Here is a 103,470-nt window from a genome sequence, read left to right as displayed (position 1 = left end):
CAGGAGGCGTGGCAGGATGCTGAGACGAGCCGTGACGCAATAAACGTTTATTAACACACAAGAGGAAACCAAAACACGAGAAGTAAAACACTGGATTTGGGCAACACAAAACACAGGCTCAATTATTGACTATGGTTAGCTGCAGCGTAGCACAACACACATGGGTCAAACATCGACAAAGACTGTCGGCAACAGAAAACCTTAAATGCATACCGAAATGGAACAATGGAAAACCAGGAACAGGTGTGATGCATGAGAGGGGTGTGGCCATTAACACACACACACACACACACAGGGAGGAATCGAGAAGGAGGGGGCCGTGCTGTGACAGAAGCACATTAAATGAATAATATGTTAATGTGCATCCTCATGATTTGTTTTGAACTCTCATCATAACCCATAACACATGTCCAACAGAGACCGTTAGACATCATATCTCTTGGCATGTATCAGATATTTGTTGCTCGCCTCAGCTTCACTGCAGCTTTATTTTAGATTCACTTTAGTGCACAACTAGGTTACAATATCATAAAAGTTCTCTATGTAATCCCTGCAGGACTTGACGACATGTTGTGCGTTATCGCATCCAGATTTCTCCGTGCGTTGGAAAACGGTGAGGTGAGGAGAAGTGGGTACGCCTGCATCCATCGTGGCCAAGTGGATGAAGTGGTGGGCATGTAGCACTGAGCGAATCCATTCTGACGAAGATAAGTTCGTGAGCAGAGAATAGCAGGGGCTCAGAGAGAGCTGAAGGCAGCCGTGAAGACACACGGGATGGCCTTTCATTACCTGCAGGCAGGGAGCAAAGAATGCGCCTAGATTTGATAGATTCAGAAATGATAGTCACTATTGCTGAGCCGTAATAGAGGGTGGGTTTTATGAATACAGACCAAAAACTATTCATGAATATTTTTAGATTGAAATGTTAAAAATGGCACAGTGCAGGTATATGTATTGCAGTTACTGTGCAGAGAGAGGCAGTTCCTTACTGGACCGCTCAGGCTGTGACCTGGTGGAGCTATAAATTGGGGCCTTTTAGTTGGACCTTGTAAACCTTTTGGCTTCAGAAAAGCCTGCACCCATCAATGTGGAGATGAGTGTACAAGAAAATATCAAAGTTGATTTTGGGTTTAATGGAACTTTTGTGGTTAACGTTTGCGGTGCAAATTGTGGTTATTATAAACATCTTCCTGTGACTTTGACCTTTTTGATTTTAGGACCCCTACTGTCAAAAATACCTTGATTAACACAGGGGACCCAGGACATATAATTATATGAGTGGTGTCTCATCTATTTGTCATCACACACAGTACTAATGTGAGAACAATGTAGGACTGCATCACTAATCACCATGCAGCGGTCATGCCAAAAGCATGGGTTATAAAGAGTAACGTTAGTAAGGGACGATTATCAAATCATGCTCGTCCTGTCAGAACCATCAGACCTCTACAGCTTGTTCAGAATGCAGCAGCATGACTGGTCTTCAATCTTCCGAAGTTCACACACATCACTCCACTGCTGCGCTATCTTCATTGGCTTCCAGTAGCTGCCCACATCAGATTTAAAACCTTGATGCTTGCCTACAAAGCCAAAAATGGACCAGCCCCTCCATACATGATGTCAATGATCAAAGTACCATCTGTACCTCAAGTACATCAAACCTTGCATTCTTCAAACACAGACTGAATACCCATCTATTTGTGGAATATTTAAATGACCACTGACCCTCCTCCTACGTTGACTAACTGAAACTAGTATTTATTGTAGGGTATTGTTCATTGCACCGATGTTGACTTCTCTTTTGTTGACTAACAAACTCTAGCACTTATTGATTATTGCACTTATCATTGGCTGAGATAGAGCTTATGGATTTGGCAATTCTAGGCATCAGCATGGACCATAGTTCGGACTAGTGGTTGCACAGTGGTTAAGGTACTTGACTTGCAACTGAAAGATTGTGGACTCTTCCCTGCCAAATTGCTACTGTTGGCCCCATAAGCAAGGCTCTTAACCCTCTATTGCTCAAGTTGTACTCAGTAAAAATTGTAAGTTGCTTTGGATAAAAGTGTCAGCTAAATGCCATAAACATTGGACTCTAATCTTCTGTACTGGTTAGGATGTATTCTATGAGTAAATGACAAAGCAGTTTTGTAAGTTGCTCTAGATAAGAATGTCTGCTGTAAATGTAAATATGCTATTTATATATATATCTATATATTACCACATACGCTTGCAAACAGTTTACATATGAAATACGTCATGTACTTCAAAACGGCTTAAAGCCAGCACAGACTTTGTCAGGGTTTTCAGGCGACAACACAGCCAGGAGGGAAAGAGCGCAGCTCTTCTCGTGTGGAGGGGGAAGTGTGATTCAAACAAAAGCAATTTGTGTTTTAACAGCGAATCAAAGCTCACAAGACCTTCCTTTGCAAAGCCCATCAGTATTATGCCTTCCCTGGTTCCACAGTAACAATGCAGCTAATCCAGACGCTGCTGCACTACACCCGACTGCTGCGGCCTTTTGTGACTAAGGGAGAGCTAACTGGGGAAACTGGAGATCGTATGAATCTTGGCTCGTCTTCCAGATTTCTGAATCAGAAGTTTAGTCTTTGCTCTGCTATGGTGTCACATCAGGACACCTCTACTGAATAATGCAGGGGGAAAGCAACAGTAACAAGCAAAACAACTTGCTGCTTAGAAACAAAGCTAGGGCCTCCAAAGTTTCAGTTCTGTGCCCATAATCACTTCCAGGGGACCCTGGAAAGTATCTAAATATGACTTAGTAGGACAGTAAAATGTTTCCATGAACCTGTCTGGGACTGTCCAGATCCTGTTTCATCCACAAAGGAAATTTGCCAAAACTGGTCTAGTTTAAGTGAGAGCTTTAACATATCCAAACATAATTCAGACGGAAACATGCTCACTGATCTTCCTGATGAATGCACTTGACTGAAGGGATTGTGAAAGGAGTGACTTGGCCTGTTAGAGCCAGTCAATAAGTCATGATGTCTTATCTTAGGGAGGCAGTACTTGTGTATTTAAAGAGCATGTCTGAGAGAAAGAGAAAAACAGAGAGAGAGAGAGAGAGAGAGACAGAGAGAGAGAGAGAGAGAGACAGACAGAGAGAGAGAGAGAGAGAGAGAGAGACAGAGAGAGCAGACGGTTAGAGTTCCTGTCCATCCTACTTTATTGAACCAAAGACATTTATTTTATGGATCAAGTAGAGAAAAATCATTGCACTCTGATAGTCTACATCACTTCATAGGGGACAGGTTATGTGTCACCTTGTTCTTGTAGTGAAATCTTAATGTGATCGGGACTTTCAAAGGTCTAACCTAGCTGTCGCTTATGTTTTTTTTAAACTCACCTAGCTGTTACTTCTGAAGAAATCTTAGTATTAATTATAAAATGTGTATTTTATCAAATGTACAAAGGCATAGCATTTCTTTTGTAATCATTTCTTGAACGCAGGCATCCACAATATTCCTCATCCTGGACATCCTTGGAAATGACTACAGAAGTGTTTACAAACCCAAATTTTCGATGCTGGGTGGAGCTTCAGATGAGTGTCTTGCTCCTTGACGTTTGTTCCGATGCAATGTGTGTACGAGTTTGATGGATGTGGAACTTTGTTTTTTTTTCCGAGGAGAAAGTGAGCTCGGATTAACCTCAGAAGAATACCCAGCAAAGCCGAAAATTGTTTGTTACAGTCCGAGCGCCTGTGTTTCGCGAACTGTCAGTTCTTTTTAACAGGCAAAGTGAGTAACACCCGCTGAACTGTCGCCGACTTGGCTAGCTAGCTTGCTAACTAGTTAACTTGGGCAATACGATAGTTAAGGTAACTACTTTTAAGGTAGGCTGCACAAGCTCTGCCAAGAGTCATTGTTGTATCAGCATGTACAAGACCGGGTTAGGCAAGTCAAATGGCGTGTCGTCACGGTGCATTGCATTATAGCGCTAGACATTTAGCTAGCTTAGCCTAGCTAGCATACATCGTGTAAGTCCAAGAAAAGTAGCGTTAGCTAGCTACCGCTAGTTACACTAGCTAACAGCGCTTTTACTGTTAGCCAGTAGGCTAGCAAGATAGTCAGCTAATGGAACAGGTTTGCAATTGACTTCGGTGTTAGCCAAATAGCAGTTAGAATACAGATGTTGAGATTGCTGCTGTAGCTAGACAGCTATGATTTTGTCAATCTAATAGTTCCATATAAAGTTAGCTAGCTAAAAGCTATTTTTGACCATTCGTTATTTTCGTGAACGACTGTTAATAGTTTTTACGGTGGTTGTTCGCAAGTTTTAGCCAGCTAGTTGGATAGTTAGCACGACAGTTGGGGTTCGCTAGCTAGCAAGCTACTTAATTCTAGAGTTAGGATGTTATAACTGGCTGACCTCATGAATGAGTTGATATTTTGAGTTTAGTTTGTTTCAGCAGAGCGGGATCCAATAGTTGAATGGGACAACTATTTCGCTCGCTAGTTATGTAGATTGTTAGCAACGATTGTTTAATCTAATTCACCTTGCGTCTATTCAACGGAAAGGCACCTGTCATTGTTTCACCCATAAAAACTCTTGTTTAGCTAATATTGTTAGCTATTCATAGTTATATCGGGCCTCCCTTCCTCTGTCAGTCTATTGGATTTGAACTGATTTTAGTGTTCTAACTAAAGACAACAGACGTCGATTGGAATACATAATTTTTGCTCAGGGCCCCAACAGTGTCAGCTTGGCAGTGGTGGGGCTTGAACCAGCAACCTTCTGAAGTCAAGTACCTTAACCACTGAGCTTTTTCTGTCTACATTTTATTTTATTTTTTTCGTTTTGAAACTCTGGTCTATCTTGCGTCTACCTGTACACAACCCCTATATAATGAGATATAATAACTAAATATCTCGTAATGACATGCCGGCAGTTCCAGAAATGTTGCACCTTTGTAAAGTACAGTTTGCTCCTGTCATGTTCTCCTAAGGGATGTTCTCTATAGTGCAATAGATCTGTGTGGCCCTGATGGTCTCTAGCGAAATTCCACTATGCTCCCATAAAAAGTAATGCTTTCATGCAGGTTTAGCCAAATTACTCAAGTTACACACAGGAAGTCTTGATGCTGACCGGCTTGGGGTAATTGATTGCATCTCAGACAGGATCCGTTACTGGAAGTGCCGTTTTGCAGTCTGAGGAAAAGTATGGGCTCCTGCAGCTTCACAGCCTCATCTGTTTGCCTTAGCTCCATGTAGTGATGATAATATGTAAGGGAGTGGGGTTTCTCTTGCCTTTGTGCATCTTGCTCTTTTTCCTTTGTCCTTACTGCAGGTGCCAAAGGGAGGGAACTGGCTTGGTTATTTTTCTCTTGCTATTTTGGGTAACACTGCTAGCTAAAGAACAGCTACTAGGTTTGTATTCTGCTCAGTATTTTAGATTGAAGACAGTAGACACTAAAGAGCCATTCAACGTTCATCTCAGATGAACATCTCAGTTTCTCAAAACTGTTTATTTTTCTGTTTTTCAGAGTGATATTGTGTAGATTGCTTCAAACGAATGTAAATAGAATGCCTCCAATTATCCCACAGAATGGCAATGGAACTCTGGTCAGCACTGGGTCATTCTAAAATGGGGAACGAAGCTTCTTTTTCAGCCACTTGGATTGTTGATCTGATAAGTCTTGGATTTCTTGTTAGTCTTCTTTTTTACTGTTGCATGTATATACCTTAATTGGATCTCTTTTGGTTTTTTGATTCTGCACATCCAAGAAAATGCATGCACTAGAGCCCTGGTAACAGCTACTTTATCACATAAACATGAAATAGCAGCTTGATAACCCCCTGGGTACTGTCCTTAGAACATGGACTGAGTTAGCTTGATTGGGTTGTTCTAAAATGTGACACAATCCCAGGTTCCTCTGCTCTTTGAAGATCTGATCAGACTTGTTGCCATGATGAGAAGTTCCTCCTCTCAAGCGTGCTTATTCAACGTAACGAAGCGTTTTCTGTAAAGGAAGTCGTGCTCAGCCATTGACACTCAGTTCCTTTGAGGGCAACCAATTAAAAGAGAGACAATAATAATAATTAGAGTTTGCAGTATGTATGTTGCAAAATCAACAAAACATTTTGGCCAATCCCAACAGTTTCCTTATATGAAGGTATCTGTTTAGGCAGGATGGAATTATGTATTGTAAGATTGCAGATACTTGCTATGTTGATTATTCCAGGAACTTTGCGGTAAACACCAGCAACACATACCTATATAAAGAAAAATAGTTTATTTGTGGATATGATTGGCCAACAGAGAGAACATCAGCAGCATATGAGGCCATCATCTTTGATGTTCTGTGTACACTTACTCTTTGTACATTTGTAAGTGGAGGTGTTATGGATACGTGAGAAATGGGGCCCCACATAGTCTAGATAGTCAATGTTGATCCATTAGGAAAAAGGCATTGTTTTTTTTCTGCCAGATGGTAGAATTACAATGAGAACATCCTGCTTGAATGTGAGTACAACAGAGGAATAACCCAGTATTTAACTATGTTGAAAGTTTTTTGAGGCCGTGTGTAATAATACAGTTTGATGCAGTCATGCCTTGACAACAGTGCAGACAAAGCATTTGCAATTCTCTGCAACAGGAATGTCTATGTATACAGTAGGGGATGCAGAAAATTGAATAGCCCCATGAGTGCTGTGTGCTGAGCTTGACGAAAGGTAAACTTCTGAAGAAAGCTTTTACTGCTTTTCATTGTCTTTCTTGGCAATGTTATAGTGCATGGTATTAAAGAAGGCATTGCAGAAAGCATTGATTTAGATGTGACTGTAGTGTTGTTGTAAATTTAAACACATTGAAAAAGCAGTTTACTTTTTGTTCCCTGTTGTAGTAGGAGCAAAGACTATGCAAATAATATTTAAGGTCCTGTCTGCTCCTGAAGTAGGAAGGGCTTACACAGCATAACTATACTTTAAAAAGCAAAATAAAACTCACTTTCTGATCTTATTCAGTTTTCTGTTTTGGTCCTATGTGCTTTCACTGACACTATTATCTGTGACACTGGAAATAAAAAGTAAATCATATAGGAGGTGTAGTCCATCTGCAAATAAAATTCTGCTCTAACAATGAAATCTTCACATCTGATTTATCAGTTCTTTTCTGTCACCCTTCCATTTGCACCACAGTAGCTTCTAGTATATTGTCTTTGGGATTTATCATAACTTTAAATTCTTCATGATCTAACATTAGCTCTTGTGCTGGCAGCAAGAACTGAGCACTTTCACTCACCATAATCCTTAGTCACTTGTTGACTTGCCAATCATGGATTTGAGTCTTGATGTATAGGCTATGGACTTCCCTATAAGTCTGCAGTTTTGTCAAGAAACGTAATCTGGCTATTCTAATCAAGGTGGCACATCCTGGTCGAAGATCTGAATTAACCCGTGTGGTTTGATTACGATTAGCAGCTCTAACATGCGTCCACTTATCTTGTATTCGTTAAGTGGTGAATGAATGCTGGGGCTCTGAATGTCAGACCTGCATATTTTGCATGCTGTGTTTGAACGTTGTGCATTCTGCCATTACTAGTATGAATGCTTGCATCTAGCTGCTTTAGGGGCACCTAGCACAAACCAAACACAGCAAGTTACACTTTTCCATTTTTCATAGTTTATTCCACATGCGCACATCCCCATATATAACCTGCCCATCAAATGAATTTTCAACTTGTTTATTGAACACTTGCAAACGCATGTGAGCACTTTAACTGAGTTATCCACTTTAATGTTTTTATGCTGATCAGAATAGTGTGTTCATGTAGCCTTGTGCATGTAGCATTTACTGTCATGTTGTATTAGCCAGCCTCTTGAGTTTTAGCTCATATGCAGAGACAGAGGGAGGTCTCCCATCACTGTTTATTATAGGCTGCTTGCTCCACCATGCATAAAGGTTTGTAGTTTTGGTTTTATTCGGTCTCTTATTTATTAATGGATTTATATAGGGACAGTAGTTGTTACTGTTGTACTATGGTAGAGCCATGAACACATTATTAATTACCTGAGGTGTCTGCAGGTCTGTGCCATTACCCTACTGTTCTTTGTTAAATGTTTGAGGATTCTGTAGTGTGCCACTGACTCCAAAGGAGGAGCAGCAGTACTGAATGTTTTCGCTGCTCATTCTTTGGCTGACGGTGGTCAGCTCACATATTACAAGCCATTTGTTGCAGAAACTTCAGATAATTCCAAAGCTTTGTCTCATAACTGTACACTACTTTTAGAAAGGTAACTCAGAAGACATAGCATTAATGATTCAATGGATTTCTTTTTGCTTTTACATTTTCAATGCGGTTCTGTTTCCTTGGCTTCTGTAATAATGATGATCTGTGTAAAATTCCTCAGAGGTTAATTACAGTTACTGTAAGCAGTGTGGTTGTTGGGACTGTTATACACTCACAGGCTACTTTATTAGGTACACCTGCCCTAACTGCTCTTTAATGCAAATATATAATCAGCCAATCACATGGCAGCAACTCGATGCATTTAGGCATGTAGACATGGTCAAGACAACCTGCTGAGTTCAAAGTGAGCATCAGAATGGGGAAGGAAGGGGATTTAAGTGAGTTTGACCATGGCCTGGTTGTTGGTGCTAGACAGGCTGGTTTGAGTATTTCGGAAACTTATGTTTTATTGGGATTTTCATGTACAACCAATCTGTGTAATTATGCTACTGTTGAGGTAGTCATTCTGTTAAAATTTTAAATTGAGTTACATTGTTTGAACAACACAGATCTGCATGATGTGCATTGCTGTTATATTTACATGAGTAATTTGGCAGTCTTTATTTTTGCTTCTTTATATCATTGCATCGTTGTGCTATTACTGTATAGAACTGACAAGGAAGAAGTTGTTATTCTGAATGGCCTAACATTGTTTTGTAACTTGGCAAAAAAGTAGTTGTGACTTTCACTGCTGGTCATGAGCTCTGTTGGACTGTATAAAGGAAGCAGCAAAACTATCAGACCATGGACAAATACACCTTTTGTTAAAAGCAACTTATGGTATTAATTGAGTTAATTATTTGGAAAAATAAACAATTATAGGAACTGTTACATGTCAGCCTTGTTTGAGCTGATAAGTCAATTTAACCACTCATTACAACCAAGATATGCAGAAGAGAAACTCTGAATGCATAACATGTAGAACCTTGAAGCAGATAGGCTACAGCAGCAGAAGACCACACTGGGTGCCACTTCTGGCAACTGAGGCTAGTTTGCACAGGCTCACCAAAATAGGACAATAGAAGATTGGAAAAAACGTTGCCTGATCTGATGAGTCTCAATTTCTGCTGCGATGTTCTGATGGTAGGGTCAGAAATTGGCATAAACACATGAAAGCATGGATCCATCCTGCCTCTAGTGGTATCAATAGTTTAGGCTGATTTGGGGGATATTTCCTGAAGGCAAGCGGTTCAACCTGGTGCTTGTAATGTATAAAGTGGCTGGTGAGTGTAGTTGGGTATTATAAACACGAAACAAAAATTAAGGGATTCATTTGATTGGTCATATAGCCAAATCATTCTGGCTGTGTAGAGCTGGAATCCCTAGTAGAACACTAATTGCAGTCTTTTTTTTGTTTAATTGTAGAGGCTGAAATTGTGAGTTTCATTAGGCTAATATGCGTACAATTAACTGCAGGCCTGCTTCAAACTGACAATGTAGCACCATTAGCTAAAATATAGGACTTTCTGTTTGTCAACGGATATGGGAGTTTCAGACTCTTGTACATGTAAACAATGCTGTATAGGAACTCTATTACTCTCAGTTATAAAAAATCTAGTTTTTACTCCACAGTACTGTGGTAACCTTTCATTACTGGTTTGCGCAGCTTAAAAAGATGAATTTCTATTAAGATGACGTTTCCAATTCCAGGTGTGCTCCCGTCACACTGAGCTGAGTTTGTCCATGTAGGGAGATGATAGGTTGAACAATGGGCACATTCCAGTTTTGAGCAAGCAATTCATCCATGTCTTCCAGTTGGCTGGAGCCTTTCTGGAATAACAGCTAGCCAAAAAATCACTTTGTGAAATTAGGTTAATTATTTTTAGCACTGCCATTTTGGAAGCAGGAGATAAGCTGTCAATTAGGCTTCCTTTGTTTTGGATTTTTATGCAATGTGTAGCTTGCCTGACCCATCCTGCTGCATCCCAGAGAAACCAAAGGCAAGTTGAACTGGCAAGTTGAAAAGGCAAGTTTTTATTCACTGTGCTTGGCAAATGACACTTTCAGGACTCCCTTGAGTTTGGTGCATCCCAGAGATGCTAGATAGTCTGCAGGCGGAGAGGATTTAAATAGGCCATGCGGTGTCTTTACACTTGCCCACAAATGACATTAGTCTCTCTGATACAGTGGCCTACTGAAAGGCAGTTTGTGCTGACTCACTGCTGCGCTAAACCGCAAAAATTAATGGTGTTCTTTACAAATGCCGTTTTGATATTTTGTGGAACCTTGCATGTTTAATATGAAGCAATACTGTCTTCACCATAAAGCGCAAGAACACCTGGCAGACCACAGCCCAGCCGCCCCACTTACTGCCTCTCCGGCCCATTCCGCTGCAGAGGGAGGACAACTGCTGTTAAAGGCTCCTCTCCCTCAGAGAATAACTCCATCATCGTCCAAAGTCACGGACCACTGCTCGCTCCAATTCGCCGTGCGTCCTCTCCTTTCTGCTGAATCAGGAGGTTCGGGGGGTGGGGGGTGGTTGGGGGTTGGGTGGTGGTGATTGATAATAGAGTATCGACAGGTGACGGCCCCTTTCTCTCAGCTGACTGAAGGGGAATGCATACACATGCATACACCCACACATACACCCACACACACTGTTAATTACTGTTCCACATCCTATGATGTACTGCTGACTTCAGTGACTCTTCAAATGAAGCTTGGAGATTAACTGCAATGCTCAAATAAGTTGGTGCAATTGTGTTTTCACTAAAGCCTTCAGGTTAGGGTAGTCATGACTCGGTGAGAGCGTTTTTGTTTCTGCCTGACCGTGTGCTGCCGGGGTCTGCGTTTAAACATGCCCATGCCCCTCTTCCAAAGAAGAGACTTTTTTTGGTCTTAGGGAGCTGATTGTTAATTAGTTTTCTGCTGAGCACTGGAGGCAAATCTTGGCCAAGCTCGGAGCTCGGGGAATCGCTGCAGTTGTGGGACGCTCCCGATTAATCCCTGTAACTTTTTGGAGCAGTCCGACTGTTGCCATGCTCCTCCCTTCGTTTCAGCCTGAATCTGACTGTAATTTGTCACCTGAGACCTGTTCCAGGCACCCAGATTACTGTAAGTGTGTGGGGGGAGGGGCTGGGACAGGTGCCATGACAATATATAGTGCAGCTGTTAGAGTTGAGCTGCAGTGCAATCTGATGTTGATTTAAATAATGAGTTTTCATTTCTTACTTACACTGTCAGTGGCAATAAATTATGCTGATATAAAGATATATCTAGATTCCTGTTAAGGTTGGCGAGGAACAGAACTAATAGGGAACAGAACACTCACTCCTTCCTTTTCCCTCACTCGCTCTCTCTCGCTCCCTCTCTCTATCTCTCTCTATCTCTCCCCCTGCGGCAGGATGTACCGTTTGCAGATGTTGGCGGCGGTCACGGTCGGGGTGGCCCAGCATACCCGCCGTTTTCATGGCAGCGTGCGTGCCCCACATCAGCGCCGGCTGCTGCTGGCTGCCATGGCTGGAGTGACGGGTGCTTCTACTGCTACGGCCCTGTTCTGGACCAGGTACTGTGACAGCCCTGCATTCACTTCATGCCCCCCCCCGTCTTTAATGCCAAGCCCTAGATGTAGTAAATAATGCAATTCCCTAAATACACATTGCTTTCCAAGTTAATGTTGCTCTCCGGAGTTCTAGACAGTCACTGTGTCACATGGTCGGCATCAACAGTGTGTTCGAATCTCCACCAAATCTGCACTATTCCTTCACATTTGTGTGACTGGGAAAATGATGAAAGTCTACATATTAATATAGTGTAATCATACATTTTATTTATATATACATGTGTGTATTATGCTGTAATTATCCTCCAGTGTTTTTCACTCTGAGCTCTGGAGGCTTACCGATCACGAAAGAGATATGGGCACACTCGTTTCTGTAGTTCCATTATGATCATTCTGAATTGTCTTCCATGTCTGCGTTATCTCATAAGCACGAGCACTGTCAATTTTCCGTTGCTGACAGATTGCATGTTCCGTGTGTTGTGATTGCTGGTTAATTCACGGAGATTGTAGAGAAGCCAGGAGGGAAGAGGCCTGGTGAGTAGCATCGCTCTCGCACAGCTGGGAGCTAACAGCTGCCCGGGCTGCCAGCCTTCCCTGCTCCTCTGGATTAGCTTTCATATCCTGCAGCATGTCCTTTGTAAAATCTAGTGGAACTGTGCAGCATGCACTCTAAAAGGGTCACGCACAAGAAGTAACTGAGACTGTGTCTGTGTTATGTCTCATCTGGGCTTGTACTGATCACAAGGTGTGCGTTCCTGTAACGAGTTAAAAGTGTGGATGTTATTTAATTTCATGAAGTCTCATTATGAAATGTCCTGCAGAACCCGAACATCCCAGAACATCGCAGAACCCAAAAGTGCATGAATTTTCGTAATTACATTGCTTGTATACAGTGCAGTAGTGTGGTGTCATTTTGTCTGACAATGGGTAAATAAGAGTTTCATTTAGCAAACGGGGCATGCAAAAAGATTTACAATTTGTACAGAACGGGCAATAGGAATGTACTGTAAATTTCTCATAAACAAAAATTGTTTTGAAGTTCAGGGCTCGTGGTGTTTAACAACAATAAACCAATTAGGAACATGAAACTGCTTTATAAATGTGAATAGTAGACTGTACACTGCTTCGTGCAACATGAGTTACTGTTTGGTAGTAAGATTCTCTTGTATACAGAAACAGTATAGATAGCATCTGCAAATTAAGCAGGTTCTCTCCACACAGCAGCAGCCCTGATACGATACGAGACCGCAGCTGCAATGTCAACACGTCATGCCCCACAAGTGCCTGATGAATCTCCGAACTATCAGTTACTGCTGGTTTTTGGTTACTGGGAGTTGCTCTCTCTAACGTGATCAGTAGGCCTGACTGCCGTTATCTTGAGGGTGTCGCCTTTTTCACTATGCTATGTCCGTCCAAATGATTGACAGGGCACACGCAGAGGCAGGCTCTTCCGCGAAGCTGGAAGAGAAGCTGCGGGAGGAGGGATCTCTGCACAGCATGGAGGCGGAGTCCGACAGCACAGTGGAGTCCAGCAGTGGTGGCGAGGAAGAGGAGGAGGAAGCGGGCTCGGAGGGGAAGAAGAAGAAGCAGAGAATCGGCTTCCGTGACCGCAAGGTAATCGATGGGTTGTCACCCAGCATGTCGCTCCCTCACCTGCATCCAATTGAGATGAGTCAGCTCGGGCTTGCTGTCCAATTCAGATGACTCAGCTGGGGCTTGCTGTCCAATAGCATGCTCCCAATGGCACCCCCAAACGGATCATGGTGTAAATCCACAGTCTCAATGCTGTAAACAGAGGGGCTTCTCTGCTGTAACACAACAGCCAAGGCCAACGATTACAGCTTATGGGGTGGTGGAAAATGTGAATCAGTGGACTGAATAATAGTCAAGATCACCCCTTGGTAGCCAGGAAGGACAGCATAGTGTTGTGGGCTGAGGAAGTCTGGCAGGGTATCAAAACAACCACAGCTCAAGATGGCCACTGCCCTGCCAGAGCCTGCTAATCTCAGTGAGGGCGAGAGTTAGTGATGGCCCTGCTGCTAGCTTCTGTTCCTATGTGTTGAATATATGCATTTTTTAAATTTGTATGCATTTGCCAAAATATTTGATTCATCCTGAGTATTAGAAAAATAGAGCCAATTGCATTGTATTATTAGGTTTTTGCCTGTTGGTGGCTCTCTCCTGGGGAATGCCAGTTGAAATTCTTGACAAGACTGCTCCCTGCATACATGTGTGGCTGGTGTGGGTGTGGCCCAAAGGGGGTTTTTTGTGTGTGTGTGTGTGTGTGTGTGTGTGTGTGTGTGTGTGTGTGTGTGTGTGTGTGTGTGTGTGTGTGTGTGTGTGTGTGTGTGTGTGTGTGTGTTCATGTTCTGTGTGGCTGAATATGTTTTTTAGGAGCTCTTGGCCTTGCCTTGGGGACATTAGGGAGAAATGGTAGTACGGAGGTTGAGACAGGGTAATTATTTCTGTGCCGCTTACAACAGAGGCAGCTACCCTTTCATAGTTCATTATAGTGTTTCATTTGCCTTTCAGTGATAAATTCACTTATTCGCTTATTAAGCAGAAATTAGTAAACCACAGCAAATGGGTTATGATATGACCTTACTGTGACATTCAGATTGCACAGATCTGGAATGAGTGATGGCTTTTCATCAGGCAGCAAACAAGTGACTGGTGTATGTGTGCGTGTGCGTGCACACATGTGAGTGCAGTCATGTGTATGTGTTATATAGTGCTCTGTCTGAATGGAGTGAGTACGGCGCTCAATGGAGGCTGGCAGACACCCTCCCCACACCCCGATATACTCATCCTAAGAGGCCCTCTTTCCTCTTTAATTTGTCTCCAGTACTCATCATATTAAGAGATGAAGCAAAGAAAAATGGCCCTGCTATAAAGCCAAAGCCAGCAGTCTGTAAATAAAACACTTGAGCCAGTAGAACTACCAACTTCCTGCTGGGTCTGCATGCAGCACTGTGTGTGTAAATATGTGTGCTTCTATGTGTACTCAAATGTGTGCTGAATTTTTTCTCACTCTCTTTCTTTCTGTGTGTGTGTGTGTGTGTGTGTGTGTGTGTGTGTGTGTGTGTGTGTGTGTGTATTCTTTATGACTTGCCAAGCATATTAGACTAGGATTAAATCTGTGGGCATTACAAACTGGTGGGAGTTATAAAATGATACATGAATAATCTCAAAGCAGTCCAAACCAGAGTCTTGTATTAGGTAGTAAATACATGTATGTATTCTAAATATTCTCAAAGCTAGGTATTCCAATTTTATGGTCTTTTGCACCCGGGGTGTTCAGATGAATGCACCACATGACTGACTATCATGAATTTGTGATGATATAATATTTCAGGCTTGTTGTGTGGGTGAGGAGCCATGAACCCATCACTAGAACTCTTCTAACAGGAGCGCCACGTGGCTGAGGTCCTAGGAAGCTCCCAGAACCGACACACATCTACCTGGTGTGTCAGAGGTGTCACTATACACATGTTCCTGGTCACCTTCACCTTTAGCCAAACAGATGTTCAGAGTCTGTTCTATACCAAAGGGGTCTAGAAGAATTATAATTTGATGGCCAGCAGCTGTAATTGATTAGACAGGTGGTGATGCCTCAAGTATTGTAGTGTAATTAGAAATGGGGGTATTAAATATCATGGTCCATTTGGTTCATTTAAAACATGGAAGCTTTCTGCTGGGTGGGGTGGAGGCCATCGTTTTGGAGTACTGTTTGCAGAGCAATTTTTTGCTACCTATCTTTGGATAGAGCTTTACAAGTACTTTAAGGGCAAAATTAAATGGCCAATGTGGCTCTATGGTTTTATACCAAGATTGAACCAGAGATTGATTTAGTTTTTTGTGTGCCATTGTATCTTTTTTCATTTGGTCCAGTTGGTTTCACATTGCACCGATTCATGCACATCAAATTATTTGCACAAGTGCTCATTTGACTGCATCTTGATTCTCTACTATGTTTAGGTTGTAAGCAAAGGGAAAACCAAGGTATAGAAGGATGAGTTTAGTGAAAAATAACTCGCCACTTTCTTCATGGGTGCTTTCACCTGTGGGTGATTGCACAAGATCATTTATTGCAGACCTGTGAATATGGCTCAGTATTGTTGACTGTGGAGCTTGTCAGTTTTGCTCTGAGTATTTTATTAAGCTCCTTTGAAACTTGTTGCTTTTTTGAACTGAGCTAGTGCTTCTTTCATTGGGCATTGCACACTGCATATAATTTCTCAGTTGGTTGGAATAGTTCATAGCCTTCATTCCCTTAAATTTGTCATGGTAACATGAGGGCTCATGAGGTTCACACCAGTCAAAGTACAACGAACTAAAGTAAAGGTATGATTGGTCTGCAGCGATAAGGTTGGTGTGAAATCAAGCTAAATCTTTAAATTTCTCAGAATGCCGTAGGAATGATGGACATGATGGACCGTTTTGAATATCTTATGTCACCTACACCTGAAAAACTCTAAGATGCCTAAAAAGTGGGGGTGTTTTCATGGAAATAACTATTGATTCATTGATCTCTGTTGGAAGGTTGGATAAATGACTAATATAAAACAGTATAAATGGCCTGCTTTTATGAAACCTTTTGAAGTGGGAACATCAGTTAGGCTACAGAATTATAACAGATTGTAACAGAGCATGTATCTGATCGTCCTTGTACATTATAGTGCTCTATTTTCTCAGTTGTACCAATATTTATTAGTCAAAGTAAATACAGTGGTGCTTGAAAGTTTGTAAACCTTTTAGAAGTTTCTGTATTTCTGTATAGATTTGACCTAAAACTTGATTAGATTGTCACACAAGTCCTAAATAGAGATAAAGAGAATCAAATCAAACATGAGACCAAAATATTAGACTGTCATTTATTTATTGAGGAATAAATAACTTCTAAAGGGTTTACAAACTTTCAAGAACCATTGTGAAAGGTACAGATAATGTTCCTGCAAAAGATGGAGGCCTACCACTGCTTAAACACCAGTAACTTTAAAAAATAAAATAATAAAAAAAGATTTCCGCATTGAAGACACTGGACCCATGTCAGTTCACCTTTTGCCTCAACAGATCTACAGAGGGTGCTATCACTGTGGCTCGTCACTCCACCCTGACCCACTTGGACAGTAGCAGTTCTTATGTTAGGATGCTATTCATTGATTTCAGCAAACTGGGTCAAGCCCAAGCTGATTTCCAGCATCTCTCTCTGTAATTGGACCCTCGACATTCTTACTCACAGACTACAATCTTTCGGGCTTGACAGCCATACATCCTCCACGCTTGTACTAGCTGGGGGATCGAATGGATGTGGGACTGAGCATATTGCAGGCGGCCATGTCAGTCCATGGCCACAGGTCTTCACGCAGTTAGAGTATTAGAATGTGTGTAGTCCTGAATGCCTGTTTGCCATAGGGCTGTGTTTTTAGGCCTCTCCACGACTCTCTGTTCACTCATGACAGCATATGTGTTTGTGGCTCTAATGCCATAATCAAATTTGCAGATGACACCAGGTTGGTAGGCCTCCAGAAAACCACCCAACACTTCACTGCTGCCAAGATACCCTCTATTGAGGCAATTGATCAGAAATGCTACCTATAGAAGGTGAAAAGTATCGTTAAGAACATTTCTCAACCCATCAATATACTATTCACCCTTCTTCCATCTGGGAAATGCTACAGGAGCCAGCAGACTAGCAAACATTGTTCGGTCTTTGGTTTATACTAATCTAAGTATCTGGTCTATGATCTTGTTTTATTTGGGATTATTTTAATCCAGGTCTCTGGTCTTGTTTACCATTTCCATGTCATTACGCTACTGTCAGTCTAGCTCAGTGTCTTTTGCACTACATAATCTGCTTGCTATTTTGCACTTCTGGTTAGATGCTAACTGTATTTTGCTGGGTTTGTACTTGTGTAATACTCAATGACAAAGTTGAATCTAAACCATTTCCTGGAGTCTGCAGGGCGGTTTTGTCTGGTGAACATTGTGGTTTGGCAGCTCAAAAGTTGGGAATTTCATTCTCAATAACTGCTGTAATCAATAACTGCCCCTTGGGCTCGCCTGTCCTTGGGTTCTGAACTACCAAGACACCAAGCTATCTTTCCCTTTGCACCAATACATCTGTGTACATGTTCATGTTAATATAATGCAACTATCATCTAGGTGATTTTATTTACTTATTTTTAAATCATTTTTCATCATAAGTGGCAATCCCATTTGCTCATTTTGTCATCCATTTATTTGAATATTTTGTTTGTTTCTGACTCTATAGATAGAAAATGTTATTGATCCTGAAAGAAACTGCAAAGAAGCAGCATGCATAAACAGTGCTTATTAAATAAATGTAATAGAGTAGCTGATCATCCATGTTAAAACTTTGAACTTTCACAAGGAAATTATACAAGTCAATAGACCACTGGAGCAGCTACAAATGTCCAAGAGAATTTGGTCTCATGTAGTGTTCCTCAGCACAGTAGTTGTATCCCACTCTTACTGAAAGTGCTCTTCTGTTTACCCAGAGAAGCATGCAGACATTGAGAGTTATTGCCCATGACAGTTAGAAGTCTGTGGAGTGTCCTTTGTTACGCCACAGCCTCCTGTTTTTAAGAATCCTGTATGGCTCCTGAGACACAGCCTCCTTAATCAGTTTGTTGAGTTTGTTGGCATCACCACTAATACTGGCATTGCCCCAGTTCGCCATCCCATAGAAGACTGCACAAACAGCAACAGGCTGGTGGAAGCTCTTCAGGAGTGACCTGCTCACGCCAAGGGACCTTGGCTGCCTCAGGAAGTAGAGGTGGCTCTGGCCTTTCTTGCACACGCCGTCCATGTCAATAGTGCACTTAAGCTGCACCCCAAGGTGGTTGTGGGTCTGCACCGCCTCTGCATTTCCTTCTCCATCAGTAGGGAAAGGAGGCAGAGGTGGGATCACTCCTTCAGAAATCCATAAGCGTCATCTTCATCTTCCTTGCTTCAGTGCTCACCCCAACCCACCCCCAACACCACATCATTGACTGTGTAATTCCAACACATAATTTAAAGAAGTTCAGGATTAGATATCCTGCTAAAGATTTAAACCCAAAGCGGTGTGTGTGTGTGTGTGTGTGTGTGTGTGCGTGTGTGTGCGCGTGTGCGTGTGTGTGCGCGTGTGCGTGTGTGTGCGCGTGTGCGTGTGCGTGTGCGTGTGTGTGTGCGCGTGTGTGTGTGCGCGTGTGTGCGTGCGCGTGTGTGCGTGCGCGTGTGCGTGTGCGCGTGCGCGTGTGCGTGTGCGCGTGTGTGTGTGCGCGTGTGTGTGTGCGCGTGTGTGTGTGCGCGTGTGTGTGTGCGCGTGTGTGTGTGCGCGTGTGTGTGTGCGTGTGCGCGTGTGTGCGTGTGTGTGTGTGCGTGTGCGTGCGCGTGTGCGTGTGCACGCCCCTGTGTGTCGCTGTGTATCCATCTGTGAAATTCCTAACGTGTGTTCATTTCAAACTGTGCTTGTCTGTCTTTCAGTAGCAGCTGGCATAGCTGCCAGTCAGATGCCAACCTGTCTGAGCTTCTTACAGCTCATATCAATGACAGTGTCATAACAATGACAGTGGTGTACACACCCACACCTACACACCATGAATTCTGATCAGCATTCTGACTGGTGGCTCTGGCTTCCAGTGGTCTGCTAATAACTGTCCACACAAGTACCCCCCACACGAGTTGACTCAAACATGCACATAAAAACAATAACCTGTGAATGAACACACACACACAGTTTCCACCGCCAGTGCCCTTAAGCAGGTGCCTGTTCATTGTGTTGATCTAAAAGCCCCATTGCCTGTCCCATTTCCCTGCAACACTCAGTGTGACTCTTTAATCCCCAAAAGAAGCGTCACGTTTGTTTATGGTTGCTCCTTGTGGCATCAACATCTGATGTACCTCCTCACGGAATTAAGATCACATTTATCAAATGCCTGTGCATTTGAGGTCCAGTGTTAAAACAAATTGTCATTGTCTTGTCATTTTGCCATTTTTACTTTGTACCTTATGAAATTGCCCCTACTTGAAAGCATTCTTACCCTGAAACACCTGTCTATAGTATGATCTGTAGGCCAGATGTAACATCCTTCCCTGTGGACTGCTAAAAAGGCCCAGCATGCCCCTGACTTTACTGAAGTATTTCTAATGTGTTGAATTTGTTACATTTTTAAGAATGTAAAACATTACATTTGTTAAGAAAGTCTACTCGAATGCCTGGGCCTGTGTGTTTCTGTCCCAGGTGATGGAGTACGAAAACCGCATCCGGGCCTACTCCACCCCAGACAAGATCTTCCGCTACTTTGCTACGCTGAAGATCATCAACGAGCATGGCGAGGCTGAGGTATACATGACGCCGCAGGATTTCATCCGCTCCATCACGCCCAACGAGAAGCAGCCAGAGAGTGAGTGTTCCCTCCCTCCTTCACTGTAGGAATGCCCCATTAAAGTTCCCTCCATACACTGCCCTGTTGCTTTATCTGGGAGTAGTCGTGATCGGCAGAGCGCTCATCAAATCCCCATACCTCTTTCTGTGAGGAGCTTCCTCCCCCCGTCCATGACTGTGCTCCATTGGCTCAGTCGTCCCTCGCCCTTTGGGATATTCGTGGCAAGCCTCGTTCAGGGACTGTTTCACAATTTCCTCTGATATTGCAAGCGGCCTTACCAGCAGTATTTGTGATTTGCAGGAGACCAGTTTCATTACTGGGCCGTTCCCTCCGGGCTTCCAGCACTTTTTTTATTTGTCTTACAGGGGAAGTGAATTGGACCAGGATTTAGGATGCAATCAGGGCGAATACGCTTTATGTCCAATGCAGAGCTTCGTGAAGAGCCTTGCAATCACCCATCGATTAGACCCAAACCAAATAATTGTTTATTTCTAAAAGTCCCCCTTTAAAGACACTGGATTTTTGGGGAGCCATGTTCCCTTCATGGGGGGGGGGTAGGGGAACTTGACCAGCGCGGGCCTCATGTAACCCTTTCCCACCCCTCACGTGGTCATCAGGACAGGTGATGGCTGAGACAGCTGCGCTTCTTTAAATATTGCTGCCTTAGCCAGCAGGGGCCTTTTAACGTGCAGTCATGTCCGGCAATGGTGATTGGCTGAGCAGAGCCACTGGGTGCGGTCTGAGGATTTACTTTGCTGCCAAACGGTTGCTAAATGTATTAGCAGCTCTGAATGAGCAATCTTCACACAGCAAGGCAGCTGATCAGGCGAAATTTGATATCCGGCTCGCAATTACTGGTATGCGACAGAGTTTGAAGGAGAGATTCCGAGAACTTGCAGAGATATTTCAGAACTTCATGGCTCCCAATAAAAACTAGTTAATTTTGTGATTCATGAAGTGCTTGCTGCACACAGAACTGCAGTCATCTTTGACATTCTGCTCAGTGTCCTCTCAACACAGTGACACAGATCTTGTGTCCACATCTCTCTGTAATCACTCTCTGTCTATCAGTCTGTCTTTTCGGCTCTCTTTCTCCTCTCTCTCTCTCTCTCTCTCTGAATGGTAATAAGACTGGGAACAGCAGGGTGTTGAATGGAGTGGGCGTGAGAGAGCGGTTTTAACGGCGCTCCATCGTGGAGGGAAGCGGGGGAGGGGGGTGACAAGATACACGCGGCATCACGCCTTCTGCTTTCCAGCGCCGCACCCCAGCACTCTCAGACCCCAGAGGCCCGCCAAGCCACGCTGCGGGAGCAGGCCGGCTCTCGCTTGCACCGGATACGAGGCTGACCGAATGAGCGATGGAAATGCCCTTTGTTGCCTTTAAAAACTTTTCCTTTGTGAATTTTTAATGATGGCTCACGGGCTGGGCTGGCTCGCGACTACTTAACATGGAGGTCTTCGCCAACAGGTAACAAAGGTTTTCAAATGTTGATCGCCACATGGTGCAAATCTATTTAAATATCGCTGTGCCAATGGTATTCTGCTTGAACTTTCATTTCTGCAATTAAAAGGGAAGCGTCAGGGTGAAAGTCGAATACCGCAGGCAGCGTCGGCGCCGGCACGACCATTATCGGGGTGAGAACAACGGCAGTGCCACCCGTTTCCATTTGCATATTCCGGTCCCACTCAAGACAAACGGACATGGAAGAGAGAGACTGGGGGCAGGAGCCCCCCATACATCCAGCCACGAGAGAACAGTCATCTCCTGCAGGCCCAGAAGATCATGTCCGTTGCGCTCAAGAGGGGACGGGGCATCCGCTGGGGGATCAGAGTGGGGCTTCAGAGCCTGGGGTGGTGGGCGTCTAGGCCGGACTTCTCCTTCCTCATTCATGCCTGTGTAGGCTTGGCCCTCTGGCTTTACTGATGATTAATGAAGGGCTGAATCAGAACATAATGATGCTGGCATTTATTTGAAAACAAGGGAGAGGGGAAATGGGCTGTTAATGGCTAATATTAATCATTGCTACATATCAGTAATTGCCGGAGTTACTGTTGAAGTATTTGTGTAAGTAGGTTTTACTATGGAAATCCATGGTTAAACTGTGTGGGTGGGATAATGGTAGTATGTTTTAATTTTATATTCATTAACATTTTTCATTCTCTCTCTCTCTCTCCCCCTTCTCTCCCTCCCACTCTTTCTCTCAGACTTGGGTTTGGACCAGTTTGTCGTGAAGCGATATGATGGGAAGGTAAGCTGTAGGTTGGACATGTTGTTTTTGTGTGTGTGTGTGTGTGTGTGTGTCCAGCCAACTTGGACGCCAAGCAATTACCTAGTTATCATGTGGCTCAGCAGGGTGAAACCAGATAATGTGGCTGTCAGGAGCCACCCCTCATAACCCCCTCCTCCCCTTCCAGCAGCACACTTGGGCCTTGGATACCCCCAGACACCCTTCTCTCGCTCCCTCCGTCTCTGAATCGGCTCGAGAACCACAGGCTACCTCAGCGGATTACAAATATGTACACATTGGTGTTCTCTCTCTTCTCATGTTCTCTTTCCCTCTTCTGTAACCTCCAAGGCCATTCTGCGGAGTGCTGTGGAGATCCTGCTCAGATGGAAGCGGCGAGGTCCGAGTGTTCGTAGGGCCATTAGTCATAAGCCTGGCGATGTGTGGCTGATGGCACTGCTGCTTTTAGCAAGAAAATTTAAGAACTTTAGAACTGATCCTGCAGTACAACTTTGAGCTCGAATCCAAGAATACCGTTCACAGGGGTATAGCGATGCTGCTTTCACGTACTGATAGAAATGTTTAGTTTCATAGTTTCGCGAGCATCATCGCCATCTATGTCTGTATAAAACCGATACAGGTGAAAATATTGTGACGATAGAGCTTCATCCACGTCTCCCAGGCCTAGCTGTAGGCTTGAGCGTAGGCTGTAGGTGTGAGTCTATGAGCCGGCCCTCTCTCTCTCCCTCCTCCGCTGCAGCCATTAGGGCCATTAGCAGAGCGGTGGCGAGCCGAGATGGAGCACCTCCACATTAAGCGAACCCCGGACGGCCCTCCTGCTCTCGGGCGGGGGCGGGGCGTAGCCCGCTCGAGGAGCTGCGATGAGGGCCATAAATCGCGTCCGCTCTGCCTTCCGCTGGCGCAGCCAACCCTCTGATGCGCTCTCCCTGTGTCTGCCTCTCCTGTGTAACTTTTTAAAAGAGATTATTTTTTTCTGGAGGTATTCTTGGCATTAATATTTGCATTTTTTGTTTGCTCTTTGTGTGCTCCACAGTCCATACACACTCGCCCACACATACGTGGCCGAAGTTGGTACGTTAAAAAGTATATTAAAAAAATTTCATAGGTCTGTTAGTGGTTTTAGTTGCGTCTACAGTATGGACAGTCAGCCAACAGAACAGCTCACTGTTTTCCCATCTGTTCAAACAGTGTTGTACACCCCCCCCCCCCCCAGTTTTCTCAATTGCTCTCTCACTTTCTTGCTTTTCTGTGTTGTTTTTCCCAGGGATTTGAAAACAGAGCTATGTTTTAAAAACAGGGCATAGGGAAGGAGCAGGTCTCTGAGACACTTAAAACCAGGCAGTAGGGAACAAGTGAGTGTCTGGCACAGTAGGTGCTTGCCCTGTAACGTGAGAAATGTAAGTGCATGTTGACAATCGATGTGCGTTGCCTTATTCTCCTCTTTATCAGGTTAAAGGCGAGACAAAGGGCTTCCATTGGAAGTGATGAGGGCTCTCTCTCTCTCTCTCTCTCTTTCTCTCTGTCCAACTCTTATTTTCACTCTTGTCCATTTTTTTCTTCCTTCCTCCGTACTCTCTTCCTTTCATGCTGCGATCCAGCTCGCCAAGTTTTGGAACGGGTCTGAATGCAAAATTGCGTTGCCCTTGCCTTTGCTCTTCATTGACTGATTAGCATAAGTACACATGCGTACAAGCCCACTTGCATTAAGAACCCACAATAAGACAATCCATGCATGGCTTAAACAATCCAGTCTGATGATATCGGATCACCACACACACACACACACACACACGTGTGTGATTCGTGCTCCCTGGGGGCTCACAGATGGCACAGGGGGCCTGAGCTCTCGTCCTCTCCTTCAAGACCACCACTCTATCCTCACTTACACCTCTTTTGCTTCTGGCTCCCTATCTATCCATATCTTTTTTTTTTTCTCTCTCTGTCTCTCTCTCTCTCTCTCTCTCTCTCTCTCTTTCTCACACGTGACTTTCAGTATATCTCTTCTCCTCTCTTTGCCCTCATCCTCATTTTGGTTCTGCACCCATTAATCTCAGTGTGTGTGTGTAATGGTAGGCCGTGAGGACTGAGTGAGCCATGCCCCGGCCTGCAGACATGCAGTGGGCTGCGCTTTGTGGATGCCTTACGGACTCGTCTTAACCTTTCCATTTCTCACGTAACACCACCTTACTGCTTTGCAGGTAAAACGCAAGTCTGGGATTGGCACCAAATTACGGCGTGTGTTTGCATGCATGTCTGTGTCTGCGTGCGTGCGTGCGTGTGTGTGGTGCTCACCTGGTTACTGTGCGTTCAGCCCTGAGATAATCTCTGCAGCTATACGCAAACACAGTGTATGTTTACCACCAGTATGCACTACTTGCACTGACATGTACTTGTATATGCTCTCGCTGTCTTTCTCTGTCTGTCTCTCTCTCTTAAACACCATTGCCTCATGGTTTCTGTAGGTGTTTTGCTATCTTTCTCCTTGAGCATTCTCACAGTTCTGTAATTTACGTGTTGCAACGTTGTGCTGGTGTCATGTTGTACTGGTATTTACTTTGTTTCTCACAATTCTTTCCTTCTTTCCATCCATGTAACCAATAAAACCCTTCATTCTTTCTTCTCTTTATCCTTTCATTCCTCCACTTCACTATCCTCTGTGTTGGCTTCTCCCCTCCCCTATTCTGTCCCTCCTCTTTCTCCACCTATCCTGAATGCCCCTCCCTCTCTCCAGGACTTCTGGCAGGTATGCCGTGTACACTGAGCTGCATGGGTGTGTTAATGGGTTGGGTGTGGGTGTGTCTATCATAAGTTTATATGTGACTCCTCTGCCCTGAAAAAAAACCTCTTCCTTCTGCCTGTCTCTCTTCCTCATGTGCTCTCTCTCTCTCTTTCTCTCTCTCTCTCTCTCTCTCTCTCTCTCTCTCTCTCTTGCTCTCGATCTCACTCTGTCTCTTGGTTGCTTACTGTCTTGCTTTTCGTGCCCCCCCCCCCCATCCCCCCCCCATCTCTCTCTGTCTCACTCTCGAGCTTTCTGTTCAGAGTTGTCAGAGTGAAACTGGTGTCTCTCAGCCTGACTGAGCCCATCACCTGGGCCTCAGCCCCGCCCATACTGGTGTCGCGCAGGTGCCTGGCCAAACGCTGTATTGGAACTCTAGAAATTTAATTCGAAACCATTGGGTCTCAATGACTGCAGAAACAAGGCATGCGTAAGGCAGTTGGTGTCTGCACCTTTCACCTTTCCCCTCATTACCATGTGGAAGAGGAAGACACAGAGACCAGGCGGATCAGTTGTGTGGGGTCTTCCCCGCTGCTCGTCTCTGCTCCTGCCGTACCTGCCTACGCTCCAGTGGCTAAATGTGGTGCGCTTCCACACAGCAGAGCTACCGGCATCCTTTCTCGCTCGGTCAGATCTCCCATGGTCAGGTCTCCAGTGAGACCTCTTGCACTTCACTAATAATAATGTCTCTGGTATTAATAACTGCTTCCAGCACAGGTTGCCAGAGTCTATAGTGCCTTCCTGATAGGGCTGTGCTAGTGCCAGTGTGGGTATAAATGGTTAAGTAGGTCTGATGTGTAGAAGACATAACTGGACACACCTGGACACACATAATCAACACAACACAGCACAGAGAGGCGGCTCCAGAGTGTGTCAGTGTCTTCTCAAGACTGAGCGTGCCACATGTGTGCATCGTCCCTGACTACAGCCCCCAAGCGTGTACACACACACACACACACACACACACACACACAAACATGCACTTGGTCGGGGGGTTAGGGGGGAACGCCTTGGAGACACAAACACACACACTTGCTTTGTTCCTGACTGGGTAGCGATTGAGCTGCCAACAGATCGCTATTGAAATTGACATCACTGATGCCAGGGGGTCATGCACGTTCATTAGATCTCTCTTTTCTTTGTGTGTGCATGCGTGCGTGCAAAGCCCCTACCACCACACACACACACACACACACACACACCGCTGAAGCAGGCCTGGGTGACACAGGTGCAGCTGAGCCGGCCATGGGGAACAATGGCACGGAAGTATGGCAGCCTAATGAATTATTAAACAAACACCCCCCCCCTCCCCTTTTGTACACAGGACTATGGATGCACTAGAGTGTGTCACAGAGTATGCTTACTTGAATAATTCAGTACAGTCAGGGGCTGAGCTTAGCGATTTGTTGGTGGACTTGGATGCAGACAGTGATGCTCAGGTTCACCTACACTAACAGCTCACATCCACAGTAGAATTGAATGTGCTCGAAAATGCTTGTAGCTGACCTCAGACAACTTTGAACTCTCTCTCTCTTTCACAATCATTTTCCATCTCTCCTCTGTCTGTTTCTCTCTTTCCCGCTCAAGCCGAGGTGTCTGCCCATGCTTTAGTTCTGTATAGTATTTCTCGGTTCTCTCTCTCCATCTCTCTGCGTGTGCATGCCCAGCCTAATGCCTGTGACAGACCGACTCTACTAGCTGGGAGCAGGTAGAGCCGCCCGCCGTGTGGCGCCCCCTGCCTGCACTGCCTGGCTCCACAGACGGCCGTGGACCCAGGATGCTGACTTCGTCCTTTCCGATCTCGTAACTGGGCCACTGCGCCAAGCATGGTGTCAAATCGCACCTAGCATGCTTTAGAAGTACACTATACTTCGCATCAGTCCTGTGGTCGTACGGCGCTGTGATGTCACAGCCTCTGCCTAGCGTCAGGTAACCTAGGTAGACTGGCGGGTAGGGGGTGGGGGGGGGGGGTGCAATCATGAGCGCGTGGAATGCTGATAAAACTGCTGCCATGGAAACCGGCCTGATGTCTTGTGGCTGATTTTTGTTTACCTCAGTTTGGACTTTCAGGTTCATCGGGAGTGTTTCAGTGGCTGTATCTCTCTCTCTCTTTCTATCTCACACTCTCACGCGCATGCACACACACACGCACACTCACTCACAATCATAGCATCATCACTAATTCCACTGTAGCAGTTCTCTGTATGTTCATGTTTATTGGAGCATTTGTCAGTGTGTTGAACTAGAAAATCCTAAACACTGTTATCTGATCACTTAAATTGAGTGTGAGTCAAGAACAGCAAAACACGGAAACACAATTTGCTGTAAAAATGTTGCATCTGAAGATATGATCAAGTACTCTCTAAGTTTATGAAGGTGAGTTTTGCTGGTGTTTGCGTTTTTAGTATCAATAACCATAAAAAAGGACAGAGGTGTGTTTGTGTATGAGTCTTGCTATTTTATTCTCTTTCGCTCTGGTGCTCTACTACCTGACAGACACATGTTGGACTGTGCTGAGGGACACCCTCTGAGCACTCACTGCTCATAAAAAGAGAGAGACGCACAAAATCCTACTTCAGTGGTCGAGTAAAGGTCTGCACGTAGCAGCTCTGTTTGCTTGGTTTACCTACACTTCAGACAGAAGTGCTACCTAGTTCTATATGTAAGACGTGCAGAGATGCTGGTGTGTGTGTGTGTGGGGGGGGGGGGGGGGGTGCGTGCATGTCAATGAGGGTGAGAAGGGTACTCCAGTTGGACTTCTCTCTCACAGACACATAGTGACTGTGATGTTGCTAATTGGTAATAAGCCTGCTAAATCATAGCCCTGCAGCACCCTGTTAACTAAGAGTTGGCTCATCATCCTGCCAGTGCGTGCGCACACACACCACACACACACACACACACACACACACACACACACACACACACACACACACTCCAGAGGATCTTGGACGCCTCGTGAGTAAAGGGCCTCTTCCCTAGCTGAGGGTTTCTATTTAAACTGAGCTTGGTGACTGACTTTCCAGGCTCTCTGCAGAGCACACAGCTCTGAAGTGACCCTAGCAGTCAGAGAGTGATGGAAGGGGGAGGGAGAGAGAGAGAGATAGAGATAAAGACCCATGAGTCCCCTTCCATCTGTTACCCAGCCTGCAATGGACTCCACTCTAACACACTGTTGCCTTTAGCACGGCAGATCTCTCTGCACTTGGCAGCATAACCGTGGCAACGGAACCTGTAGTAAGGGCTCCCTTTAAACTCCACTCTACTGGATCACACTATCAGCCCCAGGCAGCGTGGCAGGGTTGGTGATTAAGACCTGGACCCCCAGGGAGCGTGGCAGGGTTGGTGATTAAGACCTGGACCCCCAGGCAGGTGGTAGCTCTGCACCAGCCTCCTCTGGCCACTTCAGTTGTGGCAAGGCACTACATTCCTGGAAGGAGAGGCTAGAGGACCTCTGGGGTTTTTCACGCACACGCACACACAGGCAGTAAGGATTACTCCGGTCATTCTCAGAAAGAATTGTACCCAATAGTGTGAACTCTTACAATGTAGCTCACCTCATGTTAGTGCCCACTTGGCTCGGTGATGTCTCAGCTGGGTCTTGTTGCTCCTCAGAACAATCTTAGCTATGTCCACATTGACTCAACTTGCTTTCAGCTGTGTTCCTGTGTGTGTTTCGGCTGTGTCTCAGTCAGGACTCAGCTGTGCATTAGTGCTATCTCAGTCAGGTCTCAGCTAGTCCTTGGCAGTTCTCAGGAAGGTCTCAGCTGTGGTTCAGTACTGTCTCTACTGTGTTTCAACAGTGACTACAGTCTGACAGTTGGTGTGGGAGGAGGGGAGGTCCACGTCCGCTCACAGACTGCTGTCTGTGGAGCGTGGTATCCATTAAAAGATGATGGTGTCAGCTCACGGGCTGCTCTGTTTGGCTCCTGTGAGCTTCTCCTCTCTCCCTCTTCTCGACAGTGTGACGAGACAGGGAATTGGATCAACTCATGGGGTTCCCTAAGTGTGTGTGTGTGTGTGTGTGTGTGTGTGTGTGTGTGTGTGTGTGTGTGTGTGTTTTCTCCTGGCTATGAGAAGTGCTGTTTGTTCAAAGTGGTCTGAAGGTGACAGTAGGGACACAGCCTGGAGCTCAATGCCCTAAACTCTCCCCCTCTCTCTCTCTCGCTCACCCCCCCCACCACCCCCGTCAGCTACTATTACTGCACCAGCTGACTGTCTTCCCAAAGCCAAAACCTTTTGAGACCCGCAATAAAAATAACCTGTGCTCTCCTTTTCTCTTACATGTGACACATGTATCACTAAACACACACACATGCATGCAGAAGTTAGCCATACACACAGGGCTAGTCCTTACCTCAAGCATACCTTGGGTGGAACAGCCACATCCATCATACAGGTTTCAGGGGAAATATATCCCTGTATATTTTTTAGTGATGTTAAAATCTGCACAGGTGCCCATTCACTATTGCCTTGCAGGGTGCTTAATAAACCCCCTTGGTGAGAGAGAGAGTGTGTGTACGTGTGTATGCCTGCATGTTTGTGTATGTGTGTGTACACCCTGGTGTGAGTAGCTGCTTATAGCACTCTGTGTGTTTGTGCATCTTAAATGTAAGCTGAGTGTGTGTGTTGCAGTAAGCATGGTGCAGTTCTCCCAGTTAAAGCCAGTAGTAGTGAGCTTGTGTTTTGTGTAATCCCTTCTCTCTTCCTCCTCCTTACACTGATCGGACCGGAAGCAGACGGAGGTAACGCACACAGTCTCAGCCCACACTGAGCATGCAGTGTGCGCGCGTGAGTGTTTGTGTGTGTGTGTGTGAGAGATTCTTTTTAGTGTGTGCTAGTTGTGTGTCACTGCGTAAAAAGTGAACACGGGGCCGAATCTGTTCACACAAGGGTAATGCACATACCAATCATGACATAATGTATGTGTGTGATTCAGGTTTAAGGTCTTATGTCTCAGTATATGTTGCACCAGGTATCTGTCTGTAAGAGTTACATTGTGTATACTGTGGTGTAATGTCATATAAATTCAGTGTACACTAATGTGTATGTTAATAATGTGTGTTCTCTTTGCATTCCCTCTTCCGTCTGCCGTGTCTGGCTCTATGAGTATGTAGCACTTGCATGGTTTTTGTACGTGGTGTCAGTGAGTTCGCATGCTAGCATCTGCTCGTCTCAGTCCCATAGAGCTGCTGAGTTCTGAAGTGCTCCACCTGGTGGCTGGAAACAAGCACTGACACACTCTCTTTATCCCCCCTCCTGGGAGTAACAGAAGATTTCTCAGGAGCGGGAGAAGTTTGCCGATGAGGACAGCATCTTCTACACCCTTGGCGAATGCGGCCTCATCTCCTTCTCCGACTACATATTCCTCACGACCGTCCTTTCCAGTGAGTGTGTGTGTGTGTGTGTGTGTGTGTGTGTGTGTTCTGTTGCTGTTTCTATACTGTTTCTTTTCACCATCAACAAATTCAAAATGGGAGAAGTCATAAAGGAGTATGTTGGCCACAGTAAACAGCCTAGCATTACTGCCTCGCCAAGCCTTTCCAGGCTCTCCCTGTACCCAGAATCACGGAGGCATTTTTAGCACTGTTTTTGAAATACAACTGGAACAGAAGGTGCCTGAGCACCTGCCTGTGGCCAGTTAAACCTGGTCCTTCTCTCTGTGCTCAAGCTCTGTCTACTGTGAAAGACTGAAAGACTTTTAACCCTTAGTTCGATCCAGAGGGCAGCTGTTAAAGGGGATGGACGTACCCGAATGTTGCAATTTGAATGTCATTTATTTGGGGATGCAGTCCTGACCGTGACTGACAGATCAGGAGGAACTGCAGCGCAGGGCTATGCTGGATGCGACGCATGAGTCGGTGGGCGGTGCCTTCCCATGCAGCCGAGCCGAACCGCGGCTCATTCGGCCTCCAGGGTCTTAACACCGAGCGCATTTGCGGTAACGGAAGGTCTGCTCACTCGCCTTTACCGTGTGTCGAGCTGTACATTGCACACTCTTGGACGTCAAAAGAGGCACATGCAAGACCCTCCTGCTGTCGGAGCTCGCCTTCTCGCTCGGGCCAAACCTTGCCAGCCATCGGTCTGATCAGCCTGGTTCGGTCTGTGTAAAGCTAACCAACTCCCACCGGTTCCTCTTAATGGCCAAGCGCTCTGACACTTAGCTGCTGTCAATTTTTCTCTGCAGCACCTCAGAGGAACTTCGAAATCGCCTTCAAGATGTTCGACCTGAACGGGGACGGGGAGGTGGACCTGGAGGAATTTGAGCAGGTGGGAGCATGCGTGCGCACACACACACACACACACACACACACACACACACACACACACACACACACACACACACACATACACTACATCAATGACATCGAATATGTTCTGTACACGCAGATGGGGGATGGAGTTTTTGAGGCACCTTATCCAGTACTGCATCACTGGTTTGGCTCTCTAGCCTAAGTTAGGGAGTGTGGCAGGGCTCCGCCCCCGACACTTTGGAGCCAGGCCAGCGATGAAACGATTTATTCAAGGAGAACAGAGCAGCACCCTCCAGAGTTTAATTTGATAAACCAGCCCCTCCCTCTCTCCTGTGTGTGTGCATGCGTGCCCGCATCCCGCAGGTGCAGAGCATCATCCGTTCACAGACGAGCATGGGCATGCGGCACCGCGACCGCTCCACCACAGGCAATACCCTGCGCACGGTGGGCTGCAGCTCCGCTCTCACCACCTACTTCTTCGGTGCTGACCTGAAGGGAAAGCTCACCATCGGCAGCTTCCTGGAGTTCCAGCGCAAGCTGCAGCATGACGTGCTCAAGTTGGAGGTACTGCCCCCGCTCATTAACTTGCCACCTTTTTTGGAGCTAATTTTGGATGGTGGAAGAAATGCAAAAAAAGTAACATACCAAGTGCTAAGCACAAAAGTATCCATTATTCAGGGAAACTTGCTTTGAGCCCAGAACAGACTAGCTGCACTGCATATAAACCCACTTCCCCTGAGAACCTGCACCTGTCCAAGCTGCAGTGCAGTAAGACTTGGAGAGCTAAAACTTGGACTGTAGACAGTTAAGACTTGAATTGCAGTTAGAACTTGGAAAGCTCATTTCCCCACAAACTCTGAATTATTTCAGGAACCAGTGCTTGGGCTCGTGTCGTTAGCTCAGCAGCGTGAGGTGTGGGATTCCCACAAACAGGGAGAATGGAGGCGTGGTTAAAGGCAGACACTGTGAGAGAGGAGCAGGGAGAGGAAGGGACGGGTTAACCGGACTGTGGAGAGAAGGCGGCCCACGGGCGTCGGGCAGCTCCCGGGCGCCGAGCCAGAGTGACAGAGTGGCCCCAGACTCCTCCTACACTCTCAGCATGTGCTACAGTTTCAGGCAGCCCCGGTCACTCTGAACAGACTTTGGCTTTCAGTCTCCTTGTCTTGTGCTCTGTCACTCTGTCTCTCTCTCTCTCTCTTGCTCTCTCACACTCTAACATAAATGCTGAGTCAGGAGGTCTTACTACCATCTTCCTTATTTCTCCCCTTTTCTTCGGTGTCTCTCTCGCTCTCTCTCTCTGTCTCTCTGTCTGTCTGGCTGGCTGGCTGGCTAACTGCAGTAAGTAAATGCATATACAGGCTGTCTCCAGTCCTTCTTTGTCACATTCATGAGAGAGGAGAAGCATGGCTGTGTGTGGAGCGAGAAAGAAAGGGTGCAGAAGATTTGAAAAAAACCTAGCCCTTTTATGGTCTCCCATGCACCTGTGACACAGCGCACACACACAATATGGGGGAGTGTTAACTGAGCATAGGTTTAAACACCAAACCTACTTTGGGATGTGATCGTTGTCGGCCAGAGGACGATGGGTGTCCTCCCCCCCCTTTGAGTCTTGGTTCTTCTCAAGGTTTCTTCCTCATGTTCTAGGGAGTTTTTCCTTGCCACTGTCGCTAGGAGCTTGGACTTGGACATTTGTAAAACTGCTTTGTGACAACGGCTGTTGTAAAAAGCACTATATAAATACATTTTTAAAGAATAATTTCAAGTTTGGTTTATTTGTCACATACATAGTCATACACAGTATAACTCGCAGTGAAATTTTGATGTGTGTGTTTACGTTTGCCCATGCATTCGTGTGTATCTGCGTGTGTGCAGTTTGAGAGGAACGACCCCGTGGGCGGCAGGATCTCGGAGCGGCAGTTTGGGGGCATGCTTCTGGCCTACAGCGGCGTCCAGTCCCGCAAACTCAAACAGATGCAGAAAGGCCTGAAGAAGATGTTCAAAGATGCTCAGGTAAGCCCAGATGCTTCCCAACAGGCATGTCTAGACTGTGTTTGTGTGTCAACTGGAGAGGAAACAGATTACACAGAGGAGTGGACATGAGTGACAGTGTGTAGGAGGGTTTCAGGGAGAGCTCTTTGACCATCAAAGCATTCCCTATCTCTCGTTGAGCTGTGGCTGGCGTTGACCGAAGGCTTACTTACATCTCTTTCTCCTTCACTCTGCCTTACTGACCCGTTCATGCTCTCTGACTCGTTAACCGTCTCTGCCTACTTGGAGCAATTGGATTGGACTGGATGAATTGGATTCCAATTAAAACTTCTCGCTGGATTCACAACTGTGCCACTTCACGGAGTACTCGGGCAGATGCGTTTACGTCCAAAACAATGACTGCGAGGTCTGTTATCTTCTTGCCTTTTGTACTCGTGACCCCTTGTGCGTATTTCGCATGCTGAAAAGGACACGCAGTCACACTCACGAACGAGTGTGGTTGCTCGACCCGCACCATGTTTTCTCTTTAATAACCTAATGATGAACCAGCCAGAGAATCTGGAGCAGACAGCTTTCAGGAAGTGTCTTTTGTTTGTTTGTTTGAGTTTTGTATGCAGTATATCTAGTTCAAAGCTGCTAAAAAGACCCTGTTTGAAAGATAACTTGGTCCCTCTTTGGGTACGTTACCGAGCGAGGAAGCTGCGTAAGACTGCCATGTGTGTCTAGGCTGTGCTTCTCCTCCCAACCCGCGCCATAAATAAGAGAAGCGGAGTTCTGCTTGTCTCAACACTTCCACTGGGCACCGCCTGTTCCACGTTAAGAGGCAGTCGGTTCGTCATTTGGTACACCAACTCAAGCGTGCAGCCCGATCTTTTGAAATAATAGGGTTAATTTTGTTACATCATAAGCAACAGGATATAAAAGTCATAATTCTGTATCAGAAAAGTACATTAAGGGAACCTCTCTGTGCCAGCTAAGGAACCATTTTACTTGTTTATTTGGAGCTGCAGTTATAAAGCTAAATCAAGCACCTGCGTTTATGGCTTTAAAGCTGATGGGGCTGAAGTGTGAAAGGACTGGAAAGATACCTGACTTCATTCCTGAACGGCTGCTTAGAGACAAGAGCACTTAATTCTTTTCTTAACGACTGTGATCAGTTAACCACAATAAAGAAATGAGGTGGGTACCAACTGCCTTCACACATTCCTTTTGCAACCACTATGCTGCTATCTCTTTATGCTTTACCCCCGCCCCCCGGTTTTCTTTTTGTTTTTTTAAATGGCATATTTTTTATTTCTGCTCATGGCTAATAGCTTTACTACCCCAGGGAATTTAGTTGTAAGGCTGGCCTTGTGGATTGTGAAAGGACTAAATGGCCCAATTAAGTGATCTAAAGTATTTTCACACTGAAAATGCACATGCTGCATTTTTATAGGAAACTAATTTCGGTACCGCTGATCAAATTAGACTTTGTATACCCTGGGTAGGCCATGTCTTTCATTCAAAATTCAATATTAAACCTAGTGGTAAGGCAATATGAATTCACAACAGATTCCTTTCACTCCACCAGAGATTATATCTGACCCACAAGGATGATGCATCATAATAACGAGGACCTTATCCTTTAGATGATTTACACTGATCTTGATAAATAGTTATGCCCCAAATTGGGATGCTAATTCTGTGACAGAACTCTGTTCTGTTCTCCATAACTTCAGTTTTCATTGCCTAAGTTGTGGAGGGAATATAAACCATGTAACTGATCCCAAATTGGACTGTTCCAGCTCTATAACTACCCCTACTTCCAAAATATCCAACAGTATATCCACATTTATAAATGAAACAGGATGTGTAGACCCATGAAGATTTTTCTATCCAAAAGCAAAAGAACATTCATTCTTTTCTCATGTACATTCATATTTCAGAATATATATATATATTTTTTGTTGTTGACAAGACCATACTGTCATCGGTCACAGACGTGGTACATAAAGCCATTGTAATATCAGATCATGCCCCACCTCTTATTGAGCTCTCTCTTCCTGAGGTCACCCATCGCCATCCTTGGAAATTTAAAACTCATCAGACCAAATGTCCAGTGACAGTAAATATCAACTGACTCTTTAAAAAACAAATAAGTCTGGCACTTTCTTCTTTACTCCTGTGGGAGACATTAAAAGCAGTTCTTTCTTATTCTGCTAAAGCTTACTAAAACCATGAAACTCAGATGGAACATCTTACAGCATCAGTGTGCAATACCACCCACTCCTGAAATCTAGAAGAAGGGATTAAGCTTACTAACTCTGCTTGGTCCACTTGCAACCAAAAAGCCTGAACATCTTCTGATTCCATCGTGACACCATCTATGAACATGGAGTTTCTATGAAAACTGTCGGTTCTTAGCTCAGCAAATTAAATGCAGTTCTTCATCACGGATTATTCCCCAAATCCTGGATACATTCCAAAACATCAGTAATAATGCAATAATTAATAATACATTCTGCAATTACCACACTAAATTATATACATCAGAGGCCTCCAGTGGTACATCTGTAATGAACGACTTTATTGAAAGACTAGCTGTCCCAAAAATAGATCTAGATTCTGTATTGGGCGGGGGCACCCTTTCACTACAGGAAATTGTACGTGAACCTCTATTAAGATTATGCAAGCACAGACGCTCTGCAGGTGTGGAGTATGTGAGTGGTGTGGAAGGAGAGGGTTTTCATAAAGTTGGAGTATTGGTGTTTTCTCTCACTCCAAGATCACTCCAGTACTGCTCCAGTGCAACATGTGACCATGGACCACAATGAAATTGCACCGCACATTTTTACAAGCTTGGAGTTCTCGAGGTGTTTTCAGAGACCATCAAAATGACCAAAATATAAGTCTCTAATTAAAACTAATGCTAAATAGTTTTAGTATGAAGAGATTATCACTAACACAAAGGTTTCATTGTGGAAATTAGTGTTCTATTTAGAGGGACGTGTCCCTACACAATGCACAGTAGGCTAAACAATATTATTGTTTTTGGTTTAAATAATTTTAGATTTTTTTGCAGCCTGCTGTTGGTATTCCTTCAGTTCAATAAAACATGACACCTTTCTTAAAGCATTTTTTTCATCCCATGAACTTTTTCTAGCTTGATCAAGGAGTGGGAAATGGAGACACCGGAGCGAAGTTTGAGGGAATGATTACAGAGTGTTTTGAGTGAGGAGAGAGCGAGCAGCGGGAATAAGAAAAGCTGGAATAATTGCAGAAACAGTTTGCGCAAGGAGTGACATTTTCTGCCTATCCACTCCACTCACATACTCAGGTCCAGATGGATACCCAGTAGAATTTTTCCAAAAAAGGTCTCAGTAAAGTTGGCACCACTACATTTGGAAGAGCCTGAAGGCTCTGCATCCAAAAGATCTCAAACATGGACCTCCAAATCTCTCACTTCTATTAAAACCAGGCAAAGACCAAACTATCTTTATGAAAAATGGTCAGTCATTTCCTAATATCCATAGACTTTTAAATATACCCTCTAGCTGACCTTCAGACACTGGATGTAGCAATTTGTTTAGATGCAGAGAATGCATTTTTGATGAGTTGAATGGGCTCATTTATTTGCAGTTATAATCATGTGCTCTTTTATATGTCATCATTAGCATGTGTTTGTACAATGATCTACGCTCAACTTTTCCTCTCACATGACACCCACCAGGCATTAACCACAGGTTGCCACTTTGTACTGATGACCTGTTACTGAACCCAGTTACTCACATACCAGAAATTATAGATATATTAGTGAAATTTGGCCATTGTCTAGATACAAAAGAAATGTAACAAAATGTGAATGCTACCCTATCAACAAGGTAACCCTGTTAATTAAACCAAATAAAATCCCATTTCTTGTCTCTAAATCTAGCTTCAGATATCTAGGAATAAATGTTTAACCATTCATTTACATCTCTCTACACTGAGAACTCTCTCCCCTTGCTGGTAGAAATAAAGTCCAGCCTCACAAGACGGAATGATGTTCTGTCCTTGGCCAGTACAATTCAGTGTGTCAGAACGAACATTCTATCCCACTTTTATTTTATTTAAAAAAAATCCTTTTATGTAGTAGACAAACTTATTTCAGCCGTTATTCGGAAGGGCAGAAGACCTAAGATTAGCCTCATTCAAAGTAGTAGACGATGGTGTCAAGATCTCTTACTGGGCAGCAAATCTTCCATCCTTGTTGCTCCATCAAGATGAGTATTAGTGTAGATGTGAATGTCATTCCTCATCTCTTCAGTCCCAATCTGCTCTCCAATTTCAATGTGTAACCTTTAGAATTGTAACTAATCCTGTTGTAACAGGTAATCTTAAAATTTGGGCACAATGTGACCGTGATTCTAATCTTGAAGTACTACTACTGATGGACCCTGTTTAATAATCACTTTTTTCTTCCTGGTAAATGGATGCAGGACAGATTAAAAAATTCAGTGATCTTTGTATAGATAACACCTTTGCCATTTTTTGATATGTAAGCCACATTTACTTCATAATTGTTGAATTTATTCCACTACTTCCAGATCAGTCATTTCATCCATTCAGTGTCCTCCCATTTCCTTTATTTACCTCCCATGTCAAAGATGGAGGTACTTTAAAGATGGAGATGGAGATATTCCAGTTATGACAAGAGGATTAATGTCAAGCATCTATACTCAAATTATAACAGTGGAATCTACCATTCCATTAATTCAATTGGGCTGGGATTGGTGAGGGCATGCTTTAGCTTGTATTAATTTCTCTTCTTCATGTGCCTGCGTAGGACTGATTATAATTCAGAGAACACAGAATTCATTTACACAGTACACGGATTCCAGAGGAATGTTGCGTATGTCTCCAGCCATCCTGACACGTTTTGAAGTTGTCCCAAACTAGCTCTTTGCAGCTCTTTGTTCTTTCCAGTTGTCAAATGTTTGACTTCTCTTCCCTCACACTTATTCTTGCTGTCTCCCTCTCTGGTGCAGGGCATCTCCTTTGAAGAGCTGGAGAACTTTTTCACCTTTCTGAAGAACGTGAACGACGTGGACACGGCTCTGAGCTTCTACCACATGGCAGGCGCCTCCATAGACAAAGGTACCTAGCCCTAGCTAACTCACCCCAACAACCCAGCCAGGGTGGCCGTCATTGGCTACCCGGCCCTGGTCATCTGCCACCCAACTGCGGCCATCTTCGCCCTGCCCTGCTTGTATTTTTTTTCTCTCCCCGTCTGCCGTCCCCAGTCTCCTTCATCCTGTAGGCTGCTGGCCTGACAGGCGCTCACACCAAAGTGTTCCTGGCTCTACTCCCAGCATCACTTTGCTCCGCTGTTTCTGTCTCATAAGGCAACCAGTGCATTGAACGCATTCTAAACCCCCCCCCCCCCCCAAGTCCCCCATCTAATGCTCTTTTACCATTATCATCCAAACCGCCCCATACTCAAACTGTCCAAAGAGGGCCCTTTTATTTCCATGTAAGAGTAGGTCTTACTCACTGTACTGCGAGCCGGGTCCTCTTCGCCTGGCACTTTGAAACACTGGCTTGCTGGCTGATATAAATGCACTGAATCAGAGGTGGTCTAGCAGTGGGAACCAGGAGGTAGCCTGACAGTCGGAGCTCTGGTGGCTTGTGGAGGTTGACCTTACGTAACCACCTGCAAACCTTAAAGACACAGTCAGTGGTCTGAATAAACCCACACACCACCTCAATATAAGAGGCTCATGTTTTGGGTCTCCTCTTTCCCTTGCTCTCTTTACCATTCATAGCCCTCTCCTTTTCTCTCTCATCCTGTCATTTTTTCCTATCTCGCTTTCCCTCTTATGCTCAGTTCTTGACTGTAAGAGAATTGCATTGCCACGCAGAACTGATAGAATAGGAATTGATTTGCCTCAAAGCTGCAGTCATACACAACCCCTCTCTCTCTGCTAATCTGACTTGGTCTACCGTATGGAACTCACACTGGAGAGCAGAGCAGATCGTTGCTTTTTATGGAGACTAAAGACCTTGTCATGGTTTGCACTATTCTTTCTTTACGCTGGTTTTATCTGTGATGACCCAAAGAGTCTGGCGGGTGGCCTGCTTTTGTGACTACTGAGCCCTCGTCTCACCCTGCTGACCTCTAGGTCTCTCTCTCTCTCTCTATCACTCTCTCTCTCTCGATGTCTGATGCAGCTCCGTCATCAGGAAGAAACTGTCTGCTATTGATTGAACCCAGGCATGACAAACACAATATCCCTCCGTAATCCAGTTCACCAACACTTTAGCTCATAAAGCCTCACTGACTTCCTTATGAAGCTGCTTTGTGACTGCAGGAAGATGCAGCTCCCTCATGCTTTTATTCTGCTCTCTCTCTACCTCCCACTTCTCTCTCTAGCCACTATGAAGCAAGTGGCCCGTACAGTAGCCAAGGTGGAGCTCTCGGACCACGTGTGCGACGTGGTGTTCGCCTTGTTCGACTGCGACGGTGAGTGCGCTGCCCCCTCCGAAATATAAATGACGCACTGGGCCTCTGTGCTAACCCTCGGTAGCTTCTCTCTGCCCCACAGGCAATGGCGAGCTGAGCAACAAGGAGTTCATCGCGATTATGAAGCAGCGACTGATGCGGGGCCTGGAGAAACCCAAGGATATGGGCTTCACGCGCCTGGTACGGGCCATGTGGAAGTGCGCCCAGGACACGGCCTGGGACTTCGCCATGCCCAAACAGCAGTAGCACCCAGTGAGAGATGACGCAAGCCCCGCCTCCCCCCCCGCCTGGAGTTAATCATTAAGGGATGAACTCTTGAAGCTCCCATAAGCCTGATCAGTGACGCATGTGTGCTCTAGTGGCAAGTCCTGCCCTGCGAGGAAACTGCTGAAGCATGTTACTCTGCGCAAGTCTGTTTTTAAACACTACACCTCAACCACACATACCATACTTCTCATTAAATTACCTTATTGTTGGATTTTGGTATAGATGAAGTCGTTTAAGAACTGACCAAATTGTGGGAAATTTGGCATGCATCACCAAGATCAATATTGATATACAGTCAACAGTAGTACATGCACTGGAGTTTAACATTTAAACAGCAATGTCATTCCTTCGCAAAGGCCCATCAGAGCTCACGATTCTCTCCTCTTGCATATCGGACATGATTTAGTACTTCTGTGACAAGATGAAAGAAGGCTCTCTGTACTACAGCACAAAACTGAGAACGGGACTCTGCAAAGAACAGGCCAAAGCCTACTATTAATGTGCTTCAGCACCCCATCCTACCCCCCTCCCCCCCCCCCCCCCCCCCCTCAAGTAATCCTGCAAGTCTTCTGTATTGTATACATTTGAATGTTTTATCAGATGAGTATGTAAGAGTGAACAAGTGGGTTACAATTAAAACAGATTTTTGCAAGACTTGGATGGGGTGTCTGAATGGGTATGAATGCATTTGAGAAGCAGTCAGGGCTTGATTTGAAAAGGGCAATATACTCATGTATGAGCTTGTGCACACACACACGCACAACAGCAGCTATGAGGCCAACAGCAAGGTGTACAGTGAGTTGTAAACTACTCTAGTAGGATAGAACTGAATGTAACAATGTATACTGACCATTAGTTTAACATTCCTAATGTTAAAGGAGCTTTAGAGCACGAAACAAGTTTTTTGACGAAATTGTTGAACCCTATACTTTCAATATATTTTTAGTGAGTTCATGAGTCAAAATATCTTTCTGGATACATTGTGTCCATTGCCACAGGACCCCTCTATCTTATAGTCCTGCGAGATACACATCAGAGAGCTGGAGGCTAACTGCTAACCAACAATAAGGTGGAGGTCAAAAAGAATGACACTGGACTCAGGATCAAACAGCTAATCAAAGCTAGACTGACAGAGGCATTTCTAATTTTTATTATAAACAATTTGATAAATGAAAGACAAAAGTAGAACAGTTGTGACTTAAATAACAATCCAAAACTAAAAACAGCAAAGTTGTAAATGGTTAGTATTACAGGAGGGTTCAGGGCTGTCTGTTCCACACTGGTGGGCAGTCACTGGTACCTGCCTTATTTACATGGTGGACTACACCCAAGTCTTTAGACTCAAGCTCTATAGCCAGGCTGATTACAGTGATTTTTCACCTGCCCATAACTCGCACAGTATGAAGCTCATACAATTCAATCTGAATGTCCATAACAGATATTACATATATAAAAGAAGTATTTTATCCATTTTGTGTCCAAAGTAAACAGTTGAGTAAAAGGGAGTTTAACCGTGTGACAAACACCAATCAGACAATAATGGAGAATTAATTAATTAAGTCAATTCAGTCAAACATGTCTCTAACATGTTTACAACAACATGACCAAAGCATCTCTGATCTATATGCACCAATTAAATCACCATTAAAAAGAAAAAAAAAAAGACTTCTGCGCAGAGAAGCTGAAGCAAATCAGTGAAAGTACACCACCTAGTGGCTGATGAATAGAACTGCAGCTGAGGTGAACTAATTTGAGGTGGCGGGAAGGACACACAGCCTGCTTGTCTGCTCTGGCCTAGTCCAGACTGTCCATTACTGGCTTAAATGCAGCACTACCCTATAGCCCGTCAGGAGGGCCAAGCAGTACCAACTGTTGCGTGGGAGGGGCATGGGCTAGAGGCACAGGGCTCAGCTGGTCACGAGGAAATGCAATGCTTCTGGCTCCTGATCTCATTCGCTGTCAAACTTGATGGAGTTCACTGTGGTGGAGATGGCTCCTCCCCTGTAGCTGCCGCGCTTCTTCTTGGTCTTCTCATGCCGGAAGGACTTGCCTTTAGTGTGTTTCAGGATGTCATTGGCCTTCTCACCCCAATCTCCCCTGGCACCCATCTGAAGACAAGAGGACAGGGTCAACCGCGGAACGCAAAGCACCCGGACTTGTTGACTGGCGAGACTTTGTGCACGTAAACAAAGTTGAAATGTACTGTGTGACTGAGAATGATTACAGTAATCTACCTTAGCAGTGAAGGAGTTGTCAGCCAGGCGGGGGTCCACCTCAATCTCCTCGTCTTTTATTCTACGAAAAGGATTATTGCTTGTCTTTAGAGGACACAGGAGAGGGACAGACAAAGAAAGAAAAACGTGCTTAATAAGGGTGCTTTGCCACCAGTTAGTACACTCAGGCCACCCAGCCATACCCCCTGGTGGAAAATCACGTACTGAAAGCGCAACCTAGACACACAAGTGAATTATCTTGCAAAGCAGCAGGAAGCAAAGTGCCGTTGTGTGTACACAGTGACCCCGTGCGCACATGCAAGACGGAGTCTGAAAACCCAGATGTGCTCCCCCCCCCCCTTACCAACCACCCCAGAACCTCCAGGTTTTACCTTATTTTTGGCCTTGGGGAAAGAGTGTGGCGTGGAGCTGACCGCTTTTTTGTTCTGGGGTGTTTTCTGCACACCTCCTTTCTTGTTTGTTCCTGTGGTTATAAAGAAGCAAACAAAACCACAAGACTGCTCAGCCCAGATATGACCATCAACAATACATAGCAGCCTCCCAAACACAGGTAATCTACATGAAACCAGAGTGCAGAAGGCCTAGACCAGACTGAAGAGTCAAGTCAAATTTATATACCGCGTTTTACAACAGTTGTCACAGAGCAGCTTTACAAATGTCCGATTCCAAGCCCCAAGTGAGCAAGCCAAAACTCCCTAGAGCATGACGAAGAAACCTTGAGAGGAACCAAGACTCAAAGGGGGGGCCCCATCCTCCTCTGACACCACAAGTGACAACCAGAACCAGGTCGCCACCACCAGGCCCTTCGGTGTGCTAGAACAGTGTGTACTGTACGGAGACTCATCAAGTGCATTCTTTTAGTACTGCTTTCCTCCTAACAGCATGGACATCTAAAGCATGACATTTAACACTACCGGAGCTACAGCTCCTAATTGGACAACTTAAACTAAAAGCAATAAAAAAAGGCACTTTAAAAGGGCACAAAAGGCCAAAATCCCCCCCCTTTTCTCGACAAGAGCTTCTATAAACACAAATGACCTTTTTAATCATACAACACTTTGGGTGGCCCAAGCGTTATGCAGAACGGCTGATTTGTTATTCAAGGCAGCATGAAATAACCCGTCAGAATCCATTTCTCTACAACGCTATGCTGTAAGTGCCTCTCAGTACTTCAGAGGAACCATTTACCGTCGGCTGGAGTCTTGGGAGTTTCTGTGTCCTCTTCTTCCTCAGATGAAGAGCTCTCCGATGAGCTGCTCTTTGCCTTGGCTTTGGAGGCCGGCGTGCTCTTTGCTGCATGTGTGGTCTTCACCGGTGCCTTCGTCGTCTCCTCCTCTTCGTCAGAGCTGTCTTCGCTGGAGGAGGACTCTGCTGGCTTTTTGGTGGGGGTCTTTTTGGTGGGATTCTTTGAAGCGGGTGGTGTGGCTACCGCCTTTCTTCCATTGGTCACAGCCTGCTTGGTAGGTGGCGCTGCCTTTGGAGGTTCGGCCTCCGAGTCAGAGCTGTCTTCGCTGGAGGAGGACTCTGCTGGCTTTTTGGTGGGGGTCTTTTTGGTGGGATTCTTTGAAGCGGGTGGTGTGGCTACCGCCTTTCTTCCATTGGTCACAGCCTGCTTGGTAGGTGGCGCTGCCTTTGGAGGTTCGGCCTCCGAGTCAGAGCTGTCTGAGGAGTCATCGCTGCTGCTCTCGGCCTTCTTGGCGCTGGCTGGGGCAGCGGCGGGCTTAGAGACGACCTTACCCTTCACCATCGCCGCCTCCTCCTCACTGGAGCTTTCGTCCTCGCTGCTGCTGGACTGGGCTGCGGGTTTGACTGCTGCAGATTTGGCTACGGCAGTGGAGCCTGCCACTGCGGGTTTGGCCTTTACGGCTGCTGGGGCCTCATCGTCGGAGTCTGAGCTGTCACTGTCCGAGTCAGAGCTTTCGGCTGGCTTTGCGGCCGGTTTGGATGGCGGTTTGGAGGCCGCAGGGGCAGTGGTTTTCTTGGGAGCCTCCTCGTCGTCAGAGGAACTGTCGGAGTCTGAGCTGCTCTCTGCAGTCTTGGGCGCAGTCTTGGGCGCAGTCTTGGGCGCAGTCTTGGGCGCAGTCTTGGGCACTTCCACTAAAATTCCAAAGTGTTGATAACTGGGTTTAGGTACATTTGTTAAACTTTTTTCTTTATATGTCTGGCAACCTAAAACCATCGTTCCATTTCCATTTGAAATCTTCTATACAGAAAACGTGTGCATATATTTAAAATTCCATATTGCATATATTAAAAATTATGCCATTTCTGTGATGACTGTTAGACCAAACCAAGTGTTTTACTAATGTGATTTTTGATTCATTAAGGAAATCATTGACCTTATGGTCCTTGAGGTTCATCACTCTCACCTGAGCTGGAAGACTTTGCTTTCTTCACAGGGGCCGCCTTGGTGGGGGGAGTCTTCGCAGCTGGTTTGGCCTTCTCACTCTCATCAGACTCCTCTGAGCTGGAGGACGATGACTCTTCTGCAGGCTTAGGGGCAGCCTTGGTGGAGGCAGCCTTAGCTGCAGTAGTTTTAGCTGGGGTGCCCTTGACAGAGGCAGCCTTCACGGCTGGAACCTTCACAGCCGGGGCCTTTGCAGCCGTCTTTGATGCTACATCATCTGAGTCCTCCGAGCTGGAGGATGAGGAAGACTCCTGGGCTGCGGCCTTGGCTTTGGCGGCTGGGGCAGGTTTGGCGGGCGTGGCCTTGGCGGCTGGGGCAGGTTTGGCGGGCGTGGCCTTGGCGGCTGGGGCTTTCGCTGGCCTCACCTTGGAGGCCGGCTTCTTTGCCTCCTCTTCATCCTCCTCTGAGCTGGATGACGAGTCTTCTTCCTGGTTCGCAGATGCTTTCGCTGGTGGGGTTTTAATGGTACATACTTTAGGGTGCATAAATAAGCCGCATATCCAAAAGTTAAGAACGGCACGTGGGATCTCAGAACGCCAATCCAGACTCTTACCGGGGGCTTTCTTCACCTTCGCCGCCTTCTCCTCCTCCTCACTGCTGTCTTCGTCGTCTCTAGCTGCTGGGGTGCGTGCTGTCTGGGCCACGGGCGGTGGCACGGCGCTGTATGGGCCTGAAAGGAAAGCGAAGCTGCTCATTTGCTGCTCTGCGGGGAACTCCAGGTGTACACGCTCACTCTGTTCCCACGTCTCGCAGCCTTGCAGAGGGCGGTACCTGTTCTGACTTTTTTGCTGGGAGGAGCCGCCACCTCCTCGTCTGAGGAGTCGCTGCTGCTGTCGCTGGTAACCGCTGTGGCGGGAGCTTTAGTGGCTGGGGGCTTCATCTGAGCAGGGGCCTTCGTTGCTGGCTGTAACAAAAAAAACAACAACACGAAACGAAACAAAAACATACTAAATGAAAGTCCTCTCACCTACTGCATCTTTTTATATGGCTTAAACAAACAAACAATCCCCTTTCTGGACAGCTAAGCGAACAGCTTTACTGAGTTCCACCAGCTTTAGTGTTCCTTAATCACAACCCCATGCTAATGGGATTCTCCTTTCTAACAATCCAACAGCATTATGTGCTACTTTTATAGTGAAACAGCACCTTAGCTGGGGCGTCGTCCTCTGACTCCTCACTACTGCTGCTGCTGCTACTACTCTCCTGCTTCTTCTGAGCTGCAGTGGCAGCTGCGCCTTTAGGGGCCGCGGCTGCACGCTTGGCCCCTGTGAAACCGCACACATCAAATTCGCCCATGAACTAATGAGGGCAAAACATGTGCTACACATGCTGCTAGAACAAAAATGAACAGATATACAAATACACAACATTAGTGGCTGGGCAAACACTAAATGAACGTGGCTCAGGCCACGACCTAGGTGCCGGCACTGCATTTCACCATTGTGATTAATTCCATTTGCAATGTGATGTATTCTCACACCTAATGATGGCACAGCATGGGTTAGATGCAATACAGAGAGATCACAACACACAGGTTAAGATATGCACACCGAGCTACTATGACAGATGTGCTCCCGAACAGACAAGAAAGGCTCCCATTTGAACCAAAGACCTGGCGCAGAAGTACGCTGAAGAAAAGGCTTTGCGCTATATTTGACATACTCGCATGCATTAAAAGTACACCAGTAAATCTCGTCCATTTTGTGCGCTTCATTTTTGCATAAGTCTCACCAAAATCCTGCTTGTTTTTGTTTGTTTGTTTGTTTGTTTGTTTTAACCTGGGCCAGGAGGTTTGGGTGCCTCTTCCTCCGAGTCGGAATCCTCGCTGCTGGAGCTTGTGTCCTTCTTCCTGGCGGCTGCCGCAGGGGGCTGGGGCGCTGGTTTCACCGCTGTGGCCTTCTGACACACCAAAACAAAACCCATAAGCCACCAACTGCAAAGCTGCCCATCAGCACCTGGCATTGGGCACAGAGACAGATTCCTCACCTTTGCGGGGGTCTTTGTGGCTACCTCAGGGTCGCTGGAGTCCTCGCTGCTGCTAGACTCTTCAGCAGCTGCATGTTTTTTCACCAGTGCTGGAGGCCCACCAGGACACACACAATCACCAATGGTCACAATTACAACAAGAATTGCAAAGATTACTCTCAGACATGTCTCAGTCTCACAGGTTTGTGCACGGATTGTAAAATGGCTAGCCAACACAGCCAGTTTTTTTTGTTTTAATGCAATTCATGTATTAGCTCACAAGGCTTAGCGAGCTATTCATTCAAAATGAATACGTTATACAACTTCAAGACACTCAAGCCTGGCAATCAGCATATATACAGCTACTTTAAAGCACAGGCAGTCGCTTTGATCAGTATGTCAGCGGACTGATTAAGGGATCAAGGTCTAGGGGATCTTGGGGAATTACACGCACAATGCTAATGTACCAGGCTGACCGTGGCAGTTGCGAACGCGCGGAGGTAAGTGTGTTTACCCTGAGGTGTTTTCTTGGCAGGTGGCTTATCCTCCTCGTCGCTGCTTGAATCTTCAGAACTCGAGCTCTCTGCGTCCTTCTTCGCTTTCTTCGCAGACGGACCGTTGGTAACCGCTTTACGTTTTCTAGACTCCGGAGATCTAAACGAAAAATTACGTTTAGGTCGCAACAAACGAATAAAGTCAATCTCAAGGTTTCCTTCGTCATCAATATTAATCAGTTTATACTTACTTAATCCAAAAGTTGAAGATGTCAAGGAGCCCTTCTTCATTTTGATCCTGGGGTTTCTAATAGGATATACATTCCTTCATCATTTTTGATTTAAAACATTCCGTGTATCGTTATCGCAACAACCTGCACACAACAGCCTTCAAAACGTCGGGTTATTCTGGTGTCAGTGAGTTTAAAACATGTTGCAACAGATCGCTGACCCTAGCTAGCTAACGATAACCTAACCAGCTAGCTAGCATATCTAGTTATCTTAGCCAATTCACCTAAGCTCAAATATCAAGTTGGCTACGTAAGAAGTAGTAAACATTTCAATATCAAGGCATACAACGCAAAGATGTGTCAATAAAGAAGAGTTCCGAACACTGTTACTACGTTTGGCTGGCTAAGCTCCCTTAGCTACCCACTGCAGTTTTACACGCTCGCTCTCGACCAGCTACACACGTGCTACATACAAACCGCGCGCGCTGCTGTCGAAGCTACCGCACGGCATTTCGCAAGATAGCATTTTCTATATGATGGAACATGAGCACTTCAGGTGAACTTACGACTTTAGCTTGCTTTAGGAATTCTTTCGCAGCTTTGGTGAACTTGTTCTCCAGAAGAAACGTGTAAATATGTCGATACAGATCACTGGGGACCGAGCCGCTCTCCGCCATTTTCGCCGGACTCTTGCGCACGTGGAAAGCGATTGGGCTTTTCATTGTCACGTGAGGACATAAAATGGCGCACAATATATACGTCACAACCACGTCATATTCATAGTCATAATTTACTCGTTAAGTAAATAGATCAACGCAGCTTTGCTTTATTCCATCGCGTACATAGACTTTTTGAACGCCTCCAAAACTTTAAAACTGGACATTTCATATCTAATACAGCTCCGGAAAAAATAAGAGACCACTACAAAATTATCAGTTTCTCTAGTTTTACAATTGATGGGTATGTGTTTGACCAGGCTGAGTAGTTTTGTTTTATTCCAGAAACTACTGGCAACATTTCTTCCAAATTACCAGATATAAATATTGTATTTTAGAGCATGTTTTTTTTTTTAATGAAAAATGACTAATGGTCAAAATAACAAAACAGTTACAGAAATTTCAGATCACAAATAATGCAAATAAAACAAGCTCATATTCATTTATAAACAACACAGTACTAATATGTCAACTTAGGATGAGTCAAGAAATCAATATTTGGTGGAATATCCCCTGATTATGAATCATAGCTTTCATGTGTCTTGGCATGCTTTCCACCAGTCTTTCACATTGCTGTTGGCTAACTTTACGCCACTCCTGGCACAGAAATTCCAGGAGCTCGGCTTTGTTTGATGGCTTGTGACCATCCATCTTCCTCTTGTTCACATTCCAGAGATTTTCAGTGAGGTTTAGGTCTGGAGATTGGGCTGGCCATGATAGGGTCTTGATCTGGTGGCCCCTCATCCACACTTTGATTGACCTGGTTGTGTGACATGGCGCATTGTCCTGTTGAAAAAAAACAATCATCAGAGTTGGGGAACACTGTCAGAGTAGAAGGAAGCAAGTTTTCTTCCAGCACAGTTTTGTAAGTGGCTTGATTCATGTGTCCTTCACAAAGACAAATCTGCCTGATTCCAGCCTTGCTGAAACACCCCCAGATCATCACCGATCCTGCACCAAATATCACAGTGGGTGCAAGACACTCTGGTTTGTAGGTCTCTCCAGGTTTCCGTCTAACCATTACATGACCAGGTGTTGGACAAAGCTGAAAATTGCACTCATCAGAGAAGATGACCTTACTCCAGTCCTCTATGGTCCAATCCTTATGGTCTTTCGCAAACTTCAGTCTGGCTCGTGTTTGCTTCTCATTGATGAAGGGCTTTTTTCTAGCTTTGCACAACTTCAGCCGTGCCTCCAGAAGCCTGTTTCGAACTGTCCGCTCTGTGCAATTCAGCCCGGTTGCTGCATATCATTTTTTTTGTAGGTCACTTGACGTCATCTTACGGTTGTTAAGTGATATTCAAATGAGGTGGCAATCATCACGGTCGGTAGAGAGTCGTTTTCGACCTCTGCCAGTCTGTAGCTGTTGTTGCCCTATGTGTTTGCTGCTTGACCTTGTTATGAACCATAGTTTTTGAAATTTTCAAGATAGAAACAACCTGATGCTCATTGTATCCCTCTGCCAGTAAAGCTACAATTGCACCCTTCTTTTCAGCTCTTTTGGCATGGTCTGTAGCTGTATTCTGAAAACACTTACTTTTTGGGTAGTCCTAGCACTGCTTTTCCCTTCCAGATGGGAAGTGGTTTTTATACTGTTGCTCATTAGAATATGATTTTGTTAGGATGATCACCTATTCAGCATCTTATTAAGTAGAATGGGGTGTGTCTATGAAGGAATTCAACAAACGATGGAATGGAATGGCTGCTGTACATATGGAGATGCTAATTTAAGAAATTGGAACGGTCTCTTTTTTTTTCCCCGGAGCTGTATACGCACTCCAACACAGTAGATGGCGTAGTACTTCCTATTTGACACATACAACGTGCCCAGCGACATACTTCGATCTACAGATTACACACGCGAAAAAACTTTAAGGAAAATTGTTTGACGATCTGTATAGATCTCCGCGTATCTCCTCGTATCCTCGTTTAAACTCTTTTTCAATACTGGTGAACGGTAATGGCGGCGTCTTATGAAGTATAGTTAAGTCACATTAAAAAAACCCCACACAACTCGGTGGAGGGAGGGTTTGTTGAATATTTACTCCTGGATGAAGACATTTGTTCTCGGCTGTATCTTTATCAGTAAAGATGCCTCGCTACGAGCTTTCTCTCATTTTGAAAGCAATGCAAAGGCCAGAAACTGCAGCCGTGCTTCGGCGCACAGTGGAGACCTTGTTGGAACGCGGCGCCGTGGTTAGAGAGTTGGAACACCTCGGCGAAAGAAGGCTGCCCTACAAGATTTCCAAGCACAGTCAGCGCCATATTCGCGGAGGATACTTTTTAATCGACTTTCATGCTTCGCCGATTATTTTAAAAGACTTACAGAATCACCTTGAGCGAGATGTGGACGTCATCCGGCAGACCGTGTTAAAGGCAGACACTGGGTTTACTAAGGCGCAATATTGCGGCCTATCGACTTCCCAAACAAACAAGATATCTTCTGCATAAATGTAAGGATTATCACTAACCCTAAAAAAAAGTCCAGTTTATTTTCTAGTCGCATTGCTTCGCAAGGATTAGATGACACATCTGTCGACAGGAAAGCAAATTGAAGCGAAATAAGGTCTTTACATTTACAGCTAGCGCTTGATTAAAAACAATACAGAGGGGGTGTTTTAATCCAGTCTTGTTAGTGTTACATTTTTCAGGCTGGAACTATGGGAGAATATGATACCACATGTATTCTTTTTGTTTTGGTTTTTTGTTTTGGTTTTTTTTGTATTTAACGATGAAGCAAATTCTATTTTTCACTATAAAGTAAATTTGAAGGTTATTAGTTTTTGTTGGGTTTCTTTTATCCATCATATTTCACATACAGCAAAACTTAATAGCCAGTTGCCAATGACTATCAAATCATTATGCATTTGGTCTTGGGACATACTTTTATGATTTTAATATGTATGATCTCAGCATTTAATATTAACTTTGTCATATACCAGAAATCTGGTGACATCTGGTGTTTTGGTGAATTAATACCTCTGGGGATAATTAATGCCCAGCCATACCCAAAGGGCAGGCTTTTGAGGGCAACAGGGCTAAATGTAGAAAGTTATAGAATTAACTGTTCCAGGTTTTAAAGAACTGATATATTCACTTAATATAGTAGTTTGCGAAGACTTACTTTTGGTTATAGGTTTTGTTTTCAAAACTCTGCAAGTAATCCAATAAATAATAGTCGTGAACTGATCATTTAATTACTTGAATCATATGGCTTGAACAATATGCCTCTCTGTGGAAAATACCGGATATGCATGTCTGCTCACCTCTTTTGATTTGAAAGTTTGGAAGGTATCTAGTAAAAGGAAGAAAAGTTAATTTAATTTTGTTCTTTATCTCTTACCCACAGGTCTGTAAAGATGAAGATTAGACTACTCTGACTGGATGATTCTGCATTTCAGTATGAGTTTATTACTGGAAATGAATAAAGTACTAAATCTTTCAAATCTTTCTAAATCTTTTTTGTTTGGGTTCTCCCAAAAGTTCAACATATATTTTATCCTAATGAAATTACATTTATTAACCACACAGTAATGTACTATATTCAGCACTGGCAGAGGAACATTTTCGGAACAAGGCCATTAAGTAATCGAAGAAGGAAAGAAAAACAACCCCCAGTAAGCAATTCCACAACCTATCAACAATTTGGATATAAGAATTAGGGCCCGTTTGCTAAAGGCATCATGGTATTAAGACAATCTTAAATGAGGGAGTGATGCTCATTGAGCAATCTTTTTTTTTTTATTATTTTTTTTTTTATACTGCCCTTTTAGGAAAAGCTGATCTTTTAAGATTAAGTTTAGTACTGAATTTGTATGTGGTGCTATCAACAGGCTGTAGATGTGATTACATCAAATGTGTTCAGTGGTTTTAAAGTTACACTTTGATAAGGGGTAAGTGTTGAGCATTCTTTGAATATCTAAAAATACAGGTTTACTAAGAAATGGTTTACTCACAAATCAGAAATTTGAAAAAAAAAAAAAAAAAATTAGCTATTAACTAATGTCGACTGGGTTTTGCATTTAAGGCTTCCATTTTACATTAGCGGCGCTCGACGCTCAGCTACCTATCAAAAACCACTGATCACGTGACTGAGTCACCTGACAGTGGCAACAATTTAACTGACGTCGAGCGACCCGCAGTGCAGTAGCTACACCGAACAACGCCTAGCGATAAGGGCAGCAACAGGGTTTGTAATAACTCGCCGCCGAAGTCAGGATGTTTCTTGCGCTTCTTTTTGTTTCCACGGGTAAGGAATTTACACACACGGCTCTTTAGTTTTGCTAGGTTACGTAGCTAGCTAATTTGAAATAAGTTAGTTCTGTAATTAGGTAGTATGGTGGAAGGGGTGTTTTGATAAACAACTCGGTAGCTAGCATTCCAAATGCACCAGCTACATGGCTAGCTAGCTATTTGTCTATTAAAGACACTAGCTAATATTTTAAAACCTATTAGTTGAAGGGCGATTCGCCGCGCTGAGGTAGCCTTTGGAATGTTTGGGTTTAAAGCACCGTACTGTCATTGACTGTATCTGAAGCAAGGAGGTGGTTTTATTTGTGTTGATTGGCGTGGGATTTCCTCGCTTCATATAGCTATGTATGCTAGCATAGTTATGATGACATTACTAGCGTTATCTATCTAAGATAGCTAGGTTAACTATCTACACTTGCTACTTGGCAGTAGCTAACGAGGTTTTACCTTGTAAAATCTAGTATGGATTGGGGTCTTTTAGGAAGGCCGCTTTTATATGCTGTAGCACGTTAGCGCTAGCAGTTAGCTAGTTAGTTAACCAGCTAACTACCTTGTTTTTCATGTTTACTGTCTACCAAGAAATTGAACACACCCTAATCTAGCGGCCAGTAAGTTGTGACTTCTCATTAAAAGTACTGCTGAGCAGTTACTGTCGTGTCTCTAAGTCTGTGGGTTAAAGTTTTAATACATTGGTAGTTATCTACTTCCTCCACAGATGACTCATCAAAGTCTTTACTCCAAGGTGTTATGAGCCATTTCGTTGAGCAAATCAGGCTTATTGACTTAAAGCTAACGTTAGTAAGTTATCATGCCAGCGTTTGTTTCCTTAGTTGGTTATCCTCTTGTTTGTCTGGTCGATATAAGATCTGTGTAATGTCGCTAAAGTAGCAAGTGAAACTGAATTTTGTAACCCCAGAAGCATCAACGCCACATTTGCGTCCACACAATCTATTTGAATATTATTTGCTAATTCTACTATGCAGTTTTCTAGAAGTATTCCTCTTTTGTCTTCTGTCTTGTGACTTACACCCACAGTTTTCACTTCATCTTTTTGGTCATGAGATTTGTTTTCCTGATTGTGAAAAGCTCTCAACTTGTATGGCAGATTTTCTCTTGGTTCGAAATACAATCTTTGAAAAGCTAGCCAGCTGCAAAGATGCATTTTGTTCCTTCAAGACAAGCTCAGCAGGCTTTGTTTGGTCTTGCTTCGATGCACTTTGTATTATTTTGTTGAGCATCTAAGGCAGCCTGGTTGCTAAATGCTGGCCTAGAGCTCTTTAGGCTGTAAAGTTGTGTGGTAACATACATGTTATTTTTCAGCTGTCTTGCATAAGACTTCAAATGCTTACTTTTTCACCAAGACACTTTGCTGACAGCCTCCATTTGAATGTTTTGGTTACATTTTGGTTAGACTGTCACATCCAACCTTTGACAACCTGTATTGTAATTTTCAGTGCAGTACTGTATCTGTCAACTTTGATTACTGCAAACTGCTTCCAGGCATCACTTTTTAGCACTTGTCTTTTAAAGTTGTTTTTTTTTTAGGTAACATGTGATGTGGGTTGCTGAAATTGACATTCCTTACAGCCATGACTGCTCTTTAAGCATGACCTTATCATACAAAGAAGAGAACTCTGTATAAGGGTTCAACTATACGGAAGTCCACATTCACACCATTACACATTCACACCATTAGCGTTCCTGGGCAGTTCTATTTTATAAACCAAATAAGTGGTATGCCATATTCTGTCAATAACTAACAATCATACTGTGTGCTGTGACCCACTTTTCTGTGCCTAGTTTCAATAGACTGAATATTCAAAGTTGCCTACTTTAAATGCCTTAAACTTTTTTTTTTTTTTTTTTTAATAAAATGGAGTAAACCACACTTAGAAATGTCTTACTGGCTGAGCAATGCTGATGCAAAGCTGTCATCTACAGAGGAGCTAGGTCTTTTTCTTATCCCAGAAAGCTTTCATTTAAGCTGTGCCACAACCTAATTAATGCTTAAATTGGTCATTAACATCAAGGGGTTCTGTACTAGTATGAACATTTTAGTCAGGTTTTAAAAAGCTCTCTGTTCAGAAGACACAGGGTACAGGCCTGTCCTAGAATATTGTATCTGCTTGTCCTTTATTGTTGTCTTCATGCATGACCTCGTTTGACTGACTAAAGAGCACGTGTCTGGATAATTGTTCTAAGGAGCTGCTATAAGAGTTTTAGTTTTGTCCTCATGCGGGCTTTTGGCTCATGTGATGCTGACAGAACTGCTAGTATCACAGTGCTGATCAGAGTTTAAAGGCAGCCTCATGCATGCAGTGAACTTTATCACTTGGGTCAATGAGCGTCTGCGCTTTCCTCGACCCCTCCCTTGTTTTGAAGTGTACATATTGTCAATTTGCAGAGAATGCTGAGGTAACTAATCTTGATTTGACTGAGGAGCTTATCTTCTCAAAATTGCCTTTCCACCCGTTTGTGAAGTGCTTGCCTTAAGAGCAGATAAAGGTGAGTAGGCTACTTGATCCTGGCCTCTAGCACCATAAGCCTCGTTCCAAAGCCGAAAACAAAGGAGTTTGTTTGCAGCTGATATTCTAGTCTTGACAGATCGTCTGCAATTTTTTATTTATTTATTTTTTATTCCCCCCCCCCCCCCCCATCCGATTGTTGATGGCCTGCACCTAACTGGATTGCAATTTTACCTGTTTTTAGTTCGACACTGATAGCTGTTGTCTTTTTAAGGAACCTCTGGGGATTTGTTCTTCATCCCCTGTTTCAGATCTCCAGTTTTGCCTGTCTGTAATGGTCCTATAAGAAGGCAATGAAAGGACTTCTATGGCTGTGACTAAGATGACTGTTCAGAATGGGGAACTATGCTTAGACAACCAATCCCATTTCTTTGGGCAGCCTGGAACTTTCTTTTCTGTGTAACAAACTTCCTTTTGCCTGCTTGGATTCCCTGTGTGTGTGTTGAGTTTCCTGGCTGCTCACTCTTTGCCAGTGGCATTTAAAGATTGGAGCCTCAGATGAAGTCTGGCACAGGATGGTTAGCTGGTGTAAATGGACCCCCCCCTGTTTTCTCTTTCAGCTGTGGCAACCCCACTGCTGGGCACAGAGCAATGTGCCCGTGGCCCCCCCTACTGGTGCCAAAATGTCAAGACAGCCTCCCTTTGTGGAGCAGTGCCCCACTGCCAACAGAATGTGTGGAGCCAGCCTCAGATGGTTAGTTAATTATGCACTTTGGCACCACAGTTGTGAACACCACCTGTGTGGGTTTGTTTTTGGTTTTTTTTTCCCCTCCTAATTGTGACTTAATTTCCACAGAAATCTGTGCCATGTGATTTATGCAGAGAGGTGGTGATTGTGGTGGACCAGCTACTCAAGGAAAACTCCACAGAAGTAAGTATTGTGGGAGCTTGTTGCATGCTGATTTATAAGCTTTTGCTTTTCTGTGCTCATGAATGTGTATGTTTAGTCTGAGCTTCTGGGCTACATGGAGAAAACCTGCCAGCTGATTCCAGATGAGGACCTGGCTACAGAGTGCAAGGAGATGGTGGACAATTACTACCCCATCCTCATGGGCATCATTAAAGGAGAGCTGGTAAGATGAGCTGAATGGAGCTGTACATGCACTGCCAAGTCAGGCTCAAACATTTGAACTGGTCTGTTGACGCCAGATGCAACATCGTCTTGGTGATTGTCATAATGACGTTGTTTTGTATTGAGTACGCTCCCTGTGGCTTTTTCCACAAGAGCTGATTTTGTTGTAGTAGAATTAAGGGTGCTCTGTGAATAGATTGCTTTGATGGTGCTTGTGGGAGGAGGAACAGACTGCTCTTTGTTTGACCTACTCCCTTAAAGAGCTTACATGTAACTGGTCGTTTCCCTGTACTGTGGATCACAATCAAAGAAACGATTGTTTAAGCTGATCGAACGGCGTGTTCTGTGCACGCGATCAGGATCGTGCTCCAAGATGCTGCTGTGCTCACCTCTCTTCAGGAGGACCCAAGCGTGGTGTGTGGTGCCCTCGGCCTGTGCGTGACTCAGCAGGAGGGCCTCGCCAAAGCTCAGCTCGTGTCTAATGAGATTCCCCAGGTAGACCTGTCCCAGCGCATCAGCCCCATGTTGCTCAACATCCCTCAGCTCCTCTTTCCTGAGGAGGCAGCCAATAAAGAGGAGACAGATGCCCTTGAAGAGGTAAAGACCCCGCTCCTCTCTCACTGAGGTCCTTACTGTGTTGTCTGTTGGATTAACGAACCTGGTGGCGTGTGCTCACCCACAGGCAACTGGAGACGTGTGTGCATCCTGCGTGCAGTTTATCACTGACTTTCAGAACGAAGCCAAAGGCAACGCCACCTTTGTCAATTCTTTGATCACGGAGCTGGAGAGCCAGTGTGAACTGTTGGGGCCTGGCTTGTGCGACATGGTAAGAGTCTTCACCTTCAGTGGGGTGTACCTTGAAGCAAGTATAGTTTTGAAGGTGGGGGGGAAGTAACTTGGACCATCGTATAGCTTTACAGTTGCTTCAGAGTTGCAAAACAAAAATGGCACAAAGTATGTTATGGTATGCTGAGCTAATAGTGTAATTTGAACTGAACAAAGGAAATTATGTAAATAATATGGTTGGGTTTTGTTTATTGCTCATTTGACTTAAACCTGTCTTGCTTTTTAGGTATTCTGCATTTCCCAAAACAGTAGTACCCAGTGCCTATGTAATGGTGACTGTTAAACAAGTGAACTCCCTACTGTCCACCATTTTTGATTGGGCCTTATGAACAGTTGTGTGTGTGTGTGTGTGTGTGGGGGGGGGGGGGGGGGTGGGTTGTTGGGTGGGGGTTTAAGGAGGTGCCCACCCACTTGGGCTAGAGAGTTGACTTTGTTCAGTGATGGTATGGTTGCTTTGGTGAACTCTGTCCTCTCTTCCACAGTGCAAGCAGTACGTGAGCCAGTATGGTTCTCTTGTAATTCAGCAGCTCATGTCTATGGTGAGTACCACACAGCTCACTCTTCACCTCGTCACATTGAATCAGGGCATCCACATGTACCTTTTATATACCTGGTTTACTTTTGGCCCAGTTGGTTTCATTTTATGCAGTGGTCTGTGTTGTATATGCTTGGCCTTTTTACAGAGCCAGTCTGGCTTTGGTTTTCTCCCTCCAATAAGCCTGTGTGCAGTCTTACAGCCACTCTGCCTGCCTGCTGGTCTCATCCACATTCTCTAATCACTTGTGTTCTCTTTATTTTATTCCCTCCCCCCTCTTGATTGCCTTCCTTCTACCTGTTTCTGTCTTTCTCTTTCTTTTCCCCTTTGATCTGCAGGAGGAGGTAGGTCTCAGTATTAATCTGCTAGCCTCACCCGTAGTGTGTGGGGGGGGGTTTGTTTGTTTTTTTTGGGGGGGGGGGCATACTTGCCTGTGCTGTGGGTAACCATTGTTAACCTGTGCAGTTATAGAATAGTTACTCACAGTATTAAAACATTTATTTTAAGCATGTTCATTAACCTGCCAGTATACCCATTATTCATTCACACTTGCTACCTGCCACCTCCCAGAGTGCATTTTAATCTGCAGAATACCCTTCAACTTCAGCTTTTCCTTTTCTTTATAGTGGTGGTTAGCATGCTCGTGTTTTGTCTAAATGCTTTGTTCTGCATAGTCCTTTATCTACATATTTTTAGAGCAGGGTGCCCAACTCGAGTTCTGGAAGCCCACAACCTTGTTTAGCTTCATCTCTGCTCTAATTTGGATGAATGTATAAATATCTTGTAAAAGAGTTTGCTTTTTGTCCTGGGTATTGGGACTCCCCTCATAGTTTTAGTGTGATCATCATTACCTGGATGATGGCGTCTGAAATGACTCGCATGAGGTGTGAAACGATCATGGCGTACTAATGCCCAAGAACCGAAACCCACGTTGATGTGATCACGCTGCAACCTGACCCCAGGGCCACGTCAAAAGCGTCCTTATTTTTTGTTGCTTGGGGGAAGTTGTACAGACTTGTGTCCAGATTCTGGCATGAATCACCCATGTGAAACATGCTTTTCCTGTGGAGACTTTCCTGTTCCAGTGTGTCTTGGTTGTCTTGAGTGTTTTAATCACAACTGCAGAACTGCGGTTCTCGGACTGGAGTTGGGCTTTTTGTTTTGGATTGCCCGTGTCCCAACAGTCATTAGAAGTGACCCAAGGCCTTTGCCTGTCTGATGTGGTTTGGTGACTTGCATGCCTGGCTGCAGTAAAACCTGCTGTGTGCTGTGGATGGTGAGAGGCATGGCTGCTCTGTGGAGCTTTACAACATGTAGTGCATGACTTGAGTCTAGAGGTACTCGCATGGCTGTATCCAGACCAAACGGAGCATAGTTGTCCAAAGCCATCGCAGCTTACTTTCTTTATATGATTGATTGAATAGAGTACTTTAGAATTATGCTCACTCTCCCATTTATGATGGGCTCAAGTGGTTTCTGGGGGAAACTGGGCTTTGCACTCCAAATGCTGCGTGCATGATTCTCCACTGTACACTTATACTGGTTACTCTTGTGTCCAATGTACATTCGCTGGTTCCTCACTGTTGCCCTTGTTTACAACTTTCATCTATGCACTCTTGTTCCTCCTCCCTGTAGCAACCGAAAGACATCTGCACCCGCATTGGTGTCTGTTCCTCCAGCCCCATGCCCATGTACACGCTGGTGGCAGCCAAATCCATCCCCCTGGTGAAAACTGTCCCTGCGACTAAAGTGGTTGAGGCCACCTCTCTCAAGTCTGCAAAGGTAAAGCAGCCCACCCTGCATCTTCAGTTTGGCCTGAAACTGAAGATTTAATTGCTGTTTGGCTGTTTGATGCAGCATGCAACAGTATAGCATGTGCATATACATGTTTGAACATATACAGTGCATCTGAAAAGTATTCAGTGCTCCATTTTTTCAACATTGTGTTATAGCCTTATTCCAAAATGGATTAATACACTACCGCATAATGATGACACAGTGAAAAATGATGGAATTTGTTTCAAGTTTATATAAAAAAAAAAAAGCACACTGTACATAAGCATTCACAGCCTTTGCCATGACACTCAGAATTGTGCTCAGGTGCCTCTTGTTTCCACTGATCATCCTTCAGTTGTTTCGACAACTTGATTGGAGGCCACCGGTGGTAAATCCAATTGATTGGACATGATTTGGAAAGGCGCGTGCACACACCTGTCTGTATAAGGTCCCATAGTTGGCAGTATTTCAGAGCACAAACCAAGCCATGAAATCCAAGGAATTGTCTGTAGACCTCCGAGACAGGATTATATTGAGGCACAGCTTGGGGGAAGGGTATAGGGGAAAAATTTCTGCAGCATTGAAGATCCCAATGAGCACAGTGGGCTCTGTAAATAGAAGGTTGGAACTACCAGAACTCTTCCTAGAGCAGGCTGCCTAGCCCATCTGAGTGATCAGGGTAGAAGGGTCTTAGTCAGGGAGGTGACCAAGAACCCAAGGGTCACTCTGACAGAGCTTCAGTGTTGATCTGTGGAGAGAGGAGAACCTTCCAGAAGGACAACCATTTCTGCAGCACTCCACCAATCAGGCCTGTATCGTAGTGGCCAGACGGAAGCCACTCCTCAGTAAAAGGCACAAGATGGCCTGCTTGGAGTTTGCCAAAAGGCACCTGAAGGACTCTTCTCTGGTCTGATGAAACAAAGATTGAACTCTTTGGCCTGAATGCCAAGTGTCATGTCTGGAGGAAACCAGGCACCGCTCATCACCTGGCCAGTACCATCCCTACAGTGAAGCATGGCAGCATCATGCTGTGGGGTTGTTTTTCGGCAGCAGGAACTGGGAGACCAGTCAGGGTTGAGGGAAAGATGAATGCAGCAATGTACAGAGATCCTTGAAAACCCTCTCTGGACCGCAGACTGGGCCGAAGGTTCATCTTCCAACAGGACAACGACCCTAAGCACACAGCCAACAAGTGGCTTTGGCACAACTCTGTTCTTGAGCGGCCCAGACTTTAACCTGATTGAACATCTCTGGAGAGATCTGAGATGGCTGTGCCCTGACGCTCCCCATCCAACCTGATGGAGCTTGAGAGGTTCTGCAAAGAACGGGAGAAGCTGCCCAAAAATAGGTGTTCCAAACTTGTAGCGTCATGCTCGAAAAGACTTGAGGCTGTAATTGCTGCCAAAGGTGCTTCAAGTATTGAGCAAAGGCTGTGAATACTTCTGTACATGTGGGTTTTGTTTTTGGGGGGGGGGATTTGGATGAATTCCAAACAAATCTTTTCACTTTGTCATTGTGGATGGGGCGGTGTGTAATTTTTCCCTAAAAATTCATTTGATCTGTTTTGGAATAAGGCTTTAACATGATGTGCTGTAAATACTTTCCAGATGCACTGTACATACTACATATTCATGCCTTTCTATATTTTCCCCATCTATAACCAATTCAAAGTGTGTGTTTGTGTGTCAGAAGATGGTGCGTGCACGTGAACCCCCTCAGTGTGCCATCTGTGAGTTTGTGATGAGGGAGCTGGAGAATATGATCCAGGATCATACCACTGAGGTAGGCCATCAGCAGGCACAGTTTGCGGGGGAAGCCTTCCTGATCACATGCAGGTTATACTTGCAGAGCCGGTCTCAAAGTAATGCTGGTACTTGGCCACCCTACTTGCTTGCGTGCTGTTGTCTTTGAATTCCTTTTTCAGAAAGCTTCTGATGTAGAGGTCAGGTTCCATTTATATATCCATGTTTTCTGGTTTGGCGGTATCGTGCTGACCTTGTGCTGTGGTCTTTTAAGGAGGAAGTGGTGCAGGCTGTGGAGAAAGTGTGCAACATCCTGCCATCTACACTTACTGCCCAGTGCAAGGACCTGATTGAGACCTACGGCCAGGCGATCATCGAGCTGATCATGCAGGCTGCCGACCCCAAGTCTGTTTGCGTCGTGCTGGGGCTCTGCAATGGGGCAGGCCGCACCCTTATCCGTAAGTGCGTGTGTGCGCGCGCATTCTGCTTCCTTTCCTGCATTTGTCATACTGCATAACTTAAAACCTTTCAGAAATAAAAAGGTTCTTGATCTCGGATCTCCCCCCCCCCCCCCCCTTCCCCACCAGCTGTGATGGAGAAGGCAGAGTTCGAGGCTGGCGGCTTCTGTGACGTGTGCAAGATGGCTGTGCGCTATGTGGACAGGCTCCTGGAGAAGAATGCCACCCAGGCTGAAATTGAGGAGGCTGTGAAGAAAGTCTGTAACTTCCTGCCGGATGAGTACAAGACTCAGGTGGGTCAGGCCTGGAGTTATGCAAGTGTGCTTCTGACTGCTAGTGTGATCCTCTACAGAATGGTTTAGTGCCAGTCACATGCTGTGTGTGGTCCTAAAGCCATGACCTTTAAGTGTGACTATTGTTTAGCCATTCCAAACCTAGTTCAACCACCTGAAATCTGTTTAAATCCATCCTCAGGCTGAAGCTTTGCTCCTGCATTTATGGTTGACGCACCCCGTTTCAGAACATTCGTCAGCTAATGATTACGAATACAAACTAGGAGTCATCTTAGAAACATGAATGAATAGACATGATCTTCAGAGTAAAAATCACTTGTATTTAGTGAACAATTAGGAATAACACCTGCAGGTGACAATACAGCTGGACTTGGTCCCTAAAGGAATGCCTTAAATATTGATGTCAAATATCTTGCGATCCTCTTTGGAGTCGGAGTGCTAACTGCCAGTCCTGGATCCTCCTCTGCTTCACTGCCTGTCTGTGTTCCTGTGTGCAGTGTGACCAGCTGGTTGAGCAGTATGAGCCTATGCTGGTGGAGCTGTTGCTCCAGACCCTGGACCCTGACTTTGTCTGCATGGTAAGACTCTCCCTGTTCTGCACATGCTGCATTGGAAAGATGCAGGGTTTGTTGTGAAATGGTACAAGATGGTTATAAGGCTGTCACACTAGCTTGCCTCCAAAAAGCATTCGATATACTGGAGGGCGTGGGGGCATGCTCTGCCTGTTCTCGAGTGGAAAGGGTTGGAAGCCTTGTCTGAGTGTGTTCTGTGCGGACTGGCTCCACAGAAGCTGGGCGCGTGTCCCGAGGTAGTGCAGAAGCTTCTGGGCCTTGAGCAGTGCAGCTGGGGACCCTCTTTCTGGTGCAAGAACTTGGAAACGGCCTCCCTCTGCAACGTGAGTATCGGGCACACCCGTCTATTGTGCTCGCACCTGCTCAAAACTGATCAAAGACTTTCACATTAAAAAAACAAAACAAAACAGAAACCAAAAACAAACCACAAAACAAATTTAAATGGTGCCTGGTAGTTCCTGAGGTGGTAAATGATAACTGATTGTTTTTCAGGCGGTGGATCACTGCAAGCGCCATGTTTGGAGTTAGAGGTGCTGTGTGCCCAAACTGACCTGAGGAGCTAAAGGAGAATTTCTGTAGTGCTGCTTTCCCCTGTTTTAAAACAAAATGTCCTCCTGTGGGAGGGGTTCTTAAACTAAATAATGGATTAAAGTGCAACAATTTAATTTAGTTTTGGGGAAGAGGAGGGCTACTGCTTGGGAGTTTTATATTCAGGAGGTGGGGTCTGAAGAATGAGAGGGGTTTTACTGACAAGAGGAGTAGAAGTGGTTTATTCACCAAGTTTCAACTGCTGATTTGCTCTAAAGTCTGTGAATATGTTTGCTGTTTTCCGCCAAGACAGTTTCTTTTATTTGCACACAATGTTTGTAATGGGGGTGGGGGGTGGGGGTGAAGAATTGGTGACTTGAGTGAGGGGGTCAGGACATTTATTGGGCTTTTAATGTAAAACCCCTCCCTCTGCACTCTAACTGCAACTACTCCTTATGCCGGAACCAATTTAGGAGCTTTTGTTTGTCTGGTTTCAGTGACATTTCAATGTTGATTCTCAATATTTTGAAATGATTTTGCATTGAGGGCAGGAAAAATCTCAAATAGCTGTCCTGTTAACCCAGACCTGATTTTGTCTTGACCTCTGGTAGCCTGCCCTTACTGCCTCTTGATTGTCATAAGCTTCAGTCTGCTTGGCTCTGTTTATACTGAACTATTGTGGGTTTGTCTTGGTTTTTTTTTTTTTTTTTTTTTTTTCGGTTTTTTTTTTTTTAAATGAAATTAAAGAAACCCAAATCAATTTGTGTAGTAAAGAACTCATTTTAATTTGCTGTTATTGTCCAAGCTATCCCAGAAGCAGCAAGTTTAAAGGATGGGTGCTTATGACCTTGTAGACCAGTAGGGGGTGAACAATTTCAAAAGGGGGAGTTTTCCTTCATTTACAGGTAACATTTATGACCCACTCAATGGTCAATTAAACCCCATCATTCACTTATCCTATTCAAGGGTAGATTACTGTAAGCCTGAATTTTGTAGTTACTTTTTAAACTGTTTGGTAACGCGTTATGGTGAACACTTGCCCTTTACCCTCATGCAGGGCTAGTGCCAAAGGCAAAAGAGGTTAATCTTCTACATCTTGCTGATTTTGTAGAAGTGCAGTTTTTTAATGCAGCCTGACTCACACAGGACTCTTAACTACATATCCCACATTAAATTGTTGAACCAAGCACATTTTGGGAAGCCTTTTGAAGAGTGTAACTTATATTGGAGAAGCATGCTTCTACCTAGTATAGGGTTTGTGCTGACCTATATCCAATGGCCAAATCAAGGCAATGTTGACTTGGATGTCTGATCCAGGTCTAGTAGTATATCGAGCCAGACTGGTAGGGCTCATTGTCTCACACACACATGGTATGTTAACCCCCCAAATTTTTATTTTTATTTTATTTTTTATTTTTTTGTGGGAAGACAATTTTGGTATTTATTCAAGTGTCTTATGACTATCAATTGATAGTTGAGTTTGCTCAGTCTGGGTGGTTGTTCCACTTCTCCCTGCTCCCTCACCTCCAGCGGTTGATCCGGCAGAGCTGTACGTAGGCGAGCATCAGACACACACACATGATGCCTGTCAGAGCCACCAGGTTCTGCCAGAATCCCCAGGTGCTGTGATCAATCTCTTGTTGATCCAGATACATTTCACCTGTCATTCTTTAAAAAAAAAAAAGAGGGGGGGGGGGGTAGGAGGTAGGCAGCAATTTGGAGAAGTATTTAAAAACAGTAACTATACAATCTGGACTTTGACAGCTTCAGTTAACATGATCTGATTCACTTTTGTAATAGTGGGTGTTTTATACACTGTACATGGGCAGGCACTGAGACTGTCAGACTTACATTGTGTAGTTGCTGGTGAACACTTGCTCTCTTAGCTCTGATGGCCAACCCCTGTTGGAGAACAAGATTGTGAATTACTGCCAGAATCAAAGAAGCACACCACTGGGGGGGGGGGGGGGAGACTCACGTTAAATCCATAGCGGAATATACTGAACCACTTCAGCCAGGACATCCAGCTGAGCATGGAGTTCAGGTTCACCAAGAAGCTGCCAAACACCTGAGAATATCTGAGATAATATGGTTACAAGAAGGAAAAAGCACAGTGAGGTGATGGTGGAAACTACATCTCCCATACCCACGACTCTTTATTTATTTGTCTAGCATGGCTTCTAAAATCTAACATTCCTTTCAAATGTTACATTCTGCATTAAGAGTTCCCATGGGTTTGAGGAACAATGTGTGGTGCTCAGACTCACCATCATGAAAACAAATGGCAGAGCGATAAGAATGTTAGCCATGGCAAAAGAACCCACACTGGTACTGACCAGGAAAGCCAGGCTCACTGCTGCTAGACTGATCAGACTCAGTCAGACAGAACAGGAAGAAAGCTTCAACCTTAGGCTTTAAGGCTAGGGGAGAGAAGGCAAGCATTATATATTGTAATCACAGTGTATGTACCCTTATGTTAAGATTAGTGTCTCAGGTAAGGACAGGCCTGGGAATCACTGATCCTCTGAGTCATTGATGGGGTCATCCACTCACCCATCATGAAGTATGGAATTGCAGAGAAAAAGACAGGGAGTATGCGGTTTGGAATGAGGTCAGCAAATACTTTGGACAGAAAGTACACAGATGTGCGGTAGTAGCCACTGGAATTTTCATGGCTGGGGGGGAAATGGCAGGAAAGGAAATGACCCTTAAAGCAAGCTTATACTCAAATAACAAATACCCAACTACACACACACACTATAGGCTTACATGAAAAGTACTCTGTCACTAATGAAGAGCTCAACTGCAGAAAGGTTGCCAAAGACCATGTTGATGACCAGGAAGAAGAATGCGCCAGTTCTGAAGAGTCAACAAAACCTTGGTCACACTTAGAATAAACAAACTTTTACAAAGCACTGAATTCATGTCTCTTTTGGACAGTCACTTGCTTTTATTCGGAAGCACAGAATCATTGTCTTAACAATAGCTGCAAAAAACATTCTCAGTACCCTTTGACATGAGGTCACCTGTTCTGCAGAGCCTCAGGCAAGGTGTGAGGGATCTGGCAGTAGATCAGTCCCACCAGAATGCAGAAGAAAAATGTTAAGGAACAGCTGTGCATAGGAGGTCTGAGGGTTCTTCAGGATGTTCTTCACTGTGCGGCTGCTCACTAACCTGAGCTATAGAACAGAACCCCGTTTCATATATCACACGAAGACAAACCTTTAGAATAATTTCTAATAATTTTCTTTTGAGTTAAACAAGGCATGGCTATTGACCTGGTAACAGAAGGACGTAGCATAACAGGCCTGGTCACTGCCTGTCTTGGCCTGCAGGCTGAGACCTTGTGTCAGCTCCTGCAGATGTTCAGTGAGTTGGCAGTACTGGGATGACTGCCTGTACCTCAATGCCAGAGGATTCTCACACGACAGCATTATATCACCACTATTCAGGGTCTCTGAACAAACACAGGGAGGACATGACTAACTAGTATGAACAAGAGCAGCATTTTTTTAGGGGGGGAAAAACATATTAAACATTATTTAACATGGATCATCATCTAAAGATTTCAAAGAAATGTTTTGAACTTGAATATTGACAAATTTGTATTTCCTTGTTTTACTCTAAACATTGGTAGAGATATAAGGTGTTTTCACAATATCCAGCCCTCTATAGGGTTAAGGTCGGATCATGTTAACTGAAATTAAGTCGTTCATTCATTCACAGTTTCTTCAGACAACCAAATTTTTTAGACAGCAGAACCTGATTTGCCAGTACCTGATTTGCCAGCATCACCCTGAGGAAATAAGTTTTCATTGGTGATGTCAAGGAAGAAATCTGCTGGGTTATTAAACGGCTCACATTTATAACCTTTGAGAAAGAACACAACTTTAAGATTACTGTACACACTTTACAGCAACTAAAAAATATCTGTGTGAATAGAACATTCTTGTATCATTCTGTCCTGTCTTGACCAGTTCTGCAATAATGCCTGAGTTCAATACAGCTTTACTGATTAATATTGTGTGGCATTTCAACCTTTGTGAAAATTACTGTGTAAGGCCTTTTTGTCTGTGTAATGACAAAAAAATATAACCAATTAATCTTAATTTATGAGCAGCTGGCAGTTTTTTTTTAAAGAAATAACTGATATAAATGGTGATGTATGTTTGGTTAAAAATGCTCAGTTAATGTTTGCAACAACAGCTTAAACAAATCTTTTGAAGTCATTTAGGGAAAGGTCTGTAGAACCTGCTTTTACTGCTTTATCTAGTACCTAGTCCTTCGAAGTAGCTAATGGCCTGGTCTGCAGCTGCTGCGTAGACGACTTCCCCCTTGTTCAGGAGAGTAAGGTGATCAAACTGCCGGAAGATGGAAAAGCGAGGTTGGTGGATGGAAAAGATGACAGTCTTCCCTTTCCTGGAGAGACTGCACAGGGAGAACAGAGGATTAAAAACAGGAATGACATGAATGATACCAGTGAGACAGAAAGATCAATTGTTTTTGGCTGTGTTGGACACAGGTCAGCGGGTATGTGAATGGCTGCATATTCCAGTAAAAGACGTGCCCGAGCATGACGAGTATACAAGATTCAAACGTGCGTGTTTGTGAACTAGGCAGGTTCCTCTAAAACCTGTAGGTCCACATGCCGCTGTGGGGAGGATGTGGTAAAAAGGAGCACCGGGCGGGGTGTAACAGAGCCGCACTTATGCAGAAGGGCGACGATGGCACTGGCCGTGTTGGAGTCCAGGCCTGTAGTGGGCTCATCCAGGAAGAGCAGAGAGGGGGAGGTGATAAGCTCCATGCCAATGCTGCACCTCTTCCTCTCGCCGCCAGATACTCCCTGCAAAAACTCTGCGCCAATCTGAGGGGGGGGGGGAAGAGAGAGAGAGAGAGCGAGAGAGAGAGAAAGAAAGAAAGAAAGAAAGAAAAAAAAAGAAAGAAAGAAAGAAAGAAAGTGGGAGAGAGAGAGAGAGAGAGAGAGAGAGAGAGACTTAGAGTACCTTTAAAAGTACTCTGAATCCATTCGTAGCACAAGGGCATTTACATTAACCTGACACTTTTATCCAAGGAAACTTAAAATTATATTTAAATACAACTTGAGCAGTTGAGGGTCTTTCTCAGGGAGCCAACAGTGATGGGGCTTGAATCAGCAGCCTTCTGATTACTAGTCAAGTGCCTTAACCACTGAGCTTCCCACCGCCCAACTGCACTTATCAGCTTTGCACACTTCTTGCTCAGCTGTGAAATTCTAGGTGAAGTGAATAGGAGAATAGGAATACCTTGGTGTCTGCACAGTCCTTCAAGCCCAGCTCCTGGATGACCGAGTCGACATTCTCTGCTTTGTCTAATGAAGTGTAGTCTGCTGGGGAGAGCCGCAGATTGGCAGAGAATGTGAGGTTCTCCTTGACAGTCAGAGTACCCATCAGAACATCATTCTGAAACAAGGAGGTACACACACTGCATTTTGTGTGTGTGTGTGTGTGTGTGTGTGTGTATCTTACACAAGGTTTCCAGAGAACAGGATGTTTTGTATCAGGTCTTTCATTGCCCCTCCAAGCAAGTGCTTCACTTTATATATGCATATAAAATAATAAATTCCTGTCTCAGCTTGCCATTGGGTGGTCAGATCTTCTCCCCCCCCCCCACCTTCTTCTTCCAGGCCTTCCTCCAGAGTCTGTCGGGATCTGGAGTTCCCACAGGATCTTAACCTTGCCGTATCCACCACTCTCTGCGTCTCCTCCCATTTGGACTTGGGAGTGTCCAGCTCATATGCTGCACAAATGATTCTGTATATAACCCACTTGGGTGTATCTCTGTGTATGCTTGTCCTGCCAGCAATTGGTATCCTGCTACCAGGTGCTGGATTGTCTCAGAGGCTTGTTTGCAATGTCTGCTTCTTGGGTCTTGTCTGCTGTGATACACCCGTAATTTAGTTGACTTAGAGCTTAATGCCTGATCTTGTGCTACCATGATAGATACCTCTGTGGTGTCCTGTAGTCCTGCCTTTTCCAGCCATTGGTAGGATTTTCTTATGTCAGCCACCTGTGCTATCTGTCAGTGGTACATTCCATGGAAGGCAATATTCAACCACAGCTCCTCCTCTGCTTTCATTAGCTCATCTTGGGGGACATTGCTGGTTGTATTCATGGATGCTTTGTGTCTCATCCTGAACAGCGGATCTCTTATAGGCCTCTTCTCTCCTGCTTCCAGTTGGCATACAGCCTTTGGAGGTTGGACCTTGGGTGTAAGTGCTCCATGAATTGTGAGGAGTTCTCATCTTGACATCAGCATCTTCCAGTGCATCTCTTGGCCAGGTTATTGTGCCAGCTGATGACTGGCTGGACATATGTTTATGACTTTGATTGGATTATTTCCATTCAACTAAGTCTTGAAGACCTGCCTGTGTGTGTTTGTGTATGTCATATTTATATCGGAATATCAAATGTAATGGACTGCTGCAAACATCTCTCACCTGAACCACATAAGCAGCAGAGAGCCGGATTCTGGTGGTCATAATAGAGTTGTCAACCAGAACCTGGCCTGATTTTAAGCCTTTGGGGTCTTTCCTGCCAGCAAGTACATCTAGAAGCCTGGAATGGAGAACAGTAACATTGACAAAGAGAGAGAACCAATAGCATTCTAAATGAAAATATCCATAACATAGCTTTGGGCCAGCTCTCAAATGTAACAACTGTTTTTAGGTATATATAAAACTGTTACTCACGATGTCTTTCTGCTACCTGTAGGACCCATGATGGCATTCATCCCAGACTTCATAATACCACTGCATAATAAAACCGAACATTAAACTAACAGGGAAAAGTTACAGAGTCCAGCTACTCAGATCCTAGAGAATTCAATTCTGCTTTTGTCAACTTCAGTCAAACCATAATTACAGCAAATAGTAGTGGATTGTATTATTTTGGAATGACTTCAGATTTATCAAGTTGTGAGGGTTTTACAAGTACTTGACTGAACAACTAAACAACTGATGGTGCAATCAACCAAATGATGGTGTCTTTATTAAACTCTCTGAACTTGATTAGTACCTACAAGGCAGAGAGTGGATCCTTGAAGAGAGCATCCTACTATGGTAAGTTTCTCGTTGCCGTTATTCGGATATTTCCCAGCTATGGGCTTCAAGCCAATACTGACCGTGCGTCTATTGACAACTCTTTGAAGGAAGCGCAGTTGTTGTTGTAGAACAGATACGAACTTTACACTTTATATTTTTTCTTACCGTTATATGTTGGCTTGGGCTGGTCTTCAGTCTTATCTGATGCGTACTTCAATAAAATAGGCTATAGGAAACAGCCGTTGCATTTCATAATAATCGCCGACAGGATATTGTCCTGATTTCACTAAACAGCTCCAATTTCTCCCAGCCCGAGGCACTTAAACAATGGAAATATATTGGATTTTAATAAGAAAAATGGTCACTAAATCAGACGTAACCTTATTACTGTAGTTGAATGCTACAGTATGAATGAAAGACTAACAATGGCCCACTCTTCACTGGTCAAGAACACTGGTCAAGAATAACATCTTACTACCCTGTAGCTAATGCAGGGCAGAGGCAGAACATTTCATGAAAGCTTGAAAGAAAACCATCACAAACACACATGTCGAAGGAAAGTTGTGGAAGCAAGTTTCTTTGGAACCCCCCCCCCCCCCCCCCCAGAGCTACACCTCACAGCTCAGCTCGGCAGACGCTGGCTGAATTGCTATTTGGATGCAAGCTTCATACAACACTTCCTATAATGACTGCCTCACAAAGTGGCATCAGTCTTCAGCAAACTGATGCAAAGGCAAAGCAGCACATGAAAGGATGTCAACCAAAACAACGGAGTAAGGCCTTCCATGCAGGAACCTGATTTCAGGGACTTTTTGTCATCATCCAGCAAGAGGGAAAATTAAGCCACTCTATGAGACAGAGCCCTACATAGTGAAAAATGTCCAAGCATTCATGGTAACTGTGGCTTGTCCAGGGAAATTCATTATGAGGAGCTCTGCATTCTTCAAGCTCTTGTATGGCCTTATGGATGCTCCACACAGTGCAGCTGAAACATCTACACAGTGCTCCAGGGCAGAAGGGTAACACACACACGCGCACACACACACACACACACACACACACAGACCTGACATCTTTGAGAACCTCCTTCTCCATCCATTTCCCGCTGATTATTCCTGTGCGCTTCTTGACACAATAGCGGAGCTTGTAGAAGCTGACAGTGGGACCCGGGGCCTGGAAATATAATGCTGCCTCCTCTGCATGTACAGACACCCGATCACATTCTAGTCCTTCGTCCATGGTAGCGTCTTCTCTGGAAACGCTGGCCTGCAGAAGAAGTCAAAGTGATGTTAAGACGCATGTGGATAGTAACACTGAAGGAGGCAACCCATTTAGATCTGTCCAGAACACTTATAGCAAGAGTTGCACACACACCTGTACCATTCACTACTGATCATTTTATGGAAACAGAACCACTACTGAATGGAGGTCATTTATGAAGCAGACCGTGGATCGTTCAACTTAACATTATGACTCACTGTCATAAACCTTAATTCAGAAACCATAAGTCCTGTTAAAAACAAATACTATATGAACATTAAATTCACGAATACATGCGCGGCTATGGTAAGTTTCTCGTTCCCGCTATTCGGATATTTCCCAGCTATGGGCTTCAAGCCAATACTGACCGTGCGTCTCTTGACATAACTCTTTGAAGGAAGCGCAGTTGTTGTTGTAGAACAGATACGACTTTACAATTTATATTTTTTCTTACCGTTATGTGTTGGCTTGGGCTGGTTTTCAGTCTTATCTGAAGCGTACTTCAATAAAATAGGCTATAGGAAATATACGTTGCATTCCATAATAATCGCCGACAGGACATAAATAGCTCCAATTTCTCCCAGCCCGACGCACTTAAAGAATGGAAATATATTGGATTTTAATAACAAAAATGATCACTAAATCAGACGTAACCTTATTACTGTAGTTGAATGCAACTCGATTAACCCGATGAAATGCCCATATCATTATGAAATTGTTAAAAAATTTTTTTTACAATGTTTATATGCAGAGTCAGTAACCCTTTAGTCTTGGTTTAGTAATGCGGTGTATTAATGTAGAATAAGGAGGAAGTAGAGAGGGCCGACTAGGCCAAAAATCAAATAAAGAGCAATCGCTTGAAAACGTAAAAATATGTCCACGTGTTATTTTTTTTAAAGTGTGGTCAGATAAATATTTTTTTCCCGGCGTACCGACGGCTTTTTAAATGTCTGCAAAAAAAAGGTTAAAAAAGCAGCACATGAAAGGATGCCAACCAAAACAACGGAGTAAGGCCTGCCATCCAGGAACCTGATTTCAGAGTCTTTTTGTCATCATCCAGCAAGAGGGAAAATTAAGCCACTCTATGAGACAGAGCCCTACATAGTAAAAAATGTCCAAGCATTCATGGTAACTGTGGCTTGTCCAGGGAAATTCATTATGAGGAGCTCTGCATTCTTCAAGCTCTTGCATGGTCTTAGAGATGCTCCACACAGTGCAGCTGAAACATCTACACAGTGCTCCGTGGCAGAAGGGTAACACACGCACACACACACACACACACACACACACACTCACACTCTCTTACACACAGTACACCATCAGAACAAACCAACTGACCCCAGAGTTTCTGATAGGGTAGACATTACTGTAATTGATTTAAAATATTGGCTGTCCATGTGGTTACTGTTTGTTGAAAAAGTTGTTTGAGATGTTGATAATTCTGTTTTAAAGGAAGTGTTATGTTCCACATGCAGCATAGTGATCTGCTTTAGTGTTATTCAAACATGTATTTCCAATTCTACACATTTTTTTTTAATGATGAGAGATGTATTGTTATAAATGTAACTACATTCCATTTTTCTGTAGTCACTGAATCAGTCTCTCTGTTCTGCACCATGTCATATGACTTAAAAACTTAAAAACATGGATATAAGAGCAATGATGCTGCTTCTGTAAACTGTTCCGTGACCAATGTTCGAGAGAGGATTAGTGTGTCCAGAGAAGTGTACAAGTATTTGTGAACTGCATTATTGAATTAATAAAGAAAGCAGTGACTAAACATTTCAGCGGTGATGTCAGTGGGGAACCGTAGCCACTTGTCAAGGTCTGCCCTAACTGACCATTAATGTCCTGGGGCTAAGACTGATGTTATGTTCTGTGTGGGGCAGTCTTTTGACCAGACATTACAGCAAGGTAACACTTTACCAAGCCTGTAAACCTGTTGAAGAATTAGAATATTTTTAAAGCTGAATTTGAAGACTATGAATTAACAAGTCTCTAAGACATTCAATCAGTAGCAGGTGACATTCAGGTTGAAGGGTGTTATATTCCAGATGCAGAGTTTAACCACCACAGCACTTTTAGGGTCTTAGTGGACAACAAAGCTGTAAAACTGCGAGGCTTAAAGCAATGCACGTTCATGGACATGAACTGTCTGAGGAGGGACTAAAGATTCACCCAGAAAAAGCAGTCCAGTTTCTTGAATTTGTCACTTTAAATGCACGGTCTCCAACAGGCCTGTTCTGAAATACCAGTACCACCAGGTGATGCCAGTAACAATGGAAAGGGATTCTGCTTGAGAGTTCCTTTGTAAGGAATGTTTGAGCAATGCTTTTGCTTGCCAGAGATTCCATCGCTATCTACATTCACCAGCCACAACATTCAATCAGCCAATTAATCTACATTCAACTAGCCAATCACATGGCAGCAACTCAATACATTTAGGCATGTCAAGATTGACATGGTCAAGACAGCCTGCTGAAGTTCAAACCGAGCATCAGAATGGGAAAGGAAGGGGATTTAAGTCTCTGTGAACGTGCCATTGTTGTTAGTGCTAGACGGGCTGGTCTGAGAAACTGCTGACCTATTGGGATTTTCATGCACAACCATCTCTAGGGTTTACAGAGAATGGTCCGAAAAAAAAATTAAATATCCAGTGAGCGGCAGTTCTCTTGGTGAAAATGACTTGTTGATGCCAGAGGTCAGAGGAGAATGGCCAGACTGGTTTGAGTTGATAGAAAGGCTCGATAGTAGGGTCAGAATTTGGCATAAACAGTATGAAATCAAGGATCCATCGTGCCTCGTATCAATGGTTCAGACAGATAGTCGTCATATAATGGTGTGGGGGGTATTTTTCTGTTATGACTAAAGTGTACCCATCTTCTGATGGCTACTTCCAGCAGGATAGCGTGACATGTCACAAAGCTCCAATCATCTCAAACTGGATTCTTGAATATGATAATGAGTTCACTGTACTCAAATGGCCACCACAGTCACCAGATCTCAGTCCAATATTGCACCCTTGTGATGTGGTTGAATAGGAGATTCGCATCATGGATGTGCAGCTGACAAATCTGCAGCAACCGCATGATGCTGTCATGTCAATATGGATCAAAACCTCAGAGGAATATTTCCAGCACAGAGCTGAATCTATGCCAAAAAGAATTAAGGCAGTTCTGAAGATAAAAGTGGTTCCAACCCAATGCTAGCAAGGTGTACTTAATAAAGTTGCCTGTGAGTATGTGGAACAGAGATTGGCATACTGGATACAGATCATAAGCCTCTCGTAGCAGTCTTTAAAAATAACCTTCTGTGTGCTCCAAAACATCTCCTGAGCTGCAAAACTGTAACTCAAGCATAATCTACAGCCTGGGCCTGAAATATTTATTAGCAGCGCATTAAGATGAGCAATAACTTAACAAAATCAACAAATGTCACATACTGCAACAGAATGTGTGTGTTGAGGCAGCATTCGTGCATGCTGATTTTGCCAGACAGTTACACTCAGTGTAAAAGTCCTGTGAGAGTACTAGCTGTTCAGAGATGAACTGAATGTGCAACATGATGGGTTTTTCAGAGTGTACAGAAGCTAGTGTATTATTAATACACACAGAACTCTGAGAACGGAAATGTCATATCTCTGCCCCGACATTTGAAATGTAACAGGAAGGCAGAAGCTATTGCAATTATGAAATCAAAAAGGGACTGATTGTGCAACAGAGTTTGACTGGATGGTGCAGGTCTGTGACTACCCTGACTCCATTGGTAGAACACTAGGGATGCAAAGGTACATGGCATGTTGTCAATCCATTTGATACACCCTCTACAGTTCAATACAGCCATGTGAACAGCTGTATTACGATACGCCTGTAATTTTCCTATAATTCCGCAATTTTGCTTAATGCACTACAGACTACGTGTATGTTGTACATTCAGATTCACAGAACAACTCTGGAATCAGAATTTCCCTGAAGCCTCAGCCTAGCAGCGCTCTCTATGCAAATATAATCCTTGAGCCTATCAGCACTCTGTATGGAAATATGTGCTTGAGAAGAGAGAGGAAACTAAAAACAAATATTCTCTCAGCTCCAGTGTGACAATGGAGAGTGCTAGCAAGACAGAGAGAAACAAATTAGAAGAGACAAGGCCGTCTTTCAGCTCAGCTGTGTGGGAACATTTTGGATTTAGCAATTAATACTACGATGAGGGTAAGGAGATGCTAACAAACAAAGTACAGTCTGCAAGCGTTGCTTTGGCACTATCAACTACCTGAGTGGAAACACTTCCTCTACCATGATACTTCATTTAAGCCACCAACAACTGACTGTTCACTCTTTAATGAAAACAGAACAATCTCTCACTGCTGCCTTTAATTAACAATTTGAAAATTCATAGAAAAAGATTTGCATCCTTAATTCTTTATTTAATGACTCTGGATTTCAGCATTTGATTAAAAAAATTACATTGTGTTAGAATGTCCCTTCCTGCATTCATTTCAGAAGCAAAGTAATTCTATGAAACATCACAGAGAGCAATTGAAAAATGGACACAGACACCCTCTAAAGCTCTTTACACTGACAGTTGGACCTCCAGAGAGACTGAAAGCTACCTCACTGTGACTGTTCACTATCTCCTGGATTGGGAGATGAAGACTTATGTTTTCCGTGTCTCCTGTATGAGAGTCATACAAGTGCACACTAAATCCTAGAATTAATGAATACTGTGAATGAGTGGAAGTTAGAGGGACCACATATATCACAATCCCAGGCATCACAGATAATGAGCTAAACACTGTGAACAGCATCTGTGAAGCTGTTGGGTTTGGGTGCCACACTGGATGGTTTGCACACGTCCTGAACCTCGCAGCCAAGAGGCCCATCTTTCTCGATGCAATGTCCTGTCTCCTGGGGAAGGTCAGAAAACGGGTGACTTTTTTTACAAAAGCACCACTACTTTTGGAATACCATTCATGACATGCTAGAATGTTATGTACCAGCCATCTATTCAGCTGTATTGGACAAAGTTGTGAAGAAGTCGGTCAAAGACATAGCCATGCTGATTGACAGTGAACCGAAGATGGTAAAAGAACTCATTCAGCATCTCAAACCCCTGAAAATAATAATAACAACTTGCATTGGCAGTAAAACAAGTCATCAGTGATTCCCCCTATAAAGACAATGATTCTCAAATCCATGGCTCCAGGTCCTGAGGCAGTGCCATCATGAAAGACAGATATCACTCAGGACTTGGAGAGAAGATACCCAGACCCAGATGTTCTGAACTACCATCACAGAGAAACAGTCCTCAGTCCAAGGTTTAAATCTTTGCCTTTTCTAGATGAAGTCTGCTGTGACAGAATCTACAAGGATCTCATCAAAGAAATTGCGGTGCTTGAACATCAGATATTTTATCTATTTTTAAAAGATTTTTGTGAATTTATTATTATTAACAACAACAACAAGAATAAGCAGAATGTTTTCTATTTTTCTTACAGTTTTAAGCAGTGCAAACAGGGCTATCCTTAAAGGAACAAAATCCATCGTCAGAGTTATTTGGGGAGTCAGAGTTATTTGGGGAGTCAGAGTTATAAGTCAGCATTATTTGGGGAGTCAGCATTATAAGTCAGCGTTATTTGGGGAGGTTTTCAAAGCTGCAGAGCAGACCAAGCCCTTTTCTGAGGAGAAGGTCACCTCATTCAGGGCATATTGTCTTCATGTGGAAGCTTTTGTGTGTCAAAGGTTCAAAAAACAGCACCTCAGTGTCTTGGGAACCTCTGTTGACAGTTTTCTTCATCACAGGGGACATTGTAAGTGCAAGATCTTCTCGTCTTGCTTCAGAGAATGTTGGTGTTTATATTTGTTCAGAAGAAACTTTACATTTAATATTGCATAGACAAATATGTACCCTGTTTATTTAAAATAGAGAAGGCAAAGCACCTACAGGTTGTCAAAGCAAAGAAGTATTCTTAATTTGATCGTTTTTCTCCCATTCAATTTCATACAGTAGAAACAGAAGTCAGTCATGCTGCCATTTTTCTGAATGGAGTTGTTTTGTCCATAGGTAATACAAAGAGTTCATTGTTTAGTGGGTTAAACTGAAATCATATGACTACCATAGCCCAAAAACGGATAAAGACGTGGGCTCACGGTACTCTTGCATCCCTACAGAACACATGGCGTGGGGGGAAGGAGAGCAGCTCACACGACAGCAGCCTCCAGGATGCACCAACAGCAAACAGAGACTGCATGGAACACCACAGAGACAAAAACTCAGACCTACAGCCGAGCAGCGACAAGCTGCTGTCAAACTCTGTCCGTCAGTCGTGAACCCTGCAAAGAATGCGTTTATATGCAATAAAATACGGGCCCATAATCGGGTCATAAACTGTGAAAAACATATACTCTGCCAGTTGTTTTGATAGTATGAAAAATAGAGTTTGTTAAATTGACTTAATTGGATAGGGTTCGGGAAATTTCAGCCATGTGACTGACAAACTGTAGGTTAAAACTGAAAGAAAGGAAAATGTTATATTGTTAGTGACAACCTGTGTCTGTTAAAGTTACAGACCTCTGTTATCACGTAACATTATGTCATCAAGATGCGTCACATCGTGTTTAGAAATGACACAGTATTGTGAATCTGCTTGCATTATTTGTTTAGACACAACTGACACCTGAAAACTGATACCTGACAAGTGACACCTGAAAATTGACACCTGAACCCTGACACCTGACGCCTGACGACTCAGGCCTGACACCTGACACCTGACAACTGATTTCTTTTATTCTGATTCACCATACCTTAGTGGAACAAGACTGATGGCTGACAGTGATCCATGACGGCCACTGTAAATATGATTTTATTCTGTAAAATCTGCAGAAAAGACTTTAGTGTGTCTCACAGGAAAAATCTCACAGTAGGTAGCAAACAGTAGGCAGCGAATAGTGATACTGCAAAATCAGCAAAAAATACCTGCTGAACACCCCTCCCCCTGCATGCGGTTCCTTAATAATGTAGTTGCTGCTGGAAAGGCAACTCTCAGATCTCCATCCCTGCTTGCCTTTAAGGCCCATTGTCATTTTTAAATGGGCGCAAGCGAGTAGAGGGCACCAGATGACAACACAAAGAAAAAACACCCCGGGGACTCATCTGGCTGAGGACTTGTCCGGCTGAATCCCATAAAGTCAACAGGAGATGATATATATTCCTGCTCGGCAATCTGGCCTTCTGGCAAAAACATTACCGAGCTTTCCAGCTGAGAAATCCGGCATGCTCATGTCCCGTGCTGGGACATTATTGCGCACTGAAGCTGTTCTGAGAATAAGCTTGTTGGTCATTAGTTGCACATTTGCCCTCGGATCCATTGTTTACCGTTTGCTGCATTGATCCTATTCATGAGAATTATAATGTATAACCGACTGTGGACCTACCGCTGATCGTACATGCCTTGCTGCACATCTGTTGTTTCATACCTGCAGTTTTGCACTGTTTATTAGTTATTTCATTCATCTTCTCTGTGGTTAATATCACTGCACTTTACTGTCAGGTTACAGACTTGTGTATAAACAGTAGGGGGGCCAGATGTCTGGTTTTCCTGCTCCATGTCCTCGGTCTGGTAGAAGGCAGGGATTGGATCTATTTGTCGTCCTTGTTGAGTGAACTGGTAGTTGCTTCCCATTGATCAGTATTAGTTTTGCATGTTACTGGGTCACATCGGTGTCAAAGCGAATACCTTGTATCTTGTTGGTTTAAACTCACATACCTGCTAATGGCCGTTAGAATGACTGCAGCAGCATGAAAGTACCAAAAAGAAAAATGACTTCCATACTCAGTGGTTAGCTCATTCTTTCCTTTCGAGCAATAGGAAAGATTTGCATGGAATTTCATGCCTTCTGTGCAAAATATGCCAGAAATACTGCAAATAGGTCCCAGGTTTGCTTACTAAAGCTATTTACATTACAGATTTTTGGATCCAATTGGTCAACTGTTAGCTGGTTCAAAATGTTATGAATTTTCTGTTGTAGTGTCCCTGTCCAGCACAGGTCTTCCATTTAGGGGTTATTATATAAGTCTGTGCTTATGAATCCCACATCCAGTTCAGTCTATATTCCATCGTTAATCTTATTTTACTGAAACATATTAAAATATATCTTGAATACATCTTATTTTGTCTCTACTCCTGCAGAATTTCCCTCTGAGATTAGAGAAGTGATCCATCCATCCATTTCCTGGTACTGAATAGTTGTTTTCACGTGTGTTGCGTGGGACAAAGAGGTTTAAATTTAAAGTGAGATTCAGTGTCATTGGATGACCTTTTTGAGGGAGGGGCAGGCGGTTTGAATAATTTCATTATAACCATCATATAAAATAACTAAACAGATCTATAACCTTTGCATGAAGGTTGTATGTTTTAACTCGGGAGGGAAGAAAAAAACAAACAAACAAACCAACCAACCACACACAAATGAACAGTTCAAGCTGAAAATGAACCTAGACCTTGAAGACCTAGGTCCCCGCACTTTAAAATATAAACACTGAGACATTGTTGCATTTAAAAAAAAATAAAAAGTAGTTTAATACAAATGATTACATCTTTTTTCCCTTAATAAAAACTAATTCAAACCAAATTGATTTAGGATTACACTTAATTACAACAGGGTAAGATTAAGGAGTTTATTTGTTGTTCCTGTAAACAATAAGACAGACATGTGTTAACATGATCTGTGCTGCTGGAGGAGTTTGTCTCAAACGTGGTGGCCTCTGTTACTGCATGCAACACTACACACACCAATCTCCCTCATCCTGTGCTTGGTTCTCATGGTTTGGGGAGGCAGATGACCAAGAGCTCTGTAGTGTTTCCCAACAGGGCCTGGTTTCATACGAAGTATCAAAGGACAGTAATGAATATACACAGTGAAAAAAGGTGCTACATGAATTTCCAATTTGGAAAATGGAACTTAACCAGGCAAATTCCTTTTTGGAGACACTAGTCTCTGCCCATGTGCTGGGGTCTGGTCTCTTATTTGTTGGCATCTGTGAAGGAAATCAAATGCCAAAATATGCGTTTCTTTGGCAAGATTCCTACGCATGGAAAATTTTCCAAATGAACACTGTCTACAGCTTTGTTCATGCTGCTTAGGTGCAATATGCAACAGAATCTTAAAAATGATACAAATTTACAGATCCTACTGATTTTATACTTCTTTGCAACTTCTGCCAGATTTAACCAACAAGTCCCTTCATTTCAATCCCACACTATCCAAATCTTTCTCCAAAGCCCTTCCTTCCAAAGACACTTGGTGCTTAGTGTATAATTGTGTTGCATGCATGCTCAGAGAAAACCACCTCCCTGTAAAGACATTTCCTGATTGGTTAATAGACCCAGATCACGCATACATTTTTAACTGCTGAGACAAGATCAGTTACTGGGGCATTCCCCTCCCCACTCTGAGTAACATATATAAAAAGATTCAGTTACAGCAGCTTTAACTTGATGGGAAATTGGCTTTGATCTCATACCTGTGATCTTGAACAGAAATCTGTGCTGCTAAGCAAATAGCAAGTATGAAGCTTGTTATTCCCTAGAGTACATATATGTGATCTATAGGAACTCAAACAAGTTTTTGTGCAAAGGTTGTTCTATCAAAGATGTCTGCAGTCTTAATCATTATGTTTCAATGAAGAAACTAAAATCATACCTTACAAAAAAAAAAATTAAAATTCTTAAAAAAAAAAAAAAAAAAAAAAAAAAAAAAAAAAAAAAAAAGCACCCATTAAGAATAAATTAGCAATATTCTGTGCACGCATATCTTTGGCACTGAATGGGAGTACTTCCGTGTAGCTCCACGAAAAGCCCTGCATGTCCATCCTGCAAGATCATGTGAACACTGTAGCCCTTGGGCCAAACCAGGCCCTGCTAGCCAGTATGTCCGTGGCGGAATCTCCGCCCCCACGACCGCAACTGGCCTCGGCATGCAGTCAGATACAGTGAACCAAGAGGACAGAGAAGGCCGAGCCTACTGCCAGCCCCCCTGTTAGGAAGAAGGCCATGGCCACGCCTGCAGGCTCTGCAAGCTCGCGTGGGACCACCTTGGGCCCGTAGATCATGGGCAGCGTGCCGAGGTAGCCGTTGGAGAGACCCAGCAGCGAGATGAAGAGCACGGGGAAGAGGTCGTGAGAGAAGAGCACGGTGGTGAGGTGGTAGCGCGGCTGGTAGTTGCAGAGGATGAACAGGGGCACCAGGACGGTCCTGCAGAGGACCAAGGCGGGCAGGACCCGGCTGGTGGGACCCGGCACTTGCAGCCAGGCGGTCACCTGCCGCCCGCAGAAGTCCGCCACGTTGTACAGCAAGAAGCTGGTGAGCGGCACAAAGTAGGTGGTGGTCCACGGGGCGCCCGTGCCGCTGTCCACTGACTGGATGCCAGAGGACACGGCCGGGAAGATGGCGATGGAGATGAAGAAGACGTAGAAGACGTACAGGCCCAGCTTCCACGTCTTCCTCAGGATGGGACAGAGCGGGGGTACGGAGGGGACGGTCGGGGCAGCTGGGTGGCTGGACTCCGGAGAGGTGAGAGTTCCGTCAGGCACGACGGGACCAGGGTAGGCTGCCTCCATGTAGTACCTGTGGATGGAGTTCAGAAAAGAGGGTAACTATTACACCAGACCATCAGCTTAGCTGATATTACAGTCCCCCACTTAAACAGTGCTGATACACTGGGTCACTTCAAATATCAAAAGCAGTATTTCTATGCATACTGTGTGGTGCAATTTAAAATGTACAAAGCAACCCCATACTAAAACAACGTACACATCTCTCAAAAGTACTGAGGCAGCTCATCTACAACTTGACGAAATTCAGCCTGGAAGGAAACGGAGGTGGCTCGTCCGGCAGCTGGTTGGTGCCACTGACCCTTTTTTTGTGATGGATAAACCGCTTGTATATGGAAGTGTGAAGAAAACTGATTACTGGTTCTCTTTTTAGTGCATTTAGACATCAAGCATTTGATCCTTAGTGGAACCTTCAGCGTCTTTTAGATGGTGCCCCACAACTCACCGGCTAGACAGAATAGAACTGGGTATGGCTTTTAAAAATGTTGTATCCCCCTTCAAGCTTTCAGAGCAGACCAAATGAGGTTAAAGGCTCCACTGATAAGAAATTCAGTTTGAGCATTATCCAAGATCCCAATTGAGATTAAAAGTTTTTAAAAAAAATTTATTTAGCTGTACATCTTTTCTACTGTGCGAATCATAAAAATGCCTGTGAGGAACACTGGCACCCCCTGCTGTCCAGTGCTTATTGTCACATGTTAACATGCATGGCAACAGAGTGCTTCGAAAAAGTTTCTCCTTATTATGATGTGCTCATCTCAACTACGGCAGTGTCATGAAACTGTGGCTTCAGCTGACCACTGCTGGGTGAAACTCACTCTGACGGCAAATTCATACTTCCCCATTCTGTCATCATATTTGCTGAACCTCACTTTTCTTCCCTCCCTCTGACACACAGAGAGACGGTCTTTAAATCTGTAGCAAAGCGTGAACCGCAGACTAAGGTCAAGACCTTAAAAGGCACACAGTCACGGTCAGTCAGGATGTCATGTGGCCGGCCCGGGAACGTAAAACATACGGCCTTCCCAACACAGCAGTGAGAATCCATCCATGACCAACAGGATGGGACTTCAACACGAAGGACAGGCTTTCTCCAGCTCAAATACAACTAAATTTATCAGCTAGTCAGCAAAACCAGCGGTAGTAAATCTGGCACGCCACTGGCCAGCCGAGGGCAGGCTTCGGCTAGCAGACCTGCAGTAGGCCAGTCTGGGCAGCAGCAGGTACATGGCGATGCAGAGCAGGATGAAGACGTCGGCCGTGAGGAAGTAGACCAGCGCGCTGGTGCTCACGTCGCTCGCGGCGGCCAGGTCCACCACGGATGCCACGGCGCTCAGAGTGCCGCCCATCGCCTGCCCTACACATACAGGATAAAGTCCGTTACTCATCCGTTCTCGAACAGGCTTCACCGGCACGCAGGCCACCAGGACGGGAGTGTCGAGCCTGCGCTACCTGATATGAGCGCCTGCGAGATCTTCATGGGGAAGTGGCCGCTTATGCCAAACACGCTGCCACTGAAAACGTTGGAGGCGCCGGAGACCAGTGCCACGCTGGCCAGGGTCCCCGCGAAGAACTGCTCCCTGCAGCCAGACACATCCACCTCTACCAGCGCCGTGGTGAATACGAACACGACCAGGATCACAGCCAGGGAGCACAGGACCCGCATGTCAGCGGAAAGCCTGTGGACGCAGGCACATGCATGCAAAACAAGAGCATGTGACGTGACGTGTTCAATTCTATTTGGATCAGCCAACTGTAGTCAACACTAGACTACTCCCATACAATCCCTGCTATGTGCTCAGTTTTGCCTTCAAGAGTTCAGAATTGCCCGTTTACATCAGAATATTCACAAGGTGCATTATACTGAAAGGTTTGGATAAATGTGGAGTGTGGATAGGCAGGAATGTTAGTCAAGAAGGCCCTGGCATTGGTCAGCTGGCAGATAATGCTCTTTGTGCTGCCCAAAACCAGCAATGAGGAACTGAGAGCTTAATAAAAAAAGTTTTAATAAAGTCTTCATGAAAAAACTACGTATTTATTTTAAAATGCGCGCATCCCTGCTAGATTTCCAACTTTCAGATTATTAGCAGCATGGGACATCAGACCCTGGTACTTGGACCCTGTAAAAGAGTGTGCGAGGAGAGAAAACGCCGTGTTAAAGACTGGGAAGGATACCACGCGTGCAGCACCTGTTCACCAGGAGGTAGTTAAGGACCAGGCACAGCACTGAAGGAACGGTGGAGGCAATGGCCAGGTAGCTCTCAAAGTAATCCTGCCAAGAGAGAAGAGGGAGGAGGTCACTTAGTCAAAGTCGGAGACGAAGTAGCGAACTGGACGCATGCAAACGCACTCCTGACTCGCAACACAGCCCGTCCCCCTGTTCTGCTCTCTGCTGTGCCTACAAAGCGCTGCAGTTTGTGCAGACAAACGTGGAAGTGAAAGTGTGAGCAGAGGAGAAAAAAAAAAAAAACAACCAAAAAAAACCCCCCCAAAATCCTAATAGCCAAATTGCTTGGTAACGCCCAACATGCTGTGGCATCACGAGGAGAAGCGGCACGCCGACGAGGAGCACGGCACCCGCAAACACCGTGGGAAACCTCCGTACTCGGGCCTGATCAACCTTTCAGATCAGACACTCCAGCTGAGTATGCGATAGGAACTGAGTCACTGTCCTTTCATCTCACCCCACGCCCCTCGAGACTTGGATCTCGGCTTCAACTTGAGGTGAATGATTTAATAGACTTGAATTCATATGTTTTTATGTACATACAACACGTGAGCTGCTTTTCAAATGTCAAGTGCACTGATACACAGTTAACGTAATAAGTGTAGGAGAGTATTAGAGGGATTTGTGCCAAGTTGGTTCAAGCATACGTGAATAAACCCACCACTATGAAGGTTAGTTTTGTAGTGGTTTTGTTAGTTTTGTTATTTTACCATTTAAATGGTTAGTCTTGGTGCAGATTGTTAGATTAAAAGCTGTGTGTCCATGCTATAGTTTGACATGACTGTCAGTAATCAAACAGACTCAACTTTCAGCGTGTATTGATGTAACTTTCTATTGACTCCGATATATTTGCATATATGGTCACGCGTTTGCTCCTTGCCTCACTAAAACAAACACTCACACTGATCTGTTTAGAAGTTTGCCTTCATAAAAAGGTCTGTTTGCAAGTCAGCACAGAGACAATGGGAGGTCCAAGACAAACTCATGGTGTGTTTTAAGAATGCACCTCTATCCACCACAGACCTACAGAAACGTAGCCAGACACACGCTAACACAGGGCTAAACAAGGATGTACGTTAATAATTGCCTACCGGAACATGATACAGCAACTCAGCAAATTCCAGATGACCGTGCCCTATTTAAACCACTGAGACATGGTTTGACACAGGCCTACATATCCAAACTAGATGACCTAAAAAAAAATGTGTTTATCTACTCAATTCACTCAATGTGTCCAGATCACTTGTGGATGAAAGTTTACTTTGCCCATGTTAAGCCACGGTTACTGGTTAGTTGGTTGGTTTAAGAATAAGAAACAAGAGAGTCGTCACAGCATAATGAAGACCGACCCCCACCCGCGCGTGTTCCGGCACTCACGCTGAGATCGGAGTGCAGCTCCTGGACTGCTGAGCTGGAGCTGTTGCTCAGCTTGTAGAGCCAGTAGTGCTTGGCTGTGACGAAGAAGTTCCAGGGCAGGAGCGAGCCGATGCCCAGCAGGAAGAAGATGACGTACACCAGGTTGTAGGAGTCACGCGGCCTGTGGCGGGAGCTCAGCGGCTGTATCAGGGGCACATCCTCCATATCCTCCTCCTCCTCCTCCTCCTCCTCAGCTTTGACCTCCGACTTCCTATCGGAAGAAGGGGAGGAGTGGGGGACAGAGACATGGGTGGAGATCCCGTTGGCCTGCGGGTGCTCCATACTGTGAGATGAACGAGAGAGTGAGGAGGAAGGAGGGATAGAAAATGGATGGGGTGATAAACAGAATCCAAATAAAGAGACTGGAAGAAAGCCCAGCACACTCCCCTACTGAACTGCATCAGTGGTTGCAGTGTAAAAACAAATAAATAAAAACACATACAAGTACAGTTACTCAATTACCTGGAGTCTGTAGCTTCTCCTCTACTGATCCTAAGATGTGAATGCTGCAGGTCCCACTCTCATTCTGAAAGGCCAGTCAGGAGAAGGGGACAGCATGAGGTTCTGCCAACAAGAGCCACACCACAAGACTTCCAGTGTCACTCAAAAGGTTCTGAGGCAGAGAGAGAGTGGGGAAACACCCATACAAGAAGCATTATTTGCCACACCCATATGCTACGGGCTGCTGCCAGCTACTCTCATGACTTCTGAGAAGGCATCAGGCTCCAAGAGGATCTGTACAAACTAACACCTAACTGAATTATAAACAAAAGTAGCAAGAATGCAAAGGAATCAGAAAATGAGTCTACAAACCACATCAGTCTTTACACAGTTAGACTAAAATTCCAGCTGTAATTGTAGGATGAGCCAACAGGCTATAATAAAAGTTGTGAGCCCTAGAGAGACAGGTAACAGGCAGACTGGTAAAGCAGGTCTCAAGTTACAGTTATGTAGTAACCGTAACCACCAGACAACACCACCTACAATAGCACATGATTTAAAGGGAAGTGTTTCAAAACTTCCAAGTAAGCTTCCACTACACTTCCATGGCAGTGTAGTCATCAAGATCTACAAGTCGATGGTTAGGGTTAAAAAGGATTCATTAAAGCATCCAAAACTGAATCTGAAGGTCACGATTACTGGCCCAATATTCCAAACACTGTTTTTAAAAAATGCAAAAAAGTATGGAGTGTTATAGACATCTAGAATGGTTAGAACATCAACTAGCCAAATACCACATTGAATAGCTATCGTCCAGGGAGCAAGACCAAAAGGATATAAATACAAATAACATGTTCAAAAATAACCGGGCTCAGCAAACAAGCCCATTTTCAAATGACATTAGCCAACATTTAGGTCTCAGAGATGAAATGAGCCAAAACCATGAACCAAAAGTGTTCCAACAGCTGAATCGTCGGCGACGATCGTTCTTAACACAATTAACTTTAGAGAGCTAGGTTAGGTACTTTAATTACCCACCGATGTCTTGACGTGAATTATTTTCCTCTCGTTTCATCTCCGGGTGAATTGGAGAATTTATCAAATAATGAAATCATACTGGTTTAGGTGATTACTTTACATATTTGACTTGTCTAACTAGAGTCAATAAAAAATCGAATCCGAGAACTACTTTTCTCCGTTTCCCCGACTGAAGAATGCCCATGACTCATTTTCAAGTTAAAAGTTCGGTAGCAGAACAAAAGACACGGAATTCAAGTCACCAGTGCAATCCAGCTACTTCCTATATAAACGAATTTGTTATTGGCACTAACAACAAAAAAATTCTAAAACGGAAACTTTTCAATATATCTATAATTTGTTTAAAAAACATGTCTTATTTTCTAAACAGCTAATGAAATACTTTTACAATTTCTAAAATGCATACAATAACATTACATTATATCTATCCAGGTCACTCCTCCTGATTAGAGGTCACGGTCCCAAGTGCTACCCTTATACATTCTCTCTATTCCTAATTTCAATTCATGGTTTTCTCCTACTTTAAATCTCCTTTTTTTTTTAAATCAAGTCAAAATGTATTTAATATAGCAGTGTTTTTTTTAGATTTTTTTTTTAACACAACGTCACAAAGCAGCTTTACAAATGTATCTGTCCAGATTCCACGTGAGTAAGCTGAAGGCAACAGTAGCAAGGAAAAACTCACATAGCAGGACTGAGGAAGAAACCCTTGGAGGACCAAGACTCAAGAGGGAACCCATCCTCCATTGGGTGGCTCAGCAATAACCAGTCCATGTTTTATTAAATTATTTTTATCCAAGTAACCACTTCAGCATAGATGTGGAGCCTCAGTTACTCTAGGGGGTCTAGGATGGGTGGACCGTTTCTGAGATGGCAGCATAAGATCACCTACTGGAAACATCTGCTCCTCCACAGGTGAAACTGGTACATTTTCTAGATGCTTTGGATGTTTCCATCATTTGGGACAGCCGCATCTCTTACCGCTGTTGTTCTTCCACCATCAAGTCAGTGCCATACCATTTGTTAATCTATCTAATTCTGGATGTCCCACAGGACGTCTACCCTCACTGGCCACTTTATTATCTACACATTGGTATAACCAAGCTGAATCCTCTTTTGCCTACTTAATTCTTCATGGCACTGATTTATCAAGCTGTTGGAAACATTCCTCTGAGATTATGAATCATATTGACATGACAGCATCACACAGTTGCTGTAGATTTCCTGGCTGCACATCCATGACGGAAATCTCCCGTTCCACCAAATCCCAAAGGTGCTCCATTGGATTGGGATTCAATGCACAGTGCGCTCATTCTCATGATCAAGAAACCAGTTTGAGATGATTGGGGCCTCGTGATATGGTGCAGTATCCTGCTGGATATAGCCATCAGGAGGAGGATGCACTGTGGACCTGCAGGGATGGACATAGTCAGCAACAATAGTAATTGGTATTAAAGGGCCCAAAGTATGCCAAGAAACTATCCCCACACCAATACACCAGTGACACCAGCCTGAACTGTTGATATGAGGCAAGATGAAGTCATGCTTTAATGCATTTATGTAAAATTCTGACCCTACCATCCAATTGTGGCAACAGAAACCAAGAGTCCTCAGATCATGCAACATTTTTCCAGTCTTGGCCCAGTTTTGGTGATCCTCTGCAAACTGTATCCTCAGTTACCGGTTCTTAGCTGACAAGAGTGGTACCTGGTGTGGTACTCTAGTGCTGTAGCCCATCTGCTTCAAGTTTGATGTGTTGCGTGTTCAGAGATGCTTTTTTGCCAACCTCAGTTGTTACTGATGGCTTCCTGTCAGCTTGTACCAGTCATTCCATTCTCCTCTGACCTCTGACATCAATGAACATTTCTGCCCTGAGAACTGCCACTCACTGATTATTTTCTCTTTTTTGGGGGGGAAGTACCATTCTCTCTAATTTCTAGAGATGGTTGTACGTGAGAATCCCAGTAGGTCAGTAGTTTCTGAAATACCAGCCCTTCTAGCACTAATAACCTTATCACGTTCAATGTCTTCTCCATTCTGAACCTCAGCAGATCGTCTTTACTATGGATGCATGCCTAAATGAATTGAGTTGCTGTAATATGATTGGCTGATTAGATATTTGCATTAATGAGCAGTTGAACAGGTGTACCTAATAAAGTAGCCATTGAGTATGTATAGATATAATATTAGAATACAGCAAAAACTGTTAATTAAACTCTTACTGTATACAAACAACTAGATGGGCAGCAAAAAAAACCTAATAGTAAACAAAGAACTTAATTTGTCATATCTGTAAATTTGTATTTTAAATTTTAAAAATTATTATTGTTATTATTAGAGCAACAATTTAAAAAAAATTGAAAAACTACTTTGCCGTTTTTCAACTACCTTTATTTTGAAATAAAGATAACCCGGCAGGACATGGTTTCTTGTTATTTTTTCTAGCTTCACAAATGTGTTTTTGACGATAAAGCTCGCTGAGAGGTACTTAGCTAGCTAGGTTAAAGCGTTTAACTGTTCTCTTTTTTTGTCTTTGAGTAAACCAATTAATCGTTAAAGAGGGGGGGGGGATAGGTTAGTTGTTTAACTTGTACAGGTGGTCTTCAACATCTTCCCCCCCATACAGTACTCGCTGTGAACTGACAGCACTGCAATTTGAAACACGTGTAAACTTCTTGCAACGTTTAGCAAACTAGCTAGCGGTAGCGTTACCGTCGCCTTGTTTCGAACCGTCTCTAGCTAGGGAGTGAGCAGCCCGACAACTTGTCTTGTTTGGCGAGCCATATAGTCGTCTACATTATTGAGCTATAGAGAGCTCAAGAGGTTTTTTTCCCCCCCCATTCATCTTTGCTTTCAGATTATGGCAGATGAAGGGTCTGTGGAGGATTATCCGTCGGAGATCGAAGAGTACCTTACTGGTTTCGAGTTTTCCTTGAGCTCTGTCCAAAATGTGATCCAAACCCTTATGTCTGTGTCAAAGGGCGACCACGTAAAGGTAAACGACAGTGCACATACATGTCAACAAGCTGCATTGCAGAAAGATACACGTATGACTTTTCACTCTTACAAATGGCAACATGAAACAATTTCTGAAAATCGTTTCTCAAGTCAAAGCATCAGTCTGAATGATTAGTTAGCTAGCTAGCTATAGCTTTCGGCAGTATTTAATTGTTGAGTGCTTCTTGGTTCTAGCTTGACCCACTTGAACAAGCCAAATTGGATCTGATGTCTGCATACACCATCAACTCACTGTTTTGGAGTAAGTATTTTGGCAGTGTAACATAATGTTGCAGCAAGGTTAATGTTAAGACTTGGTTTAAGATTTGACACATTTTTCTTTTATAGTGTATTTAGTGACACAAGGAGTGAATCCAAAAGAACATGGAATCAAGCAAGAATTGGTAAGATAAGATGTAAGGTTCTTCAAGAGGGTAGTGGTAGCCCAGTGGTTAAGGTATTTGACTTGTAATCAGAAGGTTTCTGTTTCAAGCCCCCCACTGCCAAGTTACCACTGTTGAGCCCCTGAGCAAGGCCCTTAACCCTCATTTGCTCAAGTTGTACTCAATCATAATTGTAAGTTGCTTTGGATAAGAGCATCAGCTAAATGCTGTAAATGTAATAATAGTGCCTCTGCTCAATAGTTCCTTTTCTGAGTAAATTGAGTGGCCTGAGTGCAACTTTAAGGGCACCCACCGTAGTAGTCTAGTCTCCAAACCTCAAAAGTCCAGAAATAATGCTGCTTTTTTCATCCACTGATTTTAAACGTTTCAGGAGAGGATCCGAACATATATGAACAGGGTGAAGGAAATGGCAGATAAGAAGAAGGCGGCTCGCCTGGACAAAGGCGCAGCGTCACGGTTTGTGAGGAGTGCCCTGTGGGACGCGGAGGAAGCCAAAGCCAAGAGCGGCACAAAGCGGCCCAGCAAAGCCAAGGATGACCCACAGCAGGCCAGCAAAGCCAAGGGCGGTAAACAGAAACCCAGTAAAGCCAAGGGTGATCCACATCGGCCCAGCAAAGCCAAGCAGCGTAAGCTGAGCTGAGGGACACTTAAAAAAAAACAAAAAAAACAAAAAAACCTTGCTTCATAATGGAAATTTGGGTAATACTTGGCTATTGTCAGGATGTTTGGTTTTATGACTAACAAGATTGTCCTATGATTTCAGTGTAGACTACATTCAGCATGTATTTTGCACCTACATTCATGGGCTGCTGTTTGTTAGGTCCCCTTTTCTTCTAGGTGCATTTGATGGGTTTACAGTTCAAGACTGTAGTCCATCTGTTTCCATGCAAAATTTATCAGGCACTCTCCACTCAATTTATCGCTGGTCAGTTTATAAAAGTGGGCCTCCTCACAGGATGCTACTTGTGTGATGGACCGTTCTCATAAAGCCAGTGGTCATACTAATGTTCTTGTGAGTATTGCACTGGTATGGGAGCATGGGGCACATTACAGGTGGAGCGCTAAGAGCCGCTGTCGGGTAGGGAGGCCAAGAGCGCCCCTGTGGTCAGACACTGACCACTGATCAGCTCTTGGGGGATGGCTATTAGAAATTGTGCATGAAAATAGATGTGTAAAAGCCTCTTGTACACATTGTAGTTTGCAGTCAATTAAGTGGTGAGTGTAGATGTTCCATACAGAATAATGTTTACTACAGTATATTATTTAAACTGCGTTCTCCATTCATTAAAAAATAAATGCAAGTGATGGATTAACAACTGATTTATTTGCAAGTTATTTCATTTTCCATTTAAAGTTTATACATTTTAAAAGGTATTTAAGTGGCTTGCTCACTGGGGGCTCAGAGTCAGACAAGTGAAAAGCTGCTTTGTGACAGGCTGTTGTAAAAAACAAAACAAAAAAAACAACACTATATACATTTTTCTGCTTTTTTGAGGTTTTACATACAGGCCAAAATCAGGAGGTGGTCTTCTGACAATGTGCTTACTGTTGTCAGTGAGTGCTGTAACAACTTAAACCCCTGCTTGTCAGAAGTTTTCTAGCTTCTCATTTGTTGACCTCTAAGAACACACATGCCTGTTCATAAATGTTTACACTGTTGGGAGTGGCATTTTCACACAGGTGTGCTGCAGGTAATCTATCACTGGTTTTATTCAACTGTTTATCAAGGAACTACAGGTGCAGCTCAATTTGAATATCATAAGTTCAGTTTTGTTCATAATTTAATTCAAAAAGGTTAATTGTGTTATATTCATTACATGTAAAGTGACATTTCAGGCCTTTTTGTTTTACTTTTGTTCAGCATGGCTTATAGCTCACAAAAATGTAAAAATCCAGTATCTAAAATTGCAATATTTCATGAGGTCAAACAGAAAAGGATACACAATACAGGTGTCCAACATCTGACAAGTATGTACATTTATACACATAGTACCTGGTTGGGACTCCTTTACTGTGAATTGCTGCATTGATGTGGTGTGGCATGGAGGCAATCCATTTCTGGCCCTGCTGAGATGTTACTGAAGCCCACCGTGCTTTGATAGTAGCCTTCAGCTCATCTGTATTGTGGAGTCAAGTGTTTCTAATCTTCCTCTTTACAATACCTCATAGATTCTATGCTGTTCAGGTCTGAAGAGTTTGCTGGCCAATCAAGCATAGTAATATCATGGTTAGCAAGGCATTTGATGAGTAGTTTTGGCACTATGGGCAGGTGCTAAGTCCTGGAGAAGGAAATTTGCATCTCCATAAAGCTTGTCAGCAGATGGAAGCATGAAGTGCTCTATAATCACCTGCTTGATAGCTGTGTTGAGTTTGGACTTGGGGAAAGTACAGCAGACCAACACCAGCAGCTCATGGAGCATCACAGGCTGCAGAAACCTCACACTGGACTTCAGACACCTTGGATTGCCTGTCTCTCCACTCTTCCTCCAAACTCTAAGATGATTCGGTTCTTTTTCCTCCTCAGTCCAGGTAAGATGCTGCTGACATTGTCTGGTTCAGGATTGGCTTGACATTAGGAGTGTAGCCCGGTTCCTGAACACGTCTGTGCGTCGACGCTCTTGATGCACTGACGCCAGCCTCAGTCCATGCTGTGAAACTCTCCCAAGTTCATGAATGGACTTTTCTTAACAGTCCTCTTAAGGCTGTGGTGATCCCTGTTGCTTGCACACCTTTTCCTCCCCTGTTTTCTCTTTCCACTCAACTTTCCATTAATATGGTTTGATGCAGCACTTTGCAAACAATCAGCCTGAAATAAATTGGGAACAAAAATGAACTTATTCACAAAATTCTATTTTTTTTTTAATGCACCTGTATACAGCAACCATCATATAACTCCTACCCAAATATCTCTCCTGCAGGTTGTATTTTTGATTCAGTTCAACTCAAATGTATTTGTATAGCACTTTTTACAAGGTGGTGTCACAAAGCAGTTTTACAGAAATCATATATACAAAGGATCTGGATTTAGGTAGCTACCGAGCAACCAAGGTGAATGGAAAGGAAAAACTCGTTGAGAGCGTGAGGAAGAACCCTTGACATGAAGGCACAGAAGGGGATCCCATCCTCCTGAACGGCACCAGATTTTGCTTTTTACTTGTAATATAAAATTTATGAGTAATTTATAAGTCTGCATAGTAAACAACTAAACACATTCTAGCAGGTGATCCAATGGCAGTGGTCATGGGCTCTTCATTAAAGTCTCCCTGGCACCCAGGAAACGTTTTTGTTCTTTTCAGAACAGTAGATAGAACATGCAGATTAACCAATTAGGTTGTTGGGCAGACATATGAGCATAATACCCCCCTGCCCTTGCTGATCACACTGCTTTGTTCAGAGATGTCTTTCAGCCTACCCGAACAAGTGTTGTGCTCTTAGTACGTACTGGGTAAAGATATATCTTTGAAGATACATCTATTTTTGTGACCATATGTTCTTAGAAGTTATAAATGAAAGTTTGGGTAAGGCTAACCTAAATATGCTTGTATCAGAAGTAATACGTTTTTGCTTTTTATATGATTTTTAAAATACCTTTGGGGAAATATACGTAACATGATTTGACAGTATTTAGGCAAGTCATCGCCTGACCAGCAGAGGGCAGCGCTGCGTACATAATTCCATTTCGTTCTCGACGTATTGGCATTGGCTCTTACATTCGTCTACAGTCTTTCCCGCAAATACGCATCGAGTGAAGTTTAATGTGTTTGGAAAGTCTTTGAAAGGCAGTTGTGAAGTGGAAGGAGCCTGGAAAATTGGAGGGTCTGTGGGACTAATTAAAAGTGCGGTGGAGGAGCGATTCATAATGGCTATTGTTGGCATTGCTTCAGGGTTTAATTAAACAGCTTCCTGTCTAATGATGTGAGGTCGGTCTTAAAGCCTTTTGGAGGTGGCAACTGAACAAAAGAAATTCCGACACTTGTAACAGGAGGTCGGTCAGGACGTTTGAGAATGATGGATAAATTGCCGTCCACCTGCACAGTGCTAGTAGAAGATGAGGTGGTCCTGACAGGGTAGCTGTGACGGAGCAGAGGCATCAGCTAACACTTTTTTTTTTTTTTTTTTGACGTAAACTACATTTAGATGCACTTCTGTTATACAACTCCTTATTCTTCTAGTTTGTTTATTTTTGGAATGAAAGGTATCCCTTACGTTGCCTATTTTTTAGCCAAAATATACAAACCCAGCTCTTGGCAACCGTACTCTTCCTGACAGCATAGGGAGCCTCGCGCGTGTCTCTCTGGTTTGCTGCCCTTTGCCTTATTTCTCTCCCATTGGTTTGGCGAAGTGCTGATGGAAGCAGGCCATGCTGTGAGACACACTGATGGCTTTCTGGTTTGGGGTCAGTGCGCAGAGACCGGCACTGATGGCGCAGTCAGAGACACTGGATATGAGCACAGGGGAAATGTGCTCCAGAGCCGGGGGAGAAACGACACAGCCTGCGTGGGGAGAAAGAATACAGATCGGGTTCTTTAAGTAAGGACTTCCTACCCCTTCCTCTCTGTCTAACCACCACCCATGACCTCACTGGTGATAGCTCTGGCTCTAAATAAATGCGCTGGAGGCTGGGCCCCAGTGGGGGTGGGAGGGTTGGTCCCACCATGAATGATGGAGTTGGGCTTGGCCCGGGGCTGTTTACACTAGTGCTCCTGACAGTCTCCCCCCCCTCATTTGTGCCACCTTCCATTCACCTTGCCGTGTGCCGTTGGCTAGATTCATCAAGATAAGTGTCTTTTATTTGCCCTCGGCCAGCAGTGTGGGACAAATTGCACTTTTGAAAGTCAGTCTCTGCCAGGAGCCTCTCGCTATGGAAGTCTGGGAGGATTTTCCTTATTTTTCCTGCTTCTCTCTCTCTCTCTCTCTCTCTCTCTCCTGCTTTCTTCCCCCGTATTGGAATGAAATTACACCATGCCGAAAGCTTGCGAGAATCAGGCATGTGTTCACCACTTTGCTAGTGGGCCAATTTATCTCCTATGGACACACTCCTGCAATGTCTCTGCAGAGTCACAGTGCTGCAGATCTGTTTTACTTCTCCTTTAATACCTTCACTACATAACCTTGTGGAACTGGAGTGAATTGCATAACACTCATCTGTAAACAATATTCCAGGCACATCTACTAAGCACTGCTCAGTTCTGATGGCTACTGAGCTTTCCACAACTCTCTTCCCAGACCTTTTTCCTGCAAGGCTCGTCATATGGTGAGGCGACGTGTAATGGATTTGTTGCCGTTCGTAATTTCTAAGACAGTGGTTTATTCAGCAGGCCTAAGAGAACTGGGGTGCAGCTGTCAGGACATATATTTCCCCAGGAATGTTCACGCCTCTAAGCTGAAGCCCATGAAGGTGGATTTCTCTCCAATGACAAATGATGTGGTTTTTTTTAGTTTTTTTTTTACGAAGTGCCTGTGCATGCGTGAGAGGGGAGCGGGAGGGCAGGATCAGATCTGCTCGTTGTTCTCCTCAGTAGCGCGACACAGCTGACCAACTCTCTCAGCTTGGGCATGAGCCCTGGACACTTGCTCAGCGTTAGGAGCGTGTTGCTGAACCGCAGGTTTCCATACACCGTGCATGTTTCGCACCTGAATGTATGCAGTACCACCACCTCATTTAGGTTTATAGACATGCAGTTGTTTCCCCTACCTGCATGTCAAGAAATGGAAGGAAAAAAAACAAACTGTGATGCCGATATCTTTCAATATCGAGTACTTCGGTGAGCTATAACAAAGCGTCCCCCAAAACGAGTATATTGCTGAGAAATATTTTTACTCACATTTTAATAACTTTTTTTTTTTTTTTTTTTTGGAAAGCTTTAGAAAGTTACCGGGAAACAAAAGCTTCATAACGTGGCCTGCGTTCTGCACCGTGCCTCTTTCAGCCCTGCTGAAATAAAAGGCTTTATGGCATGTCACCAACAACACTCATCTCTGAGTGATTTATGGTGCTTTACGGCTGATGCGAGAGCCCGCACGAAGTGCGCTCAGTTGCTGCTGGGAGGCCGGCGTAACGGGGGCTAAGGGGCCAGTAAAGCCTCCAGCTCTTACTTTTATGATGTGAATGGAGAAGCAGCAAAACACGAGTGGGAAAGAACCTCTCTTCAACTGAGCTGAGGACCAGACTGACTGCAGATTGACTTGCTGCACTGTGGGACTTTGGTCTTAGGATTTCTATACAGTAATAAAAAAAAAAAAAGGTTTTTCTTGCTGAAGGGTTGTAGGGTGGATCTCTTCTTTTTGTGCTTTTGTTTGATCTCTGTGCTTTTTTTTTGGTTGCTGTGCTCTGTAACTGGTGCAGCATTTCTGTTGTATTTAGTTAGTTCAGAGATTATTTCTTCTTGTTGAAGCTCATATGTAGCCCAGAAGAGGCCTATGTTGTCTTGCACCAGTGGTATCATGCCATTGATTGAAGTTTGGGCTCTTGGTTATATAACTGGGAATTATATCAAGACAATAACATAATACTTAAAAGAATATTAGCACCATATAATGAAGTGTATGGCTTACTGGATATACTGATCTATGAGACAGAATAAAATATAATTTGCTGGATCTCTCTCTTTCTCACCATAATCATTAAAGGAAAAAGGCTCAACTGCTTCAAGGCCAACATCAGAAAACAATCATCGGTTAAACTGAGGCGCATAACCGCTTTGAACCACTAGGGGGGGCTCAAACACAGCTCTTTGGCCTCCCCCCTCTTCTCCGAGCATCTTGTTGACGTTCTGCAGGAGGAGACGTTTTTCTTAACCCCTTGAACACAGTTAACATGTTGGCATGGGGCCACGCTCATCACTTATGAAACTAGCCTCTCACGGAGACCAGAATTTGTTTGATTTGTGACAGAATCAGGCATGGGAAACCTGGGTAGCCGTGTTTATATTAACACACTTTCTGATGTGCCCAACAGTGTTTACATGCATAAAGATTCCAGTTTAGCATCCTTAGATGAAGATAATTTTATTTATGTATCTCTAAAGCATTTTCAGCATACATTATGTTTTGCAGAGCTTGTGCTATTAGAGAAGCTAGAATAATTAAATACCCCCCCCCCCCCCCAAAAAAAAAACAACAAAAAAACAAAATGACTAAACTATGAGATTAGAAGTTATGGTTTGTCACAAACATACAAAATTGTCTTTTATAGAATTCCACTATAGTCCAAAGGAGCACTCAAACTGTCATCTTCATTTTGCCAGCACAGACCTAATCCGTACCTACAACTCATGTCTGGAGTAAACCGACACAACGCCAATGCATGATGCTTAAAGATTTGGTTCAAAAATCCCCATCTATCCCTTTAAGGCAATGAAATATGCAGTGAAAGCAGTACTTTCCTGACTGGACTTGACCAGAGAGAAAAGATGAGGGGTTGGGGGCGTGATGTCCTGAGTGCAGTTTTGGAATAGCTCACAGGGAGACAGCTGCTGTCTAGACTGTCATTCTGACATCACATTTGGGCCTCAGGGCCAGATTTGAAGTGGAACACTTGACAAGAGGTTCCACCGATGCTCGCCGAGACTGTAAGCGGATCTGCTCCTCTTCGGGCGCTGCATAGTCTGTGTCATACCTGCTTCTGGGGGTAAATGGGACCACAAGCTGAGGCAGACGCCTGTAAACCCACTACACCTGAGTAAGAGCCAATCCTTCTCCTTGGGTGTGGAAACTGGGCCTCAAAGCTGCAAAGCATGATCCCAAGTTCGACAGAATCAGACACATCGTTAGTGCAATGTGTCCTGCGCTCCTGCTTACGATTACATCTAATAAACAATAAATGAGTATCTTGTTTAGAAGTATTCCATGCTGGCTATGTTTCTATTCCTTTCATTACACATGTTCCCATTTGTGGTAACTCCACATAACCCGAGCAGTGCTGCAGGACTGAGGCCACTGGTACCCCGCGAGACGTGCCGAATCGGTAAAAGGCGGTAGGAAATACGGCCGAGCACTGGCTGGACCGACCGACGGCGGGTGCGTTGCGTCTAATCGAAGCCGAATGTGTCATTAGCTAATCGGCCCGCGTTCTCCTGCCCTGAGGGTGCGGCAGCCCTGCCTGCTTCTGCTCAACTCACAGAGGCCCATTATACTTCAAGAGAACGTAAACAGCGGGTCTCCGAAAGCCCGCGCTCTCCGCTTTAAAGAAACATCATCTATCACCCTGCCAGGGGCCCGCAGGTGTGAGTGCGCTCACACAGCACTGCTGACAGCGAGGGTGAGAGCTCTCTAGTCCAGTGCAGAGCGCGCTGGAGATAGTCGTTTGGTAGCTCCACGTGAGTGTGCCACACGACTCACGGTACATCTCCATAAAAGCTGCAGAGCTCCACTTGGCAGCAATGTCTTGTCAGATGCAAACGTTTAGTCATTATTAAAATATATGAGTGGTACAGAGAATTATTTTTAAAAAACTAAATAAATAAACTCTCCATCCAAAAATGATTTTCAGCGAACCAGCTGTGGTTTTAGGGGCATATATGGGTAAAGGGGAGGAGCACGCTACCATCTCTGAACTCTCTGAACGTTTGGACACCTGCTTTTATTTTGCCTGTGTCCTTGCACATCGGCTGTGTGTGTGACACTGGGTTAAATTGTTAAAAGGTTTTGTGAACTTGTGGGGCACAGTTGGGTAAACAGCACAAAATACCAGAGTGTGCAGTGTCCCTGGGAAGGAAGCCAAGGTGACAGCATCAAGGCAGCGTATAAATACACACTGCACACACACACACACACACACACACACACACACACACACACACACACACACACACACACACACACACACAATACGTACACATTGAGCTCAAGAGCACTAAGCTTCTGTTTACTGGAGTTTCCATCCAAGCCTCACAGAGGTGAGACCACGGCACACTACAGTGGTCTAGGTCTTTCGTTGCCACCAAGGCCAAATGGCTCCTGGCTAATATTGACACTCTGATAACAGAGCAGATTTGGAGTGTGCAAAGACAGCAGGAACTTTGTAATAGGAGCTCCAGCCTCCTGTACAGGAAAATTTTTTTTTTCTGCTGAGGGGTTCTGTGTGTAAAAATACTCTGATAGCACACAATCTCTTTATGTCCAGTACAGAGAAAACACTGTTACACTGTTTAGTCACATGATCGATACTCACGGTGGAGAAAAGTGATTTAAACATGCATGTAAATCATTAGCACAAGAAACATTCTCTGACATCCTGTATGGAACATTGTTATATCACTGCTTAAATACTTCATCTATGAACTGAATCACTAAACGTAAAAAAAAGCTGAGTATCTGATTCCAGAAAGTTAATCCAAAGTAGAATCTAAAATGTAAGTAAATAAATAATACATTGAGAAATTTAAACAACCCTAGAGATGAACCGTTCTCTGTATTCCTGTGTTTTGGTGTGAGGTCGTCGGTTCAGTGAACCTGCTGCCTTCCAAGAGACCTCCCACGTTAACTGTACTTATCAGCTCTTTATATTTAGTACTGTAAAAAATTGTCGTACTGTAAAAATCTGTACAACACGAGGAAGAAAATGGACACCTTACACCGTTCTTCCTACATAATTGTTCAAGGTATCTTACCCAACACTCCATTCAGTTCAGCAGTCTTAAGGCGACTGTGAAAAAACGTCATGTTACTTTAGTGGGTAAAGAAAGGGCTACTGTCGCTGAGTGACATGCTAGACAGCAAGCTCTTTCCCACTGGACCGCAGCCTAAAAAATGGCGATATTAAGGGACTATTTAGTCGTCCCGAGGCAGCCTGAGAGCGCCTTTACGCGCCAACAACTAACCAAACAATGGAACGGATGGAGCGTCGCGCCGACGCACTTTGGCAGGATAACATGCCTTTTAGAATGAACAACATCTGCGCTCGGAGGCATAGGTTTGAAAATAAGAGATCGGGGCGTGTCCATGTTTTTTTTTCTCCCGTAATGTCTTTGTCTTCAAGTTTGACTTGAGCGCGTCACTCGACTCCCGCCCGGTAATGGACATGAGAAGCGAAAAAAAAGAGCAAACAAAAACCCTCAAGTGGACAAACTTTGCCGACTTCATTGTTCCCGTGGAAGGCCTATTCATAGGGTATTCTTCCCATCAGCGCACGCCCGTGTATGAGCTAGGCCTCTGTAGAGGGAAGAGACGCTTGCATCTTGCGCCAGAGCTTGTAAAATGTTGGAGATATTTTAATATGTCAGTTCAAATGGGGTCCCAAATCATGGCCTATTTGCAAATTTAACCAAACATAAGGTTTAAAAGACTCTCCACTCTATTAGGCAGTACTGTCTCCGTTAGCCTATATTATAAAAATAAAAGCTGAATGCAGTTTTTATGAGTTATTTGTCTTTCTCACCCACACATTTATAGGCCATGTGCTAAGCACATCCAACAATGTGCAAAACAAAACCTGCAAGCCAACTGCTACAGCTGTGTCATTTACTTGGCCAGGCCGTATGGCGAGAGGCCTGGCTTTCCGTAGGCCGTGCCGGCAATCTCCTGGCTCCCACCCGTGCTGGGGAGTGTGTTTATCAGCAGTGCTGATACGCAAGGTGGAAAGAACGTCTGGCTGCCGGGGACTGTACCCCACGTCCTGGCTCCCTGCATCTCCTCTCCCTCTATCTCCCCCCTGACGACCAGCTATGTTAAGTGGACCGGTGCTCAGTGCCGTCTCCACACAAACTGCATTCCTTCACTCCCAGGCGGCGCTGCAGTGTGGAGGGCGGGGCTGGTGTTTAGGAATGGGGCCAGAACCCTCGTATGAACATCACAGAACCTGCTGTGACTCTCCTGTCGGGCCTCTGTGGTTGAAAATAGGGGCCATCCTCACTCCCATGGCTCTTCTGTTCAGTCTTTGCACTGGAAAAACTACTGCATGATGGGTTCTGTAGTGTGGAGTTCCTACTTTCAGCTAGAAGGCTGAGAACAGGTCACTACCACTGGGATTCCCCCAAAACCCATCAGAATTTACTGTAGGCCAGTGTTAATGATTTATTACATTATTCTATGCCTATTATAGCAGGATAGGATACTGCTACAGTGAATCTTATATAGTGCTATTGTACAGCATGTAATTCAGGAGAATGGTGCTTTAGAGATACTGTGGTACATGTAGAAGCTATAATGGCACTGTTTACATGCATACATTTTTGATTTCTGTAAACAGACCACAGCAACAGTGCATATACATGCATTTTTGGCTTGCCAGGACATGGCAGGTTCCCCTTTGCATTTGGGTCGGCCAAGGGCAGACGTCCTCTTAGCCCCATTTCTCATCCGAGCGCGTCCCCCTCCTGTGGTGCAGGTGCAGGCCCTGGTAACAGCTGTTATTCAAAGTGACAGACATTCGGAAGGTGCCTTTGTCTATCCATAATCGATTTGCCATCCCCCGGTTCATGGCCCATTTTTGCGAAACCCTCCGCGTTTTTCCTGACCCCCATGCATTGCCATTATTTTCTCTTCCACTTGTTTCCTGGGGGACAGGAACAAATGCAGATATTGCCCCCAGCATACCGTGGGGGCCAGTGCGGAATATGGGAGGCTTTGCAAATGCTTAACTCCATATGATCATGCAGTTGCGAGCGTACTGTCTTCTGCTGAGGCCTGCGGACATTTACACACGGACGCTGCTTATTTTTGGGTGGGATGTCACGGGCCGTGTGCGTCCATGCCGCGCACAGCTGACCCATTAGGCAAGAGACATGCGGTCAGGTGCTTAAGAGGGAGTACAGTATTATTAGCCCTGACACTGTGGAATGACATGGTGTGTGTATGTGTGTGTGTGTGTGTGTGTGTGTGTGTGTGTGTGTGTGTGTGTGTGTACGCACACACACGTTTAGGACCACCCAAGCATTATACAACACTTGGCCTCAAATACTCTTCCAATAAACACATAAAAATAATGATACCCCCAGCCTTTCTCATATCCTCTCTGGCAGTCAAATGTCAATAGCCACATTCACACCTGTCTGATAATTCTAACTTTTGAATGACCACAAAAAAAAAAAAAAAGAAAAAGTGTACCATGTTTTTCAAGCAGACTGTAACTCAATCACAGTGATAATGAACTTCTTAGACATTTCACCTGCTTCTTTTGAGAGCCTTGCTTGATGGCCTGATCAGAGAGGATATCTGTAGGGTTGGAGAGAAGGTCTATCACCGTAGATGAATGAAAGCTGGGTGGATTGCCAGCTTAGATGACACTTTCTCAAAACACACTTACACCCCGAGGCATACATCACCCGCCCCCCCACCTCCTCGCTTTTTATCCCAACGTCTGAGGTCTGTATTGAGGGAAGCATGAAAAAAAGGCAGGGAACTGAAGCGAAACTGGCCAGCGTTTGGGGACTAGGATTTCGTTTTTCATCCTTTAAGAAGCCGGAGATATTAGCTGTAATGTGTGCGGCAGCGTTATTGTGTGAAAGGTCAGCGGGTGGCTTGCATGCTCCCTTCTTTACGGGCGCTGATCCAGTACGCTGCGTGGGCTAGCCCGTTAATCCACACACTCCCTGTGCCTCGGGTTGCTGTGGGAGAGAATGTGTCACCTTTGGAAGTCGCTTATAAGCTGAGGGATAAGTCTGATAGCTTCACCTGCTTCTCTCTCTCTCTCTCTCTCTCTCTCTCTCTCTCTCTCTCTCTCTCTTTTTTACACACACACACACACACACACACACACACACACACACACACACACACACACACACACACACACACACACACACACACACACACACACACACACTCACTCACTCACTCTTGCTGACTGATTGTATTGTTACAGAACCTGGCTTTAGACCAGCACTTCAATTCAAAGAAGTATGTCTTATTGAATTTCATCCAGAAGTGATATTATAGCCTCAAAAGGCTACTGCCACCCTGAGGGTCTCAGATGAGCCTGACACACACACACACACACACACACACACACACACACACACACACACACACACACACACACACACACACACACACACACACACACACTCTCAGTCTCTCTCTCTCTCTCTCTCTCTCTCTGTTTCTTTATCTTTCTTCATTATTCTTTCTTCTGGTTAATAAGGGAAAATTGACAATAAATGTTAAATGTTTAAGGCCAACAGAAACCCATTTTAAAATAGCAGGCTACTTAATCTGGTCTCTGCAAATGGCCGTTACACTCTTGTTTACTCTCTACCTTTTT

General features: G+C 44.3%; 7 protein-coding genes across 18 annotated transcripts; 4 read left to right on the top strand and 3 right to left on the bottom strand.

The window, feature by feature from the left end:
• Positions 1–3,552: 3,552 nt before the first annotated feature.
• On the top strand, positions 3,553–40,816 carry micu1 (mitochondrial calcium uptake 1). 7 transcript variants are annotated; one of them, XM_035531292.2, is made up of 13 exons: positions 3,553–3,758; positions 11,592–11,753; positions 13,178–13,364; positions 19,999–20,161; positions 22,349–22,392; positions 25,121–25,132; positions 30,438–30,552; positions 31,353–31,435; positions 31,783–31,983; positions 33,292–33,429; positions 38,415–38,523; positions 39,800–39,889; positions 39,972–40,816. In XM_035531292.2, the coding sequence occupies exons 2-13, from the start codon at positions 11,593–11,595 to the stop codon at positions 40,133–40,135; spliced, it is 1,467 nt and encodes a 488-aa protein (XP_035387185.1). In that variant the 5' UTR covers positions 3,553–3,758; position 11,592; the 3' UTR covers positions 40,136–40,816. The 7 variants fall into 7 exon arrangements, with proteins under 7 accessions (XP_035387185.1, XP_035387188.1, XP_081581319.1 ...); XM_081725193.1 differs by lacking the exon at positions 3,553–3,758 and adding an exon at positions 3,824–3,838; XM_081725192.1 differs by lacking the exon at positions 3,553–3,758 and adding an exon at positions 9,768–10,676.
• A 467-nt stretch (positions 40,817–41,283) lies between these two features.
• Positions 41,284–48,199, bottom strand: nolc1 (nucleolar and coiled-body phosphoprotein 1). Of its 3 annotated transcripts, none has more exons than XM_027023776.3 (13): positions 48,053–48,199; positions 47,508–47,563; positions 47,277–47,416; positions 46,784–46,872; positions 46,576–46,696; positions 45,944–46,062; positions 45,569–45,701; positions 45,351–45,467; positions 44,760–45,245; positions 43,579–44,487; positions 42,762–42,853; positions 42,391–42,474; positions 41,284–42,264 (listed from the first exon to the last, which is right to left on the bottom strand). In XM_027023776.3, the coding sequence occupies exons 1-13, from the start codon at positions 48,161–48,163 to the stop codon at positions 42,106–42,108; spliced, it is 2,616 nt and encodes an 871-aa protein (XP_026879577.3). In that variant the 5' UTR covers positions 48,164–48,199; the 3' UTR covers positions 41,284–42,105. The 3 variants fall into 3 exon arrangements, with proteins under 3 accessions (XP_026879577.3, XP_026879586.3, XP_026879594.3); XM_027023785.3 differs by having other exon boundaries at positions 46,576–46,693; XM_027023793.3 differs by having other exon boundaries at positions 42,027–42,264; positions 42,391–42,451.
• Positions 48,200–50,037: 1,838 nt separating this feature from the next.
• On the top strand, positions 50,038–51,648 carry mrps6 (mitochondrial ribosomal protein S6). Its single transcript, XM_027023488.3, has 2 exons — positions 50,038–50,655; positions 51,552–51,648. The coding sequence occupies exon 1, from the start codon at positions 50,294–50,296 to the stop codon at positions 50,651–50,653; it is 360 nt and encodes a 119-aa protein (XP_026879289.3). The 5' UTR covers positions 50,038–50,293; the 3' UTR covers positions 50,654–50,655; positions 51,552–51,648.
• Positions 51,649–52,293: 645 nt separating this feature from the next.
• Positions 52,294–63,532, top strand: psap (prosaposin). Of its 2 annotated transcripts, none has more exons than XM_081724525.1 (14): positions 52,294–52,451; positions 55,539–55,672; positions 55,775–55,849; positions 55,926–56,051; positions 56,450–56,647; positions 56,733–56,876; positions 57,379–57,435; positions 59,067–59,213; positions 60,900–60,989; positions 61,224–61,407; positions 61,537–61,700; positions 62,198–62,278; positions 62,488–62,595; positions 62,765–63,532. In XM_081724525.1, the coding sequence occupies exons 1-14, from the start codon at positions 52,421–52,423 to the stop codon at positions 62,798–62,800; spliced, it is 1,575 nt and encodes a 524-aa protein (XP_081580651.1). In that variant the 5' UTR covers positions 52,294–52,420; the 3' UTR covers positions 62,801–63,532. The 2 variants fall into 2 exon arrangements, with proteins under 2 accessions (XP_081580651.1, XP_026879175.2); XM_027023374.3 differs by having other exon boundaries at positions 60,897–60,989.
• A 395-nt stretch (positions 63,533–63,927) lies between these two features.
• Positions 63,928–72,862, bottom strand: abcg2c (ATP-binding cassette, sub-family G (WHITE), member 2c). Its single transcript, XM_081724789.1, is given in 17 exon segments — positions 63,928–64,468; positions 64,652–64,716; positions 64,779–64,868; positions 65,068–65,176; positions 65,178–65,220; positions 65,354–65,475; positions 65,570–65,659; positions 65,827–65,897; positions 65,899–65,979; positions 66,079–66,257; positions 66,578–66,670; positions 67,077–67,228; positions 67,507–67,664; positions 68,083–68,238; positions 69,276–69,393; positions 69,528–69,587; positions 70,945–72,862. Coding segments are annotated over 17 exon segments (1,908 nt in total). The 5' UTR covers positions 71,118–72,862; the 3' UTR covers positions 63,928–64,320.
• A 6,826-nt stretch (positions 72,863–79,688) lies between these two features.
• On the bottom strand, positions 79,689–87,078 carry slc29a3 (solute carrier family 29 member 3). Of its 3 annotated transcripts, none has more exons than XM_027023765.3 (7): positions 86,869–87,078; positions 85,852–85,915; positions 85,351–85,672; positions 83,936–84,018; positions 83,199–83,425; positions 82,941–83,103; positions 79,689–81,759 (listed from the first exon to the last, which is right to left on the bottom strand). In XM_027023765.3, the coding sequence occupies exons 3-7, from the start codon at positions 85,669–85,671 to the stop codon at positions 81,117–81,119; spliced, it is 1,437 nt and encodes a 478-aa protein (XP_026879566.2). In that variant the 5' UTR covers position 85,672; positions 85,852–85,915; positions 86,869–87,078; the 3' UTR covers positions 79,689–81,116. The 3 variants fall into 3 exon arrangements, with proteins under 3 accessions (XP_026879566.2, XP_026879555.2, XP_026879560.2); XM_027023754.3 differs by having other exon boundaries at positions 85,852–86,002; positions 86,869–87,077; XM_027023759.3 differs by having other exon boundaries at positions 85,852–85,953; positions 86,869–87,077.
• A 2,232-nt stretch (positions 87,079–89,310) lies between these two features.
• On the top strand, positions 89,311–91,589 carry c1d (C1D nuclear receptor corepressor). Its single transcript, XM_027022774.3, has 4 exons — positions 89,311–89,863; positions 90,061–90,127; positions 90,214–90,269; positions 90,640–91,589. Exons 1-4 carry the CDS (start codon positions 89,729–89,731, stop codon positions 90,907–90,909), a joined length of 528 nt encoding a protein of 175 aa, XP_026878575.1. The 5' UTR covers positions 89,311–89,728; the 3' UTR covers positions 90,910–91,589.
• The last annotated feature ends 11,881 nt before the right edge of the window (positions 91,590–103,470 follow it).

The sequence above is a fragment of the Electrophorus electricus genome, chromosome 12 (genome assembly GCF_041902795.1).
Source record: "Electrophorus electricus isolate QZ-2024a chromosome 12, ASM4190279v1, whole genome shotgun sequence".
Lineage (NCBI taxonomy): Eukaryota > Metazoa > Chordata > Actinopteri > Gymnotiformes > Gymnotidae > Electrophorus > Electrophorus electricus.
Note: the sequence above shows the minus strand (reverse complement) of the source record. Positions and strands in the feature narration are given on the sequence as shown.

Bases quoted from the DNA above. Each gene is read 5' to 3' on its own strand.
- micu1 (XM_035531292.2), top strand. From the start codon at position 11,593: ATGTACCGTTTGCAGATGTTGGCGGCGGTCACGGTCGGGGTGGCCCAG. The intron at 31,436-31,782 runs GTGGGAGCATGC...CGCATCCCGCAG, and splicing joins ACCTGGAGGAATTTGAGCAG to GTGCAGAGCATCATCCGTTC. The intron at 33,430-38,414 runs GTAAGCCCAGAT...TCTCTGGTGCAG, and splicing joins AGATGTTCAAAGATGCTCAG to GGCATCTCCTTTGAAGAGCT.
- nolc1 (XM_027023776.3), bottom strand. From the start codon at position 48,163: ATGGCGGAGAGCGGCTCGGTCCCCAGTGATCTGTATCGACATATTTAC. The intron at 44,488-44,759 runs GTGAGAGTGATG...TTGGAATTTTAG, and splicing joins AGCAAAGTCTTCCAGCTCAG to TGGAAGTGCCCAAGACTGCG. The intron at 42,854-43,578 runs GTAAATGGTTCC...TTATAACCACAG, and splicing joins TCCCAAGACTCCAGCCGACG to GAACAAACAAGAAAGGAGGT.
- mrps6 (XM_027023488.3), top strand. From the start codon at position 50,294: ATGCCTCGCTACGAGCTTTCTCTCATTTTGAAAGCAATGCAAAGGCCA.
- psap (XM_027023374.3), top strand. From the start codon at position 52,421: ATGTTTCTTGCGCTTCTTTTTGTTTCCACGG. The intron at 52,452-55,538 runs GTAAGGAATTTA...TTTCTCTTTCAG, and splicing joins GCTTCTTTTTGTTTCCACGG to CTGTGGCAACCCCACTGCTG. The intron at 56,877-57,378 runs GTAAGAGTCTTC...TCTCTTCCACAG, and splicing joins GGCCTGGCTTGTGCGACATG to TGCAAGCAGTACGTGAGCCA.
- slc29a3 (XM_027023765.3), bottom strand. From the start codon at position 85,671: ATGGAGCACCCGCAGGCCAACGGGATCTCCACCCATGTCTCTGTCCCC. The intron at 84,019-85,350 runs GTGAGTGCCGGA...CTCTCTTGGCAG, and splicing joins AGCTGCACTCCGATCTCAGC to GATTACTTTGAGAGCTACCT. The intron at 81,760-82,940 runs GTCTGCTAGCCG...CTCCATCCACAG, and splicing joins CCCAGACTGGCCTACTGCAG to GTACTACATGGAGGCAGCCT.
- c1d (XM_027022774.3), top strand. From the start codon at position 89,729: ATGGCAGATGAAGGGTCTGTGGAGGATTATCCGTCGGAGATCGAAGAG. The intron at 89,864-90,060 runs GTAAACGACAGT...TCTTGGTTCTAG, and splicing joins CAAAGGGCGACCACGTAAAG to CTTGACCCACTTGAACAAGC. The intron at 90,270-90,639 runs GTAAGATAAGAT...TAAACGTTTCAG, and splicing joins ATGGAATCAAGCAAGAATTG to GAGAGGATCCGAACATATAT.